Source organism: Xenopus laevis, chromosome 8L (assembly GCF_017654675.1).
Source record: "Xenopus laevis strain J_2021 chromosome 8L, Xenopus_laevis_v10.1, whole genome shotgun sequence".
NCBI lineage: Eukaryota > Metazoa > Chordata > Amphibia > Anura > Pipidae > Xenopus > Xenopus laevis.
Window position 1 is genome coordinate 26,063,777 of NC_054385.1, and position 144,179 is coordinate 26,207,955.

At 40.6% G+C, this 144,179-nt stretch overlaps 2 protein-coding genes across 3 annotated transcripts; one reads left to right on the forward strand and one right to left on the reverse strand.

Moving 5' to 3' along the window:
• Positions 1–4,680: 4,680 nt before the first annotated feature.
• Positions 4,681–64,745, reverse strand: btk.L (Bruton tyrosine kinase L homeolog). The gene is made up of 19 exons (XM_018229638.2): positions 64,529–64,745; positions 62,422–62,786; positions 47,613–47,711; positions 46,065–46,127; positions 34,514–34,595; positions 32,301–32,429; positions 30,942–31,009; positions 27,786–27,949; positions 27,243–27,305; positions 26,215–26,269; positions 21,153–21,232; positions 20,934–21,055; positions 12,193–12,267; positions 11,731–11,902; positions 10,535–10,751; positions 9,403–9,467; positions 9,194–9,312; positions 5,348–5,505; positions 4,681–4,997 (listed from the first exon to the last, which is right to left on the reverse strand). The coding sequence occupies exons 2-19, from the start codon at positions 62,566–62,568 to the stop codon at positions 4,929–4,931; spliced, it is 1,947 nt and encodes a 648-aa protein (XP_018085127.1). The 5' UTR covers positions 62,569–62,786; positions 64,529–64,745; the 3' UTR covers positions 4,681–4,928.
• Positions 64,746–99,488: 34,743 nt separating this feature from the next.
• Positions 99,489–105,580, forward strand: rpl36a.L (ribosomal protein L36a L homeolog). 2 transcript variants are annotated; one of them, NM_001093853.2, is made up of 5 exons: positions 99,489–99,517; positions 101,888–101,993; positions 103,123–103,190; positions 104,617–104,739; positions 105,511–105,579. In NM_001093853.2, exons 1-5 carry the CDS (start codon positions 99,515–99,517, stop codon positions 105,529–105,531), a joined length of 321 nt encoding a protein of 106 aa, NP_001087322.1. In that variant the 5' UTR covers positions 99,489–99,514; the 3' UTR covers positions 105,532–105,579. The 2 variants fall into 2 exon arrangements, with proteins under 2 accessions (NP_001087322.1, XP_041427998.1); XM_041572064.1 differs by lacking the exon at positions 99,489–99,517 and adding an exon at positions 100,848–100,883 and having other exon boundaries at positions 105,511–105,580.
• Positions 105,581–144,179: the final 38,599 nt, after the last annotated feature.

Here is a 144,179-nt window from a genome sequence, read left to right on the forward strand (position 1 = left end):
TTGCGGCAGGCTCCCAAAGTTTTAGGTGGAGGGGGATTTTAATGCAGTAGACCCCACGGTCCAGGCCCCCTGTTCCCAAGAAACCCCATGAACACTACTGTAATATTGTAATTACACTAGTAGCAGTAAACAGAGGCACCCCAGTATGATGATATACAGAGTGCTCAGTATACTTTTATATAGAGAGTACACCTCTGTGTGATGATATACGGATCATGCAGCTCTCTGGACAGTCCTAATTTTTGGATAGGTTGTGCCTTACCCAATAAGTAGTCAGGGTTTATGTGGAGAGGCAGACTTGGGACATGAACTAGAACATTCTTTTATTTGGAATGTTGTGATTTACAGGAGTATGAACAGCACTGGAATAAAGTGACACTCAGAATACTGCTTCTGCCATGAGGTAAAGTAAGAAGAATAAATTGCCAAAAAGCCACATTTCTGTTTTTGTATCCTAAATATTCTCTGATTGCACAGTGTGCTGTGATACAGAGACATTCTGTTATGTATTAGTGTGCTCAAATAGCCTGTTCCATATAAGAATACAAAAAACATGTGTTTAAAATCATTGGAGTCTGTCTAAGAGACCCGTCTGACTGTATTACCCATGGCTACTTGTACTGTCTTGATGCCATGTCTCCATTGATGTATGCACAGTTCATTCCACCCTTCCCAATTCCAGTCCAGTCCCTTTAAATGCATATTTTTCACCTTGTACTTCATATTTATTCACTTGACTTCCTATCCAGTGTAACCTATGTGTTCTATGGCCATGCAATTGCATGGACTCCCTGACCCCAAATTCCCTTACTCCAATGTAGCCACTCTCTACCCAAATAAACCATGCTTCTAATGTAAATATTAAATTTTAAGGTTGAGTTGAAAACTAAAAAAAACACAAGAGCAAAATATTAATCTAGAGTAAAAAAACAAAACCTAAAGAATCTCATATTTGCATATTCATTTTCTTTCCCCATTCCCCTTTTTTCTTTCTGTACCCTTTGGAAAATGTAAAAATTTAATAAAAAGAGATTTAAAATAAAATAAAAAAAAGATTAAGGTTGCATAGGGCCAGACCAGTCTAGATTGATCTTGGGTCTGCTGTTGGCCTTTCCTCTGTACTCTGATAGGCCCATAGATATAAATGGGTCACTCAATAAATATAAGCTTGATCTCATGCTATGGTATTATCAGGTTTGCATGGTGTGGGGCATATCTGGGTACTGTATCATGCACCATAAGAAATTAGGTTTTATTTCATAGCTACTTCTATTTTTCTACTATCCTCAGAAAATAATGAGAAAAAATATTTTGTTCTTGATAGCTTGCAGAGAACAAGAAAAGTACAAGTCAATGTTTGGAGGAGATCTATAATCTAAATCAAATTTCTGATTATGTGACTATTGAGCACAATAAGCTAATTTGTCTTTGTATTCACTATTTTTTTTTAACCAATTTTAATATAAAGTATCCCGTCTTTCACCCACGGATTCAACAAGATGTTGCACCAATCTAGCAGCCAATGGAAAATAAGTATCTCACACATGTGATTATCTGCTGTATCACGTATCCAGAGTTGGACTGGGTCAGTGGGACACCGGTATATAAGTCAGTGGGCAACGATGGGCATTTGATGTTGCAAGGGGGCCATTGAGGTCAGCAGCAGCTGTGCCACCATGGAGTCCTTGATGTTGCAAGGGGGGCCCATGAGGTCGTATCCGAGGAGGGCCCCCAACACCCCAGTCTGACGATTCATGTTTCAATGCAAATAAAATGTACAAATGTGCAGGTATATTTACTGTGTTATCCTTCACCCAACTTCTATTCCCTCATATATGTCTTAAATACTCAAGGTGCAGTGAGTACACCCTGGCCCACACCCCCTTGGGGCCCACCAGAACTACAAAAAGGCTTATCTCTGGGGCAGGGGAATCTTTGTCTGGAGCGCAAATCAGGAAGAAGGGGGGCCTGGTCACCTCTAATTAGGTAACTGCAGGCGGGAGATTATTCTAATGCTAACCTGATAATTCTGTCACATAACAGTGAAGGTTTGAATACCCTTATATAGTTAAGCTCTCCTCTACTTCATTAAATAATCCTGCACATGAAACTACTGTTTCAACAGAATAATGCCTTGTCCTTGCAGCCCCATTCATTTTATATGTACCCCCCCCCCCCCGCAATCATGAGAAAAGGTACTTAAGGTGGCCAATTGTAAGTTATGCTTCTGTTTGACTCTCCTCTGAAGAGTGACAGTATGGGATCATCAAAGCAACTCTCAAAAGATCTGAAAACAAAGATTGTTCAGTATCATGGTTTGGGGAAGGATACAAAAAGCTATCTCAGGGGTTTAAACTGTCAGTTTCAACTGTAAGGAATGTAATCAGGAAATGGAAGGCCACAGTCACAGTTGCTGTAAAACCCAGGTCTGGCAGGCCAAGAAAAATAGGGAGAATGGTTACAGACAACCCAAAGATCACCTCCAAAGACCTGCAAGAACATCTTGCTGCATATGGTGTATCTGTACATTGTTCTACAATTCAGCGCAATTTGCACAAAGAACATCTGTATGGCAGGGTGATGAGAAAGAAGCCCTTTCTGCCACAAACAGAGTTGCTTGTTGTATGCAAAAGCTCATTTAGACAAGCCATATTCATTTTGGAACAAAGTACTTTGGACTGATGAGACAAAAATGTAGTTAGGTCGTAACAAAAAGCTCTTTGCATGGCGGAAGAAGAACACTGCATTCCAAGAAAAACACCTGCTACCTACTGTCAAAGTTGGTGGAGGTTCCATCATGCTGTGGGGCTGTGTGACTAGTTCAGGGACTGGGGCCCTTGTTAAAGGCGAGAGTCAGATGATTTCAACCCAATATCAACAAAGTCTTTAGTATAATGTTCAAGCATCATTCACAAAGTTGAAGTTACGCAGGTGTTGGATATTCCAACAAAACAATGACCCTAAACACACTTCGAAATCTACAAAGGCATTTATGCAGAATGAGAAGTACAATATTTTGTAATGGCCATCACAGTCCCCGACTTAAATATCATCAAAAATCTATTGGATGATTTAAAGAAGGCTGTCTGTGCTTGACAGCCATCAAATTGAACTGAACTGGAGAGATTTTGTATGGATGAATGGTCAAAAATGCTGCTACCCAGAATCCAGACACTTATCAAAGCATATAGGAGGCGTCTAGAGGCTGTTACATTTGCAAAAGGAGGCTCAACTAAGTATTGATGTAATATCTCTGTTGGGGTGCCTACATTTATGCACCTGTCTAATTTTGTTATGATGCATATTGCATATTTTCTATTAATCCAATAAACTTTATGTCACTGCTAAAATACTACTGTTTCCATAAGGCATGTTATATATTAAAAGGAAGTTGATACTTTGAAAGCTCAGCCAATGATAAACAAAACTCCAAAGAATTAAGAGGGATTCCCATTCCCCATATGACTGTATATATTTAATTCAGAACTGTAATGCATTTTCAAATCCACTTTTCAGTCTCAGTTGGCATATAAAGAACATACACATTCTATTGTGTAGAATTTAGCAGAATTTTTTTTATTGCAAAAGCAAGGCAAGATTGTGGGGACATCTGCTTGTGTGCTGATCATTTAGCAAAGCAAATTTTTGTAATCGTGAGTCAAATTGCGGTGAGTCCATTTCTCGCCAAAAATTGTACTACCTGGGGGCCATTGAAGAGCCATCAGCTGCAGCCTGCCATATCTAATTGACCCCTGATCAGATATCGACTGTAGAGGCCTAGTCAGTTATTCTAAATCATTATGTTATGAATAAGGGAATGCAACAATTATTATATTATATTATATTATTAGAATAAGATCAATTATTTATATGCAACGCTGCCGACAGCACACATTGTGCTTCCTAATTCATAAGTTGGATTGTATTGCTTTTCATCATCCTCTTCATCTGGCCAAGATGACCCAAGCTTAGTCATCCTACAGTTATCATAGGTAAGATTGCTACAGTGACGCAACTACAAAACAGAAACCCCCAATGGTAGTCCTCCCTCCCCAGCCCTCTCCTACATTTAAATTTTGCTGCCCCCGACAAACTAGGGGCAGTAGGCAGAAGTGAGAATGTGCCTGAGGATTGTTTTATTGGGTGGGGGATGGAGGTTTTCTAGTTATGTCACTGATTTGCTACAAACACATGAACACCAGTCAAATGAGATAGCATAACATTTCTATCATTATGTGCTTCAGTCTGTTGCCACCAACCCTTTTATTATGCCCTAAGGCAACAGGAAAGCTGGCACCTATTGTCCAAGGTTCATATTGTGATTGTAGGTATAACTGTAGGCATTATTTGTATGTGTTTATAGGTGTGTCTACCCAAGTGTGTGGATAGGATTTTTTGTCTATGCTTTGAATTTGTATGTAGGTATGGTTTGTGTGTGTATATATGTAGATAGGAAGGGGGTTTCTGTGTATGTAGGTTGGTAATTATATATATTATATATATATATATATATATATATATATATATATATATATAACACAGCGAATTACGAGTTGTGCCGGCTCTTCACGGATTATATATATATATATATATATATATATATATATATATATATATATATATATATATATATATATATATTTATATATATATATATTTATATATATATATAAATATATATTTTATATATATTATTTATATATATTCCAGTTTCCAGTTTTAGCTACTGTACAATATAATCAATTCTAATTAGAAATGATCTAACATCTCTTTCTCACACCTAGTTGCAGTATCTGCATTTCCTTTTATTACTGCACTTAATAATTCACGACTGCACAATCCATGTGCAGCATGGAATTTAACAGATGGGCCATCAATGCTGTGTTAGGCAAGTGTTCCTCAGCCTTGGCTTGCCGGAGGGGACATATTCAGGAGTCCTCCAGAACTTCCAAAATGGTAGTATGTAGATTTCGGAAAGTTGGTCTGTCATCAGCTTTCTGTACAAATATAAGACAATTTTAAGAAATGCAGTTCATAGAACATCTAAAAGATGAAAATTAAAAGGCTGTAGTGGCTCAGTTTTTATAAATGTAAATATTGTCTATATCACAATATTACAAGAGATTACGGATGACTTTTGCATTATTATGGAAGGTACTGTGAGTGTAAGATTGGGGTGCTTGGGGTGTCTGTCATCTATGGGCCCTTCCACCAGCCACATTGGGCCCCCTCTCATGAACCACCCCCCCCATGCCGCTGCATCACTTCTTTTTGCACGATTTCCCTTGGTGTCCTGCCTGCCCAGTCTAACCCCAAAGATAGTTTCTATTTCTACAGCTTGTCTTACCTCTGCCCAGCAGCTGACCATGATGTTGTACACTCTATCTGTGGCAAGCTGAGGTCTGTACAGACGGACACCCCGCGTTATCTGTTCCACAATTTCATTGTTAGTGAATCTGTCATATGGCATCCTTCCAAGTGTAAACACTTCCCACATCAAGACCCCTGTGATATAAATGGGAGATTCAGACTCATCTACTATTTCCATAACATAAAACACAACAAGATAATTTGATCTTATTCACACGCATATTGTCACAATGTGAAGAGGGATAGGATTTTAGCGATATAACTAGCAGGGGATACCATTGCTGGGGTCCTGTTGAAGGCCAAAGTGAACAAAGAATTGGATTTTGCATGACAAAAAGAAACAAGAAATGCAGTGCTATAGTTAAAAGAAAGAATTCAAACGCAGATGAGACAAACTGTGGTCCGTTGTCTGATATTAACTCCTTTGGATTACCTTTCTGTAGACAGAAATGTTATTACTGTAGCTGATGTTATATGAGAAACAAATGCAATTTCAGGCCATTTACTGTAATATTCATTTAAGGTTATAGCAAATCAACAGTCTATAGGAGCATCTGTAAAAGGACCCCCAATATCAATAGCAAGTTTTTTCCATGCTGAATCAGGAAATGGAACTGGTTGAAGTGTTGGTGTATGTGTTATAGCTGTTTTGTCACGATTTTGACAAGTAACACAAGAATGAATCGAAGTTACCACATCGGCATCCATTTTAACTTTGTGTACAAATTTCTTTGCACAACCCAGTGAAGTGTTGCTTTGTGGTGAAATTTTAGACACTGGCTATGTGGCAGGCACTGGTGCTGTAGTAATGAGACCATCAACTAATTGTAGGTTTGATGCAGCAAAGAGATCCCTTCTAAGTATAGCAGTACCCTTATTCACAATGTAAAAGTCACATTTTGCAGTATTTGATTCAAATTGTACAGTCACTGGCAAGCACAGGGATTGGATCCTTTAAGTAACCGACCAGTCTTAGAGCAGGTGCAACAAGCGGATCTTTTACAAAGTATTTCAAGAAAATATCATTTGGTAATATAGACACAGCTGTACCTGTATCAAGCATCAGGTTAATGGAGTGTCCCTTGTCAGCAGAAGCAGTTTTAAAATTGACAGTGCATATAAACTTGCCTGGAATAAATGTATCAGCTTCATCCACACTTAATACTGTGACATTTATAGTAGTGACTTCATGAACATCTTTAGCAGAACTACGGCAGATCTCAGCAAAATGTCCTACTTTTTTGCATTTACGGCACTGTACACCTTTTGCAGGACATGTAGCATAATTTGCAGTTTGTTGTGTTGAACCACAGCGAAAGCAGTATTTTTTATTTGTATTTGCTGCATGGTTTTGAAGTGTAGGTGAATCCCTTTCCTTAGCACTATATTTTGCCTGTGACTGTGAATTTTTAGGCCACAGTGCTGAATTCACAGTCTGTACATTCCCAGCAGTTCCCTGACTGAGAGTTTTAGCTTCTGCCACTGCTATTTCAATTTGGCTAGCAACTGTAATAGCCTTTGCAAGGGTTAAATCCTCCTCTAGGAGCAGTCTCTCTCTAATGCGAGATGAGTTTGTTTTTTCCACTATTTGGTCTCTTAGCATTTCATCTGTTAGATTCCCAAAGTCACAGGTAACAACCAGCTCTCTCAAAGTTGCTACAGATTGTTCTGTGGATTCGCAATTATGTTGTCCACGTTGGTGGAATTTATATCTTTCAGCCATCACATTTTCTCTTGGCACGAAAAAGTTCTTTATAGCAGTAAGAACAGTTTCATAAGTATCATCAGGTAATGGTAATGTATAGAATATACGCTTTCCCTCTGCTCCCAGGCAGTGAATAAGTAAAGTTCACTTTCTAGCAGCAGAAATCTTTCCTTGGTCAGCAGCAATAATGTAATTTTCAAACATACAGATCCAAGCAGTAAAAGGTATGGTAGGCTCACAGGGTTTGGAAGAAAATCTGCAGGCTGCTGCAGAGGTAGAAGAAACATCTTTATTAGCAGGTTTATACAGCCATTACACTTCATATAAATGAGCTGGAGAGAGTGCAGAGATGTGCAACTAAATTGGTTAGAGGGATGGAAGACTTGTATTAAAGTAAGAGGGTAGACTGTCAAGGTTGGGGTTGTTTTCTCTGTAAAAAAGGCGCTTGCGAGGGGACATGATTACACTTCACAAGTACATTAGAGGACATTATAGACAAATAGCAGGGGACCTTTTTACCCATAAAGTGGATCACCGTACCAGAGGCCACCCCTTTAGACTAGAAGAAAAGAAATTTAATTTGAAGCAACGTAGGGGGTTCTTCACAGTCAGGACAGTGAGGTTGTGGAATGCACTGCTGGATGATTTTTTGGACAGGCATAATACAAAAGGCTATTGTGATACTAAGCTCTATAGTTAGTATTGGTATGGGTTTATAGAATTTAATTAAAAGTAGGGAAGGGTGTGTGTGTATGGATGCTGGGTTTTCATTTGGAGGGGTTGAACTTGATGGACTTTGTCTTTTTTCAACCCAATTTAACTATGTAACTATGTAACAGTCTAGAAAGTACTATGTACACCGTATAACTCTTGTGCACAGTGACACATACAGGCCCTTTGTATAAACACCACAGACAGGAGCATATAGAATATTTCATAAATTAAGTTTTACTTTAGACCAGTACGGTGGAATACCTAAGCTTGAGTTGTTTATTTTAATTTTTAGAGTTGTTTCCACCAATATTAAGTCTATAATATTTGGCCCATTTACACCTCTCCTACTATCCTATAACCTATTGTTTGGAATGTTTGGGACCTGGGGTTTTCTGAATAAGGGGTCTTTCTGTAATTTGGCTCTCCATACCCTAAAGGTATGTCCAGGGTAACCAGTCAGTGTAAACCAAAAGAGCTGAAAAGCAGTAGTGTTCTGGCTATTATATTAGACATCTAGTCACTCTAGCCTTTATACATTACATTTTTGGTTAATTAACTATATTAGAAACATTATTTTTTTTAGCACAGCTTATCTATTTACCCAGTTTTTATTTTTACACTGAACAATTCCTTTAAGTCTGCTTAAAAAACCCATTTACACGTTAAATAAACCCAATAGGATAGGTTTGCCATCAATATGGGTTCATGCAGTTACAATCAAGTACAAGCTACTGTTTTATTATTACAGAAAAATGGCATCATTTTAAAAAACTGGAAATATTTGCTTAAAATGGACTCTATGGCAGATGGTCTTTCCAGTAATTTGGAGCTTTCTGAGTAATGGGTTTGTGGGTCCAATTCCTGTATAGGGGTTTGAGCTGTAGTTAGCCTGATATGCTATAATACAGAGAGAAAAAACAGAATAAGTTAAAAGGGGTTGTTCACCTTTAACTTTTAGTATGATGTAGAGAGTGGAATTCTGAGTCAATTTAAAATTAATATTCGTTGTTATTTGTGGGTTTTCAGTTATTTAGCTTTTTATTCAGCTGCTCTCTAGTTTGCTATTTCAGCAATGTGGTTGCTAGGGTCCAAATTACCCTAGCAACCATGCACTGATTTGAATAAGAGACTGGAATTTAAATAAGAGAGAGCCTGATTAGAAACATGAGTAATAAAAAATAGCAATAACAATACATTTGTAGCCTTACAGAGCATTTGTGTTTAGATGGAGTCAGTGATCCCCATTTGAAAGCTGCAAAGAGTCTGAAGAAGAAGGAAAATAATTTAAAAACTAGAAAAAAGAAAAATGAAGGCCAATTGAAAAGTTGCTTAGAATTAGCCTTTCTATAGTATACTTAACCTAAAGGCAAACAACCCCTTTACTATACAGTGAGTGTCACTTACCAAATGACCACACATCAGACTTGCTACTAAACTTGCAGTACAGAAGAACCTCTGGAGATGACCAACGGACAGGGAACTTAGAACCCAGAGAGCTTGTATATTCATCATCTAGAACATATCTGCAACAACATCAGATATTACCACCTGTCTGGATTCTGCAGTCTCAGTATATACAGTAAGCAGAAAGAGGAAAAAGACAGAAATATCACCTTGAAAGGCCGAAGTCAGAAACCTTTACTATTCCATCTGCAGTAACTAAACAATTTCTTGCAGCCTAAAGGGAAACAAACAATATTACATGTCTGCATTAGGGCTGCAAAACTGGGGGCTCATATGTGGTTCAACATGAGTTTTTTAAGGCCCTAGTCTGCTTAGAGGACTTTTATGGTAGGTCATTATTGCTTTAATATTATACGTCCAAAAGCTGAACAGTACAGGAATGGGACCTGTTATTGGTACCTGGGGCCTTCCGGATAACAAATCTTTCTGTAATTTGAACCTTTATACCTTAAGTCTACTAGAAAATCAATTTAACGCTAAAGGGTTTTTTTATCAAAATCCGAATAGTCTGAATTTACTGGATTTTTGCCTGAAAAGCCCAAAATATTCAGATTTCAGGCTATTTCGAGAGCAGACCACAGAAAACTCCAAATAGGATAGGGATGCAACCTCGGCAGGTCTGAGATGGAGGATTTTTGGATTCTGACTTTTTCCATCCTCTGGAGATTATAAATCTCGAAAGATTCGAGTTTTTTTTTCCACTGAAAATTATAATTTTATAGTTAAAAAAACTCAAAATGATAATTTTTTTGTATTCAGACTTTAATAAATAACACCCTATAGGCTGGTTTTGCTTCCAATAAGGATTAAATATATCTTGGGTTGGATCAAGTACAAACTATTGTTTTATTATTACAGAGGAAAAGGAAATGGTTAAAATGGAGTCTATGGGAGATGGCCTTCCAGTAATTCAGTAGAAAACAGTGTGAGCGCACACACTAGTCTTCCTTACTTAATTGCCTGGTGCACAATCCTCTAGGGAGACTGCACTCCCCCGATTTCCAATGAAGCGAAGAGAAAGGAGGAATCGGCACACACGAACAATTGCAATGTGGGGTAAACCCCTAATTATAACCCCTAAGTGTTTATTTCGCACAACGTTTCAGGGGCATGCCCCTTCATTAGGGGTTTACCCCACATTGCAATTGTTCCTGTGTGCCGATTCCTCCTTTCTCTTCGCTTCCAGTAATTCAGAACATTTTGAATAATGGATCTCATTCCTGTACCAGTCTACATCATGTATAATAAAGCAATGTTGCCAATTCTAAACCGTTTCCTCACCAAGTCGCGGTGCAGATATTGCTTGGATTCAAGATATGTCATTGCTGCGCAGACGTCACTGCACATGGATAGCAGATCTCCCTGAGAGACCCTCGCACGCAGTTCCTTCAGGTAATTCAACAGGCAGCCATTGGACAGGAACTCCGTAATTATAAATATAGGACGCTGCTTAGTACAGACACCATACAACTGCACCAGATTTTGATGGGACAACTTCCTTAAGAGAGAGATTAGAACGTTATTGACCCAGTGAGTTCAATACAGAATAAGAACAAGTAAATAAGAAAAGTGCACAGATATTAAGATAAGTTATGTATGTAAATCACAAACGATAAAGAGAACAAGGTGCTCCAGAAAATAACATAAATAGCTCACCGAGTAGTTGATGTGGTCCAGGTGCACCAGACCCCCAGATTTAGGGAGTGGCAAACCAGGATACAAGAAGAACAGGACTGTATGGCACTCAAATGAATCCACAGGCCAAGGGAAATTAAAAAATGACTTTATTAAACAAAGTTAAAAATACAGTTAGGCCCATAAATATTTGGACAGACAACTTTTTTTTTCTAATTTTGGTTCTGTACATTACCACAATGAATTTTAAATTAAACAACTCAGATGCAGTTGTACTGCAGACTTTCAGCTTTAATTCAGTGGGTTGAACAAAAAGATTGCATAAAAAGTGAGGAACTAAAACCTTTTTTAATTGGACTAGGGGTTCAAAAGTAATTGGACAATTGACTCAAAGGCTATTTCATGGGCAGGTGTGGGCAATTCCTTTGTTATGTCTATCAATGAAGCAGATAAAAGCCCTGGAGTTGATTTGAGGGGGAGGGGGGTGCTTGTATGTTGAAGATTTTGCTGTGAACAGACAACATGTGGTCAAAGGAGCTCCCCATGCCTATTTTTTCTTAGTCCTTTTTGATTGGTTGCTTTTTGTATAAAAAGCTCATTTCCTGTTGGATGAGATCATAGCCCATGATTAAGTACCCTGTGGGTATGAAACGCATGGGCCCATGGAGATGCAAGTATATTTTGAACATTGTTTAATAAAGTCATTTTTAAACTAATTTTCCTTGGCCTATGGATTCCTTTGACAGCAACGTTCTTCTTGTATGCTGGTAGACATATGTAAAACATCAAGAATTACGGAAAGAACAAGGGAAAGCACATACAATTATTCACCTAAAACTTACATCATACATTTTGCCTCTTCTATGAATTCATCTTCAGACATGGAACCTTCTTTAATCATCTTAATGGCCACATCATGCTGACCTCTCCACTTGCCGTACTTCACCACCCCAAACTGCCCATTGCCTAATTCCTTCAGGAATGTAAGGTCCTTTGGGTCAATCTCCCATGAACCTTTAACAATGTGGAAGAGAGAGAAATACAAAATAGATAATGCCATGTGCCCTTTGATTTTCTTGATACTCAAGGGATGTGGCCGTTAACACCATGTATCCTTTAATTCCCTTCAGATTCTTTGAAGTTTTTACTGTGATACAATCCATGACAGGTTGGTTATTTTCCATTATCTGTACCTTACTACATTCATGGAGCAGCTTTCCTCCCACAAAATTACCCCTTCGTATATACAAAGCAGTGACAGTGTCCCTTTAACTTGTTACTGTGTAGAGACCCCTGTTTCTTACCATAGCCAAGGCCTGCTGTGGAAGGAGCTGTTTTTCTCAAAGAGCAGACAGGATATTTCAACCTTGATATCAGGCCTAAAATGGAACAAAAATGTATATACAGGTTTGAGATCTGTTATCTGGAAACCCATTGTCCAGAAATAGAGATGTCGCGAACTGTTCGCCGGCGAACTTGTTCGCGCGAACATCGGGTGTTCGCGCTCGCCGGAAGTTCGCGAACGTCGCGCGACGTTCGCCATTTTGGGTTCGCCATTGTTGGCGCTTTTTTTTGCCCTCTCACCCCAGACCAGCAGGTACATGGCAGCCAATCAGGAAGCTCTCCCCTGGACCACTCCCCTTCCCTATAAAAACCGAAGCCCTGCAGCGTTTTTTCACTCTGCCTGTGTGTGCTGAAGAGATAGTGTAGGGAGAGAGCTGCTGCCTGTTAGTGATTTCAGGGACAGTTGAAAGTTTGCTGGCTAGTAATCGTTTTGATACTGCTCTGTTATTGGAGGGACAGAAGTCTGCAGGGGTTTGAGGGACATTTAAGCTTAGGTAGCTTTGCTGGCTAGTAATCTACCTTCTACTGCAGTGCTCTGTATGTAGCTGCAGTGGGCAGCTGTCCTGCTTCTGATCTCATCTGCTGACTGCTGCAATAACAGTAGTCCTTGTAAGGACTGCTTTTATTTATTTTTTTGTTGTTTTACTACTACTACTACTACTACTACTATAAGAGCCCAGTGCTATTAGTCTAGCAGTGTTGGGGAGTGGGACTGGTGTGCTAATCTGCTGCTCCTAGTAGTTCAGCAGCACCAACTTTAATTTTTTTTTTTTAATATTCATTTTTTTTTATTTTACTTTTTTTATTTTACTACCGCTGTAGTAGTGTATAAGTTGACCTTTTAGGCATTATTTGCCCTGTAGGCATTATTTGCACACTGTTTTCTTCAACCCGCCATCGAGCTGTGTGACCTTGTTCACATTCTGTCTAAATATCCATAATATTACCGTCTCCAGAAAAAACACCGGAGTCACTTTTTTCAAGCAGCCATAATATATTTTACGTAATCCGTATCCACCGATGTAGTAGTGTATACGTTGGCCTTGTAGGCATTATTTGCACAGTGTTTTCTTCAACCCGCCATCGAGCTGTGTGAGCTTGTTCACATTTTGTCTAAATATTGATAATATTATCGTCTCTAGAAAAACCACTTGAGTTACTTTTTTTCAAGCAGCATTCATATATTTTACGTAATCCGTATCCACCGCTGTAGTAGTGTATACGTTGACCTTGTAGGCATTATTTGCACACTGTTTTCTTCAACCCGCCATCGAGCTGTGTGACCTTGTTCCCATTCTGTCTAAATATCCATAATATTACCGTCTCCAGAAAAAACACCGGAGTCACTTTTTTCAAGCAGCATTCATATATTTTACGTAATCCGTATCCACCGCTGTAGTAGTGTATACGTTGGCCTTGTAGGCATTATTTGCACACTGTTTTCTTCAACCCGCCATCGAGCTGTGTGACCTTGTTCCCATTCTGTCTAAATATCCATAATATTACCGTCTCCAGAAAAAACACCGGAGTCACTTTTTTCAAGCAGCATTCATATATTTTACGTAATCCGTATCCACCGCTGTAGTAGTGTATACGTTGACCTTGTAGGCATTGTTTGCCCAGTTTTTTTGGCCGCAGCCACTGAAGCACAGAGGCCAGAAAAAATATGCCATATAAATGCTGAAAATAGTCATTTTTTGCCATACGTTGACTCAACGTATATGGCAAAAAATGACTATTTTCAGCATTTATATGGCATATTTTTTCTGGCAACTGTGCTTCAGTGGCTGCGACCAAAAAAATGCATATTTTCTGCATTTATATGGCATAATTTTTCTGGCCTCTGTGCTTCAGTGGCTGCAACCAAAAAAATTTATATTTTCAGCATTTATATGGCATAATTTTTCTGTCAACTGTGCTTCAGTGGCTGCGACCAAAAAAATGCATGTTTTCTGCATTTATATGGCATAATTTTTCTGGCCTCTGTGCTTCAGTGGCTGCAACCAAAAAAGTTTATATTTTCAGCATTTATATGGCATAATTTTTCTGTCAACTGTGCTTCAGTGGCTGCGACCAAAAAAATGCATATTTTCTGCATTTATATGGCATAATTTTTCTGGCCTCTGTGCTTCAGTGGCTGCAACCAAAAAAATTTATATTTTCAGCATTTATATGGCATAATTTTTCTGGCAACTGTGCTTCAGTGGCTGCGTCCAAAAAAACTGGGCAAACAATGTCTACAAGGTCAACGTATGGCGAAAAATGACTATTTTCAGCATTTATATGGCATATTTTTTCTGGCAACTGTGCTTCAGTGGCTGCGTCCAAAAAAACTGGGCAAACAATGCCTACAAGGTCAACGTATGGCAGTTGTTTAAAGAGAACAGTAGATTACTAGCCAGCAAAGCTACCTAAGCTAAAATGTCCCTCAAATCCCTGCAGACTTCTGTCCCTCCAATACAGAGCAGTATCAAGCAGATTACTAGCCAGCAAGCTTACTATCATCTGTCCCTGAAATCACTAACAGCTCTCCCCCTACACTATCTCTTCCAAGCACACACAGGCAGATTTTTCAGATACATTTTTGCCCTTGATCCCCCTCTGGCATGCCACTGTCCAGGTCGTTGCACCCTTTAAACAACTTTAAAATCATTTTTCTGGCCAGAAATGTCTTTTCTAGATGTTAAAGTTCGCCTTCCCATTGAAGTCTATGGGGTTCGCGAACCGTTCGCGAACCGCTCGCGTTTTTGCGCAAGTTCGCGAATATGTTCGCGAACTTTTTTTCCGACGTTCGCTACATCCCTATCCAGAAAGCTCTGAATTACAAGAAGGCCTTCTTTCATAAACTGGAGTTTAAAGGAGCACTAGTAACAAAAGCCCCCTTTAACTGCCTGCCATCGCCCCTCTCCTCTCCCTACCCACACTGTGCATTAGTCAAAAAGGTGCCCCTGAAAAAAAATCTGACCCTAAGATGCAGAGCAGCACAACAGAGTTCCCCAGCACTATCTTCTGACAATCGCATTCTTTTTAGGAACATGGACAGTTGGACCCAGTCAGAAATTAGGTTCAACTGTGCAGGCTTCCGCAGGCGTAGGAAGTTATTTACTAGAATACGAATTTATCTCATTTTTAAAATAAAAAAAACAAAACCAAACCTCCATACCCAACTTTACCTGATTTATTATTAAAAAAGCTCTATTTAATCGGTTCAGATAAAAACCCGAAAAGCCTGAATTTTTCGGATCTTTGGGCTAATTCCAGCGCAGCTCACAGAAACTTCAAAATAAGATGGGGACCTCTGATATTGACTTAAACACCATCTCAGCAGCATGGGCGTCCACAGAAAATTTTTCAGGGAGGAGTAAGTAGCTAAAAGCATCACATGCAAAATGTCTACAAATATTTTCATGGCAAAGACACAAATCTAGGACTTCAATTACTGGTCAGCTAAAATCTTAAATAGCCTGATGGTGAAAAGAAATGTGGTACAGAGGAAATAATATAAGTCATAACTCTGAGCCAATGTGGCTTTCTTTATACACTTTACAAGCAAATCATGCCTTGGGCTGGGTGCATGTAAACTTGGTTGATTCAGCTCCACTGTTACCTTTTTAAAGGAGAATTTCCAGTGCACGTGCGATTAATGGCCACCATCCATTCACATATTGTAAGATACTTGAAGCACAGCACCGGTCCGTATTGTGAATAAAAAGCCTTTTTAGATATACATGGCAACAATCTGGATACAGCGACGTTTCAGGCCCTCTTTGGCCCTTTCTCAAGCTAACTAACTCCTGCATTGTTACTTCCTCTTATAGACAGAACGCATCACACCATCTACTGGCCTTACCTGCGTATAATACACAAAAGCCATGAATATCCTGTAAATTATATCCTTATAAACGGTGCGTTCTGATGTCATCAGTTATAAATGGTGAGTTCTGATGTCATTTCTGTGACATGACTCATTGAAATTTGTGTATTATAATAAATAAAGTTTCACTATATATACTTTGTTACAATGTTTATCAGCATTTTAAAACAAAAAAGTTTCAATCTTACTCAGTGTTACAGTGTTTCTGGTCAAAGTTAATCAGAAACATTGTAACACTGAGTAAGATTGACACTTTTTTGTTTTAAAATGTTGTAACATTGTAACAAAGTATACACACAGATAAGGCCAGTAGATGGCACGATGCGTTCTGTCTATAAGAGGAAGTAACAATGCAGGAGTTAGTTAGCTTGAGAAAGAGCCAAAGAGGGCCTGAAACGTTGCTGTATCCAGATTGTTGCCATGTATATCTAATAAAGGCTTTTTATTCACAATACGGACCGGTGCTGTGCTTCAAGTATCTTGGGCTGGGTGCATAAACACAGAGCAGATTTTGGGTTGAAAAAATGCAATTTTGCAGAAACCCATTCTGTGTATCTTTACCCAGACAAACAGTGCCCTATCATTGCAGACACATAAGCAAGTGGGTTGAAGCCAATAAACATCAAGTGTGGCACTAGCCTGAGATGGACACACATCTGCAGCATGTAGAAGAAAAAAAAAACGGCATTATTCGAGACATTCGTTTGATCCTTTACACACTAGTGGTGCTGGGTGCTCTAGTAGTGGTGCGGGTACAAGCAGAGGGTGATGATTTTGTTTGGGAAGGTTAATTACAGCTATAAACTCAATTACTTGTTTCATAGTCAAATTGCACTTCATGCAAGCACATACAGTGCAGTGCCAATCTGATATGTAAGGCCCCAGTTCAGCGCCAATGTCATCTAAATTGTCTCCATGTGGTAATAGAGCCAGTTCTGTGTATAATAGACCTAAAAACCTCACAGTGTAAACATGGTCTCAATTCAATAAAGAATCCCCAGAACACAGTGATAATAATTTTTATAACACACCAGAAAACACACCAGAATTAATATAGTACCAATAACAATGGTGCTGGTTCCATTAATAATGCCCCTAGAAGCCATGACTGGATAGATACACAGTGCCAGTTGTAAAGCTGAAATATCAGAACAAATAGGGTGTGGGTTCTGCCGGCAGTGTACATGAGCTCTACTCATTCAGGGACTCAGGCAGGTGCACAAACACACTTATACACACACATATAGGCTTATGAAGGCACTGCAACAAAAGCAGATGTAACAGGCATACTTACACAAGTAGAGAAATTGCGACAATACTTAACAATCACATTAATACACAATTCATTAGGCAGCAGCACAAACAGATCTGGGTCAGGTCCAAACACACAAATGCAGAATCAGATACACTACCTAAAACACACACATGTACATGGCAGGCACACACATACACAAGACATTACAAGAATGTATGGGGGCCGACCATTCAGCCTGACATTCTTTGAACCATTAACATCATTTAACTCATTTAAACAAGGAATCGAATAGCCGTAGCAGTAATATTTGGGTACATCAGTGAAATGATCTGCCACTTGGTCTATACTGCTGCCTGTGTGCTGAAGGTGTTAGTAATAGACACGTACTGAGACATAGGGATGCGCTGCTCTTGCATACTTGCAGTACTGGCATGTCAGTACGTCTATTGATACCTTCAGCCCTAAAGAAGTATGTGAGAGCTGCGCGTCTCTACATAGCAGTACGTGTCTATTGCTAACACCTTCAGCACACAGGCAGCAGTATAGACCAAGTGGCAGATCATTTCACTAAAGTGCACAAATATTACGGCTACCCGATTCCTGATTGCACTGGCGGGCCACATTATTATTAATTTCATAATGGAGGCTGGTGTAAATTTGAAAATGGGCCATATTTGGCCCCCGGGCCTGACTTTCGACATGCCTGAAGTAGGCGATTTTTAAAAAAAAACACAAAAATCTAAAAGATTGTGTCTTTTTTCAACCTTACTTACTATGTTTCTATGTTAATATGAAGTTATGAAGTTTCGCTCTGGCAAATTCGCAAATTCACTAACATTAGGATTTTACTGAACGTTACCTCTTGCGCCAGATTTACCATCGCCACCTCAGACCAGGTGAAGTGCAATAGAGTAGATAGGACTTCTTCAAAAAATGTATTTGCTGCAACATATACGTCCATTGAATGTTAACTTCGCATAGTATGCAAATTATCCAACGCTAGCGCAATTTCGCTTTGCTTGCTGCCGTAACGCCAGCGCAGTATTCGGCACCCTTGATGCAACTTCGCCTGTTGAAGTGTTGCGATGTGAGCAAAGCCGTCGCTGGCGAATTTCAGGAGGTTAGTGAATTTGCCCCTTAGACTTCCCCCTCTAGAAATGAATGGAGAGTGGCGGAATTTCCTTCTAGAGGACTGTTACTATTTCTAACTTCACGCTTTGATAAATATACCCCTCAGAACGTATCTGCAGGCAGTGGCTAGAAGCAGCTTCAGTTCAGGTCAGATACTCCAAGGGGGGCAAGCGCCCCCCCCCCTCTTGCCCCTGTTTGTGGACGCCCATGCTCAGCAGGTCTGAGATGGCAGATTTTCATATTCAGGCTTTTTGCTGTATCGGGCTTTAATAAATCTCAAAAAATTCAATACAATAACTCCAAAAATTCGAGTTTTGTAGAAAAAAGCCAGACTAAAGTTTAGTAAATAACACCCTTAGTGATGGCGGTAAGACTAGAAGAGAATGTGAATGGGCAGAAGATGGTACCTGGGAACCTTCCCTGTGCTGCTCTGCATTTTAGGGTCCCATTTTTTTCAGGGGTACCTTTTTGACTAATGCACAGTCTGGAGAGGGAGAGGGGGGTGATGGCAATTAAGGGAGCGTTTGTTACTAGGGGGGTTTAGTTCTCCTTTAATTAAATAATTAAACATATTTAAGAAAGATTTCCTTTTTCTCTGTAATAATAAAACAGTACCTTGTACTTGATCCAAACTAAGATATAATTAATCCTTATTGGAAGCAAATGTGTGTGATCTGGTTTATTTGCCGTTTAAATGGATGGTTCACCTTTAAGTTAACTTTAAGCAGTTATAGTTAGTAGTAGTTATTGAATGGCTAATTCTTAGCAACTTTTCAATTTGCCTTCATTTTTTCTTTAATATAGTTTTTGAATTTTTTTGCCTTCTTCTTCTTGCCAGCTTTTAAATGGGGGTCAATGACCCTGTCTAAAAACAAATGCTCTGTAAGGCTACACATGTATATTTATTGATCTATTGCAAACTGTAGAGCTGCTAAATAACTCAAAAACCACAAATAATAAAAAATGAAAACCAAATGCAAATTGTCTCAAAATATCACTCTCTCTTAAAGGCAAACAACCCCTTAAAATTATTTTTTAGTAGACTAAAAGTATGGTACACATCAGATCATGGACCCATTTTACCAGATGTGTGGATGTTTTCAAAATTGAACTGAGCGATGTTTGATATTTTTCAGAGTGCACTGCTGTATTTTCCAGATCCCTTATCTGGAGAGTCCCAGGTCCTAAGCATTCTGGTTAACAGGTCTTATTATGTTTAGTTTTACTATTGTATGAAAGCAGGTTTACCCACTTTCCCCTTTATGGGAAAGTTCACATTTGAAATGAAATTTTAGCATGTTGTAGATAGGGATGTAGCGAACGTCGGAAAAAAAGTTCGCGAACATATTCGCGAACTTGCGCAAAAATGCGAGCGGTTCGCGAACGGTTCGCGAACCCCATAGACTTCAATGGGAAGGCGAACTTTAACATCTAGAAAAGACATTTCTGGCCAGAAAAATGATTTTAAAGTTGTTTAAAGGGTGCAACGACCTGGACAGTGGCATGCCAGAGGGGGATCAAGGGCAAAAATGTATCTGAAAAATCTGCCTGTGTGTGCTTGGAAGAGATAGTGTAGGGGGAGAGCTGTTAGTGATTTCAGGGACAGATGATAGTAAGTAGATTACTAGCCAGCAAAGCTACCTAAGCTTAAATGTCCCTCAAACCCCTGCAGACTTCTGTCCCTCCAATAACAGAGCAGTATCAAAACGATTACTAGCCAGCAAACTTTCAACTGTCCCTGAAATCACTAACAGGCAGCAGCTCTCTCCCTACACTATCTCTTCAGCACACACAGGCAGAGTGAAAAAACGCTGCAGGGCTTCGGTTTTTATAGGGAAGGGGAGTGGTCCAGGGGAGAGCTTCCTGATTGGCTGCCATGTACCTGCTGGTCTGGGGTGAGAGGGCAAAAAAAAGCGCCAACAATGGCGAACCCAAAATGGCGAACGTCGCGCGACGTTCGCGAACTTCCGGCGAGCGCGAACACCCGATGTTCGCGCGAACAAGTTCGCCGGCGAACAGTTCGCGACATCTCTAGTTGTAGATAGACCCATTCTAAATAAGGTCGCTACCTTTTTTGACAAAAGCTTCCTTCCACAATTTTATCTTTCTTCTCTATTAGTTGGGCTCAAGTATAATTTTTACTGGCCAGCTGGCAACTTATTATTAGCAATTTGTTATTTTAGTACAGTATTAGTATGGTTTTTGAATTATTAACATTTCTTCCTTGCTTCTTTATAGGCCAAAATAACACATTGCTACTAGTTGCAAATGATTTAGGATGCTACTGTAATTGTATTAAAATTACATTTTAAAGTAAACTACGACTTTAAATATCTTACCAAATCACATAATAATCATTCACATAGCTATTTGCCTTCTGTAACCATTAAACCTTGCCTTACAATGGAAGAATGCGGGCATTATCACTGGGTTTGACTCACCTGCAGCATTGTGTTGATGATATGTGATCAGTTCTGGTATTGAGGAATACAGATGTTTCTCTGCCAAATAATATTGATTTCCAGGTGCCTCACACACTACATAATGGCGTATAATACCTTCCCTGCAATTGTAAGGGATAAACATTATATAGCATGACAGCATACACTGGGTGGAAGAGATAAATTCCTATAAATGCCTGTGTGTACTTAAATTCTCACCCAGATGATTTTGCATATACGGACACAGTGTATTTTCCGGCCTTGCTGGAATCTCTCACAATGAAGCCACCTTCTTTATCCTGAAACACAGGAGTTCACGATGAAGAAGCCTTTTAGTGGCAGAGTATAACAGAAAACCTTATACAGACCCACTGCACAGGAGACCTATAGCCAACTGTAGCTAGAACTATAAATTTCATATATATTTTGACACTACTTGGTTTTAAAGAGGCCCTGTGCTAGAGTCCTGCAGAGGGTTGGGTACTAGGGTTGCCACCTTTTCCAGCTTTCATATATATTTATCTTTTTTCCCTATTAATAACATTGGGTTTAACCATATTTTTACCAGCTAGGCCGGTAAAATCCAAGCCAGGTGGCAACCCTATTGGGTACTTAAGGGTTACCCGCAAAAAAACAGGTAACCTGTGGGTTGCAAGTAGGACTTTTGGATGCGAGTATAGATGTGGGTTGGAAGGTCTGCGAGTTTGAAGGTCAGGTTGTGGGTCTTATCTATACGTTTTACTCCTTCAAAATATTTTATGTTTTTTTGCTGCCCCTGCCCACTTCTGATGATGTCCCTTTCAATTTGCATCAACAGCACTTCCTGTGGGTTGGGTTGCGTAGAGGGTCCTAGTGGGTAAAAATGCAGGTTGCGGGTCTGGTTTTACAAAATTGGTTCTGCACAGGGCAATTTTGGACAAAAAACTTTTAATAAACTGTCTGTAATAATTGGCAAAGCCAATAAATCTCTGGATAGCTTTGGGGCTAGTGGGGAGTGGCCAATCTTGGATTGCAGAAACTTTTGCTGGATCCATCTCAAAGCCCTTCTGTGAGATGATATATCCCAGAAAGGGGATCGTAGAGGTCTCAAAAGTGCATTTTTCGAGTTTGGAAAAAAGCACATTCTTCCTCAATCGTGAGAGGAGCTCACGTACTTGGAGCTGATGTTCAGTCAAGTTCTTAGAAAAAATTAGAATATCGTCCAAGTAGACCATGACACTTTGGCCTAACAAATTACAAAAATTGTCATTGACAAATTCTTGGAAAACCGCAGGTGCGTTACAGAGTCCAAAGGACATCACAAGATACTCGTAGTGCCCATCACGAGTGTTGAATGCTGTTTTCCATTCATCACCCTCTCTGATCCGGATAAGATTATATGCCCCCCCGGAGGTCCAGTTTAGTGAACAGATAGGCACCTTGGAGTTGGTCGAATAACTCAGAAATGAGGGGGAGAGGATATCAATTTTTCACAGTGATTTTGTTTAAGCCCCGATAATCAATGCAGGGTAGTAGACTGCCATCTTTTTTCTCCACAAAGAAAAATCCAGCTACAGCAGGTGAAGGAGAAGGGCGGATGAATCCTCTTTGGAGATTCTCTTGGATGTATTCCTTCATCACTTTGGTTTCAGAAGGCGAGAGTGGATAAATACGTCCTCAAGGGGGCATAGTGCCAGGAAGAAGTTTGACGGGGCAGTCATATGACCGATGAGGAGTAAGGGTCTCTGCAGATCTTTTGTTGAAGACATCGGACAAGGCTTGCTAAGCAGGAGGAAGAGAGGGAAGGTTCATAATGACTGAAGACAGCTTCAGAAGAAATTTAGGAGGGAGGCAATTCTGTCGGCAGAAGGAGCTCCAGCAGGAAATCTGGCCAGTGGACCAATCGATGGTAGGATTGGGCATGCGGAGCCATGGTAGCCCAAGCACCACTGGACAATCGATCAGAAGGAAAGACAGTCTTTCTGTGTGTAATGTGCCCACCTTGAAGGGTAATTCCAGGGAGGATTTGGAAATGATGGCAGATGAAAGAGGTCGATCGTCGATTGCTAGGACTTGAGAGGTACCGATAAGGATTGGAGAGGAAAAGCATGAAGTTCAGCGAAGGCCGATCTAAGAAGTTTCCAGCTACGCCAGAGTCCAGAATAGCTTGAACTTGGATGACCTTGGAAGGAAGCTGTACAGAAAGACATAGTCCAGCTGCCCATCTCCGCAGTTTCTCCTGTTCCAAGAGACAAGCTCGTCCTATCTGCATAGGCTCCTCAGTAGAATTTGAAGGAGAAGGCATGCTGGGAAGCAAGGGTCTCTGGAAGCGAGGGGGCAGCATAGGTTGAAGCTTCTTGATATGGTTTTTGTCCCTTGGTGCTCTCTTTGCCGAGTGTCCACCTTGATGGCCAAAGCAATGAGGTCTTCCAGCAGCATAGGCAGTTCACGGGAGACCAGGTCATCCTTTAGGCGGATGGAGAGCCCATTATAGAAAACTGCATGAGACTGGTTGTTCCAACCAGTCTCTGCGGAACTCGACGGCATACTCGGAAGCACTGCAGCTCCCCTAGCGAATCTGCAATAGCCGAGCAGAGGCGGACACAACCCCGCCAGGAGCGTCAAACACGGTCCAAAACTCCTGGAGGAAAGCCTTGGCATCATCAATTAAGGGAGATTCTTTTTCCCAGAGAGGAGACGCCCATTCAAGAGCTTTCCCTGGCAGACGGGTGATCATGAATCCCACCTTGGTATGCTCCGATTCAAATTGGGTGGGTTGCAGGACGAACTGGATCTGGCACTGATTCACAAATCCACAGCATGCTTGGGTAACTCCCCTGTAGATCTCCACTGCCAAAATGCGAGGTTCGACAGCATGAGCAGCAGGAACAGGAACTGGCGCTGGTGCTGCAGGAGTAAAAATAGACAGCTTGTCCACAATGGCCATCAACGCCTGTCCGAAATGTGACTGCTGAGCTTCATAAGCTTCCATGCGGCCAGCCAGTCTGCAAAAGGCTCTGCCGAATTCGGGCTGAACTTCCTCCAAAGGGTCCATGGCCCAATTATACTGTAAGGGCCCGCAGGCTCAGTTATAAGTAGCGGACCAAACAGGAAGCAATAGTCCAACACAGTTCGTGGTACAGATTAGGATGAGGCAAAAGAGTGGTCAAAGTCCAAATGAGGGATCAGTCCAGGCAGCAAGATTCAATATCCAGGAAACGGACAGAGGTCAATTAACAGGAATCAATAGCAGAAAAGTCACAGAACGCACCAAGGAACATGATATAGTGGAACCTATAATTGGACAATGTTCTCTGTGTCCAGGCTCGTTAAATAGGCCTCCTTTGGCGCCAAAATAGACGTGATGACGTCATGACGCTGGCGTCCTGATGCTGGCGTTCCGTCGCAGGCATACTGACGTTGGCATCCTGACGATGGCGTCTATTCCTACGTCGGCGTCCATTGCGGTGCATGTCGACGTTCTGACGTCGTGCCGTCTGAGGAGGCTGAGCGCCACCATCTTCCACATTAGTTCAGTAAGGTTTCCTTACACTGGGAAATAAATACATTTTATATATATATATATATATATATATATATATATATATATATATATATATATATATATATATATATATATATATATATATATATATATATTCCTCGGGACCTGTCCGCTGCTCACGTGAAGATTCCAGCCAGTTATTTGATGTCGGCAAGTTCTGTTCTAATTCATCTTATCTCACTGCTGCCATGATCCGATGAGATGAATTAGAACAGAACTTGCCGACATCAAATAACTTTGGGCTGGAATCTTCACGTGAGGAGCAAGGGTCGGACTGGGGGGCCTGAGGCCCACTGGGGCTACTGCCTCAGGGCCCCCCTCCAGGCCCCACTGCCGCGCTGGCGCGTGCGCCATGTCTCTGCGCCGGCGTGTGCGCTGCGTGTCTGTGCATGCGCGCGGTGCCATGTTTATACACATGCGACCAGTGCCTTGGTTGTGTGCACAAATTTTTTTTTGCCGTGACCTCCAATAAAGGGGGTCACGACATTAACAGGCAGATATGGGTACGGACCTGGGCCGGCAGGGCCCACAAGAGCCGGAGCCCACCGGGTTTTTTCTCGCCCAGTCCGACACTGTGAGGAGCGGACGGGCCCTGAGGAGTGGTGATGAGTATCTCACATGCTGTAATTAACCGCTCATTGTAACCACTGCATATTCTACACGGGGACTTATTTTAAAGGCTGCACTGAGGCTAATAATATAACGGATACCCTTTATAGATTCGAAACAGCTTAATTTCCCCTCCTAAGGGTAGGGGCACACTGGGCGATTCGGGGAGATTTAGTCGCCTGGTGACTAATCGCCTCGTCTTTGCGGCGACCAATCTCTCCAAACGCCTTCCCTCTGTCTTTCGTGGGCTAAAATGAAAAGTCGCCTCCGCTAAAGCACACACGGTGCTTTATTTTCCGAAGTCAGGCGACTAAATCTCCTCGAATCGCCCAGTGTGCCCCTAACCTAATGTGGATTCTTATTTTCAAATTGGGAAATCCTAAATTCTGAGATAATTTGACTCTAACTTCTTCCTCCAGGACTTTTTAACAGGAATTAACTGGTTTGGAAACATTTTTATATCAACAAAAACGGTTTTAATTGGTTCATATATGAATTAATATATCTACAAAATTATTGTTAATGAATTGGTAATTGATGTTTAAAATAATTTATATGAATTATCATAAATTATGAATTGATGTTGTATATACATGAAATTGGTGGTTGGTGACCAGTTGATAAGACTTATTGTTTGAATAAGATTTAATGAATAGATTTAAATCTACTGAGTGAAATAAATATATTCCTCTTCACCTACAAATACTCAAAAGAGTCCAAGAAGGGGGGTATAAGCTTATCATGAAACCATTTTATTTGCAGTGTTTAGTTCAAGAAATAGTAAAACATTCCTTTGTTTTGATAATAAAAACATCAGGCACAGCTTATTTATAACCCTAGTTCTATTAGTGTTAATATTGAATATTCTGTACACTCCCACTTTACATTTTAAATGTGGCGACAGTTCAGTCTTCCGCCAGACCTGAAATGTTTGGCATTTAGCCACTGTACACACTTCCTTCTTTTCTTAAAAAATCCTGATCGCATGGCACATTCACATATCTCACACCCTCACCAAATGCTTCTCCTATTACAATCTTTCCCTTTACCAACATTGTCTTCTTCGTAATCTCTCATTGTTCTATACTTCTCCCCAGGTTCCAACCCATCCCGGCCCACTTTATTCACCTCTGATCGCAGCAGTTTTTCTGACTGACTTCTTGTCATGTTTTTGGAGTACCACCTAGAGGAGAAAAGAGAAGTTAGTATAAGACTTTAAGGGATATTGTCATGGTAAAACATTTTTTTTTCAAAATGAATCAGTTAATAGTGCTGCTCCAGCAGAATTCTGCACTGAAATCCATTTCTCAAAAGAGCAAAAAGATTTTTTTATATTCAATTTTGAAATCTGACATGGGGCTAGACATATTGTCAATTTCCCAGCTGCCCCATGTCATGTGACTTGTGCTCTGATAAACTTCAATCAGTCTTTACTGCTGTACTGCAAGTTGGAGTGATATCAACCCCTCCCTTTCCCCCCCCCAGCAGCCAAAGAAAAGAACAATGGAATAGTAAAATTCCATTGTCCCACTGAGACACAGTCAGTTACATTGAGAAGGAAAAACAGCAGCCTGCCAGAAAGCATTTCTCTCCTAAAGTGCAGGCACAAGTCACATGACTTGGGGCAGCTGGGAAATTGACAATATGTCTAGCCCCATGTCAGATTTTAAAACTGAATATAAAAAAATCTGTTTGCTCTTTTGAGAAATAGTTTTCAATTCAGAAGTTTGCTGGAGCAGCACTATTAACTGATGCGTTTTGAAAAAAATATGTTTTCTGATGACAGGATCCCTTTAAGGTTGAACTTGATGGACGTGTGCCTTTTTTCAACCTAACTTTCTATGTTACTATGTTACTAGGTACTAAGACTGTTGCAACATTTTGTCTTTGTTTTTTGCAAAAACATAGACTGTTTAAAACCTATTTTATTGTTCCTCTAAACCTAAGTTTGGGAGACACATAATAAACTCGGGTAGTAAATAACATAATGCCCAAGGACAGCTGCTTTACCTTTGACAACAACAAGAAGTGTTGCAAGCAGCTTGGGAGACAGTGTGGATTACAAGCCACTTTATGAACTCCCCACTGCTAAACACTTTAGAGAAACTCTATATATGTATACAACAATGACTATCTTGGCACCATATTATACTCACTCATATATTTCCAGTGGGTCTTGAGCTTCTGTGACATAATTACCAGGAATGTAGCCTTCCAGCCTGAGAGAGATGAACAAATATTTCTGATCACAATAAAACAAAGGGTGGTAGCTGTTCCATAAATGGTTAATTTGGGAATCTTGATTTTGTTACTTAATCTGTACATTTATTAGGGCAATTAGTAAATACAATACTGTACAAAATGTACCTCTCTCCTACCAGTCTCAACCCTGATATCTTAGCTAGGGTCTCTTTTTTTCCATTTCTGTTAATATTATGACCACTATAACATTACTCTATTGACATTGTAGTTTAGGTAAAAGATTTGCAATAACATTTGTACAAAGCTTCAGCTTTTTTAACATGGGAACAGAATGAGCATTACCCTGCCACAGTTGCTCCAAGCTGCACTGCCAACTTTTTAAAAAAGGAATGCAATAGTTTTACTGTATGGATTTACTGCACCCCATTTCATCAACTCACAATGTCATCTTTTTCCCCGTCATCCATATATGATCTCATTAGATTGAAATTACTCACCCATTTTTATCCCGTGCTCTTAGCCAGGGATGCCCGGTGCTTTCCTCCAGCAATATGTACTCCTCCCCCTTGTGCAGCGGCAAATCTTGGGCATTTATTGGAGTAAAATCATACATGGCTACAACCTTGTGTAGCGATGAACATGGTGTAGGTGGCAATGGCTTCTAAGGACAGATCCGACACAAGATTTGTTTTATTATTATGCCAATTAAATTCCTATGCATAACACTATGGCTATTGAACCAGACAGCCTGGTTTTCCAAGTCAGGAAATCTGGAGAGGGCTTTTTTAAATGAATGGCATGGCGATCAGCCAATTGTCACAGACACACCTCCACCCTGCCCCCTGATGTCATCTGCCCATCCATGACATCATCTGCCTGCACCTGACGTCACCAGACCCTGCCTGGTCTGCATCTCGGCAGAAGGAGTCAAGCCTAGTCTAGTATGGTAGCAGCATCATGCAAATGTAGGGACCCGAAGGGTTAATTTTCCTTTTGGTTGGAGCCTCATGGCTGAAAGTGCTCACACGGTCATCTTGATTTGGATCTTGATTTGGATGCAGGATGGAGTGATTGTCGGCTGGGGTGCTGCAGCGGCAGACCTCAGGCTATGGAGACACACCACATGGCTACTATGCCCTGTGTGGGCTCAGGGATAACTAGACCTTGATATTCTGGAAGATGGATGCCAGACACTGGACTTTAAAGGCTCGTGCTATAGACAGTACTGGGAACTACAGTTCAGCAAATGGATCAAACAAGTGATATGCTCGGCTAGGAGAGCCTGGAGTTAAAGGTTTCATCGCTGTGGATGCCTGTCAGCTCTGTATGAGACTACCCATCTGTGTGACTCCTTTGGGGTGAGTGTTACTTGAGGGAAGGGGTAGGAAAGGATGAGGATCCAGCGATCTCCTGTTTGGAGAAACAGACTGTTTGTGTGCCTGCCACATGGGAGCAAATACTTTCCAGCGGGAAAATATGTGGGCAGGTACCGCTACCTAGCACTGGTACTCTTCTGGGGACAAGGGATTGAGACTCTGAGTGATTGAGGCTGCCAAAATGGAGTAGTGTGGGACTTTTCCTGGCAGGGAATTACCAGGCCTGGACTGCTACAGGTTCCTAGGGTAGTGGGCATTTTTATTAATGTGATTGTAAAGTTTTACTTCCCCTTTAAATTTGCATAAAAGTTATATTTGTTATATAATAAAGTGAGTGATTGATTTGTTGTCCTAATGGGGCCACGGCAGGTGTATTCCCGGATTCCATTAGGTGGAGGCACTGCCAGAGAAGCATCCCAGTACCCTTTCACCTTGCAAAGGGGACTCAGGACACGAGTTGGTAAGCAGGTACAACCTTGGCACAAGGGGGGTTGGCCAAATGGGCGTTACACAAGTAAATGACAAGTAAAAATTACTAAATGTGAATTATTTTTAATATTTAATAAGACAGTAATGATTTATGTGGTTTGAAACATTAAAATTCTAAATTATCCTACAGACCTGTATGTTTTTTACTTTTCATTATTGGAAATTATTTTATTTAGTTGCACTTCTTTCCCCAGGTGAACTGTGAACAGATATGTTTAGGACAGTTAAATTAGTGATTTAGCATAGTAAAGTGCTAAATATTAAATATATAGGCTAATTCATGCAACTAAGATAAGCAAATCCTTGGTGAAGGAGGACCTGGTGAACTGTGGCAGGTAATGCCAGTCAGCAGTGGCATGGGCAAACGAAGTTTTAAGCTGTATTAAAAGAGGTATAGATGTAAGGAAGGGGAGGGTAGCTCTTCCCTTTTACACTGGTATGGCCCTATCTAGATTGTGCAGTGAAGCTTTGGTTTCCTGGGTCAACCTAAAGATGAGCGACAAAGCTCTTAAATAGTAATAAAAATATAAGTTGGAGAAGAGGTAATATGATCACTCTCCCTAAATATATACTGAGACCATACAGTAAGCCCTTGCTTAATTCACCAAGAGACCTGTGCAATGGATGCATCCCCTCTTGCTTGGACAAATGAGATTAAAAGAACTGAAATTCTACTTTAAGTTAACAAGGGTTTTTTTTTTACAGTGAGAGCTGTGACAATGGGGAATTCCATGCCTGAAGTGGTTGTACTGGCTGATACAGTAAATAGTTTCAAGAGAGGAGGTCAGTTTAGCAATATGCAAATCATAAAACCAGATGCAAATCTCCAAGTCTTTTAATCCACAATGCAAACTTTTTCCTAAAATTCAAGTATAATTGCACTAATTCTCACTTAGTACGCAGATCAAATTACACACAATTTGACACAAACTGCCAGCTTGAGATGAGTGCTTTTCATCTTCCCTTTGATCAATTGTGGCAGTATTTGAGCAAAGGGTTGAACATTATCAATGCTTTTCTTTTAAAATTGTTTTAAAGTTTAAATAATATTCAGGTACTGGATCATATTATCCAGAATCCTTGAGACCTGGGGTTTTCCGTATAAGGGGTCTTTCCGTAATTTTGATCTCTGTATAATTTAAAGTCTACTTTAAATTAATTCAAACATTTAGGGGGTTATTTATTAAAGTCCGTATGTTAAAAACTCAAAAATCTAGTTTTTTTACTATAAAATAAAATTTTTAGTTGAAAAAAAAAACCTCAAATTTTTCGAGATTTATTATACCCCGAGGATGCAAAAAGTCAAAATCCGAAAATCTGCCATCTCAGACCTGAGAATCATACAATTCGGGTTTCCGCTTGATTTTATTGAGTTTTTCCTGATCTGAATTAATCAAGCTTCTTTAGGTCAAATCGTGGATTCTAGTTTGGTTGGACTTTTTTTAAAATAAAATATCAGAAAAATTCGGATTTTGATAAATAACCCCCTTAATAAACCAAATAGGATTGTTTTGCCTTTAATAAGGATGAATTATATCTTAGTTGGGATCAAGTACATGGTACTGTTTTATTATTACAGAGAAAAAGAGAATCAATTATAAAAATCTGAATTAGATAGAGGCTATGGGAGACTGCCTTCCCATAATTCGAAGCTTTCTGGATGGTGGATTTTCAGATAACAGATCCCATACCTGTATAACTAAGTAAGAAATAATAACACAGTCACAATAACCTTAGCTGAAGATTGGATATACTATACATGCTTGTTAGTATCTGTAGTCAACTTACCTGACTTTCTTGAGGTGGAGGAGGGAGTGGCTTCCTGGACCTTCGCTGGGATCGTTCTGCTCTTATATCTGAAATATATGTAGGAGAAAAAAACATTTCCTAAAGGACAAGAAGTCCAATAAGTGTCTGGATAATATGCATCTTTGGATTTATCTTTGCACTGGTTAAGCAGATATTATACACATTACACAGTGCTTGTCACTGATGTGGGCAATGCCCAGCATGGAGCATGCACTCTACTCTATGACACTGGATTCAGTATTTCATGCAAGCCACTTTTGCCCTCATTGATAGTGAGTAGATTACAAGAGAGGCCAATGCGCCTATCACTGACATCCCACAAATGTGCAATAGGAGGAATAGAGAATAAACAATTTCCCATAAATGTCGTATTTAAAGATACAATTCTTATTTTTTGGCTCATTTGCTTATTCTCTGTTCTCTGTAATGTTATGTAATAATAATATTCTCCTCTAGCGCGGGTTTCTAATCTCCTCCAAATCTTTCCCCAGTGTCGATTCACATGTTAGCCACTGGGGAAGCATTTGAAGGAAATTAATTGTGTGAGACTAATCTCCTAATTTGTCGCCCTAAAAAGTAATACACAGGTGGTGTGGCCTAATACTTAGTGGTATGGACAGTGAGGCTTGACAGTATGAAAATATTTATTCTAAGATTTTTCTTCCTTTATGTCACTTAAGTCTGTACGGAGACATTTGTAAAACAAATATAGGTGTTCTCCTATGGTATATATATATATATATATATATATAACGATAATACAGATGATACCCGCACACCTTCACAATGTATCGTTTTCCGGGTGCTTGGCCAAAATAATATGTAGATAATTCGGAAGAGGACCGGCACTCCGTTTCCAAAACACAATAAAACACAATAAATTATTGTGTTTTGGACAAAACACAATAATTTATTGTGTTTTGGAAACGGAGTGCTGGTCCTCTTCATAATTTTATATATATATATATATATATATATATATATATATATGTATATATATACATACATACACACACACTGTATATATACAGTGTCAGACTAGCCCACCAGGATACCAGGAAAACTCCCGGTGGGCCCAGGTGTCAGTGGGCCCTCTTGTTGCTAAACACTTGGCCTATTTCATAGCCATTCCCTATTTCTATGAGAACAAAGAGGTTAAATAGATAGAATAATAGATTATAGTATATTAAGAAAAGAGACTAGGAGAATAGAGATTGAGTGAAGAGAGGAAGAAAATTGTACTGAGGGTGGGCCCTTGTCTAAGGTTTTTTGGTGGGCCCTTGGTGTCCCAGTCCGACACTGTATATGTATATATATATAAATAAATAATATACTGACATCCATTGGCGTTCCCCAGTGGCTGGCATCCCATTGCATTTTTGGCTGTCTGGGCACAGCAAAGATATTGCCCGTCCTGGTAAAAGCGAGGGTGATATTTCTGAGCCACATCACTATTAAATCGAATAACTAGAAGAAAAACAGATCAAATAATATCAATAGATGTTAAACCATTACTATTTTTAATTTATTCCCTTCAAAATGAAGAAGCAACCTATGTTACATAAGTCTCATGTGAGAATGTAAATAAGCAGATAGAGGATTGCATTCTGAAACTGAAAATCAAAGAGGAAAGATGCATATTTTGGGACTTACCTGTATAAATAGTACACCAAGAGCAGAAAACAAGGCATTTCTATGATTTATGGTAAGGTAATTAGGAACTTGGACAGTGGGGATGTGATCTACTTCAGCTGCCAGCTTTTTTGATACAGTACTGCGTAAACCTTTGCTTTCTAAACTGCTATCTGTGCATGGATAGAGAACTGGCTAAAAAATTGTGTACAGAGAGAGAGAGTAACTGTTAATGGTTAATAGTACATTGATTGTACACATTGGAAGTAGCCCCACTTCAACTGTCAGCTGTACAGATGTTTTTACAGTTATTGATGTGGAATTAACTTATTAAAGAAGTGCGTTAGCTATTTTGTCTGTAAATGTTATGAAGAATGGTTGGCCAAGTTGTTGGGAATGTTTACACTGAAGCAGAATTGCTTAAGGGGCCCAAAATTGAACTACTAGATTAACATTACCCTTTAGGAGACAGGTAAGAATTCCCCTCTTCTCCTCTCAGATTACTCCTAGATTACCTTTTAGGAGACATATTAGGCTGGTTGCCCAACCTGGAATACCAACGTGGAATACCCAGAGATATATAACAAACAAGGGAAAGTTGTGCTCACCACTAATTTCAAAAACATTAAGCGGGGGTGCAATGAGGTTGTGACCACAAAATTCACATAGACAAATAGGAGCAATCCTCTGCACTCACCAACATTGAAAGATTTTGTGCTTTAACAACCTCAATCCAGAGATCACAGTAACTTGTTTGAGATGTAAATCAGCGGAAGGGTCTCTAATTCACATTCTGGTCCTGTCCAGAACTGTAAGTCTACTGGTCCGCTATCCGCTACCATATTTTTTTTAAAGGATTTTATTTTTGCATTTTAAACATAAAAGAAAAACAATAAAAATTAATCCGCTACCATATTACCAAACTCCTGGGATTCAAGCTCACCCTTGACCCTAGCTGTATCTACTGGGTATGGACCCACCATCTCAATTGACACGACAGGGCCAAAAAATACTACATAAAATACTATTCCAGGCCCGCAGAATAAGAGCCCAGCAATGTAAATTGAGCCCCCCCCCAATACACTGGGAACAATCTGTACAGAATATGTGTAATGTTGAACAACTAATAGCTAGGCATAACAGTACCTCTGAACAATTTATGAAACTGTGGATTTTGGAAAATGTATAACTAGAACTATAAGATGATGTATGAGAACTGTAAGTTAATGTTGGATGTAACACCAGACCCTGTTATCCAATCTGCTGATGTGACATGATTTGTTATTTCTCTGTGTGTGACCTTGTATGCTAATAAACTTACCTGAGTAAAAAAAGTGAGTGAGTGGTAAATTTTACTTTCAGTTTCTCTTCTCTCCATCCACTTTACTTCAACTTTTTTTCTCCCCCAATTCTCAGTTTATCTGCTGATCCCTAACACCATTTTTGTCTCTACCCACCACCCATGTGTCTCCCTTGTTTCTTATTTTAACAAAAGCATTCCCTATTTCTTATAAGGTTCCCTTTATTGTTTGTTACCCTCTACTCCCCCCTCCTTTAATGGTATCAGTCTTGCTACAACACCATTCCAACCATTTTCCTGTTTACCCTTCTTTCAAACTTTTGTTTTACTCTTGTCTATATGCTGCATTACCATAACTGGGCAACCAACAGTGAGAAGGAAAGGAGAAGCAAAAAGAAATAAGGGAACATGCAAATGGTGATGAGTACAAATAAGGCTGAAGGAATAAAGAAAGAACTGGAAGAAGATAGTGTGCTGCATTGCTAACCCAGTACAGATGTGAGGCTTCAGATGCTTATTCGGTAATGAGTAGGGAATGGAATATGAAGAATTATTGGAAAAATACATTTACACCATGAGCTAAGCCCAGTACAAAGAAAGATGAGAGAGTGAAGCTCACCATGCTTCAACTGGTGAATCCAGCGTTTCCGCAGTTCTTCTGTAGGAGCAAAGACGTAGAGGGGCCCATCATCGTACATTATCTAGGATAGAACAACTGCCATTAAAGTGAATAAAATATTGCAAGGATCCCCCCAAATGCTGCACTAAATTACCTTGTTGGTGGGAAATACAAAGTTGAATGATGAAATTAATTGATGAATTTTATGATATCTTTATAAACTGTGCTTACTGTTGTCATTAGTTTTAATCGGAGTCACATGACTCACTGAAACTTATGTATTATAATAAATAAAGTACCCCTTCAGTCTCATACTTTTATTTGGTCATGGAACTACTGACTCTATGACTTATAATATCCTTATTTTTTACAATAAGGGGTACATTATTCACAATATATTACTACATCAGTTATACAGTAATATAATATAGTAATATTCTGAGCGGACTCAAGTGACTGTGCAGGGGAATTGTCAGAGAGTGGTTAGGGGTGTGATTGTGGGGGTAGGAGTATGCAAGTACTGGAGCACTAAGGGATACAGAATTGCCCATCTTAGGAATCATGCACAAAGAACTTGCTCCTCTGTATATGGTATAAACTAAACTCTGTGCCTTGTGCAAAATTAAAAAGTCTTAAAAGCCTTAGTTTTAATTGGGCACCCTTAAGAGTCATTCCTACTCCCTCTCAAACTGAACCACTTAGTACCCCTAAAAGCAGCTGTTTCCTTTGTAAAAGCCTTTGTAAAGCCTAGTAATACAGTAAGGTTGGTGGGCAACATCTCGCATTTCTTCAGGTACTATACTGAGGGGCAAATTCATCAAGGTTTGAATATCGAGGGTTAATTAACCCTCAATATTCGACTGGGAATGAAAATCCTTCAACTTCGAATATGGAAGTCGAAGGATTTTGCGCAAATACTGCAATCGAACGATTGAAGGAATATCCTTCGACCAAAAAAAAATTAGCCAAGCCTATGGGGACCTTCCCCATAGGCTAACATTGGGTTCGGTAGCTTTTAGGTGGCGAACTAGGGGGTCGAAGTTTTTTCTTAAAGAGACAGTACTTTGACTATCGAATGGTCGAATAGTCGAACGATTTTTAGTTCGAATCATTCGATTCGAAGTCGAAGGTCGAAGTAGCCCATTCGATGGTCGAAGTAGCCAAAAAAAAAACTAATGAAGTTAATGAATTGGCCCCTGAGTGTGTGGGGGAAAAGCCATGTCCAGTCCATATCAGATTCAACTACACATGTCCTGTTAGATGATTACCAAGAAGAGGACTTTGAAGTGGCACAAGATAGCACCTGCTAATCTCCTGCACTGCTCTGCATTAGAACACGATGTATATAGAAGGATATAATTGCATATAGGAGGACCTAAGCAGTGATGTTTAGTTTCATTCTCCTTTAAAAATCCACAGCCATTGTCAGATATTAATACAGCTGAAAGATATACTGTATGTATGTATATATATATATATATATATATATATATATATATATATATATATATATATATATATATATATATATATATATATATATATATATATATATATATATATATATATATAGTGAATAGAGTACCCCCTCTTGTAAATTATAAGGATATTATAAGTTACCGAGGAGTTTTTATACAGGTCATGGAACTCCAAGGTAACTTCTAATATCCTCATATTTTGCAACAGGGGGTACTTTATTTATTATACTACACAAATTTCAGTGAGTCATTTGACAGAAATGACATCAGAACTCACCGTTTATAAGTATATAATTTACAGGATATTCATGCCATTTATGTATTATATATATATATATATATATATATATATATATATATATATATATATATATATATATATATATATATATATATAGTGAAAAAGGATTGCGGCACTCACAGGGTTTTAGTGAAAAAACACTAGGAGCAAAAACAAACAAACATGTTTTGTTTGTGCTCCTGACGAAGATCCCTGTGGGGGATTGAAACGTTGAGGCTTAATAATAAAACATTTTTTGTTTTTTCACTAAAACCCTGTGAGTGCTGCAATCCTTTTTCACTGCTTATTTCCCATGCTGGCACCCAGGTATTAATTTTGTCTACGGAGTGCACCATTCCTTTGGTTATATATATATATATATATATATATATATATATATATATATATATATATATATATATATACACATATATTATATATATACATATATATGGTACATGCATTCTAAGGGATGTCCATATGCACCACTGCATTCATAAATGGGTGCAATTTTTTCTGAAAGCATCAGTGTTGCATTAGTGGGCATAAATTACAGGGACAAGCTACACAGTGCCCAATCAGCAATATAAATGGCAAACACCAGAGGGGGGTAGAGGGTAATTATTAACTGCAATATATGTAATATAAGTAATATGAGAATACTTCCCTTCAGGGCTGATTTGGCAGCATTGAAAGTAGTTATTCAAAGCAAAATGAAAATTCAAGACAGTACAGAGCTGATGACTCAACTATTGCTCTTTAATTACTTATCCGTGTGCTTGGCTTATTGCCAGGCTGAATATCTCATGGCACATATAGTCAACAGTAGTAAACTGTAGGGATGGGCGAATTTGCCGCCGGCGAAATGTCGCAGAAGCCCATTAAAGTCTATGGGCATCAAAAAAATTTTGTCGCGTGGCGAAATGGTTTTGACCCGCGTCTTGCACACCGCCATACAAGTCTTTTGGCATAATTTTTTCGGCGAAACGAGGCAAAAAAATCCGCCTATCCCTAAACTGTAGCCAATGGATCCACAGCAGCACAATTCTGGCTCTTGGCAAACTATCTATATACAGTAATATGAAAAAGTTTGGGAACCCCTCTTAATTGTTTGGAGTTTTGTTTATCATTGGCTGAGCTTTCCAAGAAGCAACTTCCTTTTAATATATAACATGCCTAATTGAAACAGTAGTATTTCAGCAGTGACATAAAATTTATTGGATTAACAGAAAATATGCAATATGCATCATTACAAAATTAGTGCCTAAATGTAGGCACCCCAACAGAGATATTATATCAATACTTAGTTGAGCCTCCTTTTGTAACTGTAACAGCCTCTAGACGCCTCCTATAGACTTTGATGAGTGTCTGGATTCTGGATGGCGGTATTTTTGACCATTCGTCCATACAAAATCTATCCAGTTCAGTTAAATTTGATGGCTGCCGAGCATGGACAGCCTGCTTCAAATAATCCCATAGAATTTCAATGATATTCAAGTCGGGTAACTGTGACAGCCATTTCAGAATATTGTACTTGTCCCTCTGCATAAATGACTTTGTAGTTTTCGAAGTGTGTTTAGGGTCATTATCTTGTGACTGTTGCTTGAACATTATCCTGAAGAATTTGTTGATACTGGGTTGAATTCATCCGACCCTCGACTTTAACAAGGGCTTCAGTTCTTGAACTAGCCACACAGCCCCATAGCATAATGGAACCTCCACCAATTTTGACAGTAGGTAGCAGGTGTTTTTCTTGGAATGCGGTGTTCTTCTTCCGCTATGCAAAGGGATTTTTTTTATGACCAAATAACTAAATTTTTGGCTCATCAGTCCAACAAACTTTATTCCAAAATGACTGTGGCTTGTCTAAATGAGCTTTTGAGTTGAGTAGCAGGTCAGTAGAGGAGCGTAGTAAGCAGTTGGGTGAGTATATAGACATGAGTTCAGAGATGTAGGGTGGGGCAGAGTTGTGAAGTGTTTTGAATGTCAGGGTCATTAATTTGAATATATTTCTGAAAGGTAGCGGAAGCCAGTGCAGGGATTGACAGAATGGCGTGGCAGAGGGGGATTGGAGGGGAAGGTCAATTAAAAGAGAGTTACAGTAGTCTAGACGTGATATGACGAGAGAGTGAATAAGAATTTTGGCAGCATCTTGGGTGATAAATCATCGGATTTTGGATATGTTCCTTAGGTGGAAGTGACACGATTTAATAAGTGACTGGATATGAGGAGTGAGTGACAGGGCAGAATCTAGGATAACCCCAAGGCACCGGGCCTGGGGAGAGGGGGTGATAGTTGAATTGTTAGCTATGATGGATACTTTCGGGATGTTACTGGTGTTAGTTGGAGGAAAGAGAACCATTTCAGTTTTAGAGAGGTTTAATTTAAGGTAGCATTGCGACATCCAGGTAAAGATAGCGGACAGGCAGGAGGAGACGCGAGTTAGGAGTTCTGGGCTGAGATCAGGAGAGGAGAGATAGATCTGTGTATCGTCAGCATAGAGGTGGTAGTGGAAGCCGTACGAGTTGATTAATTTGACGAGGGAGGAAGTATAGAGGGAGAATAGTAATGGTCCCAGGACAGAGCCTTGAGGAACCCCAACAGCAAGAGGTAGGGGAGAAGATGCTACTCCGTTGAGACACTGAAGGAACGATTGGTGATGTAAGAAGAGGCCAAGTGAATGGAGGGACTGGAGGATCAGAGGGTGATCTACAGTGTCAAATGCAGCTGAGAGATCAAGCAGTATTAGTAGTGAGAAATGATTGTTGACTTTAGTGGTTAAAAGGTCATTAGTTATTCGAGTCAGGGCAGTTTCAGTGGAGTGTTGTGGCTTAAAACCAGATTGTAGGGGGTCCAGCAGGTTATTGTCAGAGAGGAATGAGGTTAGTCGGTTGTAGACTAGGCGCTCAAGTAGTTTAGAGATGAAAGGTAGCAGAGAGGTCGGAGGTTGTCAAGATTGGAGGGATCAAGAGAGGGTTTTTTCAGAATGGGGGTGACAAGAGCATGTTTTAGTTAAGAAGGAAACAGTCCAGTTGAGAGCAAAAAATTAAATAGGTGATTTAAAGCTTTGATTGTCCAGACATTGTGCAGATGGTCCTGGTGGTCAATATATGACAGCAATGCAGAGTGAAACAGGAGAAAAGAGCCTAATGCAGTGAGCCTCAAATGAGGAGAATGTTAGGGAGGGAACAGGTAGAAGAACTTTAAAAGTACAGTGGGGAAAGAAAAGCAAACCTACCCCACCTCCAGGTCTGTTACCAAGCCTGGGAGTATGAGTAAGGTGTAGGCCCCCACAGGACAGGGCAGCAGTTGAGGCAATGTCGGTAGGAGAAAGGCAGGTTTCAGTAAGTGCGAGTAGGTTAAAGGAATTTGCAATGAAGTAGTCGTATATAGCGGTGAGTTTGTTGCAAACAGATCTGGCATTCCAGAGAACACTAGATTAACTGGGTTTTTGGAGTAAGAGTAAGATAGGAGTAAGAGTTCTGTACTGTTGGAATTTGTACCGAAGAGAAGGAGCTCGTGGCCATGATATAACTGGGGTGGGGTGGGGTAAGGGCCAGGGTTTGGGGAAATGTCCCCAGCTGCCAGTAATAGAAAGGAAAGATAGACTAAGTGAGAGTGGGATTTGTAAATTCTTAGTTGGTATGAAAAAGAGGAGTTTTGTTGAATAGCTAAACAGAGTACTTTATAAACTTCATGTGTGGAGAGGGAAGGAGAGGAGAGTAGAGAGGCTGAGATTTGTATAGAACTGGGATTTGATGGGGGAGGTAGAGAAAAATGTTTATGAAGCATGAGAGTGAAAGGAGGAGAAATGCAGGATAAAGCATGTTTGGAGTAAGAAGTTACAAACTGGCAGGTACAAACAAATCTGTGTTCTTCTTGTCCCAGTTCAAGACTTAACATGCTAATCCAACCAATTCGGTGTTGCCAGTAATCAACATTGAGCAGTTACATGCATTCAAATTAACGAAATTACAAGGGTACCCAGATTTTTGCACCTACAGTCAGGGCCGGGCCATGCTGGCCGGGCGCCCCAGGCAACCCAGCCAGCCGTGACGCCCCCTCCGCCGCAAATATAGGAATCGTGCACATGCGTACTGACCGCACACATAGGAAGCGCACGCGCACTGACCGCACGCATAGGAAGTGCATGCACACTGACCGCACGCATAGGAAGTGCACGCGAATGCGTACTGACCAGCTGCGTCGACCTCTCTAGGTACGCTCTCGCTCTCCCCTCATGTACGCTCTCATGCGCACAAACAGTGCATGGACTGAGCGGCACTCACTCAGCCAGACTAGGGGTAGGTAGCAGTGAAAGGTACATGCCTGGCACCCCTCAAGCTTTGCGCCCTAGGCACGTGCCTACTCTGCCTACCCCTAGTTCCGGCCCTGCCTACATTTTATCACATTTGATTTAATTACATACGACTGAATACTGCTTCACTAAAAATCTTTGTTCAGAAAACACCCCAGTTCTCAGATGTTCCTGGGAAATGAAAGACATATTACTGTTTTGTTGAATGTGGAGTAAATTATTATGCAGGCTGAGAGGTGTTCCCAAACTTTTTCATATGACTGTATCTTGCACCTTATCTGACTGATATAATAGTCAACAGGTCTGGACTGGGATTCAGAATAGGCCCTAACATTCCAAGTACACAGAGGCACAAACCGCCCTCCCATAGCCCAATAAATACTGACTGTCTGTGGCAAATTACAATAGCCCCTCCACAGAATCCACAGATTGCAGGTGCGGGCCTGATCCAGTTAAGTGATTCAAAATCAGTTGATCCCATAGATCCCAGTGGAGTTTTCATTAATAAAACTACAAGATAGCTTTCCCACTATGACCTGAATCTGGCTTTCACCTATTTTTTAGGTAAAATTAAGTATCAACTACTGATAGCTAAGCTGGTAAAACAACCAACCATAGGGCTTTGGGTTTAAGGTGCACCATGTTAAGTGCTTCCACCCCAAACACTCCCACTTGCTTTCGCCCCCCCCCCCCTTCATCCATTCTGGGGACTTAGCACGCAGGAGATTTAAGCAGCAGCATCTCCTACCTGCCCAATTCTAAAAGCTTTGTAAAAAATGTATAAGTGGCTGGGAGGTATTCCGCCCCTTAATTTGTCCTCATTAGCCTCAAGCCTTTGCGTCATTTCCACAAATACAGGATTGGAAAACAGTCCTGCCTGCATTCAAAAGGGCAGAATTAATGATGGGTAGGCTGGTTACATAGTTACATTGTTAAATTGGGTTGAAAAAAGACAAAGTCCATCAAGTTCAACCCCTCCAAATGAAAACCCAGCATCCATACACACACCCCTCCCTACTTTCACATAAATTATATATACCCATATCTATACTAACTATAGAGCTTAGTATCACAATAGCCTCTGATATTATGTCTGTCCAAAAAATCATCAAAGCCATTTTTAAAGGCATTAACTGAATCAGCCATCACAACATCACCCGGCAGTGCATCCCACAACCTCACTGTCCTGACTGTGAAGAACCCCCTACGTTGCTTCAAATTAAATTAATTTTCTTCTAGTCTAAAGGGGTGGCCTCTGGTATAGTGATCCACTTTATGGGTAAAAAGGTCCCCTGCTATTTGTCTATAATGTCCTCTAATGTACTTGTAAAGTGTAATTATATCCCCTCGCAAGCGCCTTTTTTCCAGAGAAAACAACCCCAACCTTGACAGTCTACCCTTATAATTTAAGTCTTCCACCCCTCTAACCAATTTAATTGCAGGTCTCTGCACTCTCTCCAGCTCATTTATATCCCTCTTAAGGACTGGAGTCCAAAACTGCACTGCAAACTCCAGATGAGGCTTCACCAGGGACCTATAAAGAGGCATAATTATGTTTTCATCCCTTGAGTTAATGCCCTTTTTTATGCAAGACAGAACTTTATTTGCTTTAGTAGCCACAGAATGACACTGCCCAGAATTAGACAACTTGTTCTCTGTTGTACTGGGTGTGCCCTTGGGGTAATGACACTCCCACCAATGAGCCCTGTTCTTATTTGCACCTGACTAAGCTAGGCTGTGCACTTTGAATTGGATTTTGAATCCATGCATGGAGAGCAGACTGCAGGAATTATTGCCCCAGTCACAGCAGGCAAGTGCATTTTTGGCACTAAGTTGTGCATTTGTGTAGCCATAGTGCTCTAGCTTCTGGGTCTAATGAGGCCTAATGTTATCTGTGGTGCTACAAGGCACTGTATTAGTTCATGCTGCTTTTATCAAGATCATTAAGCTACCCAACCAGTTAATCATATCTGCTCTTATTTGTATGGTGACATTTCGTGCTGTACTGCTCTGTGCATTTTTATCAGCTGTATTTACATTTTTATGTGGCATAACAGGAAGCTAAGGTACATTATAAAGCATTTCACTAAGCAGTCACAATGACTGCTTAGTGAAATGCTTTATAACGTACCTTAGTTTGCAAAACTCCTTAGCCTGGCTTTGGACCATAATTCCTATCTCAGTTTATGGGTTTTATATACGTTGCAAAATGAAAACCCACATTTTAAGGAACAACTAAAGTCACATCAGAAAATCCCCCTGAATGAAACCAAAAATATTTACCAGATGCTATGAAACTAAGTAAGATCTCAAGAGGTCCGTTAGGCATACAATATATGCAACAAAGGTTTTCACTATGGTACAGAACATTCAGAATTTGATAAATGATATCAGAATGTATAGTAAATGCTCCCCTATAAGCTTAGAGGGGAAGTTGACCTTGACATAAAGCTTCAGTTTTGCTACTGTTCTTATTTTTATTACCGGCAATTATTATTGACTTATAATACACAAAAGCCATGAATATCTTGTAAATGATATCCTTATAAACGATGAGTTCTGATGTCATCAGTTATAAACAGTGAGTTCTGATGTCATTTCTGTCACATGACTCACTGAAACTTGTGTATTATAATAAATAAAGTACCCCCAGTTGCAAAATATGAGGATATTATTAGAAGTTACCTCGGAGTTCCATGACCTGTATGGCCTAGTGTTTTTATATGGTCATGAAACTCCTCGGTAACTTATAATATCCTTATATTTTACAAGAGGGGGTACTTTATTCACTATATCTACTACACAGTGGTGTAAATACAGTGTGCCAGGTTCCCTGCCAAAAAATGTTCAGAGGCGCCAGAAAACAGGTGGCATATAAAAAATATAAGACAGTTTGTGTTCCACTGGTTGTATACTCTAAAACAAATCAGGGGCAGTATGGCCTCACAAATTAGAACAAAGTTAATGTCATTGAGTAACAATTCGCTCTTTATACTGTTAGCTGGAAGAAAGCAATCCAAATAATATGGCTTTAAGAGAAACTCTCAATGACACCTTGTTTAACAGACTGTGAAAAGTGATTAAAAATACCCTCCCTGTCCACATTAAGTTTTTTCACTTCTGTTTCTCTCTGAGCATTTGCACAAAACCCAAATGAATCCTTTAATGTATGTTTGCAGGTGCAGAGGGACTGCCTAAGCATGCATACTTCACCATGACATTTAATATTTACCAGTCACTTCCAAAAATGCTAACACATACAGCTCGCTTTAATTTGAATTACTATAAGAGACTATAAATTGCACTTATAATTTTGGAGAAAAGAAACTTAACAGATGTCTGCACTTTTTTTGCCTGGGCCCCACAAAAGTGAAAGTACAAGGCACATCAGGTGAAGGGATAAAATAAAGGATTTGCAAAGCCTACTGTACTATCTATCTCCATTATTCAGCTGGGTATAGATTTACAGGGAACTCAACAAAAATGTGCAGATTTTATTGTGAGGATCAAGCATATATACAGTCATATGAAAAAGTTTGTGAACCCCTCTCAGCCTGCATAATAATTGATTCCACTTTCAACAAAAAAGATAACAGTGGTATGTCTTTCATTTCCCAGGAACTGGGAGTGTTTTCTGAACAAAGATTTTTAGTGAAGCAGTATTCAGTTGTATGAAATGAAATCAAATTTCAAAAACTGGCTGTGCAAACATTTGGGTACCCTTGTAATTTTGCTAATTTGAATGCATGTAACTGCTCAATACTGATAACTGGCAACACCAAATTGGTTTGATTAGCTTGTTAAGCCTTGAACTTCATAGGCAGGTGTGTCCAATCATGAGATCATGTATTTAAAGTGGCCAATTGCAAGTTGTGCTTTTGTTTGATTCTCCGCTGAAGAGTGACAGCATGGGATCCTCAAAGTAACTCTCATATGATCTGAAAACAAAGATTGTTCAGTATCATGGTTTAGGGGAAGGCTACAAAAGCTATTTCAGAGGTTTAAACTGTAAGTTTCAACTGTAAGGAATGTCATCAGGAAATGGAAGGCCACAGGCACAGTTGCTGTAAAACCCTGGTCTGTCAGGCCAAGAGAAATAGAGGAGCGGCATATGCAGAAGATTATGAGAATGGTTACAGACAACCTAAAGATCACCTCCAAAGACCTGCAAGAACATCTTGCAGCAGATGGTGTATCTGTACATCATTCTACAATCGTTCTACAATCCACAAAGAACATCTGTATGGCAGAGTGATAAGAAAGAAGCCCTTTCTGCACTCACGTCCACAAACAGAGTCACTTTTTGTATGCAAAAGCTCATTTAGACAAGCCACAGTCATTTTGGAACAAAGTGCTTTGGACTGATGAGACAAAAAAAATGTTGTTATTTGGTCATAACAAAAAGCAGAAGAAGAACACTGCATTCCAAGAAAAACAACTGCTACCTACTGTCAAAGTTGGTGGAGGTTCCATCATGCTTTGGGGGCTGTGTGGCTAGTTCAGGGACCGTGGCCCTTGTTAAAGTCGAGGGTCGGATGAACAATATGAACAAATTCTTCAAGATAATGTTCAAGCATCAGTCTCAAAGCTGAAGTTACGCAGGGGTTGGATATTCCAACAAGACAATGACCCTAAACACACTTCAACATCTACAAAGGCATTTATGAAGAGGGAGAAGTACAATATTCTGGAATGGCCGCCACAGTCCTCCGACTTTAATATCATTGAAAATCTATGGGATGATTTGAAGCAGGCTGTCCATGCTCGGCAGCCATCAAATTTAACTGGAGAGATTTTGTATGGACGAATGGTCAAAAATACCACCATCCAGAATCCAGACACTCATCAAAGGCTATAGGAGGCGTCTAGAGGCTGTTACATTTGCAAAAGAAGGCTCAACTAAGTATTGATGTAATATCTCTGTTGGGGTGCCCAAATTTATGCACCTGTCTAATTTTGTTATGATGCATATTGCATATTTTCTGTTAATCAAATAAACTTTATGTCACTGCTGAAATACTACTGTTTCCATAACGCATGTTATATATTAAAAGGAAGTTGCTACTTTACAAGCTCAGCCAATGATAAACAAAAATCCAAAGAATTAAGAGGGGTTCCAAAACTTTTTCATATGACTGTATATATATATAAAGTTGTAAGGCCATTATTAGTTGAGTCATTTACATAGAACAGCAAATACACTGCATGTTATGGAAATAGCAAAACAATCTTACGATTTGTCCCGCTCAGGTCCGGACTGAGAATCAAAATAGGCCCTGGCATTTCAGGTACACAGAGGCCCGATCAGCCCACAGAGAGGCCCAAACAGTCCCCACCAGCCAACTAAATACTGACTTTCTATGGTACCTTGTAGCAGCCCTTCTGGCATTTGCCAGAACCCACAGATTGCCAGTCCGGGCCTGGTCCCGCTTAGTATATACTGTAACTCCCTTGGGTTCAACACAGGTCTTTTACCTGGAATGGGTATGGAAATCTCTCAATTATAGTCATCTGCTCTGTGTCAAATTCTTCCCTGTTCTGGAAAAAAGAAAGAAAGAAAGAAATGAATGAATGAATACACAAATGATACAGGGAGGTATGATACAGAGGGAGAGTGAAATAATGGTACAGGAAATAATGGGTTATGCGGGATAAAAAGAAGAGCTTGCTTACTTGGAATGAATATACAAAAAAGGAGAGAAAAGTAATGTAGTTAGTAATGTAACAACAAAGTATACTTCATGTATATATGAGTCATACAAAATTGACATTTTTGTACTATATACAAATGACTATATATGAATTCTCCCTACTAGGTTTCTTGATGGGATCCTGACAGATGGACGCTTATGGGACTGTGTGGTATGTATAGATTGAACTAAGCTTTGGTGAACTATGCTGTCACTTTAATTGTAAATATAGTCTTAAAAACATTTTGTCACTTTAAATGTTTTACCCACAATGCTCTAACTATAGGTTGATTCTGGTGCACTGCAAAAAGGGCCTAGCCCGAAACACATTGTGTAATCCACTTCCCCTTATGTCCATTGTGGCTTTGAAAACGGCTAGCGTTTCCCATCCACCACTACTACAATTGATTGATTGGCGCAGCTGTTAGAGTTTTGCACAGGACACCTTTAGATTGTAAGCTCTTGTGAGCAGGACCCTCTATTTCTATTTTTATTCTGTAACTCTTGTTTGTTTAACTATTTTAAAAGTCCTGTTTGATATAAATTAATGTAAAATGCTGCGTAACTTGCTGGTGCTATATAAATAAATGATGATGGCGATAACACTGTCATTGCACTCTACATTTAATTATCATTACTTTTGGCAGTCATCTCTAATATCCCATAGCAACCAATAAAAATGTTGATTTCAAATAGTAAAGTCTCCTAATTGCTGTGGTTACTAGAACTGCATCAGACTTATTACAATGGCAAGCTGGCCACACACTGATCCGATCATTGACCCTTTGTACTGTGGAGCCTATGGAGACCCTGACGGACAAAAGGGGTCATTTACAACCGCAAGTGCAGTGGTATAAGTGCAATTTGAGTGCAATCGACATGTATTTTTACCCATACAATCCCATTCATCACTTGCATCAACATATATAGTTGCTGCTGCTGCTTTTCAAAATTTAGAGCAGTTACACTTACTAACATGGGGGAACCCTGGAACTACTGCAACCTCTACACTAGGTTGTAGTATTATCTCATTGTAGCGAACCCTGAATAGGCTTTAAATTAAAACCCAGTTTAGGTTTAAACTAACTTCTTCCAGGAAGGAGGAGGTGAGAGTATAGACAAGACATGATCTGATTTCCCTTATAATAAAAATAATATATTTACAGTGTTATTTATTTTACTCTTAGAAATAGACCACCCTTTAACAACTCTCTGTTCAGAGTTTACTTATTATACCTGCTTCTTGTCAGCTAAACAGTGGTTGTTTCTATTTTAGTTATAGTTTCCCTTTAAAGGCATAGTGAGGCATTTGATTTCAACCTTTTCAACTTACTGGTATTTGCCTCTCTGGTGGTGGGTTTTCCTCAGGCTCGACACATTCCACACAAATCACTTTCTCTAGGTCCACGAATCCTTTTTTGCTGCCCCGACGCTGGGAAGATAAGAGCAACATTATCCATGGGAACTGTTTCCTACTCACTTTTAACTTGCACTACGGTTTCTCAAATGCTGACCTGTATTTATTACTGAGCCAACATCCTTTGACATTTGTATTTCAGTTCATCTAACGTAAAGAGGATCACTAAACCACCAACTGGTTTGCTAATTTAGCTAAGGGGCTAAACAACCTGATCAAATACAAAATGATTATACACATGAATGGATCACGGGAGAATTGTGGCTCCTTGCCCTGCTTCTCTGACCAGTGGCCAATGAATTTTCACCTTTTTCAGGCCTCAGCTGTCTTAAAGGGGTTGTTTACCTTTGAGTTAACTTTTAGTATTATGTGGAGAGTGATATTCTGAGACAATTTGCAATTGGTTTGCATTCTTTACAATTTGTGGTTTTTCAGTTTAGTTATTTTATTCAGAAGCCCTCCATTTTGCAGTTTGGGCAATCTGGTTGCTAGGGTCCAAATTACCCTAGCAACCATGGGTTAATTTGAATAAGAGACTGGAATATGAATTGAAGGGGACCCGAATAGAACAATAAGTAATAAAAAGGAGCAATAACAATTAATGTAGCCTTACAGTTCATTTGTTTTAAGATGGAGTCAGTGAACCCGATTTGAAAGCTGGAAAGAGTCAGAAGAAGAAGGTAAATAATTTAAAAACTATAAAAAATAAATTATGAAGACAATTTCAAAAGTTGCTTAGAATTGGCCATTCTATAACATACTAAAAGTTAACTTAAAGGTGAACCTCCCCTTTAAGGTCTATTGATCAGAATGTTTATGCTGTGGCTGCTTATACAGAACTGATCAACCAATTAAGATAAATATGATTGTAATAGCATGCTTGCTCACTAGATGGCACATATAATTCAGCCAAATAAGTAGACTGCAAAGGAAGATGGTGGGCCATTACCTCACTCAGCTAAATTTATGCCACATTTACTTCCATTCAGTCTTTCTTATAAGAAACATAGATGCATAGATTAAGTTTATTTAGATAATTGAGATTACAGAAAGGTAAACTGGAGTATGGGCCCTCTTCAGCAATCACAGACCAGGTTTATCACTATTTTGAAGGACTCGCTGGCATTGTGGTTGTTATTCATTTCTGCCATATTGAATATTTTTTCATTTAGGACATTTTCAGTTTAGAGAAGTTTGTTGACAAATTTACCAATACCTAAGCCTCCAAAACATAAAAATGGTGCAAAAAGTATACGAAGGTTTCCAAATATTTTGGCTTGTGATTCTCTGCAGGAAGGTAGAATTTACAGATCCAACATTTTGGTGCTCATTGAGGCACACTACAAATCACTGCTTTATATATACTGTAGGTGTTTCAAGTAACAAAAGGTATTCTGCATACCCATAAACTATATTCAGATAACATTTATTAGCCAAGACATGTGTCACCTGCCACCTCAGATACAGTAACTGTGGACAAGACCAACAAAAGTGTTGGAAAAACTTTGTTCAATCATAACCATCATAGCTGCACATTGAATCTAATATATATTTATTGCAGTATAAAACTAGCACAATCATTATCTATCGATTCCAACCCCCCCCCAAATAAGAGGACTACATGTTATATATATATGGCTTTATATGATATTGTCAAACTAATTGACACAACATATTTTGGGCTCAGACTGGTGCCCTTTCTCAAGTGTGAGAAGTAAAGTTTGAGAAAGGGCACCAGTCTGGGCCTGAAATGTTGTTCAATTAGTCTGAAATAAACTTCACTTTAGCAGTATCCTGCTTGTTGGAGTGCTTTCCTTTCCACTTCCATTAGCAATAAATTCAAGGCAGGTGGTACGTCTTCAAAAGGATTGATGCACTCAGTGTATGGGTTGCTTTGGTAGTGTGCTGGGATATACTTTATTTCGTCTGTATTTGAAACAGTATAGGAAAAACAGATCTACATTTCAACAGGAGCCAGGAGAAGCAAATTGCGAATTGAGCGCTAGTGGGTGCAATACAGCACCCATGAACAAGCAAAGCTCCCTGATCCCTAAAAATGCTGAATACAGGTGTATGAGATGGATTTTTGTGGACAACTGACACTGCAAAAAGGGTTGCAATAGTATCGTATATACCAAATCAAAATATATCCATGGGTTGCTTCTAGAGCAGTAGAAAGAACTGTGTAGCAAAAACAAACCCAACAATCTGAGCTTTTGAGAAAGTATACAGTTTCAGATAAACTGTGAAAGAAATTTCAGGTCCAACTGTTGGGAGGCCCTACTCTAAATCTGTCTAAGTGTCTGAAAACGAGCAGATCCTGAAAAAAGTCCCTCTAGCTCAATGCTTTCAAAACTCTCAAAACTCTCTAAGCCAGAGAAAATCCACAACACACCAGTTGCTTATTAGCTTTGCAGGAGTAACATTCCTTCCTGACACCAAAATTACAAGAAAGCTGGTCCATGGTTCAGTTATAATCATTCCCTGTGTGGCTGCATTCGGCAATGATCCGTTGTATCTAAGATTCCCATGAAAAAAATCTCTAGTTGCACCCTAGCTTTCTTTCTATTTCTGAACCAAAACACCTTTTCTTTATGTTTGGTTTCACTGTGATCGTGACTCAGCAAAGTGATCCTCATCGTGAAGTTCAAATGTGAAATATCTTTCTGTCTAACTACATGTGGTCTTTGTCATGTGCATAATCCTATGGGCATGCATTATGCCTGGATCATTTGCAAATAGCTCTTAAAGGAGAAGGAAAGTCTGTCTGCACTTGGGGGTGCCAAGTGCCAAGTGTTAGGCACCCCCAAGTGATTATATTGACTTACCTGAAACCCCGGGCCGGTGCTCCTATCGGCAGAAAACGGCACCAGCCCGGGGTTATACCAGTGAGCACCACAGAGAGATCTTCTTCCTGTTAACTCTTTCTTCATGCAGATGCGCATGCGCAGTAGAATGCAAAGCCAAACTTTAACTAAAAAGGCAGCTATTTCGTGGCAATTATAGGCCAGTAATCTGTGGTGGGCAAATTATATGAAGGCTTGTTAAGGGATCACATTCAAAATGTTGTCCTAGTGAATGGCATTATGGGCAGCAATCAGCATGGCTTTATGAAGGGTAGGTCATGTCAGAGAAATTTGATTGCTTTTTATGATAAGGTAAGTAAGATGCTGGACAGTGTTTCGGGCAGTAGATGTGATCTATTTGGATTTTACCAAAGCGTTTGATACTGTGCCCCACAAACAACTGCTTTCTAAACTAAGATCTGTTGGGCTTAACGAAGTCATTTGCACATGGATAGGAAACTGGCTACAGGATCGGGTACAGAGGGTGGTTGTTAATGGTACATTCTCTACTTGGAGTAAGGTTCTTAGTGGGGTCCCCCAGGGCTCAGTATTGGGTCCACTTTTATTTAACTTGTTCATTAATGACTTAGGGGAGGGTGTTGTAAGTAATGTATCAGTGTTTGCAGATGACACAAAAGTATCCAGCCCAATTAATACCATCCAGGATGTGGGATCCTTGCAACATGATCTTGACAAACTGGCAATCTGAGCAGCTAAGTGGCAAATGAGATTCAATGTTGATAAATGTAAAGTCATGCACCTGGGATGTAAAAATATCCAAGCCACTTATATCCTTAATGGGACTGCACTAGGCAAATCCATTATGGAAAAGGACCTTGGAGTCCTTGTAGATGATAAACTTGGCTTTAGCAAGCAATACCAGTCAGCAGCGTCAAGGACAAATAAGGTCTTGAGCTGTATTAAAATGGGCATAGAGTCACGGGAGGAGGGGGTCATTCTTCCACTGTATAGAGCACTTGGAAGGCCCCATCTAGAATATGCCGTACAGTTTTGGTCTCCATCACTCAAACAGGATATTATTGTATTAGAGAGGGTACAGAGAAGGGCAACTAAGCTGGTAAAAGGTATGGAACATCTTAGCTATGAGGAAAGACTGGCCAAATTGGGGATGTTCACACTGGAGAAGAGGCGCTTAAGGGGAGATATGATAACTATGTATAAATATATAAGAGGATCATATAATAATCTCTCTAATGCTTTATTTACCAGTAGGTCTTTCCAGCTGACACAAGGTCACCCATTCCGATTAGAAGAAAAGAGGTTCTGCCTAAATATTCGGAAGGGGTTTTTTACAGTGAGAGCTGTGAAGATGTGGAATTCTCTACCTGAATCAGTTGTACAGGCTGATACATTAGATAGCTTTAAGAAGGGGTTGGATGGCTTTTTAGCAAGTGAGGGAATACAGGGTTATGGAAGATAGCTCATAGCTCAAGTTGATCCAGGGACTAGTCCGATTGGCATTTTGGAGTCAGGAAGGAATTTTTCCCCCTCTGAGGCAAATTGGAGAGGCTTCAGATGTTTTTTTTTTGCCTTTCTCTGGATCAACTAGCAGTTAGGCAGATTAAAAAAAAACTAAAAGGTTGAACTTGATGGACGTGTATCTTTTTTCAATCTTACTTACTATGCATACTGTGTTCAACCTTACTTATCATCATCATCATCATCATTTATTTATATAGCGCTGTCAAGATACGCAGTGCTTACTTACTATGTATTCTACTGCGCATGCCTAACATTTGGCACCCCCAAGTGCAAACAGTTTTTTGTTCTCTTTTAAAGGGGTTGTTCACCTTTACATTACCATTTAAGTATGATGTAAAGAGTGATATTCTGAGAAAATTTGCAAATTGTGTTTTTTTTTAAAATTATTTTTGATTATGATTTGAATAAGACATCAATAGGAATAGAAGAGGGCCTGGATAGAAAGACGAGTATTAAAACATAGATATAACAGCACATTTGTAGCCTTACAGGGCATTTTAGGTGGGGGTTAGTGACCCCCATTAAAAATAACTCAAAAACTTAAAAGAAAAAAAGAGGACCAATTGAAAAGTTGCTTAGAATTAGCCATTCTACAACATATTAAAAATCAACGTAAAGATAAACCACCCCTTTAAATGTGAACTAAAGCTTAACTAGTCCATAAGCATAACAGATTTGTGTCTTTGAAGGTATTCCCAGTAGACCAGCCCAGTAGCATAAGCTTCTATATAGATGACAGATATAACCTCATTTTCTGTTTTGATGATTCGTGACAGTTGCAGAAATTGCTGAATAGAGGAAACAGCAGATATGGTTGCATCCAGTCAGTACTGGCAAAACATTTTTGCACATGAACAGAAAGGCAACTCATTTGAGAAGTTGATTAAACAGTTGAATGAGCAATGGCAATTAAGCAAAGTTTGAAAAGCAGAACCTGGAAGCCTTATGTAGCAGTCTGAAAGCTGTTGGGAAAAAGCTGAAAACGTTATCTGTGAGAAAGAATAAAAGACAGAAAATTAAAGGTCATGGCATCTTCAGTTGTAAATTAAAGGGGCTGTTCACCTTTAAATTAACTGTTAGTATGATGCAGAGTGATATTCTGAGACAATTTGCAATTGGTTTTCATTTTTTATTTGTGTTTTTTTAGTTATTTAGCTCTTTATTCAGCAGCTCTCCAATTTGCAATTTTAGCAATCCAAATAACCCTAGCAACCATGCATTGATATCAATAAGTGACTGTAATATGATTAGGAGAGGGTCTGAAAAGAAAGATGAGTATACCTCCCAACATTTGAAAAACAGAAAGAGGGACAAAAATATCTTGTGTGTGTGTAGCGCAATTTTCCCACACCCATTTAATGACAAAACCCCCTACATTTATAAGGAAACAGAATAATACTAACTTAACATATAATTCTCCTCTAAGTAATGCAAATTTCAAAAGTAAAAGTATTAACCTCCGCTGTATGCTGGCAAATGCACGGAGTTTGTCAGGTAAAATAGGAGACCTAGAATTAATTGCATACTCTAAAAATTATGATATAATTGGTATTACTGAGACCTGGTGGGAAAAAATAAAGCAGGAAGGGGTGGGACCTTTAATATCAGAGGGGGGGTCAGCTGGTTGATGAAAACAAAAAAATAGAGCGCAGATTCTGAACAAATATTTTTCGTCTGTCCTTCTTGTTAGTCTCAATTCTATATACAAAGAAAAAAGAATGAAAGAGCTGGCCCACACAATTGCACCTTCCCATACATAACCTCTGATTTAAATTAGAAGTATTAAAATTAAAACATAACCTTTAATAAGCGTTTAAAATGAATGTCCAAACAAAAAATTAAAAAAGCAGTTAGAAGCAGGGAGCTGATTGAACGGGTAAAAGGAGGGTTATTATGAGTGGTGCTAAGCATCAATTTAACCAGTGGTGATTGGTTAATCCTAGTGGGTGTTAGGTATTATTCCTGCAACCACCATGCGGTAATCATTTAAAGAGTACTCTTTATAGCACCAACCCCTTCCTCCATTTAGAGATCCCTCCCACAATGATAAGAAAGGTTAGCCAGTGTGAAGGAAATAAATAACGAAAGCCTAAGGCCTTGAGTAACATGCGAGAAAGGAGAGTATAAACCAAATTAACAGATGGCTGCCTAGCCGTACTGGTAAATACCAGTGGTAGTATCGGTTGGAATTCAGAGTGCCTCAGGCACTTAATTCAAGTGATTAGCTCAAGTTTCTAACCCACGGGTCATTCCGCCAATTCCAACCCCTTCACCCTCATAGTACACCACCCGCTCTGTAGTACCCTTCGATTGTAATGCCGTGTTCCTTAGGCACTTAATTCCTGCAATTAGCTAAGGTTCTGGCCCACAGATCATTGGACCAAATCCAACCCCTTCACCCTCATGAGACACCCTCCCGATCCGTATTCCCATTCAGGTCCCTATCAGACGTCCTGCCTAACTGTAAGCTAAAAGGTGCGCCTGACGTGCGTTTCACCCGCCAGTTGCGGGTGAAACTCAATACTATGAGTTTGTTCCAGCATGGTTTTATGTGTAATAAATCTTGCCAGACTAGCTTAATTTCTTTTTATGAGAAGGTAAGTAGGGACCTCAATTCTGGGATGGCAGTGGATGTGATTTACTTAGACTTTGCTCAAGCATTTGATACAGTGCCACACAGAAGGTTACTGATTAAATTAAGGAATTTGGCCTGGAACACTTGGCGTTGGCGTAACTTCGCTAGCGAAAGAGATAGACTCTAGTGGTACTTCGCTCCCTTATGCCTGTTGAAGTTGCGCTCTGGCAAATGGACGTAACTATGCAAATTCACTAAGATGCGGATTTTACTGAACGTTACCTCTTGCACCAGACTTGCCTTTGCCACCTCAGACCAGGCGAAGTGCAATAGAGTAGATAGAACTTCCACAAAAAATAGTTGAAAACTTTTCTAAGTCCCAAAAAACGCTGGCGACTTTTCATTTTTCAAGGTGATATGCTGCAAAAGATGGTACATTTTTTCTGGGGTACCCGGCTTCCCTCCTACATTTCCTAACATATGACACATAAACTATACACTGGGCTCATGTGTAGGGCAATATAACAACTCTATTTTATTTTATTAAGGTTTCCCGGGCTTGTGTAGTGTAATGTATTGGCTGCAACATATACGTCCATTGAACTTTAACTTCCCGCCGTATGCAAATAAGGGAACGCTAACGCAACTTCGATTCACTTGCCGCAGTAACGCGATCGCCACTTTGCCAGCGTTGGGCACCCTGGACGTGACTTCGGATTTTAGTGAATTAGCGTTATCTTGGGAATCTACGCCTGGCGAAGTGTTGCAATGTGAGCGAAGCCGTCGCTGGCGAATTTTCAGAGGTTAGTAAATTTGCCCCATGGAGGGGTGTGTGTATGGATGCACCACATCCATTTTAAAAAATTTGACAGGTTATGAAAAGTTTGAACACATTTCTGCGGGTTTTAGGATCAGGTTTTATGTGTTATTACAGTTTCGCTAATGCCACAGTTTCCCCAAGAGACTTGCTTATCTTAAATAGTTACAATTGTATTTTTGCTCATCTTAAATAGTTATGATAGTATCTATGTGCAGGTGCTGAGTGTTCTGGGCTGTGCCAAAACCCTCTTATTTAATTACATTTCAGAAACTTTGTATATTTTTCTGGCTGTTCGGTGCAGGAAATCAAAGAGAAACTCAGGACATTTCAGTAACAATCCGGGACTGCAGACTGAGGTGTCAAAATCAGGTCTGTCCCGTGAAAAATGGGACAGTTGGAAGGTATGAGATAAGTCATAAAAGTTGGCAATAACAATACATTTGTAGCCTTGCAGAGCATTTGTAGTTAGATGGAGTCAGTGACCCCCATTTGAAAGCTGAAAAGAATTAGAAGGGAAATAATTGAAAAACTATTGCAATTAGAATTAGCTATTTTTTAATAGTTAATTAAGTTTTCAAGTTAATTTTATAGTTGAACCACAATTTTAATAGTCCTTAGTTGTTGGCTGTGGGTTAATCTGCAAAGGGACTGTGTTTTTTCCAAATCTTTACTTAGCCCATGGTCAAAGTTTGTTGTGGGGTGGAAGTTACATAAAAAAAGGCACTAAGCTTGCCCAGGGGCAGTAACCCATAGCAACCAAGCAGCAGGAAACATTTACTGGTCACATATTCAAATGCTAAGATCTTATTGGTTGCTTTGGGTTACTGCTGCTGGGCAAACTTAGTGCCTTATATTACACATGGGGGACAAAGAAGAATGTGAAGCAGTAAGACTTTCCCCTATACATAATAAACTGCACTAAGTTTGCCCAGGAGCAGTAACCTGATTCTACCTGCTGATTGGTTGTTATGGGTTACTGTTCCTGGGCACACTTAGTGCCTTTCATTACATAACCCCTTGAGGTTAACCAGTTTTAAAACAATGTCAAAAGGAGAACCTACATAATCTGTTTGAGATGGTAAAACATATATTTCTCTGAACTTCAACACAGTTGCCTTCAGATGTACCAAGCAGATTTCATTTCCTAATAAATATGTATGCTTCAGTCAGATCTGGGCCAAAGAGCTTTGGCACCCACAGCAGAGTTGGTGCCCCACATATTGGCAGACACATTCCAAAACATACAAATACAATTTTTCTATAGTTAGGGCCAGGCTCGGACTGTGGATTCCAGCAAATGCCAGAGGGGCTGCTGTAAGATGTCATAGACAGTCACTTTTATTGGGCTGGTGGGGGCTTTTTGGGCCTCTGTGTACCTAAAATTCTGCAGCCTATTTTGAATTCCCAGTCTGGACCTGGTTACCATGTGGTCAATCCAAGTTTTTAAAGCTGAGTTTCTTGGGGTGAGGGGTAGAACAAACTTGAATTGATGGATGGTAAGGCAGCAAAAATATATTGTCATTCAGTCATCTGTACTCCAGTGCATGGGATATGGACGATTACTCAGAAAGTGTACTTAGCAGCAAATGAAGATAAGGAGGCAGTGACACTAATGATATTTAGAAGGTAATTTTGAAATGAAAAGGGGTCAAATTTAAGTTTCATAGGGCTATTCTGACTGTATCAAGTTAAATCTGCTATACATTTCACCCTGTAGCTGCCTTACTCAGTTACTTAGTTTGCTATAAAAACACAGACAGCATATATAAAATGTATACATGTGCGGTGTGGTTGGGGAACACTGGCTCAGTAGATTGATGGGTAGGGCAGAAAGGATTGGGGTTGGATAAACAACATTAAATGAGGTCATGAAAAAAGGAGGAAAACCAATGAGGCAGTTCCAGAGAAAATAACAATTCTACAGAAATCTCTAAACAGACAGAAGGGAGGAAGTGTTCAGTGATTTTGCTTTCTATGTAGCCCTCCAGATGCCTGCACTACAAATTTCAGTATGCTGTGGTGCTGAGAATAAATGAGAATAAATGTCTATGTCTGAGGATACACATTAGAACTATTACTTCTTTATAGATGTAATTTCTAATGTATGCCTCATAAGCACTGCTAGAGCCAGCATCAGTTTAGGGGGTCCAGGGCCTACACAGCCCCCCCCTTAGCCCCCTGCCCCAGCTGCAACCACCTGCTGCAACCCCCCTCCACCTCTGGGCCCCTCGCCACAGCCCCCCTCTACCCCATTTCCCTGCAAGTACCTTGTTCTTGCAGTTGCTATCGGGAAGATAAGTGTGCAGCTCCCAGGACAGGGAGCAGGTCTTGGTCGGTGGGGCCCACAAGTGCCGGGGCGGGGCCCTCTGGTTTTTTCCCAGTGTGTCCCACTAGCCCAGTCCTATCCTAGCTTGAACTACAAATACCGGCTGAAATTGGACTGTACGGCACATTTATACAGCAGATAATAGAATACAATGGTTGTAGTTCTAACACAGTCAGATAAATGGGTAAAATAACACAACTACAGTTCTTTATAGAACCTTTCTCACATAAGAGAGGATATTTTTGTTGCCAGGGGACAGTTTCATTGTAGTTGCTGCTGGATAAACAAACTTTAAAACTTTAAATGAACAAAGTCTATATATTTTCATTATCTGGCATTACTGAACCTTAACTCTTGATGCTTGGATAGTGGCAGGTTAGAAAGGAGCACATTCCAAACCCAAGGTAAATAAAAATTACCAAATGACAAAACAACAAATGACTAAATGACAAAATAAACAAGATACATACTGAATGTGCTATACTGTACTATAGCACATTGCCGGGCTCCAAATGTAACCCCATATCAGATGATTTTTCTGCCTCTTATCAGACATTTCCTCTGCATGAGTATTTCGCAAAATCATCAAGTTATATCTATTTTTTCATCTCTCTCTGTTCACCTCTTTATGGTGGCACAGACACATGAACTACTATATGCAACTCAACAAGGAGCATTGGAAGTTGGGGGCAAAGGACTTTCTGAGCATTCCTTACTAAATCACAGCAGAATTTTCAAGCAGCTGTACAGCATAAAATCAAGCATAATTAACAAGTAATTATATCCTGGGCATGACATACATATTGTTTTAAAATCAAGTCAGTATCCATGTAATAAATGTACAGGTATGGGACCTATTATCCAGAATGCTCAGGATCTGGGGTTTTCCAGATAAGAGACCTTTCTACAATTTGGACCTCCATACATAAATGGGTTATTTACTAAAACTTAAATCTCATATTTTTATTAAACAAAGCTTGACCAAACTTCCATCTCAGATTCTTATTTAAAGGAGAAGGAAAGGCTAAAATTAAGTAAGCTTTATCTGAAAGGTCTATATAAATACACCAATAAACCCTCAAACTAATGCTTCCTCTGTCAAAAGAAACACTGCAATTTCTGTCCTTCAATTGTGTACACATGGGCTTCTGTATCCAATTTCCTGTTTTAATCTTAAACTTCCAGGGCTAGGGCTTGAGCATGCTCAGTTTGCTCCTCTCCCCCTCCCTCCTCCCCTCCCTGCTGTAATCTGAGCCCAGAGCTATGACTGAGCAGGGAAACTCAGGCAGGAAGTGATGTCACACCAAGAAAATATGGCAGCAGCTATCCAAAACAAACTGAGAGCTTCTAGAGCTGTTTACTCAGGTATAGTAAAGCATTCTACTGAATAAATAGTGTTATAGCTTGCATTATTGTGGCTAATCTACTGACAATAAACTGCTTTGGTACCTTTCCTTCTCCTTTAATAATAAATTAACTTGCAAAGTCAGATTGGGAAAAAACTTGATAAAATCGAGCAAAACTCCGAATCATACAACTTTATCAAATTATCGGACAAAACCCGATGCAGACCACGATATCTTCAAATTCTGAAAGGGACATATGCCATGTCAAACCTCGGCAGGTTTGAGATGGTGGCTTTTCGGATTCAGAGTTTTTACAGCTTCAGGGCGTAATAAATCTCGAAAAATTCAAGATTTTTTTCCCATGAAAAACTTGAGTTTTTGCCCAAAAAACCCTGACCAGAAAAAAATCAAGGTTTAGTACACAACCCCCTAAGTCTACTTAAAATTTATTTAATCATTAACTAAACCCAACGGAATTGTTTTGCCTCTAATAAGGATGAATTAAATATTAGTTTGGATCAAGTACAATATACTGTTTCTTTATTACCTACTGCGCAGGTAATTTTTCGATTTCTTTTTTCAAAACTTTGTGACTTTCGGCACATGCGCAGTAGAGCTGAACCGGGAAGATCGCTCGGGAGAAGATGGCGCCTGTGAACTCCGTGGACAGGATCCTGTGCCAAGGGGTAAGTAGCAACTTAGGGGCATTTGCCCGGGGGGGGAGGTAGGCCGGGGGAGGAGGGGGGCAACACGGGAGGCATTTTAGCGTAGAAGGGGTTTAGTTCTCCTTTAAGAAATAACTTACTGAAACTCCGCTTGCGCTCCTCTTCAGAAAAGGCAAGATCCATCATGCAGTGCTCAATTTCTCCTCCCTGGCTAGCTCCTATAAGGATAGCAGAGAGGAGAAATTGAGCGCCGCAAAATGGATCGCCGGATCTTCTTTTCTGAAGAGGAGCATTGCTGGAGGGGGGGTATAACTCTTCCCCATGTGTCAGATCAATTCTAAGATAACTTGCTCTGCTTTGGTTCACCTAATCTTCATCTCTTGTAGGTGCCCCATTGGGGAATTATTAGCATATTAATAAGGATTAGCATTTTATAGTCAGGGCACAAGTTTCTATTTAACCCTTTGGGTGTAAAAGCCTCATTAACAAAACAAATAAACACTGATTAAAAAAAAGTGTATTTTATAAAATTTGATATATAAAGTTTTTAACTCACACTTGCATTATTTTACTAATTTTAGCTTAATGAATGAGGCAATATTAGCAATTTGAGTGAATATATTATCTTAGGGAAAAGTAAAGCCTACCAGCCATTGTTTTAGTTTTAGTAGCAATTAGACACTTTACCTAAGATAATAAAACATATTTCTAATACAAATCCGTATATTATGCAAAATAGCATTTATTGTATTTAGACCCTTATTTCTTGTTACAGAATTGGAATTACACAAACATGTAGGCAGATTTAGAAAGCCCAGGTTATCCTGAAAAAAAATGTAACATTTTCCTAGGTAAAATAAACCCCCTTCCCCAAAAATTATAATTTGATGGCTGACTGATAGGTGTAGTAAGAGCTAAAGACAAATTCAGAAAAAAATGTATTTAAAATGTCGTGACAAAATCTGAAAACTGTCTATTTAAAAGACAAATTTACAAAAGTGGAGATAGAGGTTTGTGATTTTGATGGGAAATCCGAAAATTTTTCTCCACTTTTATTTTGTCTCAATATCACCACTTTTGTGAATTCCCCCCTATTTAGTGTACAGGCACAGCAAAGGCATGCCATGGCAGATTTTGATAAGTTGACTGAAAGCTTCCGAGACATTGGTTTAGAGATCTGGGGTTATATAATAAAATACATTTGCCCAGGTGCAGTAACCCATAACAACCATCAGCAGGTATCATTAACTGGACACCTTTTTAAAATCAAAAACTTTAGTGGTTGCTATGGGTTGATTATTGATATTGTAATAGGCATTTTCATCCATAGGGACCTGACTTATACAGAATGTGGACCCATAGGTTAAGAATCCCTGTGGGTGACTCTTTTTCCAAAAAAAATCTCTCATAATGCTGAATCTGTATTCCTGAGACATTCTGATAAAGAGCTTCATATATTGGACCTGATTCAATTCAGTGAGAAAAAGGTGAAATTCAATTTGAGATGCAATTCAATTCAGAAAAACTTATATCACTGTTAATCACAGGAAAACTCTATTGAAGTCTTTGGGAAGAAACTGTGCTGGAATTTGTGGAAAGTTTTTTAGCCTCAGATTCAATCTTGTCCATGAGTTTTCATTTGATAAACCATGAGATAACTTTTTCGTACTGAACTGAATCTGGCCAATTGTTTGAAAAAAAGACACACAAACATTTCAACTTATAATATACAATGTAACTATGTCCAGGCTTGAATTTAAAATAGACCCTTGCATTTCTAGTACACAACCCCCACCAGGCCAATTATTAGTGGCATTATCTATGGCATCTTACAGTAACCCCAGTCCAGACCTGAATGTAACTTTATGGTTCCTTTGAATATTATCTCTTTAGACATGGACTAATGTTTTTTCTTATAGCAGGATGATTAAATCAACCAACTCACAAACAGTTCTGCCTAATGACATTAGGGTGAGGAAGTAGCACAGGCTGACTATTGTTCTCTGTCCGGAACGTTTGCTTGTGACGGTAACTGTTTTACATGCATTTTGTATAATATTGTATGGATTTTAAAGTATTGCAAATTAGTTTCCTCTGTTCTATCTGGTGGTTTAGTATGAAATACACTGTAACAGTGAGAGAGAAGATGTCTTTTAAATAGACAATATACCTCTGTATTGCTATTCTGTCCACTTCTATCACAGAATAACAATAGAAGATTAAAGGAATTCTATCGTCAAAAATTTAATACGTATATTGTAAAAACAACAATAAATAGGTGCTTTGCATTCTTAAAATAATTTATATTGGAAGGATACACAGGTATGGGATCAGTTATCCAGAAAGCTCCGAGAAGGTCATCTCCCATAGACTCTATTTTAATCAAATAATTCAGATTTTTAAATTATTTAGTTTTTTTTTGTATTAATAAAACAGTACCTTGAACTTGATCCCAACTAAGATATGATTAATCCTTCTTGGAGGCAAAGCAATCCTATTGGGTTTAATTAATATTTACAAATTCTTAAGTAGGCATGGAGTTACAAATTATAGAAAAAAACTCTCATCTAGAAGACCTCAGGTCCCGAACATTCTGGATAATTTATTACCCTTTTACCTTAATCAGTCTAACTGGCATACTCACCCCTCTATCAAAGTCATACTCATAGTAGATGATTTTGGTGTCTGTTAGCACAAATAGTCTCTTCTTAAAATTGAGAGGTGATGTTTTACGCTTCTGCTGTGACCTTTTCAAGAAAATACTCTCTAATATACCGGGGGTTGCAGCCATGGCTTGTTTTTTTCTTATATATAATGAGATATAAGGTCTCAAATCTCTTTTAAGGATTATCCGTATCAGCACTCCAGAATAGGGGTTCTTATTGGAACGAAAACAAATCTAGTTTTCCATCCTTGAATAACTTTCATAAGCCTTATTGGAGCTTCTTCCCACATGTTGGATCATTGGAAGCCATGTTCTCACCAGTGAAGGTGAGGGTGGTGATCCAACTGTAAATAAAGTAGACAAAGTAGAAATCATTTTTTAAAATCTACACACTTGACCAAGGCTTTACACATATATCATCCACTATATTTTCCTTCTAGCTCAGTGAATGCCTAGAAACTCTTTCTTACATTTCACTGAAGCGTGCCAACTGAGTTTTCTTTCTATATACCAAATAAAATGCACACAGATGTAAAAGGAGAAATATAAGATAAATGAAAAAAAAAACAACTAATTTTGTAGGCAATAATAAGTAATATATGGTGTTACTTTTACATGGTGCTAAAAATTAATATTATCTTTAAAAATCGCCCCTTTATTGGAGCTCCCCATAGATGTTCTCTGGTCCCTGCCTGTGTTTCAAATGAGTGGTGGTCCCTGCCAGAAGCACAGTAGGAGGGGGACAGCCAATCACAGCTCTGCAGTCACACAAGCACAGACAGGATTCAGTTCCCTATCAGGTCCTGCTAGCTGCTGATTGGTTCCTGCCGTACAGTGCAGTGAGCTGAGAGCCACCAGCTCCCCTGCACAGCCTGGGAATTCAGGGAGCAGGAAGTGGAAGGGAAGGATTATTAGGGTTTTTGCAGAAATAAATCAGCCTGAATCACTACTTTTTAAAGCACAATTCTTCTATATCTAAATGAGTATAATGCACTGGTACAGTTTTATTTTTTACAAAAAATGTCTTCTTTAAATGCTGTCTGTTTTGTTCTTCCTTGTCATTTTCTGCTTCATAAGTGAAAAAAGAGAAACAGGAAGGGGCAAAAATATAGAAAAAAAAACATATCTCTATTAGTCAGCAAAAAATCTGGTATCCTTAGCCATATAACTTATTTTTATTAACTGCCTAAGTGCTCTGTTTTAGGATACCTCAATCCATAGCTTATCCCCTTATTATCTACTACTCTGGGTTTCAGTTGTTGTATATTGTGGAATATTAGTATATCAAAACTTACAGTATACACTGTATGGCTCATGGCACACGTGGCATGTTCTCAGCTAGGTAGTGCCTGAATATGGCTGTGTAGTGTCACTGGTTATAATGGAAACCACTTGTCAATGCTGGTGGAGAATATGCCATATGTGCCATAAGCTTGAGACTCAATAAATTCCATTATCACAGCACAAACTTTACTTTCATGATTAATCTGAGGCAGTGGTTTCCAAACTGAGGGACTGACTCCCTTAGGGGAGATCAAAGCAGTGAAAATTGGGCAAAGCATATAGGAATGGGCTGCCCTGAACAGAATGAAGACCTTTTATCTAAGGCAGGGGTCTCTAGTCTTTTTTACTCATGAGCCACATTCAAACGTAAAAAGAGTTAGGGAGCAAGACAAACATGAAAAAAGTCCCTGGGGATGCCAAATAAGGGCTGTGATTAGCTATTTGGTAGCCCCTATGTGGACTGGCAGCCTACAGGAGGCTCTGTTTGACAGTACATTGGGTTTTTATGCAACCAAAACTTGCCTCCAAGCCAGGAATTTAAAAATAAGCACCTGCTTTGAGGCTACTGGGAGCAACATCTAAAGGATTGCTAAGCAATGTGTAGCCAGTGGTTGGTGATCACTGATCTAAGGTATAAACACTATTTCCCTCTCATACATAGAATAGCCCTCTAAAGGTCTTTTTAACCATGTCTAAACAATGCTTTCCCAACCCTTGCTCTTCCCTCATAAATGCTGCCTCCATTCATTCTGTAGAATTGACTCTGTAGCTGAAATGTTAAATAAAAAAAGCTGGTACTCACATGAAAGATACAGGAATTTCTGGTTTGGAAACACAATTCAGTATTATTGTTCTTTCCTTATGAAGAGAAAAGCAGGCAATGTGGTTGAGGTCAGGACTGTGCAAAGTAAGTCTCAGGCTAGGAGGAAGAAGTGACGGGTGGTGAGAGTGGGTAGGTCTCTGAATATAGATCATCTGCCAGGCAATGTTAAGATGCTTTGCAGAAGGAGGGCAGACCCAGCAGAATGAGAAGCTCTGCATGTTTTCTTTTTTTTTTTTTTTCAAGACTCCCAGTTCCTCTTTTTAGTTTCCTGTGTCAGGAGCTGGTTCAGTTTGTGCGAATTCTGATTACAACATGATGACAAATACATGCTGTGTGGCACAGTACAAATGCCCTAATCACAACATTTGCTTCTTAAAATTAGTCATATTACTCTTTATTACTGCATCCATTAGTAGCCATTTGAATTTTCATTTTTAAAACAGAATTTCGGCTCTTTCTAGTTAAGAGATGACAGTTGTGGTATTTATATAAGCAGTTCTGCCATGGGACTAGGTGATGGGTGGATTGTGTATAACCATATAACCAGAAATATTACATATTACAGAGCGTTTGTTTTTTAGATGGGGTCAGTGACCACCATTTGAAAGTTGGAAAGAGTCAGAAGGGGGCAAATAATTTAAAAACTATATAAAATAAATAATGAAGACCAACTGAAAAGTTGTTTAGCATTGGTCATTCTGTGACATACTAAAAGTTATCTTAAAGATGAACCATCCCTTTAAGCATATTTATTAAAACTTTATAAAATCTGAATTTTACCCATTTATCAAAGCATTTTTAGCTTTCCTAAAGGTGTATTTAACATTGATTTGACTTTGATATAGCATAATATGTGTTGATAACATAAAACATGAAAAAAATACTCTATAAAGCTACAAATGTATTGTTATTGCTACTTTATATTACTTATCTTTCTATTCAGGCCTCTCCTATTCATATTCCAGTCTTTTATTCAAATCAATGCATGGTTGCCAAGGTAATTTGGACCCTAGCAACCAGATTGGACCCTAGCAACCAGATTGCTAAAATTGTAAACTGGGAAGCGGCTGAATAAAAAACGACATAACTTAAAAACCACAAATAATAAACAATGAAGACCAATTGAAAATAATCTCAGAATAAAACTCTCTGCATCATACTAAAAGTTAATTTAAAGGTGAACAACCCCTTTAACTTTTAGAATGGTTTAGCTAATTCTAAACAATTGGTCTTCCCAGCTTCCAAATGGGGATCACAGACCCCATTTAAAAAATAAATGTTCTGTAAGGCTACAAATGTATTGTTATTGCTATTTTTTATTACTCATCTTTCTGTTCAGGCAAGCTCCTATTCCAATGTCTTATTCAAATCCTGGCATTGATGCTAGAGTAATTTGGACCCTATCAAACAGATTGTTGAAACTGCAACCAGCCCGCTTGATTTAGCAACCAAAGCTATTAAATGTTCCGGCACCGAGTCTAACCTGTCTTAGGGGTGACTGATATCACTATGCCACAGCAGGCGACCAAGAGAAGAGGGGCAGTGCTGAGCACGCATATGTTTTTTCAGCAAAGGAGCCCAGGCACACCTCCGCCATCTTTGCAGGCCTCACAAGACGCGGAGCTGACGCACTCCCAACCAGAACAACAGGGACCGTCCTCCAAGGTTTCAGAAATTTTAAATACTATACAGACTATGTTCCGAACAGAGCTTGCAGCTGCGGTCGCGGATTTTACTAAACAAATCCAAGAATTGGGGAATCGGACGAGTGCCTTGGAGTACCACACAGAGAAACTTTTAGCGGCTATACATGCTGACAGTGACGCTACAGAATTCCAAAAGGAACAGATAGCGGGAATGGAGGAAAAGATTGAAGACCTCGAAAACAGATCCCGAAGGGCTAATATCCGCCTACGCAGGGTCCCAGAGACTCAGATGGACCAAGAGCAATTCACGATGAATCTCTTTACTACTTTACTCCCAGAGGCACCGCCTGAGAGACTGCAGATGGTGAGAATACATAGGGCGTTAGCCAGGTCTCTCACTAAAGATATGCCTAGGGACATAGTCCTAAAATATGAGGCGGTCAGAGATCAAATATTGCAGGCGGCGCGACGATTTACAAGGGATCAGGATAACAAGCTATCGGCTGATCATCTACGCAGACTTGGCACCTACTACCTTGCAAAAAAGGAGGCAGATGAAGGACATTACTTTACAGCTTCAAAAGGCACGGATCAAGTACAGATGGGGCTTCCCCTTTGCACTCCATTGCACCATCAATAACCGATTGTGTTCCTTTAAGACAACGGAGGCAGCCTTGCATGTGTTGTGGAAAGAGGGCCTTCTCACTCTCTTACAGACGCCATCAGCAGGGAGGAGACCTCAATAAGAGTGGCAAGTGGTGGCTGGCCCCTCTCACTTTCTCACCTGGGTCGAAACTCCGGTATTCTCAAACCACAAAGGCTTCGATCCCAACTGATACCAGATAGCAGGGAGCTGCCCGGATAAGTATACTTTATACCCCATGTTTCTACACATTTGTGCAGGATACGTTGAGATTGTGTAAATAGGCTTGGCACACAGTGGATCAACCTAAAGTGAAAAACAAAACATTTCAAGCAAAACCTTCTATCTATATTATATGAAACATAGAGTTCCTGAGAAAAAGCCCCAATTTTGGGGAAAATATCCTGGCCATACAGCCACTGTCTCTGTAGTGTCGCCACAGTGCTGGGAAATGTTGGCAGCATCTATTCCCAAGCCTATTTACACAATCTCACGTTCTTTCCCAGGTTCCCTGAATGTTTGCTATACTTGTATAACATACTATTAGAGATGATTGGCCTTCACACCTGTTATCTCCTACCCCTAGGCCCATGTCATTCTGCCTGGTATGCTCCCCTTTGGGGTAAGGTAATGATTTGCTATAATGGCTTTTTCATAGGTACATTTCATAATGGCATTTACAATAATCTCCCATAATGTAAAGGGGTTAAACTCTCCTCGGAAGGGTAGACAAGCCTTCCAATGGTATGAACGTATACACCCAGATTTGATTTGATTTGTTTGCAGGAAATTCACTTCACTAGACAGTCATTCCCAAAATATTTTCATTGCCAATATTCCCAATATTTTCTAGCATCCACACCCAAAAAGAAACATAGAGGTGTTGCTATTCTGATCCATAACAACTTTCCGATTGTAGTGACTGACGTAGATGTAGATAAAGAAGGGCAGTACTTATCCATTGTTGGTACCATATTTGAGAAATCTATTAGGATAACATCCACCTATTCCCCGAATGCTACCCCCAAAGAGTTCTTTAGCAAGTCAGCTAGAAAATTGAGTGCTCAACCCTTAGATGTGAACCTGTGGTGTGGAGATTTTAATTTTCCCTTTAACCCGGCTCTAGATAAATCAGTTGCAGTACCTTTTCTTAAGGAGCCTAAGGCTGCTAGAACAACCCAAAATGTTCCCAACGCATTTGTTGACACCTGGAGAGAACCCCACCCTAAGACACGAGGATACACCTTTTATTCGCCCCCTCATAAACAATATTCTAGAATTGATTCTATCTTACTCAATACGGCAATGGTGCCCAACCTAAATGATGCTTTTATTAAAGTATGTCCATGGATAGATCATGATCTCATGGTAGCTTAGGTTATGATACAGAGTACTCACTCTAGATCTTCTAGGTGCCGCCTTAATGAAAGCCTGCTCAGCGACCCCCAGGTTATGCAAGAGTTGAAATCTACACTAACTAACTATTTCAAGGAAAATATCACGGTGGATGTAACGCCAGACATTGTATGGGCTACCCATAAGGCAACTATACGAGGATATCTCATACAATATGCAGCAAGGAGGAAAAACAGCAAAGGGAAAGGTATAGCCACCTAGAAGCTTCATTGCTTGCCTTGGAAAAGCTCAACCAAAATAAACTGTCATGTCACCTGGCCTGGTCAGCGCATATCACACTGATCCCTAAACCGGATAAGGACCCCTTACAGCCAAAACATTATCGCCCCATTTCCTTATTGAACATAAGGAAATATGGAAATAGGAAAACTATGGCAATAGTTTGCAGTTAAGGTAAAAGTTGTGCCTGACTGAATGATATACCTCGTACACACAGTGGATTGATTTTGTTTATTACTTGCTTTCTCCTTATTTCTTTCTTTTTCTTTTCTCTTCCCTTCTTTTTTTTTTTCTTTCCTTTATTGTATATTTTCCCTTGTAAACCAATGTACTGTACCATGCATTCGTGTGTTGTGCATTACAATGTTATTGTAAACAATCATATGGGAAAAGTGAAAAATTATTGAAATAAAAAGAAAGTTGACAAAAAAAGCCATATAACTTAAAAACCGCAAATAACAAAAATGAAAACCAATTGCAAATTGTCTCAGAATATCACTCTTGACAAACATCATACTTAAAGTTAATTTAAAGGTGAACAACCCTTAAGGATCTGACATAAATCATAACTGGTCCACAGTTGCAGAGAGAATAGTTCTTGGCCATCATGTGGCTAATCTAAGAACCTTTATCTGCCATAAGGATGTACATGTACTAGCTACAACTTTTACAGAAGCTTATCTAATCCACCATTATTTCCTTGCAAGTAAGATTATGTTGCTCATGTCACGTACTAAAATGTAGAAACTTAAAAAAAAACATTGAGATCTGATTAAAGAATCCATTAAAATATCTACCCATCTAAAAGGAAATGCGGAATACAAATATAAGCAACTTCTTTGAAATTCTAACCTTTTAGTCATACTTTTAGTCCATACTTTAGTCAAGCTGCTCAGTCAATAACTGCAATATATATTACTATTTAGGAAAGACAAAATTCTAATTTTAATAGCCTTTCCCTGCAGAAATTTTCTACAGAAGAACAAATTAACAAATTTGAGGGGTGGGGTGCAAAATGAAAAGAATGCATTCAAATGCACAGTACCAGGTGTATGGACTTTGAGCTTGGGGCCCACAACTTTTACTTTTTGCATTTACTAAAGTTCTTTTTACTTGCCCTTGACAAATCAACTTGATAAAATCTTGAAACAAACTTACAGAAAGCTTTGAACTATGGTGCCATTGCTTGTATTGTCCAATTAAAATGAACAATTCCTCATTTTGACAGATTTGTATTTGACCGTAACTGAGCTCCCAAAAATACATGTTACTTTTCAAAACAATTCTATTGGGTACTCTGTTCAAATTTTTCAGTGGTCTAACTGTGTGGTGATCCCTTATCCAGGAAGCCAAGTATTTCCATACATCTCAATGTACTTTGTAAAGCAGTACATCTGGAGTATTTAGAAGATGGGGAGAAAGTTTAAATCATATCACAATTAAAAAGTGACAATAAGGGCAAGGTCACACTTTATGTTAAAGGAGAAGAAAAGGTCCAAATGATGAGGGGGTGCCAAATGTTAGGGCACCCCCTAGGAATGTAATCACTTACCTGTCACCCCGGGCCAGTGCTCCTGTTAGCAGAAAACTAACCTGCCCAGGATATTTGTGAGCGAGCAATACTCTTCTTTATTTAAAATCCTGCAGCTGAAACATGCACAGTAGAGTGAAAAGGCCAGCTTTTTGTTAAAGGAGAACTAACCCCCCCCTACAGCTAAAAGCCCCCATTCACCGTTTCCACTGGCCCCCTCCCTACTTCCTCCCCGCATAGTGGGCATATAAGAGAGCAAACAATCTGAAGGATCAATTGGTTCAAGGTACATGGTTGAGTGGAACAAAGGGTATGTATAGATGTGGGAGTTGTGTCAACTGTAACTTTGTGGTACGCACAGACCAATTCTATCATCCCATGAAGAGTAAGGGCTATCCAATATAGGACTATATTAATTGCCAATCTGACTATGTGTATATATCTTTAAATACCCCTGTGGGAAAGATTGGGCAAAAGTTCATCTCCCATAGCTAGACATTTCTTGCAGGAACACCATCAGCTAAGCCATCATCTCCCATAGCTAGACATGTCTTGCAGGAACACCTTCAGGTAAGTCAACTGCGATTTATGGGCTTAGAACGGGTGAAAACTCCCACTAGGGGTGGTGACAGAGAACTACTGTTGAAACAACAAGAGTTACGATGGTTATCTATATAGATTGAATACCCTTTCTCCAAATGGCCTTAATGAAGACAGGGAACTAGCGATGGGCAAATTTCATCAATTTTGTTTCGCCAAAAATCCGCCGCCAGCAAAATGTCGGGGAAGCCCATTAAAGCCTATGGGCGTCAAAATTATTTTGCCGCACGTCGAAATTTTTTTTTATGCATGCCGCCATATAAGTCTATGGGTGTCATTTCTGCGGCGAAACAAGGTGAAAAAATTTCACTTTTTTTCTAAAATATATTTGCATGTACTGACCTCAGCCTGTGTAGATAATGAGGTTTATGTTATTGTGATGTTTAAAAAATTCTTTTTAAATATGTCTGTATGTAAAATGGGTTTTTAATGTTATGTATTGTCTTAACAGATTGCACTTTGATGGTGGCTGCTTTAAAAAATTCTTCTATGAACTTCGATATTTATGGCACTGGCACTTTTTGAATAGTTATGATTCGGACTGTTAATGAGAAAGAAAATGATGGATATTGGCTCTGTCACATCGCGATTATGCTATACGGACACTATTCATCATGTTGGTATTTCACTAGTTGATTGGATATTAGGGTAGGGCTACTTTGAAGTTTTCGGCGCGATCCGACATGCTGCAACAAAACGCTGGCGTCAAATCAAAAGTGACAGAAATAAGGTACGTAATGGAAATGTCGGATGAAAACGACACGACTGGCAGACGCTGCGCGTCGGAACAATGCTGCGACACCATCCGACAATGCATTCACTTACCTTATTTCCGTTGCATATGATTTGACGCCGGTATTTTGTTGCAGCGCGTCAGATCGTCTACCCTAAATGAGGTGGTTTTTATGAAATTGGGCTTATGAATTATGTAGTGTGCACAATACTAGTCCAATTATCTCTTTATTATATTGATGAATTATTGTTTTATTGGGGCAATCAAGCCATAGAGGTATAACTAATCCAATTATCGCACTGTCACTTTAAATGTGATGATATATTTATTTATATATAGTTAGAATCTTATGAATTTGTAAGGTTGTATTATACTGCACTGTCACTTTATGTATATAGTATGATATTTTGGCACTTTTTGACGCATCAATTTTTACACCTTACTTTTCACGATTTTGTGATTATATATTATTATTTGTATCCTGTTAAGAATGAAGTTCTAGCTTAAGTGCCATCATATCCACTATGTCCCTGAAGTATATGTTTTGAATCGATAAATCTGGTATAAGACAAGGAGTCGTTGTTATTAGTATACAAGATGTTAATGAAAGAATATATTTTTAACTGCTATAAATCGATATAAAAGACATTTACTTCATACCACATTTTGTCTGTTATATTGAGTGTGCAAACCCATTATATGGTATATTGAGTTTTGGTTTCTTGTTGTGGTGGTAACCTTGGGTTATTTGCACCTCTCACGCTTGATATTTAAAAATTTCTTTAAAAAATAAATTTTCTACTCTTTGGAGTGCCCTCCTTTGACCTGTGTTTTTATTAACTCCTCTAGACAAAATGTCCAAAGGTATCTCTTCATTGGTGTCAGCGTGAATTGCCTTCTCCTCTGCCTTTTTTCAAACCTTTTACCAACAACTGATTAGCACAGACTGACTCTAATGAATAGCTATCTTTTGATGTAACATGTGACATTGCCTTACAGGGCACCTATCATAGCAAAATTGTTAAAGGGGTGGTTCACCTTTACATTAACATTTTACATCTTCAGTATGTTATAGAATTACCAATTCCAAGCAACTTGTTCTTCATTATTTTATATTTTCTTATGTTTTTTTTTTTTAATTACTTGTCTTCTTCTTCTGCCTCTTTCCAGCTTTCCAATAGGGGTCAGTGACCCTATCTAACCATAAATGCTCTGTAAAGCTACAAATGTATTGGTATTGCCACTTTTTACTACACATCGTTCTATTCAGGCCCTCTCCTATTCATATTCCAGTCTCTTATTCAAATCAATGCATGGGTGCTAGGGTAATTTGACCCTATCAACCAGATCGCTAAAACTGCAAACTGGAGAGCCATTGAATAAAAAGCTAATTAACTAAAAAAACAGAAATAGTAAAAAATGAAAACCAGTTGCAAATTGTCTCAGAATATCACTCTCTACTACATACCAAAAGTTAATTTAAAAAGTAACAACCCCTTTAAACTCACTAGATGTGTGGGCTAATTAATCCCACATTCTGGCTGGAGGAACCAATACTATTTTGGTCAGACAATACCCCTAACAAGTGCTATGGTGCCTGTAATAATGTGGTCACTGTTAGCACTTGCTAGGAGCATTTCTTGCCAAAATAGTATTGTTTCCCACAAACCAGATTGTGGGTTTTATTAGCCCGCAACTCAGGTAGGGTAAACAATTTTGCTTACATTGATACACTTTAAAAGGAAAAGAAACTCTAAGCAGAGAAAAAAAGCAACAGGTAGCAAAAAAGAGAAAAGGGTGGTTAAGGACACTAAAAATAACAAAAAGGCTGAATGTGAGAGGAGAAAAGGAATGGAGACAAATGTGGAGAGCATTAAATAAAAAAAATGGGGGAGCTAAAAGGTACAAAAGGGAAACTGAGAGGAAAAAAAAGGAGTAAGTGGAAAAATGGAAGTGGTGGAAAGGAGCAAATCAGAGGATATTAGAATAGAAAGTGGAATAAAAGGAAGAGGAAAAGTATGAGTGGGAAACAAAGAGAGAGAGCAGGAACAGCATGAGAAGTGTCCACTTAGGTTGGTTGGCCCTCAAAACATCTAGTTTGTCAATATTTGGCCCTCTGTATAGAAGAAATTGGACACCATTGGTTTATACTAGAGGAAAGCAAAGACTGAATTTCTGGACCCAAGGAAACATACACACACCAACTTAGAATGTAAGCTCTATGGAGCAGGGACTTTCTTCTGACTGTCTCATACCATATGGAACTGAATCTCAGTATATATATACATACTTATATTTTTAGTAAAAGCACAATTTTATGTACCCGGATTTAGTTTTCCCGGAACTGACAGCATTTTTCTGTGTACAAGCAAGTGGTATTTCTTTTTTCTGTATTTTTTCCCAGAATTTATGCCGTTATGATGCTATCCCCAGGGAAACATAATATCAGGATTTTACTGTATTTATTATAAAGTTGTCTTCCCTCTATGTAATTTTCTGCGGTGCAAAATCTATAGTACTGTGTATTCTAGTGCTTTATAAATAAATACATACACCATGTGTGGAAAAAATGCTAAAAACTTCCTTGTATACCACAGCCTTACAGAAATAGCAGAAACAAATGGCTAGATTTATAGAATAAATATGAATACTTTATAGAATAAATAAGTATTTTAGGACTCATTTACAAAGAAAGTTTAATTTCCAATGTGCAAATTCACAATCTGCCATGTGTTTTACCCACAATGCAATGTTATTTCAAAGAATTACAATATAATTACAGATGCCTGCAATGTAGCGTGATGCAAACTGAGCATAGTATACCAATGCAGATTGAGGGAGGATTTCAACTGCATCACTGTGGGTTGGAATTGCATCATACCACTTCAGAGTAGTTGTTTCCCTGAAATAAACTCGCTTTTTACTTTCATAAACCTCCATTCTTTGAAAATATTAATTTTAAAATCTTAGTAAATCAGCCACTAAGAGCAGAAAATTGGTATTTTACCAAATAAAAAGGATGTAAAACACTCCTTGCCTCTTTAATTAGGTGGTTGTCAGATATACAACCACTGTGGGCCACCTTTTACTTTAGGAACTTTCCATTGTCCCTTCTTCAGGCTCGGACTGGAGCATTGGGGGCCCACTGGGGCTGCAAAACAAAGGGCCCTCCTGGCAGTCCTCGGGGCCCCTTACCAACCTCTAAGCTCACGTATGCGCGAAAGACGCGGCAGAATATTTGATCAGTCGCTCGGTGGAGCAGGTGTGGGTCTCCCATCTATACCTCACTACATTACTTGCTTTCTCCATACATTCCTGGCCAACACAGCTACCTCAAACCTTTCTCTCTTGCTGCTCCTATTTACCACCCCATCATTTCTCTACAGGGTCGGACTGGGGGGCCCTGGGCCCACCATACTCCGATAAATGCTATAGGATTGTCTGGTAGACTATGTGTCCATAATACCAAAACCACCCCAAATATTTCAGGCTCCAACAAAACGTGGCTGAGTGCTTACGTAGTTTGATAATGGCATAACAAATGTGTTGCTGCTGTTTTTTCTTATAGATGGGCTCTCAGTCTGTAGTAATAAAATGCAGGAAACTTTCTTTCTTTTCATACACATATCCTACACTCTTTTTACTTCTGAATGTTGCTAATGGGTTCTAAAGGTTGGGGACCCTACACCGAAACGTTCTAGGATATATTTATAAATAGGGTTTTGCGACTTGAAATAGAGACAACTGACAATCATTAAGTCAGATATGCCATAACACGTTTCCCTAATACATTAGATTGTAATGCAACTTCAGGCACGATTACTAGTGATGGTCGAATTTATTCGCCAGGTGCGAATTTGTGGCGAATTTGCACGATTCACCGCCAGCGAATAAATTAGCGAAACGCCCGCAAAAATTTGCCTGGAAAAAATTAGCCGGCGCTGTTTCGCAAATTTTTCGACGAAGCGAAATGGCGCAAATTCGCCCATCACTAACGATTACCACTTAGGTAGCGGCTATCTCTAATCCTCAGAAAGAACCTCTGTAACGTAACGTCACGGTCATGTGATCCTACCATGTGACCGCTCCATTGCGCATTACCTATTATTGAGCGGTAAATTCAAACAGGCAAAAGCACTAATGGATTCTACTTGCAGGCAGCAAACTCTTCATAGGACCTGCAACTTAATCCCTGGGGTTGCCAATTTGTAATGTAGGTTTGGTACAGGTTGCATCATCTACTCTAGGTTTTGGGGCAGTTCACTGTGTCGCTGGATGTTTGTATGGGGTGAAGGTATTTCACTGTCCCTCTGAATTTGTGGAGTTGGGGGGGGAATCACTGTGCCTCTGAATTTCTGTGAGGGGGGGTCACTGTGCCTCTGAATCTCTGTAGGGTGAGTGGGGATCACTGTGCCACTGAATTTCTCTGGGGCATGAGGGGATCACTGGGTGAGGGGGAATCACTGTGCCTCTGAATTTCTGTGGGGTGATGGGGGATTACTGTGCTTCTAAATCTCTGTGGGGTAAGGGGAGGTCACTGGGCCTCTGAATCTCTGTGGGGTGAGAGGGTATCACTGTGCCTCTGAATCTCTGTGGGGTAAGGGGGAGATCACGGTGCCTCTTATTTTCTGAGGGGGGGAATCACTGTGCCTCTGAATCTCTGTGTGTTGAGGGGGATCACTGTGCTTCTGATTTTCTGTGGGTTGAGGGGGGGATCACTGTGCCTCTGAATTTCTGTGGGGTGAGGGGGGGATCTCTGTGCCTCTGATTTTCTATGGGGTGAGGGGGGATCACTGTGCCTCTGAATTTCTGTAGGATGAGGAGGGATCACTGTGCCTCTGAATTCTTTGGGGTGAGGGGGGTCTCTGTGCCTCTAAATTTCAGTAGAATGACGGGAGGGGGGGTTACTGTGCCTATGAATTTCTGTGGGATGAGGGGGGTTACTGTGCCTCTGAATTTCTGTGTGGTGAGGGGAGATCACTGTGCCTCTGAATTTCTGTAGGGTGAGGGGGGGAATTACTGTGCCTCAGATTAAATGTGGGGTGAGGGGGGGGGGGGTCACTGTGCCTCTGAATTTCTGTGGGGTGAGGGGGGATCACTGTGCCTATGAATTTTTGTGGGGTGAGGGGGGATCACTGTGCCTATGAATTTCTGTGGGGTGAGGGGGGGTTACTGTGCCTTTGAATTTCTGTGGGGTGAGGGGGGGTTATTGTGCCTCTGAATTTCTGTGGGGTGAGGGGGATCACTGTGCCTCTGAATTTCTGTGGGGTGAGGGGGGGTTACTGTGCCTCTGAATTTCTGTAGGGTGAGGGGGGGTTACTGTGCCTCAGATTTTCTGTGGGGTGAGGGGGGTCACTGTGCCTCTGAATTTCTGTAGGGTGAGGGGGGTCATTGTCCCTCTGAATCTCTGTGGGGTGAGGGGGGGTCACTGTGCCACTGAATTTCTGTGGGGTATGAGGGGATCACTGTGTCTCTGAATCTCTGTGGGGTGAGGGGGAATTGCTGTGCCTCTGAATCTCTGTGGGGTGAGGGTGAATTGCTGTGCCTTTGAATTTCTGTGGGGTGAGGGGGGGTTACTGTGCCTCTGAATTTCTGTGGGAGGAGGGGGGGATCACTGTGCCTCTGAATTTCTGTGGGGTGAGGGGGGGTTACTGTGCCTCAGATTTTCTGTGGGGTGAGGGGGGGGGTCACTGTGCCTCTGAATTTCTGTAGGGTGAGTGGGGATCACTGTGCCACTGAATTTCTCTGGGGGGAGGGGGGTCACTGTGCCTCTGAATCTCTGTGGGGTGAGGGGGGGGGTCACTGTGCCTCTGAATTTCTGTGGGGTATGAGGGGATCACTGTGCCTCTGAATCTCTGTGGGGTGAGGGGGAATTGCTGTGCCTCTGAATTTCTGTGGGGTGAGGGGGGATTACTGTCCCTCTAAATCTCTGTTGGGTAAGGGGAGCTCACTGGGCCTCTGAATCTCTGTGGGGGGATCACTGTGCCTCAGAATCTCTGAGGGTTGAGGGGGATCACTGTGCCTCTGATTTTCTGTAGGGTGAGGGGGGATCACTGTGCCTCTGATTTTCTGTGGGGTGAGGGGGGATCACTGTGCCTCTGATTTTCTTTGGGGTGAGGGAGGCTCACTGTGCCTCTGATTTTCTATGGGGTGAGGATCACTGTGCCTCTGAATTTATGTGGGGTGAGGATCACTGTGCCTCTGAATTTATGTGGGGTGAGGGGGAGGATCACTGTGCCTCTGAATTTATGTGGGGTGAGGGGGAGGATCACTGTGCCTCTGAATTTATGTGGGGTGAGGGGGGATCACTGTGCCTCTGAATTTCTGTAAGGTGAGGGGGGATCACTGTGCCACTGAATTTCTGTGGGGGGGGGGGGATCACTGTGCCTCTGAATCTCTGTGGGGTGAGGGGGGGGTCACTGTGCCTCTGAATTTCTGTAGGGTGAGGGGGATCACTGTGCCTCTGATTTCTTTGGGGTGAGGGGGGTCACTGTGCCTCTAAATTTCAATAGGATGACGGGGGGGGGGTTACTGTGCCTATGAATTTCTGTGGGGTGAGGGGGGGTTACAGTGCCTCTGAATTTCTGTAGGGTGAGGGGGATCACTGTGCCTCTGATTTTCTGTGGGGTGAGGGGGGATCACTGTGCCTCTGATTTTCTTTGGGGTGAGGGAGGCTCACTGTGCCTCTGATTTTCTATGGGGTGAGGATCACTGTGCCTCTGAATTTATGTGGGCTGAGGATCACTGTGCCTCTGAATTTATGTGGGGTGAGGGGGAGGATCACTGTGCCTCTGAATTTATGTGGGGTGAGGGGGAGGATCACTGTGCCTCTGAATTTATGTGGGGTGAGGGGGGATCACTGTGCCTCTGAATTTCTGTAAGGTGAGGGGGGATCACTGTGCCACTGAATTTCTGTGGGGGGGGGGATCACTGTGCCTCTGAATCTCTGTGGGGTGAGGGGGGGGGGTCACTGTGCCTCTGAATTTCTGTAGGGTGAGGGGGATCACTGTGCCTCTGATTTCTTTGGGGTGAGGGGGGTCACTGTGCCTCTAAATTTCAATAGGATGACGGGGGGGGGGGGTTACTGTGCCTATGAATTTCTGTGGGGTGAGGGGGGGTTACAGTGCCTCTGAATTTCTGTAGGGTGAGGGGGATCACTGTGCCTCTGATTTTCTTTGGGGTGAGGGGGGGATCACTGTGCCTCTTATTTTCTTTGGGTTGAACGGGGATCACTGTGCCTCTGAATTTCTGTAGGATGACGGGGGGTTACTGTGCCTCTGAATTTCTGTGGGGTGAGGGGGGGTTACTGTGCCTTTCAGGGCAGGTGCAACAAGCAGATCTTTTGCAAAGTATTTCAAGAAAATATCCTTTGGTAGTATAGAAACAGCGGAACCTGTATAAAGCATCAGGTTAATGGAGTACCCCTTGTCATCAGAAGCAGTATTGACATTGACAGTGCATATAAACTGTCCCCTCAGGGTCTGCAGTTCAGTTAGTTTTGCGCCAAAACTTTCGTTCCAAACCACGGCTCCATTTTAGAAAAGCACGAAGCCTTGCAACTTCTGGAAGCGAGTCACCAGAAGCCATTTTACTGAGAGGGGAGCAGACTGGAGAAATTGCTGCTTCTTTGTGTCACTAGGCTGGTAGTGAGGCACAACTAGGAGTTTATCGTCACTCCTCCTAACAGGTTACCCCTTAGGAAAACCAAGGGAGAGCACACTATATCCCCATACCATAACTTAGGGAACTGGCAAAGCCCTCTTTCCCAGGGGGGCTGGATCACTTTGGTGAAGTTCCTGGTGTGTGTCAAGTGCCGGGAAAAGCTACCATCAGGTCACAAAGACCCGCTTGGTTCAAAATGCAAACCACCTGAACAGAACCCAAAACCCTCAGTATCTGCCCCCTCCCAGGGAGACCAAGCCCCACAGGAAGTGGCTTCTGGGGTCAGGATACCAGAATGGGCAACTTTATTAGCCACCTGTATGCCCAAGCTCACTATGTCTCTAGACAATTTGTTATCCCGCCTTGACAACCCTAAGGGCAAAGCATCCAAACGCAGGGCACCTTTTCCCTCAGAGGATGAAATTCATGACAACTCAGAAAACCATTCTCCCCCCCCCCCCCAAGATGGGGGGACAAGGAGGGGAATTATCTCATAGTTCAGATTGCCAAGAGGAGGAGTCTTCAAAATTCTCCTCGGAGGCAGTAGACTCACTGACTATTTCAGTGTTAGAAACTCTCAATTTGCAGGAACCTGGGAACAGTTCTGATAATTCCGAATCCCTTTTCTAGCGCAACAGCAGGTCTTCTCCTGTTTTTCCTAGTCACGCTCAGCTTGATCAAATAATTCAACATGAATGGGACAAGCCTGGCTAACCGAATATTTCTTAAGCTGTACCCCTTTCATATAGACTGAAAAATGGGCTTCACCAGTTTCAACACTTTCCAAGAATACAGCCTTTCCAGTCCCAGATGCTTCATCCTTTAAAGACACATGGATAGAAAGATGGAGGGACTTCTTCACTCTGTTTTCAGCTTCGGGTACCTCACTCCGTGCAGTTTTAGCCTGGGTGAGCAGGGCTTTCCAATCATGGTCAGATTCACTTCTACAAGCGATTCTCTCGGGACCCCCACATCATTTGTAAAGCCTCACTTGATGTGGCTTAACTGATCAGCAGAACATCAGCACTGTCTGTAGCAGCTCGCAGGTCTCTATAGATGAAACAGTGGTCAGCGGACATGTCGTATAAAAAAAACCCTAACTTCTCTACCATTTTGTGGTGTTTATACAAATGGCCTGTAGATGTCACTGTGCTCAAGACTTATACTGTGAATACTTTCTATACAGCTTGCGGTGTTAGAGTTGCTTACTGTTGTGTAATGGCTGCATGAACCTGCTATTAAAGCACTGTTATACTCTACTCATCCTCGGCTAACCAAAACATATATAGCAACTGCTGCTGCCTCAGGCGGCGGAGGGGCCAGGATCGCCCCTGCCGACATGTCAGTACACATGGGCATTGCCCCTCCCAGACCTGGAGGTAGGACCTATAACATAGCCAATCAAAATGAATCATGACCTATAAGACCACATGACTTCCACCTCACCACAGTTATACTTTTGCCATAGCAGTACAGTAACCAAAATAAATAACTTGGGATGGGAAACCCTGTACTGACATGTCGGGACTAGAAGAAAAGGAATTTACATCAAGTAGGTAAGTAAAATTCTCTATTTCTTCTATGTCCCTCCATGTCAGTACACATGGGATCTACCAAGCCATGCCCCGAAAACAAGGGGTGGGAATAACCAACATAAGGAAATAACCAAATTTATGCCCTGAGTAATAAGGCCAGCATCACATCCATCCAACAGGGGAGCTGTTAAAATATATAGCTCATGAAAAAGGTAGATAAAAGGCACGAGAACATGAACAACATGTCCTAGGACATGGTAAGCGATTGACAACAAGAGCTACAAAACCAACTACTAAATTACAGAGACAGACACATGAGGATTGCAGATTAAGAATAGCCATATTCTGCTTAAAAAGGTTCCCTCAGCGACTAGAGGGATACCTGCAATATGGTTATCCGACATAAAACCCCCACCTGGGGAAGAACAAAAATCCTGCAACTGTTAAAACAAAAGATTCCCTAGGACATAACCAAAATGATGGCAATGGCCATCTCAGAATTAAAACACCCTAGAAACCACCAGGAAATCAATCAGATCAGAAACTAAACACAACTTGGATGCATCTCTCACCAGTGCTGGAGAAATACACAATCCTCAGCAATAGCAAGTGGCACTAAAAAGACTTGGCCCACATTAGCCTAGTCCTGCAGTATAATGGAAGCAGCTCACACCAGTGCTGACCGGAGTCAACTCCACACCAGAGATCCGCCCAAGATCCACCAACTCCATGCTCATACCTAATGAAGACTTAACTAGATGAACACCAACTCTGGGTTATCCTAAATCGCATATCATGGTAACCATTGTAGAGCCATGCTGGTACAGCCCAGTAGCTCCACCAACCACCAAATGTAAACTGGGCATACAACAGCACAAGGATAAGCTGCTGAACCAACCAAATGTGACTTAAGGCCATCTACCAGTAAGATATGCTGTTGCCCCAGCCAACTGCTACACAAGCAAGCAAATGGGATCCAAGCCAATTACAGTCCTAGAAAACACCCATAAAAGCCGAGACCACTACATCTCAAGCTGCACAATGCTACCGTTTATGCAGAAACTGAACCAAACCTGTGACCATACATAGAAGCTGAATCCAATAGGCTACTGAACCAGCAAACAGCTGGGGTCACAATCCAAAATCAGGCATGCCAGAAGCTTATAGCCTACAAACACTGGTACCAACCAGCAATGATGCACAATCCACTGGCAATAAGCCAGCCACCATACATGCAAACCAGTGGTGGATCAGCCAGCTATTACGTATTCCAACATAGATATGCAAGGCCATTGTCACACTAGCAGGCCAAGATGCACGTGAGCTGCAGTGTATGCAAAACACCAGAGAGGAACTCTAATATACAAGCAATACTACATAAGCCAGCTATTGTGAATGCCACCCTTGGAGACAAGGTCACCAACTGCACTAGCACCTGACACAAAAGTCAATTCCCACACATGCAACAATGGAGCACAAGCCAGTTGTTGAACTTGCAAAACCCTGGTCCACAAGCCAGCCTTATTGATAATAAGCAGTGGCATACAAGACCAAAAACAATGCATGTAAGGTAGAAGCAAAGATTAGCTGTAAAAGCCAACAACATATGACCAACCGCAGCTGCTGAATACCAATCAGCAACAAAATTAGCTATGGGCTGTGAAACTCAGAACAAACACTAGCTGATTATGTCGGATAACCATATTGCAGGTATCCCTCTAGTCGCTGAGGGAACCTTTTTAAGCAGAATATGGCTATTCTTAATCTGCAATCCTCATGTGTCTGTCTCTGTAATTTAGTAGTTGGTTTTGTAGCTCTTGTTGTCAATCGCTTACCATGTCCTAGGACATGTTGTTCATGTTCTCGTGCCTTTTATCTACCTTTTTCATGAGCTATACATTTTAACAGCTCCCCTGTTGGATGGATGTGAGGCTGGCCTTATTACTCAGGGCATAAATTTGGTTATTTCCTTATGTTGGTTATTCCCACCCCTTGTTTTTGGGGCATGGCTTGGTAGATCCCATGTGTACTGACATGGAGGGAGATAGAAGAAATAGAGAATTTTACTTACCTACTTGATGTAAATTCCTTTTCTTCTAGTCCCGACATGTCAGTACAGGGTTTCCCATCCCAAGTTATTTATTTTGGTTACTGTACTGCTATGGCAAAAGTATAACTGTGGTGAGGTGGAAGTCATGTGGTCTTATAGGTCATGATTCATTTTGATTGGCTATGTTATAGGTCCTACCTCCAGGTCTGGGAGGGGCAATGCCCATGTGTACTGACATGTCGGGACTAGAAGAAAAGGAATTTACGTCAAGTAGGTAAGTAAAATAAAGTAAAATTTAGCAAGTGGCCCTAAAAAGACTTGGCCCTCATTAGCCTAGTCCTGCAGTATAATGGAAGCAGCTCACACCAGTGCTGACCGGAGTCAACTCCACACCAGAGATCCGCCCAAGATCCACCAACTCCATGCTCATACCTAATGAAGACTTAACTAGATGAACACCAACTCTGGGTTATCCTAAATCGCATATCATGGTAACCATTGTAGAGCCATGCTGGTACAGCCCAGTAGCTCCACCAACCACCAAATGTAAACTGGGCATACAACAGCACAAGGATAAGCTGCTGAACCAACCAAATGTGACTTAAGGCCATCTACCAGTAAGATATGCTGTTGCCCCAGCCAACTGCTACACAAGCAAGCAAATGGGATCCAAGCCAATTACAGTCCTAGAAAACACCCATAAAAGCCGAGACCACTACATCTCAAGCTGCACAATGCTACCGTTTATGCAGAAACTGAACCAAACCTGTGACCATACATAGAAGCTGAATCCAATAGGCTACTGAACCAGCAAACAGCTGGGGTCACAATCCAAAATCAGGCATGCCAGAAGCTTATAGCCTACAAACACTGGTACCAACCAGCAATGATGCACAATCCACTGGCAATAAGCCAGCCACCATACATGCAAACCAGTGGTGGACCAGCCAGCTATTACGTATTCCAACATAGATATGCAAGGCCATTGTCACACTAGCAGGCCAAGATGCACGTGAGCTGCAGTGTATGCAAAACACCAGAGAGGAACTCTAATATACAAGCAATACTACATAAGCCAGCTATTGTGAATGCCACCCTTGGAGACAAGGTCACCAACTGCACTGGCACCTGACACAAAAGTCAATTCCCACACATGCAACAATGGAGCACAAGCCAGTTGTTGAACTTGCAAAACCCTGGTCCACAAGCCAGCCTTATTGATAATAAGCAGTGGCATACAAGACCAAAAACAATGCATGTAAGGTAGAAGCAAAGATTAGCTGTAAAAGCCAACAACATATGACCAACCGCAGCTGCTGAATACCAATCAGCAACAAAATTAGCTATGGGATGTGAAACTCAGAACAAACACCAGCTGATTATACAACCCATGTTAGATCCAACCAAATAGTCAATCATGCCTACTGCTGGTGTAACCAGAACCATGCCTTCAAGGATTGTAGACAAGACAAAACCAATGGCTGTTGTCCGGCCAAGGATTGCCGCAAGGCAAACAGACATGCCCACCAAGGGCCACAGCAAGAACAGTAGCCACGCCTATCAGCCGCCGCTGCCTAGCCGGTGGCCTATGCACCATAGGTCACAGCAAAGGCTGGCAGCCACAAGCCCCCAAGGACTAGAATAAAAACTAGCGGCCACCTTAGCCAAGGGCCACGGAAAAAGGCCAAGAACCCTGGTAAAAGGCAACCTTGTGCCAAGGGTAAAAGACCACATGAGCCAAAGGCTCATGCAACAGGCCAGCAGAACAAGTGCCCTTGTAAAAGGCCAGCAGACCCATGAGCCAAGGGCCATGGTAAAAGGCCAGCAGACCCATGAGTCGAGGGCCATGGAAAAAGGCCAGCAGACCCATTAGCCATGGACCAAAACAAGGTCTCTAACCCAAGCCGAGGGCCATAATGAAAGTGAGAGGCCACAAGAACCCAGCTCCCTGACGAGAGACCCGAGGGCCATAGACTACAAGCTGGCTTCAAGCCTGTTAAGGTGCCAGCAGACATAACAGTAAGTGCCCTAAAATCTACCAACAATTAAAGAAGGGAAACCTACAACCACCATAACTCAGTAGATGTAGTATAACTACAACTGAGCTCCCAACAAAAACCACCAGATGGGAATAGAAGATCTAAGAGAAGGCCTACATCACACAAAAAGACACCAGAACCCTGCCTGTTAAGTGTGAAACATCCTAGGAAAAAATGGGGTACAATGCTACTACAGCAGAACAAACCCCTAGCCAGTCCTGGAAATACCAGGTGTAATAAGAGCACACTTACCTACTGTGTCTGCACAGAGAACGGGCTCACAAACCTAAGACCTCAGATGACGTCAATACAAGAAGTCAGAGGAACACCAGCACACAACCAGAAAATATGCGCTAGACAGTAGGAATAATCCAGTCAGATCCTTGGTGGCAGGCTGCTTCTTAGGAGCAGACTCAGGGGCGTAACTACAGAGGAAGCAGACCCTGCGGCTGCAGGTGGGCCCAAAAGGTATAGGGACCCCATGAGGCCCAAATAAAGAGCAGTTTCAATATATATTGGTAAAAAAGCACAACCTCTGGATATGTTAAGGCCCTAAAATGAATTTGCTGTGGGGCCCAATGACATCAGGTTACAGCACTGAGCAGACTCAATGTAAGGAAGGATGGGGCTACCATACTGCTTCAGCAATGCAAGCCTCTAGTCAACCCTGCAAGCACCCTGTGTAATAAAAGGCAAATATAACCTCTGTGTCTGCACAGAGGACAATAGAAACAACAGTAGCAAAGAGACCCAGAGGAGTATCTGCCCCTTACCTGATAGCAATGACAGGTCCGCAGGATGGAAACTTCAGCTAGAACCCTGATAGCTGTCAGCTGAGGGACATAATTAGCTTATTAACATGCAGACTTCCCAGTGTAATGAATGTTTCAAACATACCATGGATACTGATAAATCATACTCACCGGATTCAGGTAACACCCTGCTTCAGCAGAGAGATTCACCAGCCAGTACTGAATGTACCTTGTATAACTGCATTTTGCACAGAGGACTCCAGCTCACAACATAAGACTATATGTATATAATACCAGAAGTCAAAGGAACACAGGCAGCTTACCAGATAGCTCAGAATTGTCAGCAGGAATCTCCAGTCCGGTGGAACACTGCTTGTTAAGAGCAGACTCGTAAGAAAGGAAGGAGGTGCCATACTGCTTGAGCAGTGAAACCTCTAGCCATTCCTGCAGGTGCTTTAGTAACATGAGCCAATATAACTGCTGTGTCTGCACAGAAGATGCAGGTTCACGCATACAAAGCTTAAAATGTAATAACAGCAATAGCAACGTGGCCAAAAGGCACACCTGCACCTTATCAGATAGTGACTAATTAGCTGGATGGAAACTCCAGCCAAAGCTCTGATTGCTCTCAGCTGAGGGACATAATTAGCTAATTAGCATTAGACCTCCCAGTGCACTGATCATTTTAAAAACACACAGTAGATACTGAAGAATCATACTCACCAGCTTCAGGCTGTTATAACTAGCCTACATGCATACCCACGGCCCTTTTGCAGAAGTTCTGTAAAATTCTGTAAAGCCTCACGTAACTGAAAAGAAAAGGGGGAGCCCAAAAAGCTCACAGGTAACAATGTGGGAAGCCCACAACTGTGTCTCTTCCCAAAAAGCACTAGATTAAATCTTGTGCCTCGCTGGGAATATAGCAGGGGAGCTATTTTAGCACAGGCCTAGGACCATGGGTATGCCCACACCTGCACTACTTCCCAATAAGCGATAATTTACAGATTATGCATCTTGAGGCATCAGGTAAATTCTTCTCGATTACCTGGGAATCATCCCTCTGTGTCCACACAGAGGTAAAAAATAAACAAAAAAGAAAAAACAAAAAGCTTACAGGTAACAATGTGGGAAGCCCACAACTGTGTCTCTTCCCAAAAAGCACTAGATTGAATCTTGTGCCTCGCTGGGCATATAGCAGGGGGCTATTTTATCACAGGGCTAGGACCATGGATATGCCCACACCTGCATTTCTTCCCAATAAGCGATAATTTACCGATTATGCATCTTGAGGCATCAGGTAAAATCTTCTCCATTACCTGGGAACCATCCCTCTGTGTCCACACAGAGGTAAAAAATAAACAAAAAATACAAAAGAAAAAACAAAAACTGTGTTTGATTTCTCTTAAAATTCACCAAAAAATAGAAAAAAAAAGAGTGAGGATGGAGATCCTACCTCCCTGTCCAGTAGGACAAAAAATAACTGTGGTGAGGTAGAAGTCATGTGGTCTTATAGGTCATGATTCATTTTGATTGGCTATGTTATAGGTCCTACCTCCAGGTCTGGGAGGGGCAATGCCCATGTGTACTGACATGGAGGGACGTAGAAGAAACATTTATTCCAGACAAGTTTATATGCACTGTCAATGTCAATACTGCTTCTGATGACAAGTGGCACTCCATTAACCTGATACTTGATACGGGTTCTTCCGCTGTTTCTATACTACCAAAGGATATTTTCTTGAAATACTTTGCAAAAGATCTGCATGTTGCACCAGCCCTGAGACTGGTCAGTTACTTTAAGGATCCAATCCCTGTACTTGGTTGCTTGCCAGTGATTGTACAATTTGAATCAAATACTGCAAAATGAGACTTTTACATTGTGAATAAGGGTAATACTATTCTTTGAAGGGTTCTCTTTGTTGCATTAAACCTACAATTAGTTGATGTATCATTACTACAGCACCAGTGCCTGCCACACAGCCAGGGAAAAACTTGCTATTGATATTGTTGGTCCTTTTACAGATGCTCCTACAGACTGTAGATTTGCTATAACCTTGATAGACTACTACAATAAATGGCCTGAAATTGCATTTGTTTCTCATATAACATAGGTTACAGCAATAACATTTCTGTCTACAGTCTTCAGCAGAGAAGGTAATCCAAAGGATTTAATATCAGACAACGGACCACAATTTGTCTCATCTGAGTTTGAATTCTTTCTGAGAGAAATTGTGCCTAGGAAATCTTCAGTGTATTACCCACAAGCAAATGGAGAAATTGAGCAATTCTGAAAAGAAGCACTACAGACAGCAAATCTTATTGGGAAATCTTGGAAAGTATTTACAATAGAGTTCCTATATAACTACAGAGCAAAGCGCCATGCAACAACCCAATCATCTCCAGCTGAATTATTACATGGCAGACAGAAGCGCATTAAGTTACATGTTGCAGACATCAAACTTCCACAAAATACTGTGCCTACTAAATCATCTACTGCTGACATCGAGAAACGTCAACAAGCCAAATGCAAGGCTTATATTGACAGAAAACGTGGTGCCAGAGAAGTACACTTTCAGCCTGGATCTTTAGTCAGAATTAAGAAACCATACCACTTTGGCATGATAAGGTACCCCCTCAGTCCGACTGGCCTGTCCTAGGAGGAAGGCTACACCACTTTGCGGGACAATTGGCTCATGATTACGCATGACTCTTGGGTTCACAAGGTTGTCACATGGAGTTGTAATCTAGAAATTACGTCTCTACCACCTCAAAGATTTTTTATGTCAAGGCTCAGCATAGAGCAAGGCTTTTCAAGAGGTGATAACATCCCTCCTTCAGGCATGAATAATTGCCCCCTGTGCCTCCAGTGGGTAATGCAAGGGATATTATTCCAACCAGTTTGTGGTTCTAAAAAAAGATGGATCGGTTCCTCCGGTACTGGATTTAAAGGAACTCAACAAGTTCATTCGACCACGAAATTCAAGATGGATTCAGTTCCATTATCGCAGCAATGAGTCCGGGCCAATTTTCCCTCCGCATCAGATTCTTGTTAGGGATGGGCAAATTTGACCCGTCTATGGGTGTCAAAAAAATGTTGTTGCACGGCAATTTTTTTTGACGCGCATCTTTTTTTTTGTCGCATGACGCCATACAAGTCTATGGGCGTCTTTTCCGCGGAGAAACAAGGTGCCCAGCCCTAATTCTTATGCTTTGCCTTTCAAAACCGTAATTTCCAATTTACAGCCCTACCCTTTGAACTAACATCAGCTCCGAGGGTCTTTACAAAGATCATGGCAGTGGTCACAGCAGAAATTGGAAGCATGGGAGTGCTTGCAGGAGGCACATCAATCACTAAGGAACTCTGTTGGTGCCTCAACTTGGAAAAGTCTTCCCTAACTCCCAATCATTCCTACTGGCTACAGACATCTCACCTCATCACCGGCCGGGCGTTAGGGGAGCCTCAGTGGAGACTGTTGACAACAGACGCAACTTTGTTCAGTAGTACTGGAAGGTCGTGCGGCGCAGGGTCAGTGGTCTAAGGAAGAAAGCCTTTTGCCAATAAACTTGCTTGAGACCTGAAATCCACTTGGGGCTACTCAATTGGCAGCAGGACCTATCCAATCAAGTGGTATAGATCCAGTCAATTGCACAGTGATGGAACACATAAACCACCAACGCGGCACAAGAAGCTGGATCCAGGCAAATGGTCACTAAAAGAGAAAGTCTTTCAAGTGGAGTATCAGAGGTGGTGTGTCCAAAAGGAATGTGAGGATCTCCAAAAATGAGAAAACAAATATAAAAAGTAGAAAAATTTATTAGGACATAAGACCTAACGCGTTTCGTGCCTATTGGGGCACTTACTCATGTCTCATTTTTGGAGATCCTCACATTCCTTTTGGACACAGTACTTTTGATTTTGCACCTTGGGACTGAGGTGAACTGTGAGTGTTTTCTCCTTTATCCTTTACTTTAAGTTTGTATTTTTGATCCAATATTTATTCATTGAGTGGTACCATAGATATTTGCTATAATGTGGCAGTAACACAAACCCTGTTTCTAGAGTATCAGAGGTGGCCCTCATGGCAACGCGACACAACAGGAAGGTGCCGGGACCCTCTGACAGAAGCAGCAGATGCTCTGACAGCACCCTGGAATTTTCACCTGGTGTATGCCTTCCCCCACTGCCATTACTTCCCAGAACGATAAAAAGTTACAAAGGGGACAAACCACTCTTATACTGATAGCTCCAAGGTGGCCACGTCGAATGTGGTTTTCAGACCTCCTAAATCTCTCAATAGCGGAACCCAGGCTGCTGCCCGCCCATCCAGACCATTTTCATCAGGGGCCGATTCGTCATCCCAGCTTAGCCAATCTCAGCTTGATGGTGTGGCTCTTGAGACAAATATTGAAACAAAAGGGTTTTTCAGGTAGTGGTGCACACCATACGAGCAGCACAAAAAACGGTATCGGCCAAGATATACTATAGAGTTTGGGCAACATACCACCAATGGTGTCTAAGACGCAAAACTGATTTTGAGACAAACTTGCTAGAGTTCCTCCAGGTAGGTCTTTCAATGGCCCTCTCAGTTCTTTTTCAGAAAAGACTGACACTTCTGCCGGATGTCAAAACATTTGTACAGGGGGTGGCTCACATAGCTCCCCCATTCAGGTCTCCTTTAGCCACATGGGACCTGTCTTAAGGGCGCTGCAACATTCTCCATTCGCATTCACAAAGTACCTTCATTTCTACCAAAGGTAGTTTCAACTTTCCATCGAAACCAGGAAATTACTATTCCAACGTTTTGACCATCTCCGGCTAAACCCAAGGAAGTAGCACTGCACTCTCTGGACCCTGTCAGGGCTCTCAGGTTCTACCTACATAGGGTTCAAGATATCCGTAAGTCGGACTCACTGTTTATTATTCCTTCAGCACATGGTCGGACTGGCCTGCCGGGAAACCGGGAAAGAACCCGGTGGGCCCCGACCTTGGTGGGCCATTAGCCCTTACCCTAGTTAATTTTCAATAACATTTATATTTGTACCATGCGGTGGGCTCAATGGCAGAACTACGAGGGAGCAGGGGGTGCGAGGGGACCAGCACCCGCACCCCCTCAGGGCCCCCACAGCACTGCTGTAGCCGAAAAGAAAATTGCATACGGAGGGGGGGGGGCGGCTGCACGGCCAGCACTCGGGCCCGCCCCTAGCTAGTTATGTTGCTGACTACACCTTCTGCCCTCATTTGGGATCACGGATCCCATCGCATAGCTAACCTTCTGCCTGATTTCATGCTAGCTCTTCCCAGGCTGTGCTGCAGCATCAAATTACAGGCTCACTGCTAGCTATTTGAATATCCCGCCCACACATTCTGGGTCCTGTGCAGGGAAGGATTTCTCTATGCTGGGCTCTATCTAGACTAGAAAAACTGTCTGGCTGCTTTCCAATTTCCAAACCCCCCCAATCAGAGAAAAATACTAGTAAGAACTATAGCTTTATTGCTTATTGCTGCATTTATTTAGGGTTTAACTCTCTGTTGTCATTTGCCAAACAGATATTATTGTACAAAAAAATAACTGTGTTCAGGGATATGATCTGTAAATCTGCCACTGTCATCCTGTTTTATATATGTGTATTCTGTATTATACTACTTTATAAGTACTGTATCTGAACATTGTTGTTTTTTAACCTCTTAAGTAATAGTGCACCTTTAAATTAACTTTTACTATTTTATAGAATGGCCAATTCTTATACTTTTCAATTGGTCTTCATTTTTTATTTTGTATAGCTTTCAAATTATTTGCTCTCTTCTTCTAACTTAAACCACTGCCTGGTTGCTAGGGTAATGTAGACCCTAGCAACCAGATCAGTGCTGAAATTCCAAACTGGAGAGTTAAACAAGATATTTAATTTAATATTGTAATTGGCCATTCCAGATTCTTTTTTTTATGAAAAATTTTAATTTTGATAATTATTTGTAACTGCTATTCTGTACTGGGGGGGTTGCAGGCCCTAAAGATGAGGTTTCCTGGTGGGCTCCGGGCACCCCAGAAGACAGGATCAAAGCTCACTCCACCAGGGGAATGAGTACATTGTGGGCGTTTAGAAACCAAGCCTCTGTGGAACAACTGTGTAAAGCAGCTACGTGGACCTCAATCCACTCCTTAGCAAAATGTTACCACTTGTGGCACCTGACACATGCTTTAGCAGGAAGGTTTTACAAGCCACAGTGGTCTCTTGCACATAGGGCCTCTTGCCCACCCTACTTCGGGGACAGCTTTGGTATGTTCCCACTGTTTCCTATGTCCCCCAAGCAGACAATGGAGAAAAGGAGATTTTGTGGACTCACCGTCAAATCTTTTTCTCTTCAGTCGCTTAGGGGACACAGGACTTCCATCCCTGGCTGGAGGCCCACTGTTTTCATTAGACATGGTTTGGCATTAGTAAACAGTTTTGTTCATTGATTTTTACTTGCGTCACATTTTACGATCTTCTTTGGTTCAAACTGAATAGGGCTCTGCCCACTGGAGGGGTATATAGCAAGTGCAGGAGGAGCTACTTATTCTTTTGGTTGTGTCCTGCCTCCTAGTGATACTAGCTATACCCCACTGTCTCCCAAGCAACTGAAGAGAAAGAGATTTAACGGCGAGTCCACAAAATCTCCTTATTTGGTATTTGCGTGTTTAGGAGACACAGAACTTTCCAAATCTGCTGTGTTCTCATACATAAAATAAATTGTTTCTGATATATGTGATTGTACTATGTTAAACATGATTTTTTTCATTTTATTAGACACTTAGAAGTCTATATCTTTTTACAGAATTGGAATTACACCAAAATTCTAGCATACAGTATTTTGAAAGCTCAGGTTGTCCTGAAAAAAAAACAATATATTGTTTTCCTGGGTAAACTAAAAGACCCTACCAGGAAAGGCCCTTAAAGTGAAAGTTAAAACTGCTTGGCAGTAGATGTTTGCATTTAGGACAAATCGGCTGGCAGGGAAAGGGTTAAAAAACTGCAAGTTTTTTGGGACAGAAGCTGCATTTAATGAATATAAACACTACAATAAATTTTGTAAAACAGCAATCCGGAAGGCAAAGAAAGGAAATGAAGAGTGCATTGCGGCTGAGGCTAAGACTAACCCCAAAAGGTTTTTTAAGTAAATTAATAGTAAAAAGATGGGGTTATTTGAAGGCTTGGGATCATATTCAAAATGTTGTCCTAGTGAATGGCATTATTAGCTGCAATCAGCATGGCTTTATGAAGGAAAGGTCATGTAAGGGCAAATTTGACTGCTTTTTATGATGAGGTAAGTAAAATGCTGGACAGTTGGGGAGCAGTAGATGTAATCTATTTGGATTTTGCCAAAGATTTTGATACTGTGCCCCACAAATGACTGCTTTCTAAACCAAGGTCTCTTGGGCTTAATAAAGTCGTTTGCACATGGATAGGAATCTGGCTACAGGATCGAGTACAGAAGGTCGTTGTTAATGTACATTCTCTACTTGGAGTAAGGTTCTTAGTGGGGTCCCTCAGGGCTCAGTATCGGGGCCACTTTTATTTAACGTGTTCATTAATGACTTGGGGGAGGGTATTGTAAGTAATGTATCAGTGTTTGCAGATGACACATTAATTCCAATTAATTCCATCCAGGATGTGGCACCTTGCAACAGGATCTTGACAAACTGGCAATCTGGGCATCTTAAGTGGTAAATGAGATTTAATGTTGATAAATGTAAAGTCATGCACCAGGGAATGTAACAATATCCACTAATACCCTTAAAGGGACTGCAGTAGGCAAATCCACAATGGAGACAGAGCTTTGGGTCCTTGTAGATAATAAGCTTGGCTGTAGCAAGCAATGCCAGTCAGCAGCGTCAAGGGCAAATAAGGAATTGAGCTGTATTAAAAGGGGCAGAGATTCATGGGAGGAGGGGGTCATTCTTCCACTGTATAGAGCACTGGTAAGGCCTCATCTAGGATATGCCATACAGTTTTGGTGTCCAGTGCTCAAACAGGACATTATTAAATTAGAGAGGGTACAGAGAGGGGCAACTAAGCTGGTAAAGGGAAAATCTTAGTTATGAGGAAAGAATGGGTAAGTTGGGAATGTTCACACTGGAATAGTTCCCCTCAAAGCCATCCCCAGCCCCGCTAAACTGCATTGACCCGACACTGCTAAAAGATCTTCTGTGCTGTTTCAGTGACACTGGGTTGGGGAGATCCTTTCTTAGGCTAATTGCGAATGAAAACAGGACTTCAGCCTATGGAAGGATCGCTCCAGCCCCCAGTTCCCCTCAAAGCCCCCCTCAAAGCCACCCCCAGCCCTGCTAAACTGCATGGACCCGACTCTCCGACACTACTAAAAGATCTTCTGTGCTGTTTCAGTGACGCTGGGTTGGGGCGGTGAGATCCTTTCATAGGCTAATTGCAAATGAAAACTGGACTCCAGCCCCCAGCCCAGCATCATGGAAGCAAGGCAGTAGATACGTTAGTCGTGTCAGAGAGTCGGCTGCGCAAAGGTTCGCGGGGCTGGGGCCGACTTTGAGGGGGGCTTTCAGGGGAACTATTCTGGATGCAACAACTACTTGATACTGACACATTCCTATGATTTTTATAGGAACTTGTCAGTGTCGTTTTAAGGCGTGATATGATAATTATGTATAAATATAAAGGGATCATATAATAATCTCTCCAATGCTTTATTTACCAGTAGGTCTTTCTAGCTGACATGAGGTCATCCATTCTGATTAGAAGAAAGGAGGTTCCAGATAATTATTGGGAAGAGGTTTATTATAGTGAGAGCTGTGAAGATGTAGAATTCTCTCCCTGAATCAGTGGTACAGGCTGATACATTAGATAGCTTTAAGAAGGGGTTGGATGGTGTTTATCAAGTGAGGGAATACAAGGATATGGAAGATAGCTCATAGTACAAGTTGATCCAGGGACTATTACGATTTCAATTTTGGAGTCAGAAAGGAATTTTTCCCCCTCTGAGGCAAATTGAAGGGGCTTCAATCAAAAGGGTTTTTCGCCTTCCCCTGGATCAACTAGCAGTTAGGCAGGTTATGTATAGACTTAAAAGGTTAAACTTGGATGTGTGTCTTTTTCAGCCTAACTTACTATACCATGCTACTGTCTGATCCTGCTACATGTCTTCATTTATTTTTTAATAAAATTATAAATAAAATGACCTTTTTTGTTTGAAATACAATTTTTTGAACAGTTCATTTTTAGAAGTTTAAAGGTAACTTTATCTACTTGGCTTGAAATAGACCCTGCACAATGTTACACTTGTCAAAGTCAGCCTTAGTTGATAGCAGGGCCGCCATCAGAAATCACGGGGCCCCGTACAACGAAATTTTCTGGCCCCCCTGGTCCCCGCCCCAGCACAACCCAAAGCCCCATCCCAGATCCCGCCAACCCCACAGTAAAAAAGCCACACATTTATCCGAGATAAAACAGTAAACCCCCCCCCCCAAGTTATAGAAAGCCATTGGTGGTCAGTGCATCCCTACAACTTAAAAAAATTAATTGGTGGCCAGCCCCCTATAAGTTTAAAAAAAAAAAAACAATTGGTGGCCAGGCCCCCCCCACCATAGTCATAGTGAAATATGATTGGTCAGATATAATGGGGGGCAGGGGCTGTGAGCAGAGAGAGTTTTCCATGTTCAAGTGAATTAATTTTTGTACCAGGAAACAACATGTGATGCTAAAATATGCTGTAGGGCCATTACAGGTAATAGACAAGGCAACTCATACACTGCCATTCTTTCTTCGCTACATCACTCTCCCAGACAATCCATCACATGGCAGGCAGGCATGTGGGCCCTAGTGTTGGCGCTGTTGTTATAGCTACCATAGATCCCCCCTGCCCCCATGTAGACTAACCCACTGTGTGCTATCGTCCAGTTCCTTCCAAGTCCACAGCTTCTAACCATGCCCACTTTCTGCATCACCCTATCACGCGCGCTCCTGGGAATCCTGACAGAATAGAAGCTGTTAGCTGTTCCTACAGGAGGCGGAGGACATGCTCGCAACTAAACTAAAGCGGTAAGCGCAAGCACAGCTGCCAGCGTTGCTTGAAAAAAGTAGCAGGTCAATTTGGCAGAGGTAGCTTTTGATTCTCCGTGAAAGGGGCCCGGCAAATCCAGGTTTAGCACCGCCGGGCCCCCCTTCGTGCTTCAAAAACCGCCAGGCCCGGTACAGCTGTACCCGATGTCCCCCCCTGATGGCGGCCCAGGTTGATAGTACAGGTATGTGATATAAATGAGCTGGAGAGAGTGCAGAGACGTGCAACTAAATTGGTTAGAGGGATGGAAGACTTAAATTATGAGGGTAGACTGTCAAGGTTGGGGTTGTTTTCTCTGGAAAAAAGGTGCTTGCAAAGGGACATGATTACACTTTACAAGTACATTAGAGGACATTATAGACAAATAGCAGGGGACCTTTTTACCCATAAAGTGGATCACCGTACCAGAAGCCACCCCTTTCGACTAGAAGAAAAGAACTTTCATTTGAAGCAACATAGGGGGTTCTTCACAATGAGGACAGTGAGGTTGTGGAATGCACTGCCGGGTGATGTTGTGATGGCTGATTCAGTTAATGCCTTTAAGAATAGCTATTGTGATACTAAACTCTATAGTTAGTATAGGTATGGGTATATATAATTTATGTGAAAGTAGGGAGGGGTATGTGTATGGATGTTTTCATTTGGAGGGGTTGAACTTAATGGACTTTGTCTTTTTTCAACCCAATTTAACTATAGTACGTGCAGAAACCCTGGGAACGTCTGTGAAAGTTCTAGGCAAGTGACAGTTTAGCAGTCCCAATCTGTATGGGTTCCTCAGGGGATTGAGCAAGAGTAAAGATTCAGAGGGAATTAAGACTTTGCTGGTAGGAACATAACCAGGCTGTGAAACCTTCTAATGATGCCTTTCCGTCTGGGATCCACCTGTATAGCTAGGTGCATTAAATGGGAAATAAAGTCTAAAATAGAATAATGGTAGAAATGCTGTATTTTGTATACTAAACATAAACATGAACCAGAAGCCTAATTAAATAAATGATTTATGTTTTCAAAGTTGGCTGCAGGGGGTCACCATTTTGTAACTTTGTTATACATATTTGCAAGACCGATGTCGATCAGGCAGGGTTAAAAACCCCTTCGGATTGCAGCCCCATCTGTTCGTAGATCTGGTCCTGCGAGCCGACCCGTATTGGCAACATTATGATCCGGTTGGATATCGCCCACCTCAATGAGGGCATGTCGGGGAGAGATCCCGAGCGGATCTCTCCGTGTATAGCCAGTTTAGACAGGATAGGAATTAGCTTGTTCTTTTCTGAACTGACTAGTTTCTACCCCTATATTGGGCCTGTCAGGTAATTGCCCTATACAGATGGTTCCTGTACTGTTAGAGAAGGTCCTTAGACAGGATAGGAATTAGCTTGTTCATATATAAACTGACTCTTTTTTACCCCTATACTGGACCTGTCAGGTAATTGTCTAATACAGATGGTTCATATACTGGACCTGTCAGGTATTTGCCTAATACAGATGGCTCATATACTGTTAGAGAAGGTCCTTAGACAGGATAGGAATTAGCTTGTTCTTATATGAACTGACTAGTTTCTATGCCTATACTGGACTTGTCAGGTATTTGCCTAATACAAATGGCTCATATACTGTTAGAGAAGGTCCTTACACAGGATAGGAATTAGTTTGTTCTTATATGAACTGACTAGTTTCTATCCCTATACTAGACCTGCCAGGTAATTGCCTAATACAGATGGTTCATGTACTGTTAGAGAAGGTCCTTAGACAGGATGTGAATTAGCCTGTTCTTATATAAACTGACTAGTTTATATCCCTATAATACACAAAAGCCATGAATATCTTGTAAATTATATCCTTATAAACGGTGAGTTCTGATGTCATCAGTTATAAATGGTGAGTTCTGATGTCATTTCTGTCACATGACTCACTAAAATTTGTGTATTATGGTCATGAAACTCCTCGGTAACTTAATATCCTTATATTTTACAAGAGGGGGTACTTTATTCACTATATACTGGACCTGTCAGGTATTTACCTAATACAGATGGTTCATGTACTGTTAAAGGTTCTTAGACAGGATATGAATTAGCTTGTTCTTATATGAATTGACTAGTTTCTATCCCTATACTAGACCTGCCAGGTAATTGCCAAATACAGATGGTTCATATACTGTTAGAGAAGGTCCTCATATGAAGTAGCTGTAAAACAGCTGAACACAGGATGATGGATTTCACACATCTTATATATGAATAACTAAGTATTATCTCTAAAAATGGCAGATATATGTCCTCTAATGAGTTGCAAATTAGTTTCTATTGATTTAACATACCGAAAGGTAAATATATTGTTAGTACGGAACGCATTTTAGGACATCCTCCTGCGAAATACCTGTCCTCCATGCGACGTCCTACGGCTTAGGAATGCCGCATCGGTGCTTTGACCGTCACTCATCCTCCAAATCTCCAGTCATTCCTCTGTGCTCTACCCTCCCTTCTCAGCCGTCAGCCATACGAGTCCTTTGCCTTCCGCCCTCCTCCTTCTTCCCTCCCTGCTCAGCCCTCTGCACTCAGCCTTCCGCTTTACCTCTTCATACCTCCGCACTTCGCCAGTATTATTATACAGATGTTTTAAACACATTTCCGCTTTCTCGGACTGAAAGCTTAGAGAGAAGACTGACAGATGAGTTCTGAGGGGGGAGAGCGGAGGGCGAAGTGCGGAGGGGTGTACAGGTAAAGCGGAAGGCTGAGTGCTGAGGAAAGAGGGTTGAGCAGGGAGGGAGGAAGGCTGAGGGTGGAGGGTAGAGGACTGAGGGAGGAAGACAGAGGGAGGACGACAGAGGGCTGAGTTCGTATGGCTAAGGGCTGAGAAGGGAGGGTAGAGGATGGAGGTATGACTGCAGATTTGGAGGATGATGAGGATGGAGCACCTTAATACCCCTCTGAATTGTGTCTGTGTTACCCTCCCATTTAGACTGTAAGCCCTACGGGGTAGGGTCCTCTAGCCTTTTGTTTCCTTGACACTGAGCACTTAATCTGTATTGTAATTATATTTTTTATATTTATGTGAATTGTATTTCTAATAATGCACTTATTGTTACTTTTTATTCCAAAGACCCCTTAGGCTAAGGCCACATTAGGCGATAGCGCCGCGATTTGACTCGCGGTGACTTTTCGCCGCGACTTTTAAACCCCAATCGCTGGGGAAACTTTTGCGCTGGCGTCTATGGGGAATCGCGAAAAATCGCCAGCGTAAAAACACACGCGGCGATCTTTTCTCTACTGTCGCTCGAAATTGCCTCGCTAGGCGATTTCGAGCGACAATAGAAAAAAGATCGCCGCGTGTGTTTTTACGCTGGCGATTTTTCGCGATTCCCCATAGACGCCAGCGCAAAAGTTTCCCCAGCGATTGCGGCTTAAAAGTCGCGGCGAAAAGTCGCCGCGAGTCAAATCGCGGCGCTATCGCCTAGTGTGGCCTTAGCCTTATTTGTTACTACTAATTTATTGTTTTGTTCTACAGTGCTTTGCCCTCAAGGAGCGCTTTACAAATAAAACTATACATACATACATACATACATACATACATGAGTGATGGTAAAAGCACCTGATACAGCATTCCTAAGCTGTGGAATTTTTCCGGGGGATGTCCTAAAATGCGTTCCGTATGTTAGAGTCTTTATAAGGATTGAAAATAGCTAGCTCTGTAAAAACAGACTAGATTCTATCCTTACTTTTAAATGTCCAAGGAACTGGATGGCATTTACGGTAGCTTTGTCATTATAGACTGGACTAATTCCTATTCTTTCCTGGTACCTCACCACTAGAGGCATTAGGTCCATTCTAAGGATAGAAACAATCTCACTGCCATATGAATCATCTATTATGTATCCACTAGAAGGACGGTCCTTTCTGAGAATAGGAACTAGTCGCTACTCTCGCCACCAGTTTCAGCTTCCGTCTCTCTATTTCGATGGCTCAGCGCCCTCCCCTTCTTGTCTAGGAATCTGGTTTTCTCCTTCTCTATGGTAGCACTCGGGCCTTTATGACCTCACTTCCCGCTTCCGTTCTCTCTTCTGAACGCGGTGGAACAAGATGGTGAGTATGGGTTTCGCGCATATCCTTGAAATTGAAATCTATGTCAATCCTCGGTTACCGTGCTCAAACGACCCCGTTCTTTATTCGGGCACATTGTATCGTGTTACTTGCGGTACGGTTAGAGCTTTATTGCTTTGCAAAACCTCCGTTTTGGGGAAATAGAACGGCATCATCAATCGAATCCCATCGGCCAGCTCCTGTCTGTATTTGGGCAGGCACCTAAACATGCCAGGATTAAGATAATTTAGATACCATGTGAATGTTAACGCTACTTGCTGTGTTTAGCGCTTTGGGCGTTAAATTTTACTTATAAAATATATCATTCGGCTCTGCTCATTGGGTTTCACCTGTCACGTGAGGTTTTCTCTGCATTTCCTTTACAATCCTTGCTTATTATGCATTGGGAATTGAACTTTATCAGACAGACGTGCTCCCATTAAACATTATATGGAAATAGCTGGTGGATTGCTATTACAGCGGTCGTTTATATATCGGTTTATCAAAAACATGCTAGTTTGCTTATGGTTTAAATACCCAGGCATACAGATACACGCTAATATGGAAAGTGTTGTTTGTCCTAAATGTTCTTTCTAAGTTCTCTTTGCCTCACTTCAAATCCAATCAGGAGAAGAGAAAAAACGAATTTTAAATCCTGATTTGGTGGAGTCCACTTGTCATTTACCCCAGCTCCTGAATTAACCTAGCACACATCCAAGCAACATTTTCACTTCACATGGTCTATGGACATTTCTGCAGCTCCATGTCTGTTGTATTGTTGGTAAAATCCATGATTTACCCTTTAAAGGAGCGGTTCACCTTCCAACACTTTTTTTTACAGTTCAGTTTTCAGATTGTTCACCAGAGACTTTTTTTCCAATTTTAATTTTTTACCATTTTTCCAAAACTTAAGTTTAATGTCCCAGTCTCTGGTGTTTGAGTCTAGCACAGGGGTCGGCAACCTTTACTATCAAAAGAGCCATTTTGCCCCCTCTTCCACTAAAGAAATAGTCTGGAGCCGAAAAACATAACGCACATTACTCACTAAACTTTTAAAAGTTTTAACCTTTTTTTAATTTTAACTGTTACAGCAACAGAATACAACAAACAGAAGTGCAGTGTGCATGTGTAGGCCTACTTTGAAATAAATTAAACACTGAATAGCCCTATTAAATGCTAGTGTTCTCATCTGTTTAATGTGACTTCTGTTTCTGAAGCTCCATGCCGATCTTCCCTCTCTTGTCTTGAGTGTGTGACCTCGGTAAGGACCATAATGAATCATCTTGCTGCGGCTTGGTCATGCCTGTCACTCCTGGGACGTCTATACAGCCCTCACAACTGCTGGCGAATGCCTGAGTGTGCGACTGCGGTAAGCTAACCGTTAACGTACCGCGGTTGCACACTCAAGAAGCTGCTAGTATGTGGGAGGGCTGTATAGACAACGTGACCGGCAAAGCCTCAAGACCGAGCCGCAGCAAACCAGATGAAGAGCTGCATGAGGCTCCCCGCGGGTTCCCTACCCCTGGTCTAGTAGCTCAGTAATTCAGGTGTAGCAACATTTCATTGATACATTTCTCCACAGAATTCGTTAGTAACTATTGTATCAATTCTTACAGCTGCCTTTAAAGGGATACTGAACTATAAAAATAGGAACATGTCGTTGTCAGTAAATAGAAGCTGCACGTGAAATATAATCAGTTAAACGCTCCCCCAAAGCTGCACCCAGCCTGGGGAATCTAAGTAACGGCAACCTGTTTTCATTTGGAATTAACCTATAGAGGGATCGCTCCTCCCCCATATTCACTGGTACATTCCTATAAAAATAGGAACGTGCCAGTATCACTTTAATGAAACTCAGGAATTCAGATCAGCTGGGACAAAGATAAGAAATGTATCAATTTTGGAACAGCTTACAGGGTGGACGACCCCTTCTCAGAGCTGCTTTAGAAGGTAAATTACACTGTACACTTCAATATTATAAAAACTGTCACACATAGAAAATAGAAAGTAATTGGTAAAAGTCTTTAATTCTGGTGAACTATCTGAAACCAACTGAACTAAAGAGTGGAAGGTGAACAACCCCGTTAAGCGTGTAGAATCTGTGGCGCCCAATTAAAATGGTATGTCGGTGTAGTTTCTGGTCAGCTCTTGGGCCTTTGTGTTGGGTTATTGGGTAGATTGCATGTGTGGTTACTGCTACAGATTGACTTCTGGCAGCTCAGTGATAACTTGTTCTTGCAACCTCTGCTATTGTGCATTATAGCTCACTGGTGGATCTAGAGAGGGATTTGTCTTTTTTTATAGCTGTTTATTAAACTATATACATATAATTGAAATCCATCACTTTTTTTTTTTTTTTTTTTTAACCCTCAGGTGAATGTTCCCAAGACCCGCCGGACCTACTGCAAGAAATGTGGCAGGCATCAGCCACACAAAGTGACCCAATACAAGAAGGGCAAGGATTCTCTGTACGCCCAGGGTAAGAACAGATCTTATTGTTTGGTTTGAAGAGACTACTCCCTGAGATATTCTTAACTTAAACTAGTTATTCTAATGTTAAGGATCTTTTCAGTATAAGGTAAAATTTTCTGTTTTTAAAGTTAAACTTTAGGCTAACATTTAGTATGTTATAGAATGGCCAATTCTGAACAGTTTTTCAATTGATCATTATTTGTTATAGTTTTTAAAGGGTGGTTCACCTTCAAACAACTAGTTGTTTTCAGATAGATCACTAGAAATAATAACTTAACAATGACTTTCTATTTTCTATGTGTCAGTTTTTCTAATATTGAAGTGTAAAGTGTCATTTTTCACCTTCTGAAGCAGCCCTGGGTGGGGGTCGCCAACCCTGTAAACTGTTCTAAATGGATACATTTAGTTGATACATTTCTTATCTTTGTCCCTGCTGAGCAGAATCTCTAGGTTTCATTACAGGCAGCCGTTAGAATTGATACAATAGTTGCTAATACTCCAGAGATGCTGCTGAGAAATGTATCAACTAAATTTTGCAAAATTGTAACAGTTCAGAGTCTGCTCCTGAATTACTGAGCTGCCAGACTCAAACACCAGGAACAGGAACATTCAACTTTAAACTCAGATTTTGGAAAAACAGTAAAAAATAAATTATGAAAAAATTGAAAAAAGTCTATTTCTGGGGAACAATTTAAAAACTGCATTAAAAAAAAAAGTTTGGAAGGTGAACAACCCCTTTAAAGGAGACATTTTGTGTAAAAAAAAAAAAAAAAGTGTATTGTACTCATTTAGATATAGAATTGTGCTTAAAAAAAAGCACTGAGGCGGATTTATTGAATATTTCTGCAAAAACCCCAATAATCCCTTCCTGTAGCAGGAATCCATTTTCCTTCTTGTCTGTTCATCAGCAGGCTTCTGTTTCATTGTTTCAGAAGCCAGCTGCAAGAACTATTGCAGGCAATTGTATAATTCAACAGTGGTTGATAGATATAGTATTGGTTTCTCTTAGATGTAATTTGTCCCTGTTAAGTTTGGGTATTTTAACAGCTTTTCAGTTTTTTAATAATTGTATTGCTCGCAGTTGGTTCTGATTTCAGGAGTCTTACACCTATGTAACGTTTTGCTTTTTTTTATAGGAAAAAGGCGTTATGACCGCAAACAAAGCGGCTATGGTGGCCAGACCAAGCCAATTTTCAGAAAGAAGGTGAGTGTCACTACAAACACAACCTTGAACAAAACAGCCTGAGCTCATGTTTTTTTATTTTTTTGCCATAAAACAGCCGTTTAGCCTTCTGTATCTGATAACAATAGAAAATAGCAAGTCTTTATGTAACCTGCTACATCCTGGGCAAGGTTACACAAATCCCATGTACACCAAACATGGCAAACTTCTTGTATTCTGTAACATAAACATTGCAAAGAAAATCATTACAATGAGGGCTCACAGTCCTGTACTGAACTTGCACTGCCCAGTGTTGTGGTGCAGTCTAAAGCCTGTGTGACTAATCTTTGGCACTGTAGTGTGCTAGGATGTTGACTCCTAAAATATATTGTTACTGCCAACTAAGGTTTTGTTGATCTGGACTAAATCTGTCAACTTTTCGGGGATAGTATACAATGCACCTGTCAGGCTTGTCACAGATATGTAAATTGCCCTTTATCTATCGGTTCTAATAGCTATCATGTTTCTTTAATTTCCGTATTTACCCCATAATCAGTGTCTTTGTAAAAAATCTTATAGGGCTTTGTTGTTTGATCTTTCATGTTGAGCAACTATTGCATCAGAGTGTGCGCCTATGCGGGCCCACGAGGGAGGACTGCATTAATGTGCCCATACAGTCTCACTGAAAAATATCTGGATCTGTCGGGGAGGCCCAATATACTGGCAGAAAAGATGTCAGCACTTTCTGTAGAGGCCCAGTTGGCAGTTTAAATCTGCCTGTTTTTGACCAGATTTAGACCTTTAATTTTTGTGTAAAACTTGACTGAAATTTGGATGTTGCATCAAAACCCATTCCCCCCCCCCAATCTGATATTGCTTCTCGGTGGGTTAAAGAAGAATGGGGATACAGTAAAATCTTTCAGGGAAAAAAACACAAGCCTAAAGTCGGTCTACTCTGTTGGAGAGCATTATGCAACTGTCCTGTATGTTGGACATTTTCTTGGCTGTCTCCTAGCTTGGTGGAGAAAATGCCAGTCTGCACTATTCGGCCACATAGAGAAACTACATTTATCCAGTCTTACCACTTGTCAGTAATTAGAGATCAGACACAAGCACTTGCTGGCAGCCATCATCTCCCACTTTTCCAATGTGGTTGCTTCAAATAGTCAACCTTGGGTAATACATATGGAGCAATGAAGGGCTAGTTAACTCCAGAGAGGGATCTTTGTTGATAAATTCTGCAACTTATTGAACTTGCCAAACCATAACATAAGGTAGGTTTAGACATTTAATTTTAGTCTTAATAAATACTACAGACTGGTCCAGAAGGAGGCAAATGGCTGCATTACCCTAGCAGACCCTCTAGTTTTGGAAAATGCCAATAACCTGTTAAGTTAGCATCATTGTCCGTTTGTGTTTTTGCAATGAATGATTTCATTTTTCATCAACATAATGTTTTTGTTAATAGGCTAAGACCACAAAGAAGATTGTCTTGAGACTGGAGTGTGTTGACTCAAACTGCCGATCAAAGAGAATGCTGGCAATCAAGCGATGCAAGCACTTTGAATTGGGAGGGGACAAGAAGAGAAAGGTGAGTTCGATGGAACTAGGCTGTTAAGGGCTATAGTTTGATGTGCCAGCAATTAAAGTTGCTGTCACAAGAAAGAGAGGAATTTGTGTGTTAAATACTGTAGTCTGCAGAGGAAGCTCCAATAGTTTATATATAAATCAGTATGAAATATGGAATATATTATGGCTTTAGTAGCTACAGTTAGCGGTATAGAGTGACCTGAACCTAAGGCAAGATTTGTTTGAATGGGGAAGAATAATCTTTTATATAACTTAACAAGTATTCATAGTGTGCTAACATTCAACAGTGCTGTAATATTTTTGTCTTACCGACCTTTTAATGAGGTTGATAAATGCTGGGCCATCATATCACAAGTAAGCAGATTCCCATGTATATATTTCTGCTTTCATCATGCCTGTAAAACTTCTTGTGTATGAGATCTCTGTTTAGAAGAGTCTCTGCTGATATCTTAATATAGACTGCAGCATTCCTGGGTACAGCCCAATATCTAGGAAATTACCTTAAATGTAGGTGTCAATATTGAAACTGTAAGGGTAGATGTTAAACTGGCCATACACAGACTTGGGTAAGAATTGTCCGTTTTGGAACTAATCTAACACAAAATCTCCAGTCTAAACAATAGTGTTTGAATTATGTGAGCAACACCCAGTATTTTATGTAGTTTGCCTTTTAGCTGTCTGGATCTTGCAAATGTTTTTCAGTTTGACAATTTAATACTAATGCTGCTTTTTTTTTTTTCTCCCCTCTTCTTTTTTTTTTTTTTTTTTTTAGGGTCAAGTCATCCAGTTCTAATTTGTTTATGCAGTTTCTAAATATTGCAATAAAATTCATCCTAGATGTTGCCAGAGTTCATTATTTCAGTGGCTTGTTTCCTGATTCTGAAATTCAATCATTATTTTCACTTGAGCCAGTCATACCTTTATGTACAGTAGGTTTGGGGGCCAATAGTTCTGGTTCTATTAAAAGAAAAATAAATTTTGGAGAAATGTAGTAGCATGTTTACATCTAAGCACTCTATATTAAAGGTCCTGTCTTAAAGGGAGCACTGTGTGTTATGGTCAGGTCGTGGGCTAGAGTACAAGGAGCTGGGCAGAGATTTGTAAGGCCTCCAGTTCCATAAATGTTCTATAATTGCAGTATAGATTTGGTGCAGTTTTTTAAAGGAACTGTTCAGTGTAAAAATAAAAACTGGGTAAATAAATAGGCTGTGCAAAATAAAAAATGTTTCTAATAGTTAGCCAAAAATGTAATGTATAAAGGCTGGAGTGATTTGATGTATAACATGTCAGTCAGAACACTACTTCCTGCTTTTCAGCTCTCTTGGTTAACGCTGACTGGTTACCCTGGCTACCAGGCAGTAACCAATCAGAGACTTGATGGGGGGGGGCGCACATGGGTCATTTCTGTTGCTTTTGAATCTGAGCTGAATGCTGAGGATCAATTACAAACTCACTGAACAGAAATGTACCATGTGGCCCCCCTTCAAGTCGCTGACTAGCTCAGAGTTATAGAGCTGAAAAGTAGGAAGTTGGATTCTGGCTGTTTTATTAGACATCTGTTCACTCCAGCCTTTATATATTACATTTTTGGCTAACTATATTTGAAATATTTATTTTGCATCTATTTACAGTTTTTATTTTCACACTGAACAATTCCTTTAAGGTGGGCAATTTCAGCCTTTGTTTTTGTTTTTTCTCCCTTTCATCTATTTTTCTAGGCAGCTTAAAAAGGTATTTCTCATAATTAACTTGTTACAATCTATTACCGTAAGTGGTTTTATAAAGCATTTTGCAGTTAGTCTTAAACATGAATAGAACCATTAACTAAAGACTGCAGAAAAACGCATATATTTCTCAAATCATTCGAAAAAGACCAAGAAAAAAGTTGCTTAGAAAGCTTCTTTTAAAGTGAACAACCATTTTACACCTCTCTATGCTTGGGGACAGAAAAATATGGGTTTATCTACTGGATTCCTTTAGCGAGATACATTGCTGCATCTTGCTTATTTGTATATGTAAACAATGTGTTTTTTCATCCTTATTTTGGGAATTGGAGGAGGGACCACTTTTAAGGTTCCTTATGCTAGGTTATAGAACCTAAAGGAAAAATAAACCTATAGGAAAACGGTATAATTTTCAATTAACAATCCTCACATCCATGAAGATCTAAATGTGTATTTTTTTTTTTTTTTTTTTTTTTTCAAACATCCCCCCATATCATGTTAATTTAAGTTTCCTCACCACAAAAGCATCTGTGAAGTCACTACTTTTTGTTAACTCCTCCCCCCAGCTATTGATTAAAGGGTCAGATGTCCGTAACATATTGAAGAACAAGATGCAAACCCCAGGTAAATGTTTTGTCCTTTCCCATAATGTGGTTAAATGGGTAGGTGTTTTATTTTGGGGTAAATAGATGTCGTGCTTGTTCACTGCCATAAATATTTGAATCTGATGCAGTCGGCATCCGAGCTCACCCAGCTTGTATGTCCTCTTGTCCAGGTGCTGCTCTCGCCACTCCACACCAATACTGGTACATTAGCAAGAAAAATTCCCCGCATACACCGTAAACCAATTTCACTTCATAAAAATGGCTTTATTAAGACACACTAAGTGGTACAAATATTGTGCAGTGGGTGTGCTGGATTTGCGATTTTCTTGCCTAAACACTCGGGAATTCCTCAGAGGAAGTGTTTAGGCAAGAAACTTGAGTTTCAGAGCACCCACTGCACAATTTGTACCACTTAGTGTGTCTTAATAAAGCAGTTTTCCATGGAGGTCTGGGATGAATATGGTTGCACACCATCATTTGCCATTTGGTTAGTCACGCCTATATCTCTCCAATGGAGCCTCATGCAAATATGTAAAACAGTAATTTATTAGATTACTTTAAAATGCCTTCATATACATGCACATATTGTATAACAAATAACCTCAACCTTTTAGGCTGCAATTGTGCGCTTTCTAAAGCTGCCCCCCACCACCATTTACATTACATTGGAAAAAGGACATTTAAATTTCTCCAGGTGTGGATTCTCCCACAAGAACATGAGGCCAAAATACCATGTGACCACAGTATGCCCAGATATTCTATATTCAGTCACGTCTAAAAAATGTGTCCAGAAGCATGTACAGTATATGCAATATTTGGCATTGTAATAAATGAGTTTGGAGGATTTTAGGCCTTCGACCTGCTTTTATATATACTGTAATCATGGAACTCCTTGGTGACTTGGAATATCATACTAACCTAAGCAATAGTTTTTTTTCAATAATTTTATTGTTTTCCATAAACAATAGAATATATTATGCAGATTGAGTATGTCAAGATAACAAAAGAATATACAATGCTGTATAACACCTAACAATATAGTTCCTGAGGGATTTATCCACCGTGACAGTAGGGAAGTATCAGTCAGATGTCCATGCTTTTGGTAGGAAGGCAGAAGGCAATTAATAAAGCAACTGTTCTGGCAAACACTTTTTCCACAGCAAACACAGGGACAATAGGAAATTCCTAGGACCGCCTATTTTGTAGAAATTGGTCACAGAAATACCCAGAGATCCTTTGATGAGAGGCCTCTCCCACACTTTAAAATTATCAGCCTAAAGAGAGACAACAGTTATTAGAAATGACAAGCAGATAGTCTCTGTTTAGGCTAATGCCATATGAGGCTGCAAAACGCAGGCTGAGATTTAGCCCCTGTGCTGGAAGCAGCCCCTTACCTTGCCTGCACCCAGATCTATTACATTGGCCCAGGTACAGGCACAAGCAGCAGATTTCTGAGCCAAGATCCAAATGCAGGCAAGGTAAGGGGCTGCTTCCAGTGTAGGGGCTAAACCTCGGCTTGCGTTTTTCAGCAGGCCCGAGTTTCAGCCTTTTGTGGCATTTGACTTAGGAAAAGGCTTACATGTTGGAAGCTTAATTTCACCCTGATGATTGCAGAGAAGTAAATACATTATTGTTAATAAACATTTGTGTAGATATTTTGATTGTACTAAGGCATTATCCTTTATCTGACTAGTGCTACAATGCACAGATTTTACATGAAACCTATATATACAGATATTGGACCTGTTATCCAGAATGCTCGAGACCTGGGGTTTTCCACATAAGAATTTTTTTCCATAACCTAGATTTCTATATGTTAAGTCTACTAAAACATGAATTTAAACCAATAGGATTGTTTTGACTTCAATAAGGATTACTTATATATAAGCTGGGATCAAGTACTGTATTATTACAGAGAAAAAGGAAATCATTTTAAAATTTCAATTATTTGTTTAAAATAGAGTCCTGTAATTTGGAGCTTTCTGGATAACAGGTTTCCAAATAAGTGATCCTATACCTGTATCAAGATACTGAATGATGCTATTGGAATATTCAGGAATTCTCTAGCTTTAAAGTCTTCAGGGTTATGTAATAAAAGGCGCTAAGTTTGCCCAGGTGCAATAACCCATAGCAACCTATCAGCAGGTAAAATCACCTGAGAAAAAAGTAAGCATCCTATTGGTTGCTATGTCTATTCTAATATTTTTTATGCTGCTGTCATTATGGTACAGGTATCTGGAAATAAAAATGAGCTCAGTTGATCATCTAGGTAGCTTGTAGCAAAATCATTTAACAGGTGTCAGGAGGATCTGATTAATCTTTATAACTGACCAAGTTCAACATTTAATCTATAGCCCTCATCAGAATTAACACAGTTAGCCTCATTTACTCACCACCAGCAGGAATAACCAATTAGGTGTCAGAGCTGTTGCTACAAATATAGATAATACATAATAAACTTGACACAGACACATACCAGAATAAAACCAGGCTACAGAATAATAAAAAAAAAAAACTGGTTAAAAATTTATGATAAAGGATTTGTCTATCCATTCGATACCTTGAAAACTGTATCCTTGTGCTCCAAGAGGATCTTGATTAATGGAGATCACATGATTGTCCTGGAAAAGAGCTTTGGACTCTTTGCAGAAATATCTCTCAGGTCATTGGACATCATGAGAGGGGCAGCCATAATGGCCAAGAGAGCCATCTGTATGACTTGCTGGTTCCAGCTCAAGCTAAAATCACCAATCAGGCTGTAGAAGGCTGTAGAAGGAAGCCATTGCACTCAGCTCACTGTACTGTAGGATAGGAACCAATTAGCAGCCATGTGGACCTGATACTTTGGCAGGGACTGTTAAGACACCTGTCATCTCAAACACTGACAAGAACTGTAGCAGATCTCTAGCGAGCTCCAATAAAGTGGTCTTTTTTAAAAGACAATGTTAATTTTTATCCCAAAGTAGAACCAGCACCATAGATGGTTTCTCAGTCATGGGCATCATAACCCTACCATACCTCCATGACTGTATTACCTTAGCACCCCCTTGTTCAACATAAGTTTAATGAATAAGGCTTGCTCCAAACATTGTCTATTCTATTGATCCTAAAAACCTATGGTTTCTGTTATCTCTTGAGCTAAACAGGGGGTTTGAAGTTATTCCATGTTTGGTCCTTGCGAGTTAAATCATTTAGATAATTTAATGTAGATAATTTATCTATTTATTTCATAAAAAAGATTAGCAGAGTACAAATAAACCCTGAAAAACAAATTACTGTTTATAAAACCATCACAACAATTTTGGGAGGGACTTATGGAGTGTGTATGATCAATAAGTCTAGTAACAGAAGAGTGGGATAGGGAAGTTTATATGTCAACTAAGGTTAATCTGTTGGATAGGGAAACTCTCCGCTGAGTCAGATTGAAGTGATCGAGTAGCACCGATAAAATAGTGGACCCACTAGTCCGCGTGTATTGTAACTATAAGGCAGGTTCAGTGCGCTAATTAGAGAAATACTGTATTCATCTGTTCCTGAGGAGAAAAAAACAGGCATGGCATGTCCAAAGTCAGGCCCAGGGGCCAATTGCGGGCCATTTTCAAATTTACACAGGCCCTCAGCCTCCGTCATGAAATTAATAATAATGTGGCCTGCTAGCACAGTGCAATCAGGAATTGCATAGCTGTAGAAGTAATATTTGGGCACATTAGTGAAATGATCTGCCACTCACATACACACATACTTCTTTAGGGCTGAAGGTGCAATAGTAAACTAAAGAAGTATGCGAGGGCGGTGCGTCACTACGTGCCAGTGTGTGTCTATTGCTAACACCTTCAGCACACAGGCAGTAGTATAGACAATCATTTCACTAATCATGTGCCCAAATATTATTGCTGCGGCGACGATTCCTTGTTCAAATGAGGTGCGGAGAATAAGTCCAAACAGACTCCACTTCCTAATCGCTGTGTACATCTACAGGAGTGAGTGATCCTGATTGCAAGCTAGCTACTTCGGAATAGATGTCAGGCAGAATGGTCGGCCCCCACACATTTTCACCTCACCAAATCTGGCCCTTGTTGCAAAAAGTTTGGATACCCCTGCTGCATAGTATGATAACTTCTCTAAATGCGGCTAAATGCAGGTTTGAAACTACTTAGAAGGGAGATGTGTTTTAAGCGTATGGTCTAAAGGTATTCTTTTCCTGCAGTCTGTCTTAATCTTGGTAGGTTTCCTGCAATTTAAATCGCATATGGTGAAGTACTGTCAGGCTCTTATTCAAAGAGCCCTGCGGTCGTCTGTACTTACCAGAACGTAGATGTATCTATTGCAAACCTTTGTTACTGTAGTTACAATGGAGCGGTTCCCAAAGATGGATCCTGGCTCGGTCATGGCTACATGGCTGACGGGCCTCTGCAGTGCTTCCGGTATGGTTCTCGATCCTCATGGCAGATGCTGCTTATCCAAACTTGAAGTGGTATGGTGCTTTGTTAGGATCAGTATATTCACATTTATATGACGGATATTCAAAAAGGCTTAATGGTTTTTTGTGTAAAATAATAATTTATTTAACAATTCATAGCCCAATTCGTTTCGCATACTCAGTATACAAATATCTGTCGTATAAGTGTGAATATACTTATCCGAACAAAGCACCATACCACTTGAAGTTTGGATCAGCAGCATCTGCCACGAGGATCGGGATATTTAAAAAACCAATGTATCCAGTGTTGGACTGGAACACCAGGGGCCCACCAAAAAACCTTAGATCAGGGGCCCACTCCAAAACCTTAGACCAGGGGCCCACTCTCGGTAGTATTATTTTTCCACTCCTCACTCAACGTCTATTTTCCTAGTCTCTTTTCTTTACATACTATAATACTATAACCTATTATTCCATCTATTTGGCCTCTTTGTTCTCATAGAAATAAGGAATGGCCATGAAATAGGCTAACTGTTTAGCAGTGTGATGGCCCACTAACACCTGGGCCCACCGGGAGTCTTCTTGTTATCCCGGTGGGCCAGTCCGACACAGATTGTATCTCCTGCTCATCCCCAGTATTTCTGAACCAATATGGGTGTGATTGGGCAGTATGCCGCCCCTTAAAATCCTGCCGCCCTAGGCCAGGGCCTTGGTGGCCTCTCCACAAATCCGGCCCTCCAGCCACGTAGCCAGGACCCAGAGCAGCGAATTCATCTTCGGGAACCGCTCCATTGTAACTTCCGGAACAAACAGGAAAAGAATACCTTTAGACTACATGCTTGAAACACATCTCCCATGTGAGTAGTTTCAAACCTGCATTTAACCGCATTTAAAGAAGTTATCACACTATAGATCGTTTTTTTCTCATGAACAGATGAATACGGTTTTTCTCTAATTAGCACACTGAACCTGTCTATGTGTCAAGTAAGCCTAGCAGCAATAAATGAAAGCTGTTAGTCATGTATTGAAAACAATCTGTGCAAGAAAAACTGAGATATGAAAGTGTTTATGTTCAGTAAGAATGCTAAAGATGTGGTAGCAAAAGAAAAGACCTAGTGACAGGAGACATGGGATGTAGCAACACATGGACCATAACGCTAGGTATTCTTTTCAGGGAATATGAGACAAGACTATTGTGTAGTTAATGCATTTTTTAGGAGGGAGCAAGCATGGCAAGAAACAAGACTGTTATGTGGCTGTAGGGTTTGGGTAGAGGGAAAAGTTAGGGAACAGAGGTGGTGCAAGATAAAGGTAAAACTGAGATGAAGGCCAGTCAAGAAAGAGAAGAGAGACAAAGTAGAGTTCTGTAAAGGAGAACACATTACAAATAATCACAACACTGAGTTTATGCTTTCAAAACAGTATTCCAGAGTTAAAATAAAGTGAAGACTCAGCTGCTGCAAAGGTAACTTGTATTAGTTACAACACAGAGAGGAAGAACTGCAGGTCTTCAATTAGACAAGTCATACAAATGCCAAGGGACCAACACTGTTTGTTATCTTTGCTATTCCAGATCCCTGATCAGGGCAGATACGAATTGCTAAAACGGATAAATCCTGTTGGGAATAGATTGTACTGGAAGGCTGATATAATCCGCTTCTAATAGGTCCTAACAGGTCCGGTACATGATATTGTCATTGGTTTGAGTACCAAACAACGAGATCAGCCCGATTTGGACCCCAACTTGGGGAAAGAGATGCTAGTTCGGTGAACTTGCCATATGAGTAATTCTACCAATAACTTTAGACCAACAAAATAAACACAAACACATACAAGCTGTAGAGAGAAGAAAAGTCAGGAAAGAAAAGAGCAATGAAAGGGAAACAGGCACACCCAAACTAAGAAACTGCATTTGAATTTACCATTTGCAGCAAGGAGGAAAGGTAGACCAGCAGGAAGAAGACAAGCATATGCATGCTTAGAAAGTGAATTAACATTTACCTGCAGAGAGCAGACAAAGAAGCCTACTCTGATTACAAACGTAAATGTACTATATATGTAAATAAATAGATTCAGTAATAAAGAGCCACTGAAACTGCATTGTTGTCCCCAACACAGCTGTTGAAAAAAAGTTTTTCAAATAAAAAGGGCTAACATATAGTTGAAATACTTGCAGCTAAATATCTTTTAAGATGCGGCAGGAGATCCCCCTGGGTCTTCTTACCTCCCGGCACGTCTCTCCTCGCATCTCAGGCGCGCACAGGCGCTGACATCAGGAGGGAATTGATGCTGGCGTTGGTTTGCCGGCGTGGACGCTGAGCGTAATGATGCTCGCGTTTCGCCGCTGGGTCTTGTGACATAATTCATTGCAAAATGTGAAATCTTGGCGCCAAATCCCCTTTAAAAGGGGAATTCTCCATTTTGACAGTGCCCAAGCTGGCTTCTGTTTACAGATCCTGCCGAAGCATTTATACTGTTTTTGAACTCCTGATTTTTGACTTCTGCCTGATTATTGACTTCCTGCCGTCTGCCTTGACCCTTTTGCCTGATCTTCGACTATGGTTTTGCCTAATCCTTGCTGGTACCTCGTTTTTTGGACTTGTTATGCTTTTCACACCACTCCTTGTAGGTTCTGCAGCAGAAAGCCCAGGACCCCAAAAGGGTGTCGGTGAACACCAGAATCCACAGGGGTGCCCTGTGCATCTGAGTGTACCCATCGCTTCTAAGGTTCCTAACTGACTAGTATGTTACAATCTTTTAGAATGCTAAAATAAAGTTTTGTTTCCTATAGATTACATGGGTTTTAGTTTTATAGTTCACTATCATCCTGTCTCCCTAGGCCCGGTGCTTTGGGGTTATCCTAGATTCTGCCCTGTCCTTCACTCCTCATATCCAGTCACTTATTAAATCATGTCACTTTCACCTAAGGAACATATCCAAAATACGATTGTTTATCACCCACGATGCCTCCAAAATTCTCATCATATCACGTCTAGACTACTGTAACGCTCTATTAATTGGCCTTCCTCACCAGAGACTGACACCTCTCCAGCCCATAATGAACACTACCACCATGCTTATACACCTCAGCAACCGCTCCTCCTCTGCCAATCCCTGCACTGGCTTCCTCTACCTTTCAGAATAAAATTCAAACTAATGACCCTGACATTCAAAGCACTTCATAACCCCACCCTACATCTCTGAACTCATCTCTAGACACTCACCCAACCGCTTACTATTCTCCTCTACTGACCTGCTCCTCAACTCTTCTCTCAATAACTCCTCACATGCTCGCATTCAAGACTTTGCAAGGGCTGCACCCCTCCTCTGGAATTCTCTTCCACAGTCTGTTCGACTTTCAAAAGATCATATGGGACATCTCTCACCCTGCTTATTTCTGATCTTGCCCACTCCCACACCTTGGGGCAAATTCACTAAGATTTGAAGTTGCGCCAGGCGCAACTTCGCCGCACTTCGCCAGGCGTAGTTTCGCCAGCGCTCCGCAAATTCACTAAAATCCAAAGTTGCGCTCAGGGGTAGCGTAAGGTTGCGAAGTTGCGCTAGCGTTGATTCGCTATGTAAAGCGAAGTTACGCTAGCGAAGGCTAATTTGCATACGGCGCGAAATTCAAATTTCAATGGAGGAATACGTATCAGCACTACAAATGCCTAGAAAACCTTCAAATCAGCAAATAAAAATTTTATTTTGCCCTACACATGTGCCCACTGTCTAGGTAAGTTGCCATGAGTCAGGAAATGTAGGGGGGAAGGAGGGGAGCCCCAAAAAAAATTTCGATCTTTTTCAGCCTATCACCCATAATGTAGAAAACACGCCACACCTTTTTTGAAAAATTTTGACTTTTTTTCAAACAATCCCTATCTACTCTATTGCGCTTCGCCAGGTCTGAGGTGGTGAAGGAAGTCTAGCGTAAAAGGTAGCGTTCAGTACACTGCGCAAGTTAGTGTGTATTTGCGTAGTTACGTCGCTAGCAAAAATTCGCCAGGCGTAAGGGTGCTGGGGTATTTATATTTGAAATCCTTTTATAGTTTTGGGGTATTTATATGTGAAATTTACACTTTACCATCCTACTATAGTTCTGGGGTATTTATATGTGATATTGTGACTGTGCCATACTTCTATAGTTCAGGGGTATTTATATGTGAAATTGACATTTTACCATCCTTCTATAGTTCTGGGGAATTTATATATGAAATTGACACTTTACCATTCTTCTATAGTTCTGGGGTATTTATATGTAAAATTGTGACTGTGCCTTCCTTCTATAGTTCTGGGGTATTTATATGTAAAATTCTGACTGTTCCTTCCTTCTATAGTTCTGGGTTATTTATATGTGAAATTGCCACAGTGCCATCCTTCTATAGTTCTGGGGTATTTATATGTGAAATTGCCACTGTGCCATCCTTCTATGAGTTCTGGGGATATTATACTTGCAATATTCCCACTATTTTGTGCAGAGGGGGCCCTGAAATTTTTTTTGCAGGGGGGCCCTGGTATCCGAAGTTACGCCACTGCTCCCACACTCACCTCTTCGTCTCTAATAACTCTCTACCTCACTCTATATATTTGTATGGATAGAAATATCTATAATATTAAAAGATATATTTTTGCACCTCACTCCCCTCTCCTGCTCCTGTCCTATATCCACATTGTTTCTTTTAGGATGACTTATCTTTAATGCCTTCAGCCTCTCTGGGAACAATGCAGCTTTCTAGATTGAAATAGAATGTATAAACATAAATTCAATGCTAGTGACATTATGTTGTGCACAACCTCTCCTTGCTATTGTTACTCTATTTTATGTACAGTAGAACCCCCATTTTAAATTTTTCAGGGGAGCAGAAATAATTGTACAGTTTCGGCCCCCATCACTCAAACAGGACATTATTGTATTAGAGAGGGTGCAGAGAAGGGCAACTAAGCTGGTAAAATGTATGGAAAATCTTAGCTATGAGGAAAGACTGGCCAACTTGAAAATGTTCACGCTGGAGAAGAGGCACTTAAGGGAAGATATGATAACTATGTATAAATATATAAGGGGATCATATAATAATCTCTCTAATGCTTTATTTACCAGTAGGTCTTTCCAGCTGACACAAGGTCACCCATTCCGATTAGAAGAAAAGAGGTTCCGCCTAAATATTCGGAAGGGGTTTTTTACAGTGAGAGCTGTGAAGATGTGGAATTCTCTCCCTGAATCAGTTGTACTGGCTGATACATTAGATAGCTTGAAGAAGGGGTTGGATGGCTTTTTAGCAAGTGATGGAATACAGGGTTATGGAAGATAGCTCATAGTACAAGTTGATCCAGGGACTAATCCGATTGCAATTTTGGAGTCAGAAAGGAATTTTTTCCCCCTCTGAGGCAAATTGGAGAGGCTTCAGATGGGGTTATTTGCCTTCCTCTAGATCAACTGGCAGATAGGCAGGTTAAAAAAAGTAAAAAGGTTGAACTTGATGGACGTGTGTCTTTTTTCAACCTAACTTACTATGTTACTATAGCAGGTATAGTAGGGAGAGATGGTGTCTATAGTAGCAGTGGGGATAATAGCCTCTGGGAAGGGACTGTGGGATAGAAGGTATAGCAGGGAGAGATAGTGTCTACTGTAGCAGTGGGGACAATAGCCTCTGGGAAGGGACTGTGGCTGTGTGATAGCAGGTATAGTAGGGAAATATTGTGCCTATAGTAAAAGTGGGACAATAGCTTCTGGGATGTGACTGTGGCTTTGGGATAGCAGGTATAGTTGCGAAAGATGGTGCCTATAGTAGCAGAGGGATAATAGTTTCTGAGAAGGGACTGTGGCTGTGGGATAGCAAGTATAGTAGGGAGAGATGGTGTCTATAGTAGCAGTGTGGATACTAGCCTCTTGGAAGGGTCTGTGGCTTTGGGATAGCAGGTATAGTAAGGAGATATAGTGTCTATAGTAGCAGTGGGGACAAAGCCTCTGGGAAGTAACTGTGGGTTTTAGATAGCATGGTATTGCAGGGAGAGATGGTGCCTATTGTACCAGTGGGCAATATTCTCTGCGAAGGGACTGTGGCTGTAGGATAGCAGGTATAGAAGGGAGAGATAGTGTCTATAGTAGCAGTGGGGACAATAGCCTCGGCAAGGGATTGTGGCTGTGGGATAGCAGGTGTAGTAGGGAGAGATGGTGCCTATAGTAGCAGTGGGAAAATAGTCTCTAGGAAGGGACTGTGGCTATGGGATAGCAGGTATAGTAGGGAGAGATAGTGTCGATTGTAGCAGTGGGGACAATAGCCTCTGGGAAGGGGATGTGGCTGTGGAATAGCAGGCATAGTAGGAAGAGATGGTGCCTACAGTAGCAGTGGGATAATAGCCTCTGGGACGGGACTGTGGGTGTGGGATTGCAAGTATAGGAGGGCTAGATGATGTCTATAGTAGCAGTGGAGATAATAGTCTCTGGGAAGGGAGTGTGACTGTGGGATTGCAGGTATAGGAGGGTTAGATGGTGTCTATAGTAGCAGTGGGGATAATAGTCTCTGGGAAGGGACTGTGGCTGTGGAATAGCAGGTATAGTATATGAGGTGGTGCTTATATTAGCAGGAATAGTAGGAAGCGATGATGTCTATAGTAGCAGTGGGGATAATAGCCTCTTGGAAAGGGACTGTGTGTGTGTGTGGGATTGCAGGTATAGTAGGGAAAGATGGTGTCTATAGTTGCAGTGGGGATACATGCAGGTTGAAAAAATACACAGTTCCATCAAGTTCAACCTTTTTACTTTTTTAAACTGCCTAAAATCGTGAAATCAGAAAGTTCACTAAAAAAATCGTGAAATTCTGACTTTTTCACGAAAAAAATTTGAAATTTGACAGTTTTCACTAAAAAAAATCTTGAAATTCAAACGTTTTCACGAAAAAATCGTGAAATTCAAACATTTTCATGAAAAAATCATGAAAATCGGATAAAATATTAATTTTATTTATTATCGGCAGGTATATTTAAGCCCTTTTTTCTTTTTCCCTATTATTATTATACAAGCACCGCCTACTTGTTTCCCATTGGCTATCTTTCTTTTAATTATCCTGTATGTATTGTTCAATGTTCAGCCTATGACTTAAGGTGGCCATAGACACACGGATCCTATCGTACGAATTGAGGATTCGTATGATTTTCGGATCGTGTGTGGCGTGTGCCGACATCTTCCGTCCGGCGGAGATCGGTCGTTTGGTTTATTCGGTCAGGTTTGATTTTGACCCGACCGATCCCGCTGGAGCCCACGGCACATCGTAATCAGATCGTTCGGCCATACGGCCGAACAATCAGATTGCCCCCGATATAGCCATGTTTGTAAATGGCATATCGGGGAAAGATCCGCTCGTTTGGCGATGTGGCCAAACGAGCGGATCTTTGCATCTATGGCCACCTTAAGTGTCCCTGGTAGACATGAAACGCGTCAGGCCTTGGTTCTTAATTATGGAGGATAAAATGTAAGCTTTTTAACCTTTTACAATCTGACTCTGCTCTTACTACTGTGTGTGGGTCCAGGCTTGTGCCAGCCTCCTTTGATGTTTTCTAGATGTATATAAAAACTGATTGTTATGCTTGTTTCCTAGATGTATATAAAGACAGATTGTTATGCTTGTATGCTGGAAGCATGAGATTCAAATCCTGAATCTTAAAGTACCAATAACATTAAAAGATTAGTTTACTTAAAACATATGTAAATAAGGTGATCTGTAGCCATAAGGAGCAGCTTTCAAATTTAGTTTATATGTAGGAGCCTGATACATAGAATAATGTTACTGAGTCTGGTGTCTGGTAAATGACCCCTTAAGTCATTTGATAGGACTATGTAAGAGCCTTCCCATTGTAACTGACAGGTATAGGTGTAATAACCTAAATTACAGGGTCACTATTTTAAATTCAGTTGCCAATTGTTTTCAGTGTGGACTAATGCAATAACTCAGCGGGCCACAAGAGGTCAACACATCCCATGCTTAAATCACTTCTCTAGATATGACTGTCATGCTGCATTTAGGATTAATTCTATTTTGTCGAGAAACCAATATAGAAAGAAAGAAAGTTTGAATCAAGTTTATGTACTGTTAGTGTGATAAACAATGCACTAACAGCAAGATCTGACTTTTACATTAACGTCATGGGGTGGATAACAAGTGTATTAAACCAGGCATGATTGCTGCTTGAATATATAGTATATATTGCTGTTTTGCAAAAAAAGTAATTAAAAAAATCATTAAGCAAGATGTGAATTGGGCTTTTTTGGGAAATTTTCGGGGATTCATAACTTGAGACTTATGTACTGAAATAAACTGGAAACTGCCACCACAGTGTCATTCTATCATACGTACTTTAACTTCTTATCATCTGAAAAGCTCTTTGGAGACAGTTTCAGAGACAGGCCAAGACTGGCAATGTGTAGATACTGGCAAATGCCAGAGAGGCTTCTGCTATAGATAGTCACTATTTATTTGGCCTTTTGGGGGCTGCTTGGTCCTCTATTTACTTGACATGCCAGGGTTTTAAATCTCAGTCAAGACCTGCTTCTAGGCAACATCTGTATAGGTGGAGACATCATGAAGTTCCCCATTAGCAGTGCTAGGCAATTGCAGCACCCGGTGGCATAGAGAGGAAGGGCAGCACTGCAATACCAGTGTCTCCGGGACAGTAAACGAGACACCACATACAGTACATATTATGGTGCAGACACAGGAGAGAGCGATAAACAGTTGTGGGGAAATACGGGGCTGCATTGGTCCTGCTGTTTTTCAGCGTGAAATATAGATAGCGAAGAAGCACGCACTCCATGGGCCAGTCAATATGATTAAAAAGTCTTTATTCAAAAAACAGCTAAAACAATGAAACCTTACGCGTTTCGTATCCGAAGATACTTACTCATTGGCATAATTGAGAACAGCCGTGAACAGAATATAAACAGGTAGGGATATGACGTACAGAGTCAGTGATCCTAAACATTAACCCTAAAATTTAAATTATTTTAGCTGAGATGAAACATTAGTTCTTATCCTTTTAAGTCATTTTGAATCATTTTAAATCATTTAAATCATCTCAAATCATTTCAAATGCTTTTAAATCATTTTTAAATCAGTACAGTTAATGGCTTTATCGTAAAAAGTAATCAAACTTAAAATCTTGTTACAATAGTTCATACAATTCATGTCTAAAACTGGAGCAATATTATTCTCAATGAAAGATTTATGCCACATCAAAACCAATATCTTAATTCAAGAGATGTCTATTAACAGCGGAGGGCCGGAATTAGGGGTAGGCAGAGTAGGCACATGCCTAGGGCGCAAAGCCCTAGGCCCGGCCCTGTAACAGCGTGAAGCCGAAACCAAATGTAATTAAATGAAATATAAATATAAATTCATATTTTATTGTATTGAAATCTCTCCACAGACAAGCTTTCGATGTATAAATAAACGTAGACATAAGAAAGAAAGGAAAAATAGCTTCCCAACTTATTAGTCAACCTATGGGTCAAGCACATCATATTAAACCAGCGCATCATCATATTAAGCCAGCGCATCATATTAATTATCAAGAACCTCCAACCTAACTATCTCCCTCTATCCTGCAGTTTCTCCATACGATGTAACTATAATTCAACATTGTATCTAAGGAACTTCCCCAGCGCTGCTAATGAGGAGCTCTCAAGATCGATTGAGCGCACCTTAGTTCTTTACCTTGAGTAACTCAAGGTGCCCCCGGTATCACTATTGCGAGCGTATATAGCAACTAAAAGTGATGAGGCTCAGACGGTTAGTTGATGATCCAATGAACTTAGTTAATCTGCTAGTATCTATCAGACCTTTTACATTGTTATATACTTGATGCATAATAAATTCCATTCACCTCCAATATAAATTTATAAACTCAGTATAAAGTGCCATATCAAATTAAAACACATAAGTATCAAAACATATTATTTATAATATCATTTGAAAAATTAATGGAAAAATTATATAAAGAATGTACATATACCCCAGTGAAAATAACTCTTATTATATATCAAATTGGTTTGCAATTATCATTTCTGTCAGTGAATAAAAAGATATACATCATTCTATGCCAAATTAAACTAATTGCTCCGTGCTCTTGTGCCAACCTGATGAACTCCATGTTACTTCACCAAATTATATTATATAACAACTAAAACTTCATATTTTGATTTTTAAAGTGAATAAATTCATATATTTTAATTGATGATTAAATTTACCATGTGCCCATGAGTCTAATGACTCATTGTATAAATTTAATCTTAAAGCAATACAGCTACCGTGATCGCTTAAACCCTGTGTTGTTCTATAAATTCAAATTTCTTGATACTTCATACTAACCTATCATTCCAATTGCATCTAAAGGCATAGATAACATTATGAAAAACTCTAAAATACCATTATCAGACTTTAAATCCCCCAAATTAATCTCAATTTGAACATATAAACCAGAATCATGAACCACTTTAGCATAATTGTTAGGTATGGCAAGAGATGTCAAAACACAGGTTCAGACCTAACGGCTGTCTGGTTTCTAATGTAAAAATCCAATATGCTTCCCTGTAAAGCAATCTCTGTATCAGATCGCCACCTCTTGCTATTGGGGTGATTTTCTCTATCCCTTGGATCCTTAAGCGGGAACAATCCCCATCGTTGCACACAATCCCCAAGTGCCTCGAAACTACTGTAGAAGGACTACGGGAAACTATCTGATTAATGTGTTCACGCATCCGACATTTAAGTTTTCTAGAAGTGCAACCCACATACTGGATATTACACTTTGTACAGGTGAGTATAGAATTACAATTAATAAAATCTTTGATCTTAAACATCCTTTTAGTATTTCCACTTATGAACTCATTCGATTTAAACATAAACTCACAGGTTATGCATCGAGTTGCACCACATTTAAATGTTCCAGTAGTACTTAACCAAGATGTTATCCCTACATTTCTGTTAACTTCACTAGGGGATAAAATGTTGCCCACTGTCTTCGCCTTGCGTGTGACAAATTTACAACCTTGCTCCAAAACTTCTCTTAATTTTGCGTCCCCATTCAAAACAGGGAGATATTTTTTAACTATTTGTTTAACCTTGTAATATTGTAGCGTGAAATATCTCTCACTAGAGCAGCGGTGCTTACAGGTAATTCTTATCAGCTGAAATACACCAGTGGAGAATATGCCCAAAGTGTGGGGTAGGGGGGCTCAGGCACTGAAGTGTGTTGGCACAAAAAAGTTAACAAGCACGACAGCCAAGTTAGAAAAGTGAAAAAATCTGGGTGCAAACTGCTGTTTTATGCACTTAAAAAAGAGGGGATTTATCAATGCTCATTCACTGGCCCCATATTTTATTATAATGTTTTATTTAGTATCTGCACTGCTTGGATTTGCTGAACAAGTGCTGAGATGTCTAATGAGACCCAGGGCTCAGATGCTGCAGCAATGTTCATATGCAGGCACATAAAAATAATTCCATGGATAATTCACTGTGCTGCCCACACATTACACACCATGATTATTACATATTATTTAGTGTCACATATTTAGGCAGCACCTTACAAAGACTGTTCATTGTTGATGTCCCAAGAGAGCTTACAATCTAAGGACCTTTCACCTGTCAGGGAGAATATACAAACTCTTGCCTTTATTACAAAGTACTATATTGCGTTATTACCATCAGGAAATATAAAATGCTTTGGAGAAATCAGAGGCCACTGGGTAGGCCAGACAATCTAAGCTCATCCCTTGGGATCAGAAGAAAAATGATTTCACTGCAACCGAAAGTAAACAGAATATTCTCTTGTCAGTTACTGTAAATACTTTCTAGCAAAATTCCAGATCACAGCGCAGTGACCCATAGCAACCAATCACATATTTGCTTATTGCACTTGCAACAGTCTGACCAAAGCTGGTAGGTTGATATGGGTAACTGCACTGGGGCAGTTTGTAAATGAACCCCAGTCTCTGCAGGAGTAGAACAATGCACTTAATATAAGTTACATTTTTACAGATCCTCTTTGATGGTTCTGATGAGCATCTACATTGTCTACATTTAGCTGATAATCAGCAATTTAACATTAGTCCTACATTATATTATCTCATATAACTGTTTGGCACTAGATCTCTATGGGGGGCAGATGAACATTGTTTCTATCTGGGGCACCCTCCTGTATTACAGTGGGTTCCACTAGGGGGTCCATGTCTGGTAGCACCAGTGGTTTCCTTTATTAAAATAACTGCTACTATTGTTGTTACTCGAAAATAACCTATCCATGCTGTTTTGTCATTGACATTGTTAGTTCTTAAGATTATATACTGTGTCTGCTGACAATGTTGGGCTTATTTACAAAGCAAAAACAAAGCCAGGCCAAAGTCACATTAATTCTAGGGAACTTAATGCCTCAACATAGGATAACATAAAGAGGACACCGTTTGAATGCCACAGGTATGGGATCTGTTATCCAGAAACCCATTATGCAGAGTGCAGAACGGGAAGGCTATCTCCCATAAATACCATTTTAATCCAATAATTCAAATTTTTTTTAAATAATTTCCCTTTTGTCTGTAATAATAAAAAATTACCTTGTACTTGATCCCAACTAAGATACAGGTATGGGATCCGTTATCCAGAAACCGTTATCCAGAAAGCTCTGAATTATGGGATGTCCAATATCCCATAGACTACATTTTGTCCAAACAATCCAAATTTTAAAAAATTATTTTCTTTTTGTCTGTAATAATAAAACAGTATCTATCAAAACTAAGATATAATTAATCCTTATTGAAATAAAAACCAGTCGATTGGGTTTATTTAATGTTTACATGATATTTTAGTGGAAGCAAGGTATGTAAGATCCATTATCCGGGAAAACCCCAAGTTCCAAGCATTCTGTATAAAAGTCCCATACCTGTATTAATAATCCTCATTGAAGGCAAAACAGTCCTGTTGGGTTTATTTAATGTTTAAATGATTCTTTAGTAGATTTAAGTTGTGAAGATCCAAATGCCTTGCACTGGAAAACATCAGGTCCTGAGCATTCTGGATAATAGTTCCCATACCTATAGTTTAATTTTGGACATAGAAAGGTAAGAAAAGTTTGCCACCCTTATGTGGATGATAACAGCTCAGCAGAGCCACTCTGGGGTTCATATAGAACCAGTGGAAGCTGCAAAGCAAAATAAACCAAAAATAAGGATAAAAATATAGAGGGTGCAAAGATAGAGGGTGCAGTCGGGAGTGCACTTTAGCTTAAGACCTATTCAAGGTGACAAGAGAAGGAGAAGCTGATGGAATAAACTGCTGTGTCTCCCATAGGTAGTGTGCAGCCCAAGTTAGGTAGGTCCCCTGAGTTAGGTGAGATCCCTGGTATTAGTGCTGGGGTTTTAAAGGCAGGGTTTATGTGCGAAGGAGCCTTATTTGATATAATCTGAGTGACCTTGTAGGGAGGTCCATATCTTTGTGAGGCAATGGGGACAGCATTATGAAGATGGGGGTAAGAATAATGATGATGTTTCCATATACCAAACAATAGGAAACACTAGTAAAAAGTTATTTAAATTCCTTAAAAATGATATAAGGGAAACACAATGAAGACTATTATGACCCCCTTTGATTATACTATCCCCTTTAGTTGATGTTTCTCTCTGAATTATTGGTTCTTCTGTTCCAATCATTGCAAAAAATAGAAATAGTAAGATTTCTCCAACACAATGGAAGAGCATCATTCAGCTTGTGGGATAAGCATCGTGCTAAAGCCATGAATCAGTTAATGGCTGTAAATAATCTTTGGCTTGTGTCAGTCTTGGCTGGGTGACAGTTTTGGAGAAAGGGAGGGGGTAGTGGTGCCTAAGCACTGTCAGCTCCTGATACTGCTCAACCCTCAGTAGTAATGCCTGGGACCAGATGTGGCCCAGAGAGAGTGCCATTATAAGGTTTAAATAATAAGGAATTATGGGCAAGATAAAAAAAGGTGCCCTTTCAGTGACAGCTGATTTCTTCACTTCTCTTGCATTAAACACAAATGCAGATTTACAATGGTATAACTAGAGGTGGCCATGCAACCAGGGGCCCACCAGGCCTATCCCTCCAGATTTGTGCTCCCCTAATCGAGAGACACCCCCTCCATTCCACCCAAGATATGTTTTATCACAGCTGTGGTGGGCCTCGAGGGGCCCGCTGTACCCCCAGCAGTTATACCACTGCAGATTTCTAAAGATTATGTGAGCTTTTCCAAAAGCATTTGCTGGGGGTAATTTTTTTGGTTTATCTAGGAAAGATATAAATCATACGTCCCAATATTTTGGAAATAAAAAGAGGGACCACACCCATTTTTGTGACCATGTTCATTTCACAAAATCTGGCAGGTTATGAAAGTTATAGACTGCGGGTTGGGCTGTCAGAAGCGGGACTGTCCCGCTCAAAACGGGACAGTTGGAGGTATGAAAATTGTTTTTCAACTTAACCTAAATGTGTCTACACATAAGTGTTATTACCTTTCTCCAACTCTTGCACCCCATTTCTGAAATTGCCTCAAATAAATACCATGAAATTCCAGGCGTCCCCTATTGTCCCAGGTCTTTCCCCTACAGTTGTAGTGTCTATCCCTATAGTTATGCCATATGCATTTTCATGACTGACTGTTGCAGTGCTTAGTAATTGCCTTGGGGGTTAATTGCATGAACTGATATCACTATGGGCATAATACAGAAATTAACAAAAAAAATAACTAAATGAAACCAAATTCTTTGTTGTTCATGCAACATTCAAAAGAGTCATAGCACATGATGGCCAACTCTAGACACAAAGAAATAGGTTTTGAATTTAAGCATTTAAGATCAAGATATTGAACTCCAACTATGAGAAGTAAACTGCTGCCCGAAGATACAAGATATGTGTGTTATAAGAAAGGTTTAGAGAGCCAGGAACAGCATGGGCATTATTGAATTATTTAAAATGTAAATAATACTTGGTACAGTGATGTTTCAAAGTGGGATACCGAGAACAAAGTATATTGAGTTACTATGATACTTGAAAATCAGCCTTTTTACCAGTTTAAAGTCTTGAAGACACAGGACAGATATCCTTACTCCATGTTTCAGTTTAAAGGATAAGGAAAGTACATTTTACTTGCACATTCTTTTTACCCAGGGTAAGTGTTCAAACAAGAATGTGTCTTTCAAATACAGAAGAATTGTTCTTTAAAAATTTTCTTTATTTATTAAGAAATTTCTGCAAAAACCCAACTAGTCCCACCAAGCCTTTCCCAGGCTGTGCCGGGGAGCTGTAGAAAGTAGCAAGACAACGCAGCAACCCCAGGGATCCGATCAATCGAGACTATTACCCGAGGAGGGACAGACGCTTACCAAGGTAAAAAACCTGGTCATTAATTTATCATCCTATGAACTATCGTCTAGTGAACTATCTCTACTTAATAAGGGGTTGAACTTTATACCTACACATACGCTACCTACCGAAAACTGGGAGACTGACTTTTTGAAATTCATACGCAAACTTAAACTTAAGATATGCTTTGCAGAAAGCCCCACCATGTTACCTGCTAGTAAGTTTAAAAAAACCCAGCAAAATGATTCCAGATGTAAATAATGAAGCTGTACAGTCATTTGAACATATTGTTCTAGCAGAAGCAAAGAAAATATGGGACAATAGATTGCCTAGGGCCACCAATCTTAGACATAATGAATATATTGCACTAAAATCCTTACAATTTAATAATGATGTCATTATTCAGAAGGCTGATAAGGGGGGGCAGCATTGTACTATTAGACAAAACAGACTATAATAAGGAAGCACTGAGACAGCTTGAGACGCCAGGACATTATGCGAAAATAGATTGTGATCCTACATTAGACATTAAAAAACAAATATATACTATGGTTGAAGAAGCATGGCTGAATATGACAATTAATGATATAGAGAAAGAATTTTTGACCACAAGTCATCCAAGGGTTCCAGAACTGTACTTACTACCTAAAGTACATAAGACGCTCACTAATCCCCCAGGACGACCTATCGTCTCGGGTATTGTGTCAGTACTGGAACCTTTATCAATTTTTGTAGATTCATTTTTACAGGAAGAAATTTCTCAAAGACATAACTGATCTACTCTGTAAATTAAATGATATTGGGATTCTCCCACCAGAAACTGTTCTATGTGAAATTGATATTCAGAGTCTATACACATCTATTCCCCATAATGAAGGACTGGAATGCATAGAGGAAGTGTTGGACACTAATTTGCCCAATCCAAAAGTCTATTTCATTATGGACTGTCTAAATATTGTACTAATGAAAAACTATTTTTCTGGCAAACCCAAGGGACGTCAATGGGAGCTATGGTAGCTCCCTCTTATGCAAATTTATTTGTTTCCCATCTGGAGAAAGATGGAAAAAGAGCCCTTTTGTCAATATATTTTGGCCTATTTTAGATTTGTCGATGACATGTTATTATTGTGGATTGGCCCTATAGAACTACTTAAAAGAATGATAGACAAAGCGAATGAGAGCCATAGAACAATTAAGTTCACATATGAATATTCTTATTCTGAAATTAACTTTTTGGATGTGAAAATGAATGGTATTTTAAATACTGACGAAACGTACTTTTGTCTCCACATTTAATTCTAACAGCAATAAAATGGAGAAAATTATTAAAAGATATTGGCCATTAGTACAAGCAGAAAGACAATTTGGCCATTTATTTAATGACCAACCTCGTTTTTGTTATAAAAGGGGTCGCACTCTTAAAGATATACTTTGCCCATCAGATACACGCCAAAAGAAATCTTTATTTCATGGTAAGAAAAAGAAAGGGACCTTTCCCTGTTTGGGCTGTAATTGATGCTCGTCTATAATAAAAGGATCTAAGATCAATCACCCCAAAAAAGGACACGAGACCAACCTTAATGTATATGCCACGTGTAAATCTACTCACACGGTCTACCTGCTTAAATGCCCTTGTGGCTTAGGTTATGTAGGTCAAACCTCTAGGGAAGTAAAAACAAGAATTCAAGAGCACAAAAGGAATATTAAAAACTTTAAAGATAACACACAGACTGATACCTCAGTTTCTAAACATTTTTTTATTTGCAAACACAATCCGATGCAACTACGCTGGTGTGTCCTTGAGGAAGCTGCTTTAGATAGGCGAGGAGATAATAAACTTAACAGACTGTTGCAGATTGAAGGGAGGTGGATTAAAAAATGAAGTACACTTTACCCTGATGGTTTAAATGATTCTTGGAGTTTGAAACCGTATTTGTAAACTTAATTAATCCAATCTTTTACTTTGCAGACCTTGAAACTAGAAAATATAAAGGAAACAAAAATGCTATAATAACGGCAGAAATATAATAAGAATCTATAGTTCTAAGTAACTTGTATAAACCTCAAGGGGTTTTCTATTGTATTAGATTTTAAAGGTAAAGTGTTGGTAAAGGGAGTACTACCATTTGTACTTTTAACAGGTTGTTGATTTCCTGCTGAATGTATCTATTATGTATCTATTGAATGTTTTGTGCACATTGGACACTTTGTATTTATCTAATCTTGCACATTAGATACAAATGTATCATTTTACTGGTTATTTTGCACTGAATAGCACTTTTGAACAGGACTGGATATTAATCAAAAGGCAATCACTCAAGAACATTTAACTGAACTATGTTTTTAGGTTTTTACCTTTTTTATCTTTTGTATACTATCCAGGATTGGATGTTGAAGATCACCTGGGTGGGAGGGGTGTGTACCTGTGTTTTTACATTTGAGAAAGGGCACCACTTGCCCGAAACATGTCGTGTTAAGCAGCATGAATAATAAATAATCACAAGCAGTTAATCTGCATTTGAGTGCTCTCCTCTCTTTCATTGAAAAAAGTGTGCAGGGGAGCTGGCAGCACTCTGCACTGTAGGATAAGAACCAATAAAGCTATGTGGACCTGATAGGGTACTGAAGCTTGTCTTTGCTTATGTGAGTGCAGGGCTGTGATTGGCAATCCTCTTTCTACTGTGCTTCTGGCAGGGACCATTAGAAATAATGATGTGCAGGTTGGCCCAAAACCCTTCCTTTCATATCAATAACATTGACATCAGACACCTTAATATTAGCAGGACAAATGCACTTCCACTGTGGCTTCCTGGGATGGAATTTAGCATGGCTACGCATGGCAGATGTGTTCAACCTGTACCTTTTTTGGCCTATTACTCTGGTTAATTAGTGAGATCCTTTATTATTTATAACCACATCTGTAATTTGACATCTTCAAATTATGATGTCAGTTAAGGTAAAATGATACAGATATGGGATCCATTATCTAGAAAATTGCTATCCAGAAAGCTCAGAATTACGGAAAGGCTGTCTCTCATAGACTCCATTTTATCCAAATAATCAAATTTTTTAAAAATTATTTCCTTTTTCTCTGTAATAAAACAGTAGCTTTTACTTGATCCAAACTAAGATATAGTTAATCCTTATTGAAAGCAAAACCAGCCTATTGGGTTTATATAATGTTTAAATTATTTTCTAGTAGACTTAAGGTATGAAGATCCAATCTTCCTGTTATATTTTTACAATATTTTGTGAAGTTAACGGCCAGATCAGCTTCCACTTTTCAGGCTCATGTAGGAGCTGCACCTGAACCGCGACCCGACCAGAACCAAGTGCGCCCTACGCAGGCAACCTCCCAGGCCCAACAACATCCCTGAATGGGGTGAGTAATCCACAACCCCTGAATGTCCGACACTACAGCCAAATCCACAACGCCATTAACCCCTTGCGGCTCTAAACACGCTTCCTCCCACGGGCAGGCAGCAAGGAAGCAGGGAGCTTGGCACCAACCACAGGACTATTGTCCAGATGGCATAGGCCTCTGATAAGTGGCCCCAAGTAGAGATGTCACCCAATGTTACCTACACAAAGCTACCAACCCATGTACTGTAGCCCTTAACGACTTTGCAATACTTCATTAACCCTGCTTACTACTCTGACTGGAAGGAAGAGAGTTTGAGGCCTCAGTTGAGCTATATACCAAGCTAAAGGGACTACTGGCTGGATAAACCCCTAGAGGGACTGATCACCCAATAGACAAAAGTTTTAATAGGCACTAAAGGGAAAGTGAGCTACAATATTGCCTACGGCACCCAACCTATGCCCAGCCAAATTGACCTGTGAGACAGGACAGATGTGGGACACTGCACACATGTAGAGGGCCCCAGTGAGTGCTCTGTGTACCACTACCTACATCCTCTCTTAGTGATCCTACCCCAGCTACGGACACAGAACCAATTATAAAACGCTATTCTTGCTAAGATGAGAAGCAGCAAAACACAAAAGCTAAAGGCGGATGCAGCATCCAAGCATGAGCAGTTTGCCAGACAACCCTCTCAAATTGGCTCCCCACAGAGCGACAGCCAGATGGCGACTACGAGTTCCCCAACACCACAACCAGAAGCGGCCACACAACTGCTATTAGACGCTATTACGGACTGCAGAACTTCACTTTCAACTAAAATAGAAGTCGTCAAAATTGACTTCTCACTGCTCCGAGCGGACCTCCATAATATGCGTGAGAGAGTGCGGGAGACAGAAAATTGCGTCTCGAGTCTGGAAGACACCTGCGCTCCAATCCCTTCAGCACTAGCTCGCACGGAAACGAAACTCAAAGCTTGCACTGATAAGCTGGAAGACTATGAGAACCGTCAGCGACACAAAAATGTGCGTTTTGTGGGACTTCCCGAAAGAACAGAAGGGAATGACCCAGTAACCTTTGCCGAAAAATACTGTAGCTAAGAGACACCATCCCTACAGCCACCTTCTCCTCTTTCTATGTGGTCAAACTAGCCCAATCATGTGCCAGGCTGGAGTCCTCCACCGGGGGCACCACCTAGACCCTTCCTAATTCGATTGGTGAACTTCAGAGTATTGGTATACTACAGGCTAACAGACAAAGCACAGACATCATGGTGGAAGGCTAAAAGGTATCCATCTTCCCAGACTACTGGGCAGAACTTCAGAGGCAACGGGGCACCTTCACGGCAGCCAAACGCCGCCTAAGAGAGACTAATCTGAAATATGGCATGCTGTATCCGGCCAAGCTGAGTGTTCAAGCCGGTGATAGAGCTATGTTCTTCAATACACCTCAAGAGGTAAACGAATGGCTGGATGCACGGGGACATCCTTGTATCACTTGTATTCGTACTTCCCTACATTAGCCAGATGCCGTAGACTAAGACATATGGTTAAAGACACTATACTTGCCACAGCCAACATGCTAGTGTTGCCTCCCTCGCTGCCAAGGAGCAAACACTCCTCTTGATGGAGCAGCCCAGAACCCACCTTGTTCTCTGCTTAGGGGAACCATGCACATTACAAATATTGCTAACTGGGCACTGTTACATGCTCTGCACCCCCTACTGAACAGCACCAGTGTAGGAAACTCCCTCAGCAGAAATCAAAACAACAGTGGCACTCTTTATTCCAACCACTTTAACCAAGCAGAGGCTGACACTGCTGGTCCAGATGCCTTAAACACCAAGCCTGTAGGCAAGGGTGGACTGATGACAGAATCCACTTACTGTACATTTAGTATTTAGAAACATATAGCTGAATGATTTCATATACAGGGGCTGGGGTGTCAGAGGCCATGAATGTAGGGGGGGGGGGATATGCAAAGCTTCATCCTTGCAGCTCTCCTGGGATCAGTGGCAGAACTACCGGGGGAGCAGGGAGTGCAAGCGGGCCAGAGCCCGCACCCCCTCAGGGCCCCCCGGCAGCTCATGCGCCACTGGAATCCGGGTGGATTTTTAGAGACATGGATGTACTGTATCATTTAACTGCAAGGGAGTCTTTCCACAAATACTCGGCTATCCAAGTCAGGATCTGCTGCAGCAAAATTAAGGATCAACCTCTTATGATCATATTATTAAGGTATCACGGAGACTCATACTTTACCCCTGTCCTATCTAGTTTAAAAGTTACCTGTCCTTGGGTAACCACTCCCCCGGTTACAATGTTTTGGGAACAATATCTGCCAAGTTACTGGGTCAGGTTGGGAGGGAAAGGTTCTATGAGATGTTGTTATTATGTTGATTCTTTTCAATTAATAAGGTTCCCTCTTCAACATGTGACAAACAGTACTGCGATGTATGTCTTAGACCAGTTTACTTGTACAATAAAATTCACTGATGCTAACCATGGGGGGCCCACTTAGGTTTCTTTCCTGGAACATCAGGGGGCTAAATTAAAAAATCAAGAGACATGTTTGACAATGTCAAGAAATATACACCTGATGTTCTTCTCCTGCAGGAAACGTACCTGGTGGGCCAAAGATTAATGGCACTTAAGAAGACGATGGTCGCACATACATATCATGCTACCTTTTCTACTCATGCTAGGGGTACCTCCATTCTGGTTTGTAAAGGTATTCAATTTGAATTGCTAGATCTCACTACTAATCATTATGGACGATATGTATTTATGGGATGTGCCATATCCAATCAATTGATAACCATAGCTAATTTATACATGCCCCCCCCCTTTGATAGTGTGTAATTGGATAATATAACGAGTAAACTAGTAAACTTTCCGCCAGCCCCATTGCTTCTTATGGGGGATTTCACTGCATTACTGAACCCCTCACTAGACAGGTTGTCCCAAAGTACCCAAACCACATCTAGACTTTCCCTCTGGACCCAAGCCATGAACCTCACGATTCTCTGGCGCTGGAAAAATCCTGATAAAAGTGAATTCTCTTGTTTTTCAGATACCTATAACACCCTATCCCGTATTGACCTTGCCCTAGCCTATGGAACTGTTTCCCTGGGTGACCTCTGTGGAATACCTACCTAGAGTTGTGTCTGACCATTCCCCCTTACTGGTAAAACTAGACCTTATCCCAGGGCCCAGAGAACGTCTCTGGCGTCTTAGCCCAATTTGGTTAACACAATCTACTATTAAGGATGCAAATGAGGCAGCCCTCAAGGAATTTTGGGACCTAAATCCTGGAACTCTGGGAAATGTGTGGGAAGCAGGTAAAGCTACACTGAGGGGAGCACTCATCTCAGTGATTAAAGGGGCTAGGAAGGAAGCTGCTCAGGTGCTAGAAGAAAGACAGAGAGCACTGACAGAGGCAGAAGAGCCTCCGTAGGACTGGTAAAAAGTCTCCAATGAAATTCTTTCCCCCTGGCTACACAAGACTATAATACATGCCACGAAGGAAGACCACTTCCCTCCCTCCTTCAACGAGGCAGTGATCGTGGTCATTCTGAAAGAGGGGAAGGACCCTCTCAACTGCGGGTCCTATAGACCTATCTCCCTGCTGAATACAGATGCCAAGGTGTTTGCTAAGGTCCTAGCCAACAGACTTAAGAAAACTATAGAGGAAATAGTTGAACCAGACCAAACTGTATTTATGCCCAATAGATCTACCAATGTGAATATTCGAAGACTATTTACAAATTTACATGTAACTCATAGTAACCAGGGCTCCCGACTAGTGGTGTCACTGGATGCAGCTAAAGTGTTCAACTCTGTAGAATGGCCATAACTCTGGGAAATCTTGCGGAGATTTGGTTCGGGGGACCAATTCATTAGATGAGTGAGACTATTATACAAACAACCAGTAGCGAGAGTCAGCTCTAAAGGCTACCTTTCAGCTGCACTTAACCTATATAGAGGCACCCGACAGGCTATATTTAGCCGATTCCGCTATTCGTAAACTCCGCCAAGGGAAAAGAGTTATTGAAGAGTATTGTACAGAATTCCGCCACTGGTCTGTTGAGACAGGGTGGAATGAGCTCTTCATAGTCAATTCCGGGTGGGTCTTTCTAGCTCTGTCAAAAATAGCCTGGTTAATTACCCTCCTTCATCCACTTTGGATGACCTCATGAAGTTAGCCATCCAAATTGATAGGAGGCAAAGGGAGAGACGAGCTGAGGGGGATACTGATTCCCCTACTATGTGTAATGATGAGTTACCAACTCTCTCGTTTCCTAACCCTCAGGGGGAACCCAGGGGGAAGCTGCCTTCTGTCAAGCATTGTTCTAACTCTCGTTCTGGGGTACATAATTCCCTATCGGCAGCTGCATCCGCTCAGAAAAGAGCAACTGATAAGTCCCATAGGGAAGTATCCAAATTTCAGGTTGGGGACTTAGTTTGGTTATCCACAGGGAATTGTAAGATTAAAATCCCATCTCTTAAGCAGGGGCCCAGGTTTATAGGTCCATACCCTATTGTGGAAATTGTAAACCCAACCTTTATCTGTCTTGAGCTACCTGACCTGTTTGAGTTTTCTAACCTGTTTTCTGTTTCTATGTTAAAACCAGCCATACAGGTTCTTCAGCAATCCTGTCCTTCCCCAGTATTGGCTAAGAGTCGAGCCAAATCGGATGCCAGGGTGGACCATTCCAGGAGACAGTTCCATCCCAGGTCTCCTGGTAAACTTGACCTACAGGGGGGGTAATGTAATAAAATCCGCTTACTCTAGTGGTCTAGTGGTGTGCCCCTGGCATGCGGGGGCGTCCGCCGTGTCTCTGCCAGGGACGCCCGCCGCCTGCATCCAGTCTGTTCCTGTGCCGGCTTCCGTTAGCGCGTACATTATTTAAAGGTGCATGCGCGCTGGCGAAATTCAAATGTATGTATTTAGCAAGCTCAATAAAGTCACTCATTTTCAAAGACATGGTCTGAACCCTGTAACCTCTAAGATAGAACTAGCCCTTAGAGCCCCGACCACCAAGAAACTTATTACCGGGCTGTACTTGCTCCTTCTAGCTACTATTAAGCCTCCATTTACCGCAGTGGGTACAGCCTGGAGCAGAGACATCCCAGAGTTAGAGAATGAGGACTGGGAGGAGGCAACTGACAGGGCCTATAACTACCTCGTCTCAACCAGAGATAGACTGATCCAGTTCAAGATCCTACATAGACTCCACTTAACTGCAAATAGGCTGTTCCGTATGAACAGACTCGATTCACCGCAGTGTCCTTAGTGTAGAGCCCAAGAGGCATCCTACCTACACCTCATCTGGTCATGTCCCCGAATCCAAGCTTTTCGGTCTCAGGTTCTTAACTATATTCAGGATAAAACAGCATTACCTAATCTAATAACCCCTATGGTATGCATTCTTGGTGTAATAGATGAGGTCACCCCAAGGGGGCGGCCATGAGAATACTTTTTCGCACACTATTATTCTATGCCAGGAAATGTATCTGTCACGTTCGGCACCCTATATCCAGAACCCAAGCTAAGCTCCCTGGTCTTGGCTCTCACTTCTGCCTTTAAACGCCGCCTTTCACCTCGGGAGGAGCCCTCGGCTAATTGGATGCCGCCAGGTCTTAACAGAGAGAGGAGCAAAGCAAACGGTTCTGGACGAGCAAAGGGGCACGATCGTCTCACCAAGACACTGGAAGGAAGAACACCACCAGGACCAGACAAATTGAACCTAACAACGAGCAGTGTGTTGCAAACTAAATTGCCTTCTTATACATTTGAATTTCGCGCCACTGCACGCTGACGCTACACGCCAGCGCGCATGCACCTTTAAATAATGTACGCGTGCCCTGCGCGTGCCCTACGCGTGCCCCGCACGCGCCCTAAGGGAGGCCGGCCCAGGAACAGACTGGACGCAGGCGGCGGGCGTCCCTGCCAGAGACACGGCAAATGCCCCCGCATGCCAGGGGCACACCACTAGACCACTAGGGTAAGCGGATTTTATTACAGTATCCTCCTGAATTGGATTTCCCCCCAGCCCCCCACGTTTAATGGATGGTTGAACCTGTTAAAAACAACACTTCCCCTAATACAACTCACCTATATTGCAAGAGGGTGTCCCCAAAAATATGATCTAGTGTGGCGGGAACCTTAATACAATAAGATGGAGCCATGCATAATATAATGTTTGTTTGTTTATTGTTATAAAATGCAAAATAAAAACCTTTAAAAAAAAAACTGGTCTGTCGTTGCACAACATTGTCTATAGGATATTAAAAAAATTGTGATCATTCCATCTCCTTTTCAAGCTCCCTACATATCTAGCAATTGGATTTAGAGATACCTATAGGACATTCCCTACCTCTGCAGTTGTAGCACACACCTTCCACGGAGAGGTACCAAAACAGCATTGTTTGTGGCAGACAATAGATGTTGCACCCCTCCCCCGCCTTGGTTTTTCAGTTTTTACATATATGGCTTCTTTAACACCATTTTTGAACCAGTCTCTCTCCCGATCTAGAATCTGGACTTGGCAGTCTTCAAACGTGTGTCCTTTTTCTTTTAGATGTAGGTACATGGCTGACTTCTGACCAGTTATAAGACCTATGCCTAAGTACCACATATTTCAAGTACAAGAATAAGTTCTACAGGCAGAAGCGTGGCTGCGTCATGGGATCGCCAGTTTCGCCCATTGTGGCAAACCTGCACATGGAGGAAGTGGAAAGAAAGGCCCTGTATAGCTTCAAAGGAATCACTCCCAGTCATTGGTTCCGTTATGTGGATGATATATGGGTTAAAATACATACACAGGAGGTACAGACTTTCACTGAACACATCAACACAGTGGACCACAGCATCAAGTGTACACGAGACGATGTGCAAGATAACACACTGTTTGGTAAGAGTCAGAGAGGGTGGAAAGCTGGAAAAAGAGGTCTACAGGAAACCTATCCACACAGACCAGTACCTGCTGTTTGACTCCACCATCCACTAGATCACAAACTGGGAGTCATCAAAACTCTACATCACAAAGCAGACAAGAACCCCACCAGCACATAGGCTAAGTTGAAACATCTTAGAGGGGCCCTGAAGACATGTGGGTATCCAGATTGGTCTTTTGTGAAAACCGGTGGAAAAAGAAGCAATAACACCAAGACTACCGGTGAAGGTGGGGTGTCGGAAAAATGTAGAAGGATTTTTAACAAACACCACATCCCTATATGCTTTAAACCCAGCAACACATTGAGGCAGCAACTAGTTCACCCAAAAGACCCCACCCAAAGCACAAGAAGAGTAACATGGCGTATGCAGTGCAGTTACACCAGTGTATGGCACAGCACAGAAGAGCCAGCTCCTCTGGTCAGAACTTAGCTGTGTACCGACATCTAAAAGAAAAAGGACACACGTTTGAAGACTGCCAAGTCCAGATTCTAGACTGGGAGAGCGATTGGTTCAAAAGAAGCCATATATGTAATAACTGAAAAACCAAGTCTGAATAGAGGCGGGGGGGGGGGGTGATATCTATTGTCTGCCACACAGTGCTGTTTTGGCACCTCTCCCTGGAAGGTTTAATAACACATCAAAGCTCCAATTTTGCTAATACAATCAACACCTAATTTAATGACATCATTGTGGATTATGATAAACAGATTATGCTGATTGGAGCAACATTCAAGAGGATATATATTCTCGAAGGAAGATTTACAAGTTATTCTGAATTGAGAAAGCCTGTTGGATGACTGGTGAAAAGTCTTCAAGGAAAAAAACATAGCAAGTCCAGTTGATTTGACTTATTTCTATAGATATACCATGACCTGGATGAATGAGAATCTACACAAAAACATTGGGATCATTTAATAATTAAAGCGTGTAAAGAAAAAGCACCACACTTTTGCCCTTAAACCCAGTTACCAATTCTAACCCCGGAAGTTACTCCTAAAATCATGGCTACCATGTCTGTTTCTGCAAATTCCAGTGCAAATCTAACATAATTGCATACTGTCACAAATTGATATTTTATATAATTTGTTATACACATCATATTTTGCAATGTGTACACAGTTGTTAACTCAACAGAAGAGACACAAATCCAAAACTTGGGCCAAGTGCTTGAAACACTAAGGCATCTACCACTCATGCCATTAGTTGTGCCGGAGCTAAAAGTACAGGTAAGGGTTCCGTTGTCCAGAAACCCGTTATCCAGAAAGCTCCAAATTACAGAAAAACCTCCCATAGACTCTATTTTATCTAAATAATCCAAATTGTTTAAAATTATTTTTTTTTTCTCTGTAAAAATAAAACAGTACCTTGTACTTGATCCCAACTAAATGCAATTCATTTTTAATGTAAGCAAAACCAGCCTATTGGGTTTATTTAATATTAACATGATTCTCTAGTAGACTTAAGGTATGAAGATCCAAATTACAGAAAGATCTGTTATCAGGAAAACCCCAGGTCCCGAGCATTTTGGATAACAGGTCCAACTGTACCAGTGTCAGGCTGCCGGGAGTTACTGATCACTTTGGGAAGTATCAGGTTTTCTATCATTGTGCTTGCCGCCATCATCTCAGCACAACACACAGAATTCAGGGGGTGACAAAAATCTATAACACTGCTAGGTACAGTATGTATATCATTTTGCATTCTATAAGCCTTTCTTTTTTTCTTTCATTTTGTTATTGCCTAGATACTCTTTCTCTCTCTTCCTTTTTCTTTTTCATTTTGCAATCTGTGCCTTTCTATTTTGTTCAAATTCTTATTTTGTTTGGTCCCCAGCTGGTCCCTATCAGTAGTGCTGGGTGCTGAGCAGTGTCAGGAGCTGACAGTCCCTGGAGTTTGCTCCAACCCACATTGTCACCCAGCCAAAAGGGACACAAGGAAGCACTGTAAATGCATTTTTGAAGGTGGCACGGCTCTATGGGGCACCCGTGTAGTTGGGAGCTGGACCACTCTATAACATGTTATAAGTCCAATAATATTTAAGAAAGTCATGTAAAAGAGAACATAATTATGCCCTACATAATAGAAATTTGATACAGTAAATATACATCTTTTCTTTTATAGCTTTAGAATCTATTATACTATTATTTTCTGGTAACTTGAATTTTCCTTCCTTGGCTTCCCTTTGTATTTGAACAGATTGGGGCAAACAAATATTCTTTTAGTGATTTTTGTTCTTGTCAAAACAGGTAAATGGTTGTGTATTCTATTGAATTGCACTCACAATCGGAAAACAGGTATAAGAATAACACTATTTTGGGGAAAACAGGTCTATTATATGTAACAGTATAACTTCTTAGTGACTTATAAGTCACTGGGGTGATATACAGGGGTATATTATTTTTTATTATATTTTAAACTATAAGTCATCATGGACTTTGCTTAGCACCAATTATAATTGATGATAAAACTAAAAGGCTACGTTTTATAGGTTATTCGTGGCTCAATTGTGTTTTATAGGGAATAGTGTAACCACTATTTTTTTTTTTTAATAAAATTTTTATTCATTTTTTTCAGTTAGTAAAACTTACAACTTGCCCACATAGGTCCAAAACACAATACAATTGGCATTATTGCATACATACAGAGCAGCGTACTATATTAACTATGGATGCAGCAAAGCCACTATTTTGGATTCGACCGAACCCCTGAATCCTTCACGGAAGATTTGGCCGAACACCGAACCGAATCCTAATTTGCATATGCAAATTAGGGGTTGGAAGGAAAAACATTTTTTACTTCCTAGTTTTGTGACAAAAAGTCACGCGATTTCCCTCTCGCCCCTAATTTGCATATGTAAATTAGGATTCGGCTCGGCTGGACAGAAGGAATTGGCCGAATCTGAATCCTGCTGAAAAAGGCCAAATCCTGGCCGAATCCCGAACCTAATCCTGGATTCGGTGCATCCCTAATATTAACACATTAACGTGTTCTTCTCCCATAAAGCTTCTCTTGCTGCATTTAGAGCCATCCATTGTTTTCCTATATATTAAGGTACATGTATACAGTTTCTCTTGTTTCACTACTCCACTCTCTACCTCCAGCTCTGTTACCAATTTGTTGCTTTACATATCTTATTCAAGCCATGTCCACAACTTGTTACCTCCTTCTCACCCCGGGTTGGATAGTTCTCCCTTTGCACCTCTATTAGATCCCAATTATACCATATTTTATTAAATAGATCTATATTATTGTGTTTCAGAGCTGTCAAATAATCCATCCTGCATATAAATCTCATCCTGTCCAAAAACTCTGTTCTGTGGGAGGTCTGGGAGCCTTCCATTGTTTTGCAATCAGTCCCCTTGCCGCTGTCAGAATATGATTAACCATCCTCTGAGATGGGTTTTTTTAACTTCGGGATACTATCTCCTAGGATGTGTAGCCCCTATTCTAAAATATAAGAATATTATTTGTTGCACAGAAGGCCTTCACCATGTCATTTTATACATGTCATGGAACGACACCTAGTATCTTCATATTTTACAACAGGGGATACAGTCATATGAAAAAGTTTGGGAACCCATCTCAGCCTACATAATAATTTACTCCACTTTCAACAAAAAAAGATAACATTGGTATGTCTTTCATTTCCCAGGAACATCTGAGTACTGTGTGGTTTTCTGAACAAAGATTTCTAGTGAAGCAGTATTCAGTTGTATGAAATAAGATCAAATGTGAAAAACTGCCTGTGCAAAAATGTGGGTACCCTTGTAGTTTTGCTAATTTGAATGCATGTAACTGCTCAATACTGATTACTGGCAACACCAATTCGTTGGATTAGCTCATTAAGCCTTGGACTACATAGACAGATGTGTCCAATAATGAGAAATTGTATTTAAGTTAGCCAATTGCAAGTTGTGCTTCTGTTTGACTCTCTTCTGAATTGTGACAGCATGGGATCCTCAAAGCAACTCTCAAAAGATTTGACAACAAAGATTGTTTTCAGAGGTTTAAACTGTCAGTTTCAGCTGTAAGGAATGTGATCAGGAAATGGAAGGCCACAGGCACAGTTGCTGTAAAACCCAGGTCTGGCAGGCCAAGAAAAATACATGAGTGGCATATATGTCAGAAATGTTACAACCCAAAGGTCACCTCCAAAGACCTGCAAAAATATCTTGCTGCAGATGGTACATCTGTACATAGTTCTACAATTCAGCACAATTTGCACAAAGAACATCTGTATGACAGGGTGAGAAAGAAGCACTTCCTGCACTAATAACATAGTAAGTAACATAGTGAGTAAGGTTGAAAAAAGACACACGTCCATCAAGTTCAACCTCTTAGTTTTTTTGTTTTTTTTAATCTGCCTAACTGCTAGTTGATCCAGAGGAAGGCAAAAAAAACCCATCTGAAGCCTCTCCAATTTGCCTCAGAGGGGGAAAAAATTCCTTCCTGACTCCAAAATGGCAATCGGACTAGTCCCTGGATCAACTTGTACTATGAGCTATCTTCCATAACCCTGTGTTCCCTCACTTGCTAAAAAGCTATCCAACCCCTTCTTAAAGCTATCTAATGTATCAGCCTGTACAACTGATTCAGGGAGAGAATTCCACATCTTCACAGCTCTCACTGTAAAAAACCCCTTCCGAATATTTAGGCGGAGCCTCTTTTCTTCTAATCGGAATGGGTGACCTTGTGTCAGCTTTAAAGACCTACTGGTAAATAAAGCATTAGAGAGATTATTATATGATCCCCTTATATATTTATACATAGTTATCATATCACCCCTTAAGCGCCTCTTCTCCAGCGTGAACATCCCCAATTTGGTCAGTCTTTCCTCATAGCTAAGATTTTCCATACCTTTTACCAGCTTAGTTGCCCTTCTCTGTACCCTCTCTAATACAATAATGTCTTGTTTGAGTGATGGAGACCAAAACTGTACGGCATATAATGCCACAAAAAGAGTCGCTTGTTGTATACAAAAGTTCATTTAGACAAGCCACAGTCATTTTAGAGACAAAAATTTAGTTATTTGGTCATAACAAAAAGCGCTTTGCATGGAGGAAGAAAAACACTGCATTCCAAGAACAACACCTGCTACCTACTGTCAAATTTGGTGGAGGTTCCATTATGCTGTGGGATTAGTTCAGGGACTGGGGCCCTTGTTTAAGTTGAGGGTCTGTTTAATTCAACCTAATATCAACAAATTCTTCAGCATAATGCTCAAGCAGCAGTCACAAAGTTGAAGTTACGCTGAGGTTGGCTATTCCAACAAGACAATGACCCTAAACACACTTGGAAATCTACAAAGGCATTTATGCAGAGGGAGAAGTACAATATTGTGGAATGGCCGTCACAGTCCCCCGACTTGAATAGCATTGAAAATCTATGGGATGATTTGAAGCAGGCTGTCCATGCTCAGCAGTCATCAAATTTAACTGAACTGGAGAGATTTTGTATGGACGAATGGTCAAAAATACTGCCATCCAGAATCCAGACATTCATCAAAGGCTATAGGAGCAGTCTAAAGTCTGTTACATTTGCAAAAGGAGGCTCAATTAAGTATTGATGTAATATCTCAGTTGGGATGCTCACATTTATGCACCTGTCTAATTTTGTTTTGATGCATATTGCATATTTTCTGTTAATCCAATAAACGTTATGTTAGAGGTATAGAGGTATAATTTACAGGAAATTCATGGCTCTTTTGCATAATATAAATATATATTGTATACATACAACATATGTGGGTACTCTCTAAACACCTTCAGGGACTGTGCCCAATAGCTATTTTAGAAGCATTCTAAATTCTATGGGGCCCCAAATGAGCAAATAACCCTTTTTCTTGTGTTTTAGTAAGAGTGGACACTCTCTGCAGTTAATAGGTGTACTTCATCAAGTCACTGTGTTCTCCACCCATAAGGCAACATTCTATCCTTTCTTACGATAGGTCTAGCTGCCATCAGGTGCAAAAATATGCATGTGGGTGGAACATGGGTGTGCACTTACATGCTCTTCAGTTTTATGTGATTCAACTGGTGTGGACTTGAGTCACTTTAACAGCAAAATAGAACAAGCAGAACTTGCTACCTAATGAATGGAGGTCCTCGGCACTCACCCATTATCAATAGATTAAAGACATTGAGACATTTTGTGCTATTAAAAAATGCCCCCCTCTTTAAACAAAACAAGCATTGTTTGTCCATATATTGCAATATATTAAAGCTGGCCAACTATGTCAAAGTTATCCCTGGTCTGGCCGGTCCTACACTCAACTTTATCTGATTCATTAGGAATTTTACTGCTTCATTATACATTTTACACAGGGGCTAAGATACTTGCTGCCTTCAAAGTAAAACTCACAAACATGGTTGCCCTGTTATTGTCCACCACTGGTATCAAGTGTTAAGTCAAGTCAATTCAAGTGGATTTTATTGTAATTTCAGCAATATACAGTAGGGATGCACCGAATCCACTATTTTGGACTCGGTCGAACCCCCGAATCCTTCATGAAAGATTCGGCCGAATACTGAACCGAATCCGAATCCTAATTTGCATATGCAAATTAGGGGTGGGAAGGTGAAAACATTTTTTACTTCCTTGTTTTGTGACAAAAAGTCACATGATTTCCCTCCCTGCTCCTAATTTGCACATGCAAATTAGGATTCGGATACGGTTCAGCCAGGCAGAAGGATTCGGCCAATCCGAATCCTGCTGAAATAGGCTGAATCCTGGCCAAATCCCGAACTGAATCCTGGATTCGGTGCATCCCTAATATACAGTAATACAGTACATAGTAGAAATGAAATAACGTGCTACACATAAAACTATTTGAGGTAAATCACTATTTACAAGACCATTCACTATATGCAGGGTCGGACTGGGGGGCCCGGGGCCCACCGGGACTACTGTCCAGGGCCCCTTCCGACCACCCCCCCCCGCCCCCTACTGCGACGCGCCGAGTGCGCGCACACAAAGGCGCCGCTTGGCGCACCAGCGTGAAGGCGCCTGG

What these genes read in the sequence shown, in the direction of transcription:
- rpl36a.L (XM_041572064.1), top strand. Translation starts at nt 100,863, where the DNA reads ATGCCTGAGTGTGCGACTGCG. An exon ending in GGATTCTCTGTACGCCCAGG is followed by an intron (nt 101,994 to 103,122) that starts GTAAGAACAGAT and finishes TTTTTTTTATAG; the next exon opens with GAAAAAGGCGTTATGACCGC. An exon ending in AGCCAATTTTCAGAAAGAAG is followed by an intron (nt 103,191 to 104,616) that starts GTGAGTGTCACT and finishes TTTTGTTAATAG; the next exon opens with GCTAAGACCACAAAGAAGAT.
- btk.L (XM_018229638.2), bottom strand. Translation starts at nt 62,568, where the DNA reads ATGGCTGCAACCCCCGGTATATTAGAGAGTATTTTCTTGAAAAGGTCA. An exon ending in AGAGCACGGGATAAAAATGG is followed by an intron (nt 27,306 to 27,785) that starts GTGAGTAATTTC and finishes CATCTCTCTCAG; the next exon opens with GCTGGAAGGCTACATTCCTG. An exon ending in TGGTCAGCTGCTGGGCAGAG is followed by an intron (nt 4,998 to 5,347) that starts GTAAGACAAGCT and finishes ATATTTGTACAG; the next exon opens with AAAGCTGATGACAGACCAAC.